General features: G+C 39.7%; 1 protein-coding gene across 1 annotated transcript; it reads right to left on the bottom strand.

Annotated features, from left to right (window-relative positions):
• Nucleotides 1-5,088: 5,088 nt before the first annotated feature.
• GAB1 (GRB2 associated binding protein 1) lies at nt 5,089-99,705 on the bottom strand. The gene is given in 12 exon segments (XM_030450757.1): nt 5,089-6,573; nt 6,821-6,943; nt 9,783-9,906; nt 10,973-11,066; nt 13,240-13,329; nt 25,500-25,803; nt 26,013-26,098; nt 28,099-28,366; nt 28,368-28,704; nt 34,650-34,863; nt 44,856-45,150; nt 99,263-99,705. Coding segments are annotated over 12 exon segments (2,166 nt in total). The 5' UTR covers nt 99,335-99,705; the 3' UTR covers nt 5,089-6,414.
• Between the last annotated feature and the right edge of the window lie 20,614 nt (nt 99,706-120,319).

Here is a 120,319-nt window from a genome sequence, read left to right as displayed (position 1 = left end):
TTTAAACACAGGCAGCAGCAAATTACACTAAATTGTATTAATTTAGCCACCTGGACTATAGCAGCATAACTTTGTGTCTAGTTTTAATCTGTTCTGCCTCAGCATTTTTCTACCCTCTCTCCTTTTCTAGAGTGGCTTCTGATGATGCAGTGATGCCTGTGTGGTGTGGAGGGCAGGAAAGGGTGGGAAGCAGGAGCCAATCCCCCTCCTCATTTTGCAGACTTTTGTCTCCCCTGCAAAGCATTTAAACAAAACCACAAACAGAGGTTTGCTGGTGAAGGAAGACAAGTCAGGGAGCAGGCCCTTGGGAAGGAGAATGTGGGAAGAAAGCTAGGGATGTCTCAGCACCTTTGATGCCGTATTTTATAACCAGACTAAAACTGCCAGGGAAGATCTGGTGGAGAAGGTGAGAAAAGTTAGTGAGGGGAGAAGGGAGAAAAGCAGCAACTCCATCCAGAGCTCATTGATCCTTGGCCATCCAGCAAAATAAAGCAGCACCTTGTCAGTGAGTGGTATTAAGGTACTTCTATGCAAGGTTAGATTTATTAATTTAAATATTAATATATGATATGTTTCCTCTCTACTTCAAAAAAAATTTTTTCTTCTCTTCCTGGCTCGTCCTTAGTTTCTCCATTTCCCTTACTCATAAGAAACTCTTGCCTCTACCACAGAAAGAGAATATTTTTTGCCTAAATTTTCAAGTTAATAAGCATGAAAATACTATTCCCAAAGATTTAATTCACAAAAGGTGAAAGATTATAAAAAATATTTCTAGTAAAAACCTAAATTCCACAATAAAGATGGGATTATTTTTCCTCTCTCTGCATCAGAGGTAAGGGAAAAAAAGAAGAAACAAACTAGTCCTGCAGTTGTTACAATCTGCAATATCATACAAGGATTTTTGGATAGGCCTAACAGGATAGTAGTGAAATAGAGTTTTAGAGACCCAAATGCTTCTGAACATATGACTTACTTCTCAACAAAAATCCTAGCACTAGCTCAAATCTATCCGTTGTTTCATTATTCAGAATTACTTCCTTGTAGTTGCAGTTCCCTACATCACTGCAAGAGAGAAATGTCACTAGGAGTCAGTCCACTCCTACATCCAAATTTTGGGCAGGCTCTTTCCAAGTGAAGAGAACCATGTTGTGAAGTAGGAGTTACCAAAATCTCTGCCATGCTCAGAGGAAAATGGTCAATTAGAGGCAAAAATAAAGCAACTTGTTAGACTTGTGACCAGTACAGAGAGCAGACATAATAATTACAAAAAAACACACATCTTGTCAAAAGGGGAAAGGAAGACTAAAGGTTTTGAGCTTCTTGAAGTCCTAAGAGCAAAGTGGAAGACAATAAAAATAAAAATAAAAAAAAAAAAATCCAACCTCAAAAATCAAAAAAAGCACCCCAAGCAAAAGAGGAATCAGGACTTTCCCAATTAACAAGATGCTTATGAACACACAGAATCATAACAGTCCATGCAGACCCCAGATACAGACCTTCAATTAAAACCAAACAATGGCAGAAAGCAGCTCACCACAGGATTTACTGCTGTGCTAAACACCAACATATGGTCAAATACACAGTAAGGAAAAAAAACCTCTCAGCCAGTACTAAACTGTAGAAACAACTAATTATTAACGTATTTATGAACTAAGTAAAGAACAGGTTAATTACAGATTTTTGTCAAACCTCTTGGGCAATATGTCTTTAATTTTTGTTGCTCAGTTCTGTAATCGTAACTTTAATTAATATTCTTTAGATGACTACTTGTTAAACAAGAAATTGAAACACCACAAGTAAGAGCAACACTGAATGATACTTTCAGCTGTGCAGCAATTATGGTAAAAGGCTTTGCTGCACATGCATCAGCACTGTAAATCTTCCCAAAGTCTGGGAAATGAATGGGATGAAATTGGGTTGTTTGTGGTCACACCACGGGACAGATGGCAGCCACTTGGATTCAAGAAGGTGGGAGAGAGGAGGGGCAAGAGCCTGGTTTGCATTCAGATATTAGGGGCTTTTGTTTTGCTTTTTTAATATTCAGTTTAAAATGCAAAAGTGAAATACTATGCAAGTGAGATTAAATCCTGTCAGTTTTTCTAACCCTTCCCAACCCTGATGTTGATCTGGGCTATCCCATCCCAAGCTAACTATAATTAAGTGTACTTCAAAGCCATCACTTTTCTGTCACCATCATTTTTTTCTTGCAGTCTCAGATTAATGGTGCTTCAGGTGATACCTACAGACAGACACAGCAGCCACATCAGCCATCAAAACCATGCTATACTTGTTAGAAAACAAACAAAAAACTATCTGCCCATCATGCTCTTTAAATCTTGAGTACCATGAAGGTGTCATTGAAGTTTTTCAAATTACTGTCAATGCCTCAGCAAAATTAAAGTTCCATACAAAATAACCAGCACTGACTTCATCTGCAGTACTTAAACTGTATTGAGCATCTGTAAGCCTACTAGGTTTTAGGTTAATCTTCAAAAAGCAGACTACAAGAAGGTTGACACATGAAGACCAAAAACATATCCCATTTTGCACAACCACAAACCAGTGAAAACTTGGGAACACAAACAGATCCACACAGCATGTCAGACTCTTTGTGTTCAGTTTAAAACAAGGTCTTTGATCAATAAAATTTACCCATGGAAAAACGCCAAGCTCTCATGGTGTCACCTGATGATACTAGTTACAGAAAGCCTCAGAAATCGGAGGTTCTGTAACTGGGAGCACAGAGAATACATAAAATGCTTTCAGGTTTTACTCGCACGCTGCCGTGACTGAAAAGGCTCAACCAAAATACAAAACCATGTTTTTCTTTAATATTTAAAATACATTTTTTTATATATAAAATAACGCACACACACTTCATTACATGCAGAGATGTAACAGAGATGCAGAGATGTTTTCCAAACACAAGATTCTCCTCCCTCTCGGGCCAGGTTCTCTTTGCACCCATGAGGTTCCCCTCTCACCACCCTCTCCGGGCAGCCAGAGCGAGACTGTGCTACAGTCACTGCCTCCATCTCTTGGTGCTGCTGTTAAACTACTCCACTTCCTCCTGGAAGATGAGGATAAAACTGAAAAAAGTTCTCCTAGGCAAGACGTAACTTTACTATTTAAACTAAATCTGAAATTTTATCCCAGAAAACAACGGTGCTAGAGGGATTCCACGAACACCCAAATCTGTAGAATCGAGGCTGCTGCCGTTGCATCTCAAGCTGTTTCATCTCAAGCTGTTTTCCACAGTTTTCTTGCCTGCCTCATGCTACTTTGTTTCTTGTCAGTTATGACCTGGGCCCATCTTTCCCATAGTATTTAAATATTTAAGCAAATCCTCATCCAAGATTTTGAAAACCACTCAGTTCATATTGAGATATATCTGCCCCCTACTTTCTTGTACTACAGTGACTTTCCTGTAACTATAGGATCAGAATAAACAGGACATACAGGGGCTTCCAATACAGTTTTTATTGCAAAGATGCTGCATTATTATGTGTGCTGTAGAACATGTTTCCTTTGTGCCACATGTATTTTCTGAGTCCTTGGTAGGAGACATGAATACACATTTTATAATAGGCTGTATTCACTTCTTTTGTGTTACTGGTTTGTATTAATCATCTGAATTCCTTTCTGCACTGGTGATCATCCTGAATAACAACAGTGATGATTTGATATGTTAAAGAAACTCCTGCTCACAGGAAAAACAGATCAGCTATTGTAAAAGTAATAGTTTTTCAAAACATTTAATTAAACAGAGTATTTTTTGGGGGAAAAATATGTTAGAAAGATACAGACCAGCATAGGAAACCAATGTTTAGGCATTTATACTTCATTATCAGAAAATATTTCAGCATCTGAAAAAAATACTATAGGTATTGAAATATAAATATCACTGCTCAATTACAAAAATCCAAAGAGTTTTAAAAATAATACACAGTCGTGTAGTTGGTAAACTTTTCAGGGACAGGTAGGTTAGGGAGAGGTAAAAGATGGGCAGCCCTTCCAAACCTTCTCCCACAAGTTCTCCTGTCTATTGGGAAAATAAATAAAGAAGAGTTTGAAATATTCCAAGATCATCTTCCTCCAACAGAAGTCCAGAGTATGGATTCTTCTCCCCAGTGGCAAGCACCAAACCAGTTATGTAGGATGAGCAGCAGAGTGATTATCCAACCACATCTGTTAATGAATTACAGGCATCTCAGCAGTGGAGATGCAATGCTATCAGTGCACCAATAAAATGCTTAAAGCCAGGGTCCTAAATCAAAACTTTCATTACACTTCACATTACTTACCAAGTACTCACCATGTCTGTGGGTGCTTCAGCTGCAGCATCAGTGAATAAGAGTTTATTGTTGGGTAGGAAGAGGGTCAAAGCAGAACTGAGCTATCACTCCCCAATCTTTATGGATCTGAAGTATTTTTGATTGAGCCATCAAGGTTCCCTGGCTCACATCACTTCTTTGGGCTCCCAGTAGACTGGAAATTCAGATTATTTAGCTGCTTAGGGAAGGGTTTTTTAAGTCAGAGATTAATTCAAAAATGTCTGTAGCTGTACATGTTCTCTAGATGTACTAAGAGAATCTACAGTTTTGAAAAAGTGTGGTTGGTACCTAGGCACCTCCACAGAGGCACTGACATTGGTTTGCTGTTTCACAGGATGGAGTTTACACATCAAAACTGAACAACTTGATTTATTTAAAATTCACCTCAAAATGCATTGTGTTTAGTTTCTTTTTTTAAAATGAACATTCAAAGCATCAAAATATTACTAATTGTAAAAGAATCTTTGTTAAGATAATTTACATACTGTAGACTGTGGCTGTGAGGGGAGAGAAACAACCAGTGGTAGATTAGGCACAGCACTAAGGCAAACATGCCAGAAAACAACACATCTCTATGCTCAACTTTTAAATGATCTGGCCAAAATAAAACAATTGGGTGGGAAAATAAAACCAACAGCTTATTGAGGGTGTGTTAAAAAAAAAAAAAAAAAGTGTTAGTAAGTTTTCTATCTAGACCTAACTTGTTCACGTATTTAAAGAACTATATCTTCTTCCAAATAACAAAAAATGTTTCTAAACCAAGGCAGATTATTATTTGGAACTGGCATAGTAAAATAAAGGATCACAGTATACAGAGCTTAAAATCCTGTACCAGGAAAGAGCAACAAGTGGTTTACAAGGGGATCATTTTAAGTATATTATCTAATTTTTAAAAACAGAGATATAAAATATCAGTTGCATAGGGATTTAAATATAAGGCCAAGCAGGAGATTAAAGTAAAACAGAGATCATAAGAAGGGCACTATGGTATCAAAACACAGTATTTCCATTTGAATTAATGTCTAATTCAAAAATCACAGTATTTTGCTAGTACTACAAACAGTGAATGTCAAACTGTCCCATTAATCTTGAACTGAAAACTGACATTAGAACTTCTAAATAGTACAAAACTAAAGCTCATTGTCTAAACCTGATCAGTGTATTAGCACAACAGTGCTTGGTACGTACCTGATTTATATACTCTACCTTTTGTAAATTATATAAAGGTTATTTATTGTTAATAAGAGTGAGAGCACAATATTACTGCGTGCCATCAGTGGTTTGCAGGCTTACTTGATATTTAATTATTCAGTCTTTAAAAGTGTAAGATCCCACCCTGCAGAATCTTCACTCATTGAACACAGAACACTGTCATTAATAAAATACAATAGAAGTTCCACCACTAACAACTAACATATAAGCCAGGATTGTAGGTCTAAACCCAGTACAGTTCATTATTATTAACTCACAGCAATTTTTGTTAGGAAGGTAACCTGTAGTCTTCCAAATAATCTTTTGTGTATTAAATACAAACAAGTATGTAGCTAACGGTCGTCTCTTGGCATTTCAAGTAGATTATTCAATTGTGAAAGTCTATCTGCAAAATCAATTTTCAATTGTTAAAATGAACTCCAAATATTAATTTCTGTATCTACATGTAGCTTAATTAACCTAAAATTGTAAGGAATAGTAGTGTAAGGAAAAAACCAATTCTCCAGGTGAAATAGGTGTTAAGGTACACTAACTGGGAATACCTGAACCAACATTGTATCTGAAAAAGTGCATAAACATAGTAATACTACAAATGTGTTAACTACAGAACAAAAAAAGTTTTCTGAAAGCTAAGCAATACTAGTTTACATGTTATTTACAGGCTGCATTTTTTCCAGAGACCACAGAGCCAATTTAGGATCTTAAAATTCCTTTGAGAAAGTGTCCTTTGGCTTCCATCCTGTTCAGTAAAGAACCAATTCACACTCCAGTGAATCAGGTGCTGGACATTCGGATAACACTGCCATTGTGGTTCTGTAATTCTTCAAAAGTCATTCCTTTCTGTTCTTTGAAGAAAAAAGCAGTCTTTTCATTTCATGGTTTTTGTAGGTGTTTCAGATTCTGTAGACTGTCTCCCATCAGTCCATGCCTCTCGTGTGCTCTTCAGTGCTAGTGTTTTCTGCTGGTCCACCACAACGTAATCAACTCTTTCATCTGCCACACTGCTGCCTGAACCACTGCTCTTTTTCTGGGAAGTGCAAAGGAGAGTGAAAAATGGATGTTTAATAAATCAACAGAGGAAAGTAAGTAGGTGTCCCAAACAGATGTAGAACAAGCACAGGATTCTCTGAAAGGCCCTGCATAAGCTCTCCTATTGACCACTGGACTAACTAGTTAACACGATCTTTCTGGAGAGTCCCTCTTTCCCAGCAATTACTTGGGAAGAAATTTTAAACTCCTGATAACAAAAAAGCAAGAGTTAAAAATCTGCTTACCTTACGAGGTGGGGTAGATTTTCCTGAATCTAGATCCAGATCTAAATATTCTACTTGTTTATCTCCTTTAGGCTTTACCATAGGACTGCTTCCTCCATCAAGACTGTTGCTTCCAAACAAATTCTGAAATAAGTAACTTCAGTTAGAAATGGACATTCTCATGGTCCACATTATAAAACTTACTATAAACAGCTAAGATATCAAAGGTTAAAGAACGTATTGTGAGCTCTTGCAATCACTTAAGACATGCAAATCATATTGACATTATATAACAAGTGGTTATATTCTAAGCCAAAACTGGGACAGAGTCAAAAATTCCCAAAACCAACCCCCCCCATTTCAAGGTTGCCATGCCAATCTGTGCCTTCCACTTAATGTCCCTTCCATATAATGAGATTAAGAATGGAGAGTGGTCTGATCTTTTTAAATGAAACTGTTAACACCTCAAATTTAGCATTACTTAATTACAAAAGTTTATTTCCTCTAATTGCTGTTATATTCCCTACAAGAATTTCAACCTTACAGTAGTGGCAATACTTCAAATGAAACTTTTAATTTAAAAGCCATTGTGATTAAACTGAAAAAGAAAGTGTGAGTTATTCAGCTGATAAGACCAAAAGATTAAAACTTCAGATAATTTGTGTAGGTCTGCCTGAACTGAAGTTGCATCATATATTCCTAAATTTCAATTAGCCCAGACTTTTCCAACCTCACCTCCTCTGTCCTCTCCCAGACTGATCCCTCCCTCTTAACAGGTGTTATAGGAACAGTACAATAGAAGGACTCTTCTCTAAAAGATAAAGAAAAAAAAGGAAGACAGAGGGCAGCAGTCAGCAAAAAATGAAGAGGAAGGCAGAAGGAAAGACAGAAGGGCAAGGCTGACAGCAACTTGAAAGAAAAAGCAGAATATTGCTGATTTTATTAAATAAAACAGAAGTATGACATGTCCAAACATGATGCTTCAAAGCCGATGACAGAAAAAGATGGAAAACTATGGACTCCTTTCTAAGATGCAGCTGGAACAAATACAAATTTCCAGGATATCTATGTAATTGGCATATTTTAAAAAAAAGCCCTTGAGATATCTGGAAACATTCAGGTTCTCTAGGAAATAAACTATGTTATGGGTTAAAGCTGAATGGCCTGGGCTTCTAAAATTTAAGTTACCCGCTATATCGGTATCATCCAACTCATTTAAGTGGTAACCAGGACAAATGCAAACAACTGAGATGAAGTTCATTTTTGTTGCCCACATTCTCTAAACAAACTTCTGGATATGTAGAATACAAAAATTAGGCTTTGTACCAATGTTTCCAGCAGAAAGTAAAAAGCTGTTTCTCTTCCAACAAAAAATCGTCTGCTATTTCAAACAAACTCGACAGGCAGAACATATGCATTGGAAAACAGAAACTTTAAGTACACATAAACAAAAATGAAAAGAAATCTGGAAAACAACCTTTAAGAATGGACGGTGCAAGCAAACAGAAGATATTACCCACAGGCCTCCTGAGCCACAATATTAGTTATACCACCTTGGCACTGAAGTTAAACCCCTGTAATGGCACTGGAAGAATCAACAGAAATCCCCAATTTGAACACCAATTCTGCTGCAGGGAGAAGGGTGGGCAATGGGGATGCTAACACTCTGTGTGAAAGGGGAATTTTCCTGTATTTGTAACATGGGATGCTACCCATTACTTACCAAGGCCCCTTGCAAGAGAGAGGGGACTGAGTTTTTCACCATCAGCTCCCCACTGCTGCAGCACCCTTCACCTGGGGCAGGTCAGAGGGGGTGCCAAGCAGAGGCCAGGATGCTGGGCCAGCTCCTCAGCTTGCACCCAGACTGAGCTGCCCCAGGGAAGTCAGCATGAGGGGGCTTTGCTCAGGGGAACCTGTGTGGCAGCATCCAGGGGCAGAAAAGAGTGAGCTGGAGCAGAGGGAGACTGGAGGAGGTCGGGCAGGGTACCCAGAGCAGCAGGGGATGGGGAAGCAAGCAGTGCTGCGAGAGGAGCAGAGTCCAGGGTGCAGCGAAACGGGCCAGCACATGCCAGCTGAGGCAGCAGCCAAAGGAACAGAACAAAAGAAGTGCCAGACAGGCCCACCCAAAGAAGGTCTTTCACAATGCTGCAGGGATGAAAAGTGCTGCTGTATCTCCTACTAGGAACCCAAACTGTACAAACGTGGTGAATGCATTGAACTACACTGCTCTGGATACAGGGTTTCATCCAATGCTTTAAAGGTATTCTGGACCACACTTTGGTTTAGGCTTAGGTCTGCTGATACTTTATTATATTAAAATACTGTTACTGGCTCTTCTTTTTCTCTCCCTCCTTCCCACCTAATCATACAAAACCCACAGCTGCATCATTAGCTTTCCTAACTAGCTCTGCACCTACTGTACTGATGCTGAGTATCTTTATTACCTGAGAAAACTCTCCCTCAAAAGGGAGAAAAATAAAGATTCAATATACAAAGACCTCCTCTATCCTCGTTTTTGAAAGAACCCTAATAAGAGTACACAAAGCTCAGTTCTTATAGAACATAAACAACAAACAGCAATCCTTTTTTCCCACTGTTCCCTCCACATTTCTTGCTAGATGCCCTTTTAATAAAGGTTTTGAAGCATGACTCAGAGGTTCTAAGACAGTTTTTTCCTTGATATCATAATATCAAGGAATTACAAAGAGGAGGCAGTTTCTAGGGAAAAGAAAAAAAATGAAAGTAATGTATTGAGCTGTTTTACACAATAGATATGTGTACTAACCACTCTCTTTATATAATTATCATACTCTTCTTCAGTGAAATCTTACCAAAATTATAGGTTTTCCACAGAGATTTTATTATTGTTATTTTTATCTAGAAATATAAAGGAACTGAAGTTGAGTGGAAAGATCTGTGTTTGCATGATTTAGAAGTAAGGACTGCACAGGAAGAGAGTAGTTAAGATGTAGATGTTACATACTGGGTCTTCAGTGGACTGATTTGGATTCATGGATACATAATTCTCTTCACTGTCGTGCGAGTCACTGCTGGAAGTTGTGCTATGAACTGAATCCGGTCTGGGAGACATGGGAAACCTGGAGGAGCTAATTACCAGGAATTATTTTACAAACATTACATCTCGAATATCTTAAACCTCCTGGTAAACAACAAAAATAAGCATATTAGAGCTGAAATTTTCATTCAAGTCTACTGGAGTGTCCCATTTTTTGGTTATACACAGTCCCTTATACTTAATATTACAAAATAAAAGTTCTCACAGACATACTTTGTTTCAATGCACGTGAGCATATATCCATACCCCATGGTGAGCTACAGACCCGGGGAAGTCTGGTTAGAGAGCTGTAACTTGGAAAGGGACCTGGGGGTATGGGTTGATGATCAACTTAATATGAGTCAGCAGTGTGTGCAGGTGGCCAAGAAGGCCAATGGCATCCTGGCTTGTGAGAGGAACTCACAGGAATAGGGAGGTGATCATCCCTCTCTACTCAGCTCTGGGGAGGCTGCATCTTGAGTGCTGTGTTCAGTTCTGGGCATCTCATTGTGAGAGGGACACAAGTGCTGAAGAGTGTCCAGAGAAGGGAACAAAGCTCCTGAAGGGCCTGGAGCAGAATTCCTGTGAGGAGCTGAGAAGCTGGGGGTGTTTGGTCTGGAGAAGAGGAGGTGAGAGGAGACCTTATGGCTCTCTCCAGCTGCCTCAAGGGAGTTTGGAGTGAGGAGGGAAACAGCCTCTGCTCCTTAGTGAACTGACAGGACCAGAGGGAATGGATGGAAGCTGCACCAGGGGAGGCTTAGGCTGGATGTTAGGGAATATTTTTTCACTGAGAGGGATGTCAGGCATTGGAATGGCCCAGGACAGTGGTGGAGTCACCATCCATGGAGGTATTAAAAAGGTGTTTAGACCTAGTCCTTAAGGACCATCTTAGTAGTTAGATTATGGTGTTGGTCAAAGGTTGGACTGGATGATCTTGGAGGTCTCTTCCAACCTAAAACATTCTGATTCTGTGGTATACACTCATATACACACACACTTCTAGAAGAATCCTCAATTTGTATTACACAGGCTAAAAATATAACACATATACACACATTTATTAACACTACAGTTAATGAGAACAATTAATCCAAATGAGGAAAAGCTAAGAAACTTACTCCCGTGCAAAACTTCTGGTGATAGGAGATCGAACTGGGGCTTGTAATTCTTCCCACTCAGGCAGAGGTTTTATTTCTAGTGGAGCTGGCTTTGCTATAGAAGAAACAGACAATCTTAAAGCACAGAACATTCTGAAACAAATATAAATTTAACAGTTTATGAAAGCCTATAAAACAAGCAAAAAATTACTATTTTTAGAATAGCGAATACTAGCTAGGAAAAGGAGACAGTGTTCAGTTCTCAGAAAGCCATGATATATTAACCTGTATTTTAATCTTCCCAGGTACCAAAAAAGCAATATCAAATAGGGAAAAAAAATCCCACAATTTAAGAATTTTTCAAAATATACTTGCACGTAGTAGTTCTGTTTTGAAAAGAGGTTCTGCAAATGGCAGCACCATGTTCTGTCATTACTCCACCACAATGCTTGTTGAACCACAAGCCCAGGAGAGGGCCTGATGGACACTTTCAGCAGAGCCAACTCTGGCTACTTTTCTTGGCTCGGGGACAACTGTTATTATGCAAACTCTGCCCTGGTTACATCTGTGTGCCCTTACTGATGAGGTTTCACAGCTCAAAGTGTGGGCAGAATCTGCAGCTAAGACAGTTTGCAAAAGTGAGGTATGAGCCAACACCTAGCTTCAATTCCAAGAGGTGCTTGGCTTGCTTCCATGATTATCAACAGACAGTGGGAATATCAGCATGCTTGTACCATTAATGACAGCTAAGAAAAGGCACCATTTTTAAATTCAGTTTTCATAACAGAACCACAAGTACGGTGTAAGTGAGAAACACATTATTAGTTCCCCTCCATCTTGTATGTTTCACCCTTCCCAAACAACTGGAAGGGTCAAAAAAAAAAAAAGCATAAAAATGGGCTTGTGGGGAAAAAACCAATAATAATAATAATAATAATAATAATAATAATAATAATAATAATAATAATAAATCACACACTCAAAGTGCTATCACAGCTTGACTCTCAATTTCATCCTTCCTAACACTGCTTTTAGAAATACAGTATCATTATAACACCTCTTCCTCTCCTAGTTGCCCTTGCTCCCTACTCCTCCCCATTTTGCTCCCTGTTAGCAGTTTTACCAAGATCAAACATGAGGTATGTGGCATTAGTTTGTATGGAGTAAGAGCTGTCACAAGTGACCACAGGAGGAACTGACAGAAACCAGTTGCTCAATCAGTGTGGTTGTCTCAAAAGGAGAAAGCAGAACTGTAATTATTATCCTTTCATTAGTCACTCTTGAGATTGAGTTTACTGAAAAGTCAGCTATCACATATTCAGTATAAGGATCCCTGATTCAAATTTTCTGGGTAAGTATTAGACTTTAGTATCCCAAACAGTTTTCTCTTTCTCTCTTGAGAAGTAATAATTATGCACTCAAAGCATTTCAAGCCTACCCCAGTAATTCTGCCACTTTTAACTCACTTGCTCACAAAAAAAAAATTGTGACCACAGACTCAGGAGAGGAACTACTCCTCATCTACCTTAAGATATGTTATCATATGAGATTAAAAAGGCAGAATTGAACTTAATGTAGGCAAGATGATACTAAAACATGAGTGACAAAAATCCTCTGTAAAGGCCCAAGACTACCCGGCAGCATGAAGCCCACTGAGAACAGCAGGATATTTCATCCAGCTCCAATGCATTTTAACAATCAAAGGTGACAGTGACACTTTGGTAAGAGTTTTTTTAATGCAATTTGTAATCTCCTCTACTTCTTGTGATCATGTAAGACACCAACTCAATACCATCAAATAAACCTCATCAGGCTAATTGAGCTAATGCTCATTAAGATGCATAAATTTATCTCTGTACTAGAAAATGGTCAGAGAATCAATATCTTACTTTATTTGTTTGTGTGTTTGGCCAACAGCAGGAGACTCAAGTAACTATGATTTCAGGTTATTGTATAATAAAAATTATTTCAAGCAACTTATAGATAGTCATATATAATTGCTTCTAAATTGACAAAAACCAAGATATGAGCAGCTACAACTTAGGAGATCAGAACACCCATGTTATTGTCAAGGAAAGATTTCCATGCACTGTTCAAGCCAGAAAGACTTTCAATTCCTTACACAGGAAACTTTTTGCTTGACAACAAAAGCACATCGATGATCTTAGATATATAACAGGTAAAAAGATGATACAAGAGTTAAAGTTATTCTAGAATACAAGTTTTTTCAATTTTTGTTTTACTTAGTTTTATAAAGCTCCATATACATACAGTGCTAAAGTACATACCCTTTCTCCTTGTAGTAAAGTCACCTATGGTTTGTGAATCAGTTCGCTCTAAACCATGTGGTTTAGGTCTTAAAATTTTAGGACTTTGACCTAATTGGTAAAAAGAAGACTCTCTTAATAATATTCTATTTGTAACTGGAAAATGGAATTTTGCAAATAAACAGCACAATGCTGCAAGAAGGTTAAAGCCACAAGCATAAGCAAGCTGCTGCAGGAGAATTTTACAGCCTAGCTAGGTCTCACAGTAAGGGCTTAAGCACCAAACCAGAAACAAAGAAAACACTGCATGCAGGTAATTTGTCAGAGGCAAGCATAAAAGGTGCACAAAAAGGCTAAAAAGTGCATCAACAAGTATTGTAACTGACCATTACTATTAACTGGTTTCAAGCTGCATTATGTAAAAAAAAAAAATCTGTATTTGAGGAATATCTGTCATGACAGGAGAACAGTCATGTTTCAGATGCAAGTTGAGGTACCCTCAAAGAAACAAAATCCTCTTTAGTAAGAATATTACCTAGGAAACAGCAATACTCTCAGAAGGTTTCCTATCTACCCTGTGTTTGAGAAGCAGCAAGATTCTTTTTCCACACTATATTTCTTTATCTTTTCCCCAGACCTCTATATTTATACCAAAACCACCTCTCCACCCTTGCAGACACGGGGGGAATTTCTTCCCAAGCTCCCTGTCCCACAGCACAACACGAGCTCCACCACAAATGGCTCCATCATAAAATTAGATTCTCAAACCTCTTTTTAGATTGCATATATACCTGTATACAAATTTTAGATTGTATATATACCTATATACACATGCTGTGGATGCATTAATCATTGCCCAGTATGTTGTGCTACCATAGAGTATCATGCTATTAGCATAAAATTCCCCTGTACTGTATAACATAACACTTCAGACAAATCTGCTAACAAAGAGTACAAACTAAGAGAACACAAGAGACAGTAAGCTCTCTACAGGCAATCATTTCACCACTCTCCCAACAAGGATGTTCCTAGCCAACTCAACCAAACTCTGAGACTTTCAGGTCACATTGCCTATTTTAAATAAATAAGATGTCTCATCCCTGGAAGTGTTCAAGAGCAGGCTGGACAGACTGTGAGCAACCTGGTCTACTGGAAGGTGTTCCTGCCCATCAAGGGGGGTTGGAACTGGATGATCTGTAAGGTCTCTTCCAACCCAAACCATTTGATAATTCTATGATCAATAATATGTAATAACCCTAAACTTTCATGAAAGTCTATCTGTCAAAGTATTAATATTAGAAAATGAGAGAGCCTTCAAGTGGTATACCAGGAAGCCATATGAAAGGTAAATCCTTACAATAAACCAAATGAAAAGTTTAAGTCTGATTATGTTATAAAGTTGCCCTACAGCACAAAACGGAAAAGGACTGGTCCAGGCTCAGATGTGGGCTGGTACCTGCAATGAGTGAGAATGCTTTGTAAAAACCAAACTTGGCAACAAACAGTAGAAGTTCGCAAATCTCTACCCCAAAGGTTTTGCATATGTAGTGCTCTGTTACTGTTATCACTGAAGTATTGGGAATAATCAAGTAACAGTAAGAGAGGTAAACAGGAAGGTTTTGTACCCTATCTTAACTTCTATGCAGTGCAGGGCTTCTGGGAGACCATGCAAGTAAAACAAAATTTATGTATATACTAGTAGTGCTGCATAGCAAGTTCCTTAAAAAGGAATGACAATAAAATTATTTTCATACAGTTCTTTTTCCAATTTCTAAATCAGATTCTCCCTTCAGTGGCTTGAAGTACCAATGAAATGCCCGAGCAGTTGGGCAATGCTAACCAAAGACCCAAATTGCAAAGTGGTACAAACACCATTCCTGTAAAGTTTGATATTGACTGGAGCTAAGTCAAAAGCATGACCCAGCATGCTGGCATAGTTCATTCTGAGCCAGTTCAATATTCTTAAGAACCTTGCCTACACTTCTATGATAAAAGCTTGCCTATATAAAACAACCAAGATCTTCAAACTTTGAACAAATGTAGAGGTTCAAATTCAAACACCTTTTATTAAGAACAATTTCATGCTGAATATAATTGTCTGGTTGTATTAATTTTGTTTTATAATCTGATTTAAAAGAAATCTAGCCCAAAACAACACAATTTAAAATGCCAATCAACACACTGATACACAATCACACATGAGAGCATGGGGAGAAGTCTAGGAGAGGCAACAGAGTTAATGAAATTATTTAGCAAGTGTGTACTTTATAACCTCTCTGGCTCTTACAGCCAGACACAGGCTGAAGTGCCTGGAACACATAATACAGAAGATAAGAGCAAGAAACTCAGGGCTGTGACTCATTATTTCTACTTCTGTTAATGATGCTGCATGATCTCATGTAGCTACCCCTTCCTCAGCTGTGACTGTCCCCATTTGCAGAACATGGATATTATGTGGCTACCTGCATCATACTTACTGTAGGACTTACAAACCTTTCTGAAGCTTTCAGATCTATATAAATACATAGAGATCCCCAAAATATTTCTCTCTTGCATCAGACAAAAACACAAAATGTCTCGGCATAAAATAAAGTCTCTGAGTTTTTATCTCCTGCTGCTGAAAGACTATTCAGCCTAAATAAATCTGGTGGCAAAATAGTTTGCTGCTACCAACCAGCCAGGATAATGCAATTCCTCTAGTTTCATGTATTACAGAGAATGAAAATGTTTACACAGGGCAGTTTGGGTTTTTTTGCCTCCCTACAAGGAGACTGTGCAACAGAAAGACCTGATACTGGGCAAAAGAAAAGGAAGTGGAGGAATCATAATCACAGAACTGAAGTTATTTATTTCTGTAATGCTTTTATTTCCATACAGCATTCCAGCAACAGCAATGCTAAGGAAGACACTTCCCATGGTAAAGGCCCACAAGCCCAAATTTACCTCATTCAGTGCTTAGGCACTCACAAAAAACAAGGTTTTGACTTACACACCTATTCTGGGAGCAGTAAATCTGGATTTCAAAATATAGGGTTTATATTTATTTATTTTAACTGAAAAGGAAATTAACTGTGTTGCAACACCACTAGATGCAAACCTACACAGGAGAAGAAACCCAAATAAATTATGGCAAGTGAAACCAACCAAACAAGAAGTGAAAATTAGATGTTTTCACTGTTCAGTCAAGTCACCACCTGTGAAATGCAAAGTGCTACAGCCAGGAGTAAGAGCTCAGCTTCTTCAAGTTCTATCAGATGAATGCTGTGCAAGGGCACTCTGAGCTGAAAAATCACTAACGAAGTCTATTTTTCTAACAAATGGTTGCCTGTAAAAACTGCCAAGCAGAACAAGTGATTATGGATCTAGCATTAGAGTGCACTCAGATGGCATGAATTCTGCTCCTGGCATTTCAGTGTATGTCAATGCTGCCTTTGTCTGAGAAGTCATCAGGAGAAGAGTACATTTCACATGTTTGGTTTTGTTTCAAATAACGACTTAAACTGAAAAGCCTTTTGGTTTTTCCATTGGCTAATGTATTCTCTCTTTTTGTTTTCCATAAAACACTTGGAGTACAACACTGAGGGAAAAACAAGGGGTCCCAGCGCAGCCAACTCCTGCATCAAGAGTAGGTGGGTCCTAATATTTTTAGTTTTGAGGATGAAAGCCACCCAGAGAAGAGCCTCATTTGTTTTCAGGCTATTGCCTTCAAGTTCTAGTACTAAACAAGGTCTCTGTTAAGAAGGCTTCTTTTCTGACTGGATGCTTAGTCCATGGCTTGCTGGCAAGGAATTTTACATCAGGAAATTGCAAACATCCTCACAAAAGAGGCCAATGCTCTATTTAAATACCAGCTGTTTAGGGCTTAAAATTTTAAGGTAGACCTACTAAAGTGACATAAAATTTAAGAAATGTGTGATCTGCTAATGCTGCTTCCTGGCCAACAGGACAAATCCTCATGAGGCAGGGAGATCAGACGTAGAAATATTGGAGCAGTGATTTCCCTGGAATAGGAGGGGGAGTGCAAAAAGCAAAACCAGCCACATAAGTGCCTGCATCACACAAGTACTTTCAGAGGGACATAACTACTTACAGTTTCTCATTTCTATTTAAAAATACTCATCTTTCCCCCTTTTCCTTGTAATCAAACTGAAATTTGCACTGAGGTCCAAGAATTCCAGAACTCAGATTTACTGTAGATTTCTCCTTGAAAAACAAGGTTGAAGCTCAGAGTATTAATCCCACAGGATTAACTATTTGGTTTTCAGTTCTGCAGAATAACCTCCCTCTTTCTTTTTCTTCCTCACCCAAGTGAACTCTGATTCCTAAGGACATGGTCTTCAGCACAGAGTTATACAAAAATGCTGATTTTGCATTTTCACCTGTTTTTAGTAAGAAAACTTCATGCCATGGTGTTTCTATTTAGAAATAATAGAACTAAATAGCTATATTTAGTTAACTAAATAACGTATTTAGTTATAAAACACTGATACTCATTTCCATGCTAGTATTCAGTATCAAATAGGAGTTTAAACTACATGCTTAGTTATGGTCAGTGATATCCTGTGGATGGTGGTAACTACAGTCTCATTCAGTCAGTAAAACCAAACTGAAATAAATTTGTTCTGTCACTATTATGAAATATAAAAAAGTAGTAATCTAAAGAGAGGCTTAGCAGTTTCCATAGCCATCTTCTTCAAATTACTTCTCTCATGGTACTGGTACTTTGAGCACTCCAGAAATTAGGAATGAATTGGAAAAAAATCTGACTATAAAGAAGTGCAGCTACATTTGACAGATAAGGTTCAGTGGTATTCACAAAATATTTGTCCAGTGCCATAAAAACTATTTGGAGAATACCAGAACTATTAACCATCCAAATGCTATTTGACTGCTCTAATTTGCAATTAACACTACAAGGCTGCATTTAAACCCCCCAAAGCATGATAATCTAAAGGACTCAATAATAAAGACACTACTTTAAAACCAAAGTACAGTGTCCTAGAGTGTTTATTGGTTTGGATTTTAAAGCTCCATAAGATTCATGAAGTCCACAGAACACAACTTGAAAATGCTCACAGCTCCTCCTTTTTTTTATTTTACACAAAACACAAGAAACTGAGTTTAACTTTTACACTGGAAAAGCAAGCCTACAATTAAGTCTACAAAAAAGCCAAGCAAAAAGCATGACAACGTGTGCATCAAAACTATGTTTCCTTAAAAAGGCATTGAGCTCACAGGGAAAAAAAACTGTATGGAGGGAAGAAAAAATAAGGTGCTATTACTGTGTTCTCTTGTTCCTGCTCTCCCGAGCATCTCCAGAGTTCAGCGCTATCAACTCTGCTGCTGCTATCAGAGCAAGTCTTGCAGTTTGTCTGCAGAAAACCCCTGTGTTTAATTTTTTTAAAAAACCATTACATCCAGTAAACTATGCATAGCTTCCTCTGCAGCTGTGATGCAGCCATCCAAACTCAATCTTTACTTGAAATTATTTGTTGTCTCGTCTCAAAGTTTTGTAAGATAAATAACAGCTGCAAGTGAAGGACTGGTGCATCACAGCAAGAAACGACATGGATTTCTTTTAAAGTTATTAAGTAGAAAGTAGCCTGGCAGAAGTAATATAGTACATGGAGGAAGCAGAATTTTCAGCTTAATGGTCATCTTTGGAGTTTGTGGGGGAAAATAAATAAAAAATGTAAAAAAATTATAACATAAAACTGTATTTAACCTGCTTTAGGAATTCTGAAGCAGCACCAAAGCATTCTAAAAAATATTATTTTTAAAAATTCCTAAATGGAATGAACAGGAGTTGTAGCTCCCAAGACCAAATGGAAGGATTAAACATAAATATTTCTTAAAAGCAAAATTAACAGTATTTCTGCTCAGAAAAGCCACGATTAAAATTAGTTTCTTTTTCAACAGATCTTCTGTTCAGTACTTGTTGATTACAATCACCAGTTTTTCAATGCCTACTTGTTCTAAAGCCTGAGAAAATGAGTGATCCTTTCTATGAAAATATGCCAGACAATCACAATAGTGTAAAACTCTGCAGTGCTGCTAACTCCTAATTATTACTTTTAATGAAATGTCAGCTCCTCTTATCACAAATGCCTTAACTGCTTAAGTTTCTCCCAGTTTCTCCCAGTATGGCAAGGTGCTCCTGCCATATCAGCACGTGCAATATGCTCACGTTGTCCAACTCAGACACTCAAACTTGTAAATATTTAACAAGGAAACTGTTCACCAGGCTATTTATAACTAACTTCATGGCTGACGAAGGTTCTTAATTTCCTTAACAACTACCACTTTGCTTGGGATTTTTACAGCATCATACTAGACAACAACAATGGTTCATTATGCTGATCAACCAGAAACATCACAGTGGGTCCTATGGGGGCCACAGTGTGGCAGATGCTTCCTGCCATGTGAAAACCCCACACAATTACCTCTTCAAAGAGGATCTATGCTCTTAAATAAAGAAAATCAGAATTTTCTATGAAGTTAAACTATTTGGGAGATGCTTATGAGTAGTCATGGCATGGATACAGCTACATTTTTATAAGCAATCCACATACTTGTGGTTTAACCACACAAATTATGCTTTGTAACATCTTAAATGAGAAAAATGTGTAAGAAAAACAACCAGATAAAATTGTACCATGTTAAAAACAATTTTAATTCCAAACTCTTGATATTTTTTCCCCTCTCTACTGGTTTCTTTTGTTGGTTTCCTCTCTCCTTGTTTCCAATGTGCTACTGGGTATTTTGTTGGCATGAAAAGATACGTGTTCATCACTCACTGTCTGTAAAACCTACCTTATCACTTGCTAGGCTGGAAATTAAAGGCAATCACATGGAATCAAGTTGCAGAAGCATCTCAGGCTAAATGCTGGTATATTTATATTTTTTTGTTGAAAGTGTTTTCTAGATATTGGTTGTTTTTGCCATCAGTAAAATAATCTGTGCAATCCAACCCAAAACTAGGTGTGAAAAATTTTGTTTAAAATAATCTTGAATGAAACTGAACCCTTACAATATTGTGGACAAATACAATTGCTATTCAAGACAAATGGAGCAAAGACTTGGCTGGCTCTAGGGAGTCATCACCTCACTGCATTTTGGCACCTTTAATTCTACTGCTCCTTCTTGAATAAATGGTATTTTGAGGAAGGAACACGTGGCTGTCAAAACAAATGTCACATAGTAAATCCATGGCAGAATCAGTTACAGCCTTTTAAACTTCAAATAAGGTCCAACTACATAGATGGATGCAATATTTCTTCTGCTCAAAGTCTTCTACTAGCAATAGTGCTTCCAATTTAGGATCATGACTACATGCAACCATGGCAAGCTAAAGCAGCCAAGAAGCAAAAATACAAAATCAATATAGACAATATAAAATGCTAAAATAATTATCACCCTAAAAAAATTTTAAAAAGAGAGAAAATTTTGCCATTCAGTTAGAGGTCAATGCAGAAAAGCACCTGGCCAAATGCTCTCCATTTTGTCCCAAGCAATATATCACTTACCTTTTGGTATGCTTCTCTAAAGAAACAGTAAAGCACTTCAATTCAAGTTACTGGGGCAGGAAGCTGACACAATGGTTTTAAATTACCTCCTAGGCTTCCAGAAAGTACTGAAAGCTCCCTGCATTTACAGAAGCAGCTGTGAGCTAGAAAAATAAAACTACATGAAAATGTAGTCTAATCTCAAGGCTGTATTTTTTATATACCTAATTTTTAAAAGTTTTGCTATTTTTTTAACCCATTTGTTCCAACAAGCCTCTTCTAGAAATTGGTGAAAAAAGACAGAGGATCTCACAGCTCACCATGGATCCTGGCCCAGGCTGCTCCTAAAGGCAGAAAGACAGAGGAGCCCCAGGCTCTTGCTGCATGGGTGCACGGGTGCCCTCCTCAGAATGTGCAAGTACTTTAGTGAATTTTAGACCTATTTATCACCTCCATTTAGCTGATGTTATTGATGGATGGATTATGTTACTCAGTCCTCTGTCAGAGCTGCTACTTCTGTATACCTGCATCTATTCTTAAAAATTTGGTGAGTTTTAACAATTCAACTTAAATTACCCATGTCAGGTGCTTCTGGCAAAGCTGTGAAGACATCCACATCACACTCACTACTGCTGATAGTCAGATTGCCAGACCCTTGGTGCCTGCCACATTATTCTTCAAAGACAGCAGAACCAGAAGTAACTGAGCCTGTGTTTCATCTCAGGTTTACAAAACAGAAACAGCTGAGGGAAGGGCAGGCTTTATGCAACAGAACAGCTACTGCTATCATCAAGCCCTGCACTTTCTTCTCTTGTCAAGCTATACTGCCTGTAAGCCAAGGAAAATTAAAGGAGATGCTAAGCATATACATCTGGCAACAAAAAGCAGGGCACTTTTAATGTGCTATTTTCACTGCATTATTTCCTAGTAAAATGCTTTTCTTGGCACCGAATGTAATAGATTTCCTTGACCTGCATAAACACAGCACTGCACTGGAGCTCATGTGAAAGGTGATGATGGTTGAACCTCAGGAGGTTAGAGAAGACCAAGTGCAGGGTCCTGCACCTGGGTTGGAACAATCCTCACTATCAGTACAGGCTGGGGGATGAGGTTTTAGAAAGCAGCCCTGCAGAAAAGTACTTGGGGTTGCTGGTGGATGAAAAGCTGGACATGAGCCAACAGGGTGTGCTTGAAGGCCAAAATACCAATTACATCCTGGGCTGCATCCAAAGGCGAGTGGCCAGCAGATGGAGAAAGGTGATTCTGCCACTTTGCTTTGGTGAAACCTCACCAGAGTCCTGCATCCAGCTCTGGAGTCCTCTGGAGACATGGACCTGATGGAGAGGGTCAGGGAAATGCTATGAAAATGACCAGGAGGCTGGAACACCTCTCCTAGGAAGCCAGGCTGAGGGAGCTGAGGGTGTTCAGCCTGTAGAAGAGAAGGCTCTGGGGAGACCTGATAGTGATCTTCCAGTACCTGAAGGGGCTACAGGAAGGCTGGAGATGGGGGGTGTGCAAGGATCTGGAGTTACAGGATGGGGGGAGATGGCTTTAAATTAGAGAAAAGTAAATTGGATGTTAGGAACAAGTTCTTTACCATGAGGGTAGTGGAATGATGGAACAAATTGCCCAGGGGGGGTGTTTGAGGCCTCATGCCTCAAGATATTCAAGGTGAGGTTTGACAAGGCTCTGAGCAACATGATCAAGTTGCAGGTGTCCCTGCTCACTGCAGGGGGGTTGGACCTTTGGAGGTATCTTGCAACTTAAATCATTCTATGTTTCAAAGATAGCTACCAAAAAAAGAGCTGTTACTTGGAGGCAGTGAAAATACTTTTTGCAGCAATCTGTATCCAATAAAAAAGATGCAGCAGCTTCTTCAGACAGAACATCAGATGGGCCCTTGTATACCTCATTGGTGCCTTATCACCAACTGACCTGATCTCTGCAGCAATAGCCATATTTTAAAGCAGCAGTGGTCTTCAACAGAAACTCTCAAAGCAATGGTATATTTTAAAAATACTTTTAAAAAAGGAACAACACTCAGAAGGTAGTTAATTTATGTACTATCTACTCCTTTTCTATGTCTGCCCAAGTTTTATTGAACATACCAGCCAACTTGATAGTTTCTATGCACTAATTTCTAGCAGAAGACTTGTAGTACATTGATATAAGGAGAAACAACTGTAATGGAAGTTGCTACAAGAACTTGAAAGCTGGGAAAGCAACACAGTAGAATATGAAGAGCACACAATTTCATTAGGTAAGGGTCCACTATAAAAGACTTATCCTCTTTCAGTTCTAGATGAACTGCAGTTTATTTTCTCAAAGGTATTTTTATAAGGAGGTACTTGCATGGAGAACTCTACTGAAGTGGGATGTATGACTATCCTGATGTGGCATCCTATCTGCTCTTCACAACACTGGAAGGCTTGCAGCAGCACACTTGATCAGATTTGAGTGAGCCAGTGTGTGTTAATAAGATAAAGCCTCCAGTGGTAAATCAGAATCATTGCCTTTTGTTGAAGCTCAAGACCTTCACAAAGTTTTTTTCAGCTCATAAACATTCACTATGTAATATTTACTTTCAGGAACAGCTTTACTTTAAAATTACTTTATCTTCTGTACTATACTAAATAAACATATTCCACAGTGGTAACAGCTTCTAACAATCTACAGGCAAAAAATAGAGCCAGTCACCCTATACTGTACCCTACATGGACTAAGAGGTAGGTTAGTGCACCTAAAAATCTTTTCCCCAGTGTCAGCTGGGTCTTTCTAGCTGTAAGCATTTGAGGATGGAGCAAAGCAGGCATCTTACACACCACTTTTAGGATTCAAAACATTAATTCAGTTTCAAGAAGAGAGATGCAAAAGCAGAGATGCTTCCCCAGCAGACATCTGTGTGACTGCTTTGCACTGCCAGGAGCAGAAGTGAAAAGCTTTTCAATACAGAAATTTACTTCTTTTGAAGGTCTGACATTTTATCAGTCAAATACACAAACTGGCCAGTCAGAGAAAATATTTTAAGGCAGCTCCATGATTATTTGAAGACTATGTTCCAGTTTCATCTTTCAACAATCTAATGTCCAGTATTTCTCACAAACTAAGCAGAACTGTTGTCTGGTAACAAAAACCTAGACACAAGCAGAGACCCAAGGTCTTGAAAAAGGCCACTCCTTGTTTTTTGATGATGGACAGCCAGAACTAGGGGTAGTACTTCCCATTTCACACTGAGATAATCTGTATCATAATGGTATTTGCTACTTAGGTACAAGATGTTTTCATTTAGTCGTAAAAATACTAATTTAATGGTTTAGTTAGTGAATATTTTATATCATCTGAATATTTGCCTTTAAGTTTTCCCAGAAATGAAACCAGCCATTTTCAATGTAAATACTAATTTTTCAAGCCCATAATTTAAAAACTACGACTTAGTCAAATACAAAATAATGCAGACACTTGACCTAATGTTCTTTAGTTCCCACTTCATTAGTTAATTATCTTTGCTGAAAAACTCCATAGTGGAGAAATAAGTTCCTTAAGCATCTACCTATGCTTTCAGATAGGGTGACTGATAGAACATTTTAGATTAACTGGTAAGTCTAAGCTAGATATTAGAAATTCTCTATACAAGTATCTCTTGTAGATACCTCACATCAGTATATTCTTTGCTTCTTAAGAACAAATAATCCTTATTTTAAGGAAAAGTAAACCAGTATGGGTTTTCTTAGGCTAGCTTCAAAGGAGTCCTCCATAACTTTGTTTTTTCCAAATTTATTGTTATCATAACAGTTCTCTTCCACACATTGATCAGTTGAAAGTATTCCCCCATAAAGCTTTATGATTTTGTTTAATCTACCACACTCTCTCTATGAAGGCAAGGAAGTTTTCAGCACTACAGTTTCTACACATTTCAACATAAGCATAGCATCCAGCTCCTGTGATAAGGCAAATGTATCTTAAGAGATGTCTTGAATTAGCAGCTCCTTCCTTCCATCAGGACTCTGAGGAAAAGAATTATGGTAAACTCACAGCTCACAGGTGAAACATGTTCCTATGACTGCCCCATGAGGCCACTAACACTCAAGTACTAAGCAGCTCCTACATGCAGTGATTTTCATTGCTTTTACAGACTGAAATGAGGATTTATCTTTACCTCCTTGGTGGTAAGCATTATTTCTTCAATCTAATTCTTCCTTGGTTTGAACACACTTGTAAGAATTATACTATGTAAGAATTTGTAAGGCCATTGAATACTTTGAGTAGGACTAAAAAGCAGCACAATAAACAACTCGTTCTTGCTGTAACATTTCTTCTAGCAATGTTTACATCAGAAGCAAATAAAATAGTTAAATAACTTACTTTTAGCTTCTACTTTGTGCAATGCAAATGTGTAGTGATCTTGTAACAAAGCATTGCTATTACTATAGATCTGTATCCTATCAAATGCTTTGTGTGCTCTCCCTCCATCAAGTTGGCTGTCTGTCTTCTGTGCATAAGGACTAAAACTCACACTTCTGAGTGTTAACAATGCTGCTTCTTTTTTTCATTTATGCTTGTATTTAGAATTTAAATTTATGCTTGTATTTTATGGCTATTTTTACGTTTTAATAAGGTTAAAAGTAATCCTAGAATTACTTTATGTTATGGCTATAGGAAAAAAATTATTTTGTTAGAAGTTCTAAAAATGCAGTAATTTTCCAGCAATCTGCAGTTGGGAGAGCTGTTATTTTCTGAAGATGATAAAAATAAACTTCTACTGGACATTTTCCTCACCTTTTCTGTCTGGTTTGAGGTTCCGATCCACTGGTGGTGGCTCACACTCTGCAACAGGTACTGACCGTCTGGGAGGGGTCTTTGGGCTGGACCTGAAGCCCATGTGAGCAGGAGGAGGGACTTGCTTTCCAAATAATGGAAAATCAAAGGTGCCTGGTGTCATTGGTACATAGTTCGTTTCCTGGATGGGTTCAGTGAAGCTGCTGGAATGCTGTCGTGGAGGAGAGTTTGGATTCATTGGGACATAATTTTCATCTAGTTCTTCACTTGAAACACTTCCCACTGTCAACATGCTTCTGTTTTTCTAGAATTAACATATATTTCCTTTAACAAAATAAGTTATGCAATCAGCTGTGAATCATATGAGTTTTTTAACCTAATCTACTCAGATTAATATATACTTCTGAAAAAAAAAAATAATCACAAACACTGCACGTCTTGGTTTTTTACATGGGAACAAACAACATCCAAACATTGTCACTGTTGCCTCTCATCAGATCAAGTCATACTTACAAAGTGGTTATGGAAGCCCTCCAGTGAATTAGATCTGTCATTCGGAAACGTTCGTGGAATATCATAACAGTCTTGAGAACTAATTTCTAAAGAAAAAGAAGAGAAAGTGGCTATTTATCATTCCTGTTCCTGTCACTTGGCACCAGGCATCCAGAGTCTGTTGTTATTTACTGACTGCTCCTAAAGCTGTGGCTCATAGATTTTATCTTATATACTTGGGAGAACTGTGTTCACAAGCAAACACAAAGAAAAGAAAAAGGTTTGTCCTTTTAAAGAAGCAGCAAAGTGTTCTGTTCCAATATACAGGTCTAAGCAGTTAATGTAAGAGTGGGCTTTGAGATACCAGACCCTCAGAAAAACATATTCTAAAATAAAAAACCAGCAGATGTAACTTCGGTCCAGAGAAAGGTTTTCTGACTAACACCATTCCCTTGAAAAGTGCTGATTACACAGGATACAATCTGTTGCAGGAATAGGTGAATCCCTGCTTTCAGCTCCCCAGAGGCTTCCAGTTTGAACAAATTGCTACAGAACCAAAGAGCTCTCCCTGATCAGGGTCCTGGCAGTCTGCATTAAGAACCTCCTCAGCCTTCTGGCTGCTTCTCTGTTGGGCAGAGGTGTTTGTGAGATATCTGGCTCCCAAAATCCTGCCCACCCATGCAGGTGACAGATTTTTTTACCCTGCAACAGGTATGCCCCTCCTCCTGATGGCAAGACAGAAACTGTGGGCAAATTCTGGCTTTTATCACCACCTTGCCCTTAAAAAAAACAAAAAAACAATTCTAAAGTTTGGGTTTTTGAGGGGATTTCCACCTCAGAGGAAAGATGAACACTTCTGCTATTAAGCACTGAATTAAAACAGGATTTTCAGAAAGGCTAATTTTCCTGAGGCTGACAATCTTGGCTTTGGTGTAAGAAAAACTTAGAAATATGAGACAAAATAAGTGAAGTGAAGCAAATGAAAGAAACTGGATAATACTGTTTGTGCTTCTGTATGATCGTATCCATTCTGTTTACTGCCTCCTGTCAAAGACTGTCCCCATTCAGCCTCACTTCCTCACTTCAGCCTACCATCCCATCCCTAGCACACCTCAACTGTCCTTCAAATTCCCCTCGTACATTGACTTCAACCAGTTTAAAATTTCTCTGTAAAAATAACAGTGGCAGGCCTACCTGCCTCAGGAACCTTAAAAAAAACAAAACCAAACCAGAAGTCTTCTCTCAAGAGTGGTTAAACAACTGCTCTCTCCAACAGTATCAGCTTCCCAATCTCTACCTCTTATTGCATTTCTTGAGTTTAAAACAGAGAATAAGAACAGGAAGAAAAAAACAATCCAAACCCCACCATACTCTTTAAGTAAAAGTAGCTCTATGTGATTTGCTAGGACCTAAAATATACCCAGCCTGCTAAAGGAAACACAGTAAGAAATATGCATTAGCTCGTCTGGATCAATGACATTTAGGTGACTGTAAGGAACAACTTTCATTTTGTTTAAGAACTGCAGCATGCAACTTCCACAAGGAGAAAATTAAAGGTCAATGGCAGTGGTCACCAGGAAAGAGCTGCTCTCAAAGCACTGGGTATACATCAAGTCCTACTGATTTTAATGAAATACACTCAGCTTCTGCACATTTGGACCACTGTAAGCTAACCTTACTTTGTTGTTCTGGAAGACTGATGACAGCAGTATGGGCCTCAGATTTATAAGTTGATTAAAACAAACAAACAAACAAAAAAAAGCCACAAGAAAAGCTTTGCTCTTTACTGCTGCTTTCTAAAGATGGGTAAGACAAACATGTCTAGGCCTTCAAAGATTTTTTTAGCCAAGACAGAAAGCCACAGTGCAATATATATAATATACACAATCCCTTACTGAAGTTCTGTGCCTTGCTGTTTTGATGTTTCCTTTAATAATCTTTTCTTTTTCCTCTTTTGTATTTTAAGTCTTACAACCACACACCACTTCGTGAAGGGCCGCACGCCTGTTTTAAAAGGCGAGAAACATCCCTCTCATCACTCCTCAGGAGATTACATCATTTAACACAAAAAAATCTGGAAGAGCTGGATAAAATAGGGAACACTGACCTTTACGGAAGACATTCAGATCTCCAGTTGAAATGGTATTGCTGCGTGAAGGGGGCACTCCTGCTGTGGGGATGCAGTAGCTGCTCTCAGTGTCTGAAGCAGCACGACTGAGGCTGCACGTTTCCACAGGGGACCTGTCTGCAGCATGGTGAGGTTTGGGTGGCCGAGGTGGAGGAATATCTGGAATAGTCTCCAGTTTTGAAGTCTGAGACAGCGTTCCCTCCGGAAAAGTTCGTGGAATCTGATAAGTACCTCCAGGTGTGGGGGGGAATGTCATAGCTAATGGAGATGTGTCTCATCTGTGTGTCTAATGAAGATGCTGCTGATGGGGTATTGAAAACGTGTTGCTCTCCCTCTGCATCAGTCCCAGATGGAGAAGCTGCCTTGGGCAGAACATCCTGTGAGTAACTCCTGGGCAGGTTATAAAGACTGCAGTCTGCCAGTGTCAGTCCACTACGAGAAGGTGGAGAGTCATAGACACCTTGCTGCTGAAAAAATCCATTCACAGCATGCTTGCTCGCTGATGGAGCAGGATTTTTGTGGGAGGGCACGTTATCATTGCAGTCTGTTTCAGAAGAGCTGGATTTTGCAGAGTCAGCGTGAGATCTACACATGAGATTATAAGATTAAAAATGTTGATAACATAGAAAGATAAACAAACATTACAAATAATAAATACAACATTTAAAATGTAAGCAACTAAACAGTCTATCAGTCTCTTCCAACTTATTTTGTTGTTAAAATGTACTGTGGGAACTCATTTATTAAACAAACAGTAGTACTTAAGAAGGATCCTAAATAACTGCAGACATAGAAATCCATGCATGTGGAACAGGTAACACAAGTGAGGAGCTTTAGCAGCAGCTGAACAACAAGCTAATGTTTCAGAAAGCAAATGATTTCCAGGACACCAACTTGGAGCAGAGCTTAATGGCACTTTTAAAGGCAAAAATAACACACTTAGTCCTTGGGTTTGCAGTGCTTGCTAGTTCTAATCAGTATGGAAAAAAAACAAGTTACAGGGAAAAACATAACTGCTTATAACACTCAAGTGCATGCCTAAAGCTATCTTCTGATGGTTCAAAATAGGTACAGGAGAGAGAAACAACAGATAAAAAGAAATAGGAGGAAGATAGCATGTTCTTTGGGGTGAAAACACCCAAACAAATAGAGGATATTTGTGCAGCAGAGTGCTTTTGTCTTGGATGCAAGTTAAGGCTGTGGCACTAGATAGAACTGTACAGCAATTTACCTTTTATTTCTTTGGAAATTACACCTTTTATGAGAATAGCACTCTTTAATACTGGCACTAATCAGTTCCAGTCAACTTACATGGAACATAAGCATACTGTACATATTGGTGTTTTTTTGTTGGTGTTTTTTTGGTTTTGTTTTTGGTTTTTTGTTTGTTTTTTGTTTGTTTGTTTGTTTTTTTGGGAAATCTCTCCCGTTACCTTGCTCCAGGCACAGAAATTCTGTTATCAGTCTGACTCTTTGCTTAGATGAAAGTCAAGACATTGGTAAAATACTAACACAGGTGGAGTTAATGCAGTCCATATACTTTTTGATCAATCATGCCATTTTATCTTCTCTTTTCATTACCATTGTGTTAATGTACACATATTTTAGCATGCATGTGTCTCAACAAATAGCTGCTACACTACTCTTACTAAGCTCTATTAAGCAAATGGACCATGCCATTTACAAAAATTCTAAGGAATAAATTACATTAAAATTGACAGCATGACTACGACATAAAGCACTTCTCTCCCTTATTTTAAGAGGTCCTCTGCTTCAAAGTTATCACAACCTTAAGTTATTATTCGAATTTCAATTTATCAGTAAGACTGCACAAAACTTTCTTTCTTAGGGGACAGCTGGATTTATCTCCCAGGGTTCTGGCAAGCTAAGGAGAAAGGAATCCAGTTTAGCTATTCATTTAGGCTTCCTCTGCAGTCACTGGAGAAAGGAGACTGTGTGAAACACAAGCTGTTCATCTTAGATATCCATCTAAACCAAATGAATCACTCACAAAGTGCCTCTCTGCCAGCTGTCAAGGGAACTGACATGATTAGCTTAGACTGGACATCTGCAGTCAAGACAGCTATCATTCACCTAACCAACTGGTTTTTGTTCTGTTTCATAGCAGAGATAAAATCTTCCATCAGCATGAGCAGCTCATGTGAGCCCTTCTCTGGATTTAAATGGATCAGAATTTTTGTATTAGCTTGTTCTTAGTTTTTTCATGAAAAAAAGTACACTAATTTTGATCTGGTTACTATTTTAAACATAGATTTAAGTTCTGTCTCATTAGTTAGAATTGCTTTTTAGGTGACTCTGAGCACTCATCTCTATTTAGTTTAACTGACCCCCCCAAAAAGAAGATAATGTTCTCATTAAGCATAATCTCAAAAGAATTTCAGGTGCAGGATGCTCGATGACTTCTGCAATTTAAAGTTACTTGAAAATATTGCTTCTTTCCCGTGCACTTCAGAACAGCTCAACAAACAATCAGTTGGCTTAAATATTCCATTAACAATTGGTTATTAAGTATTAATGATTTTTATGCCTCAGTTTAAAATAATGGCAAAGTTGGAGATAATACAAAGCTAACTTCTCACTCTATTCATATGTAGCTGATGACTGACATTAATTCAGTGTTATCATATGTGGCCATCACATATCTGCATATTTTGTAAACTATGCAAAAAGTGGCCAAACTACTCATTACCCAGGACTAGGACTCTGCATCTCTTTCCACATATCAGTAAGAGACTACTGCAAAGTCTGATGAAATATAAGGACCAAACAGTAGGATACACAGGGAAGAGGTGAGGTAATGAGGCAGGGGGAGCCCAATAAAAAGCCTGCCCTCACATACTAAAAACTAGTTTTTGACAGAGACCCAGGAAAAAAGTGTTCAAGTTGTTTTAGTCTGAGGGATATTAATCCCATTTTTTAATATGTTTTATTCAGTCTGGCTTGAACACTCATCCTTTCAAGCTCATTCTTGTTCTAAGTGCAGGAATCAAGATGACCTATTCAACAAAATACTATGGAAAAAGTGGAAGTAAAACTGCTGGTGTGCCATTAGTATGGGACACAAACAGCAAGCATAGTAAAAATATGGCTCTATAAATAAAAAACAAACCAGCTCTGGTTCCTCAAAATGGGAGCTAAAGTTACATATTTCTTCTGTTACATAAAGGCAGAACACCATGCAAGACACATCTCAAACAAACAATATTTTCAGGCAAGTTCGTGGCTCTGTGATTAATCTCTCACACACGTTCCAAGAATGGCTACTGTTCACTCACTGCAGTGGAATCTTTTTACTTTCAAAATCTTCCAATAGCAGGTATTCCTGCCCTTCTTCTGAAAGAAAGGGTGACCCTTGGCTGCTTCATAAACATAGGAAAGATGAGGAAGATAGCATTTAGTATTTCAATATACCTCTTGAATGAGCCAGAAGAATATGGGTCTTGGAAACAGTCTTTGGCTGCATTTTCTTATTTAAGATCCAAATACGAAGCTGAAAATCTCACTAAGGACTGTAGTTGAACAATTCTCTTTCTCAAGTCAACAGTGATCATAGCATAAAACTATTTTAGACAAAACCCAGCATGATTATTACAGCTGCAAGTGCTGTGTCCAAGATACTCTCCCAACAGTACATGGTGCACTGCATGACATGATAAAGAAGCACTGAAAAATTATTTGTTAGTTCTGAAACACCACAATACTTAAAAATTAATTTCAAAGAGGCAGCTTGGATACTTCCCCCATGTTTCACAGTTATCCATCTCATTCAAAAAAGAACCCCAAAGCCTTGAAATAGAATTCAGTGATTCCCAGATTGCCTATAAAGAAACTTGGAGAAGTCTAAAGGGAAAACATCACAGAATTATATAAACCATTAAAGCAACAATACCTGCCCATTTAACTACACCTATTAAACTCTGTAATTTACACTAAGGACAAGAAGTTAATAAGATACATTTTTCCAAGTCTGGAAATTAATAGAAAAAGGTCACAACCATTTTTTTTTCACCTGTAAGGATGCAGAGACTGGGGCACTCTAACTGATCATCTTATCAACATGTTAAGCAAATATACAAAACTTGCATTCTACAGGAAAATGTCTCTTCTATTTTCCAGCCCAAATCCAGTAGAATATCTACTATACCAGACATGAAACATAAGCAATCTTTTCCAGTGGAACTGAAAATCCAGGTTAACTATTGCTGTTAATTTTCATTATTACAGCCTTCTTAATAGAAGGACACAGATATTTAGTGAACTTTTTCACATATAATAAGTACATATAATAGGTACATAAAATTAAGGCCATATAATTTCCAAATAAACACAATGCCAATGTTTCACTGTCATCAAACATTCCTGTGATAACATAATTTAAACAATCTCTACACTCCCAAAGACTTTGTTCAGTTCTTTCTCAGTTTTTCCTCAGGTCCCTTGGCATTTTTTCTCCACTCACCCTTCTGCCTTCCCCAACACCCAGATAAACTTCTCTCTACTATGTCACCAGTGTCTTTCTCAAGGAATTTTGCAGGCTATTCATGGACTCTATACCTTTCTGCATTTTGTGACTCCTTTTATGGTGTCTTCAGATTTTACACCCTATAATTAATCCACCCATGACATAACTCTGGAAGTCAGGTCAGAAAGTCAATTATACAAGCCAACTTTGATCATTCCTAAAAAAACCCACTTCATGTGGACATATTAGAAATCCACTCTGTGCCCATCCCTTGCAGAAGCAAACAGGCACTCAGACACATTTCTGATGAGCCAGGGCCCTGAAATGAGAAGTGAAGATTTCTCTGCCAAGCCATGCTGGAAACAATACCAAACTGTTTGATCATTTTTATCACTTTTGGCAGGAACAGTGACATACTTTGGGCACCATCAGCTTCTAAACATCACTAAACATTGAAACCTTTAACCGTGAGAAAGCAGCCACTGGGCTTCCACTTCTCTTGCAGGGGGCTTTGGGACACGCCGTGCTCTCTGTAACCTACACATTCCATACTCTGGAGAAACTGCAGGCTGATTTTTGCATTTTATAGCCAAGACTGTAAAGGGGGGATAGTTTTCTACCCTTTGTAAATGGAGCAAGAACCTCCTCAGGCACCACAGAGGCGGCACAGGTAAAACTGGCAAAGCATCAAGGCACTGCTGAAGAAGGCACAGCCACTGAAAGTTATGGCCCTAAGGGAGTATGTGAAATACTCATCAAAACACTTTCAAAGGAAGCTTTCCCTCAGCCCTCCATGTACTAGACTGAAATCACAAAAAAAGTATGATATATTTATTTTGGGGGAAATAACCCAGCAGATTTTTTAAAAAAAATTACTACAGAAAATAATCTACCCAGATAGATTTATAAGGTTCTCCTACACAACCTGAAGTTGGAAGGGACTTCTAGACTTTACCTGGTCCTGCTCTTCAAATGCTTCTAAGCAAAGTCAACTTCCAAGTCAGGTGAGGCTCCTTAGGAGCTTGTCCAGTCAAGCTCATTTGTGGTTCTTTGGTTTTGGTTTTGTTTTTAAAATCTCAGAGGATGGAGATCACTCAGTCCCTGGGCAGCTTGCTCCAGAGACAGCCACCATGATCCATTCTGAAAATCTATAGTGGTATTTCCTAGGTAACTACCATAAACATCATATCCTTCTATGCAGGAGGTGGTGTGCCACTCTTTGTTGGAAGCAGCAGTTGGAGAAATAAACATACATTTAATTCAGGATAAGTTCTCAGTTCTTTGCTTAAAATTTCCTATTGCACTCTTCTCTGGACAACTGACTGTGTGGGTACTCTTGTTCAGTAAGAAATAAAGCTTATTTCAGTGTCTTTTTAAATACTTGTAATTTGAAAACAGATAAAATCAGGATACAGAAACTGAGTGGTTTAAGCCTCCTGCATCCTTAGTTATCATAATATAATTATCTTGTACTCTTGCTTGAGAGTCTGAACCATGTTACTAACAGTCAACAAATATCACCTGGGGATTCCTATATTCAGTGATGTGGTAACCTGCCAGGTGATAATAAATATCAGCATGTTTTATTGAATCCCTTCCATGAAAGCTTTCAACTGGCAAACCAGGGGCACAAAGTATCAAAAAAAAAACCCAAAAAACAACACAAAAAAAGCTAAATCTCACCAGTTTTTGTGTCCTAGACTGGACTAAACACACCAGACTGTGGCTAAAGAAAGTGTACTTCTCTGTGCTCCAAGCTACAATGAAATGCTTGGATCATTGCATTTATCTGATACTTCATCCTGGCAATTGCTGTCCACACTTTTGAAGAATGCAGTGCATGTCTAGCACTGAGCAAACAACTTAATATTGCTGCAAAAAGTTCAAGCACAGAAAGAAAAGGAGCAAAAGTTACAGGCAGCTTCCCCTTGCAGATTATCTGCATCCAAATGTTCAGTGACTTGGCAAGAAAAAAAGTGCTTTTAGCACAAATGTTCTAGGCCCATAATACCAATAAGTGTTACTAACAAAAAAAATTTACACTTACCTCATAGGTTCAGGTTTTTTACTTTGACAGTTTATTAGCAGTAGGTAGTCTTGAGGATCTTCTTGACCAGAGGAAGACTCCAGTGGGGGGATGTTAATAAGCTGATAAGGGGGAGGTAGGGAAGATTCTGCTTGCATGGAAGGCAGTGAAGTGTTGATGGGCAAGGGTAACTCAGTAGATGGTTGTAAAGAACTGACTGGTGGCTTCACAGCATCTGCAAACACAGAAGCAAAGCATTTTTTTTTAATAATGAAGGAGTTTTACAATGCTACAGAAAAAAAATCTTAACAGAGAATGAGGAGAAACAGGAGTTTTAATTAAAAACTCTAAAATCAGTGGATGTAAATCAGTGGATGTAAAATCATCTGCTTCAGAGTATTTGCATTTATGCATCAATCTTCATAATCAGTAATCAGTATTTTTGAAAACTAATCAATTTCTTAAGCATGCCTTGGAAACAGGTTATTCAATCTGTTTTTAGTCCCAGAAAGAATACAGATGCTGGCAGCTGCACTAACACAAATCTGATGTTTTAATCAAGAGCAGACAAAAGCCCATAGGTTATTACATGAGTATGGCAATGTAAGTCAGCACTTGCACTTGCTCATCCCTTTGTGACCAAGGTCACTTCAACATTTAAGATCAGTCACCAGCCAAGAACCAATATCCAAAAAGCAACAGAAAAAAGCTGCTTTTGCAATGGAAGTTCCCTTACAACCAGAAAAATCATGCGGAGGTACAACAGGAATCATGTTTCACTAAGCCCCCTCATTCCATACCCAAACTTTTTACATTAGTGCAATAAATGAAGTAGCTGTGGTTTGCTATTGTTTGGTTTTGTTGGATGTTTTTTTCAGAGGGGTGGGGCTGTCAAGAGAGGAGTGTTGTGGCTTTTATTTTAAATAACCTTGTCTTCATAATTCTTATCCACTTCCTATTCATGTACGTTCTGGAGTAACTTCTTTTTTCCTTCACAAATACATGTATCCTGACTATTAAATTATCTGGGAGACTGGAAAATATTGACACTGTTGAACATTAAACAACCATTTAACTTTTTCATTGCTTTAGTGATGCATTGACTAAGAACAACATAATTAAGCGAATTACTCCTCAATTATCAAGGCTCCCTTCTACTTGCAACTCATTGTACATTTCAATTTGCACATCCTAAGAATAGATGCTGATTATTAGCATTGTTTAAATGAACCTATTATTATGCAATGCAGACTCCTTCTGTTTGGCTTACAGGGCAGGTACGAACTACAAGGCAACTTCATCCAGTTTCTGTTTCTCAGCACTATCCTGAGAAGAACCACATGAGCAGACCAGAACAGAGCAATCCTGCTGCCAGTTCTAGGTACGAGTGGCTTAGACATGGAAATGGGAACAGCAGCACTTGCTTGGAACTCCCATGGCACTTATACAAGCTCAGAAATTAAATCTCACCACACCCATGTGGGTGGAAAAGCTGTATGAAAATTCCTCAACTTAACCTACCTGAAAAAGTAGGATAACCTACAAAAATGTTTTTATAAAAGGCTGTGCCTGAAGCATCCATCAAACTAGTTAGCTGAACAAAGGCAAAACCAGACTGCACCCAGTGATCACACACACAAAAATAAAATGGTTTACTTACTACATGCTAAAATATTAAAACATGAACAATTTTCTATTATTTAGGAACTTCAAGAGCTTGAAGGAGCTGATTTGAGGTACCTACTGATATTTCTTCATTCCCCTAATGCTGGGGTTCAGCAGCAGGAACAGAGAGGTACCTGAATGGACCTCCCAGGCATGCATTACTTGCTCCTGGAAAAGAGGTAGTGGGAGAAAGGACAAGTAGCTCTCTGTCCTATCCCCTCCAGAACTGAGGTATACAAGTAAACTTATGCACAAATAAGAGCAAAGAAGAAAGGTTTATGTCAGATACATATTCTTTGGCCACACTTCTAGAGATCCTCAAGGCCTTCAGTGCACCACAGTCACCACCTCTGTTCCTTGCCCCTGACTACACGACCTTCAAGTCATTAGATGTGCTTGGCATCAATTAAAAAAAAAAAAAAAAGAAATCCAACAGGATGTCCCTGCAACTTCCAGGGAAGATGGGTGTGTCAATCAGATGAGAGGCAGTCAGGAGAGCTCAGCAGGTATGCAGCAAGATGCATGCCTACATGAGGCTGGTGCATTTAAACAAACCTGGTGCTACCATGCACAGGAAGAATGACAAGACTCAAGGGTAACTTTCCAGGGAAAAATATAATCAAGCAGCTTGAAAGAGGACCAAGTTTGGAGAAAAGAAGAGTTACTTTCTTGGAGAAGTAGGAACACTGTGTGTGTGAGAGAGAAAGAAGTTACAAGCTGGCTATACTTGTAATTGGTGGAAGGAGGCAAGGTGGTGAAGACCATTAGGCTAAAGACACTGGCTCATTGCAGACAGACTGAGCAAAAGCACAAGGGAAGCCTTCCATGCTGTCCTAGCCTTGGGGGTTCTATAGCTTTGGGATCCACAGCCTATATTAACCAGGCTCTGACAAGCTTTTCCCTCAATTTTTCCAACCCCTTTTCAGTACATTTCTATTTTTTCACCTCTACCACCACCCTGCAGCAGTGAGCTCCAGACCTCATTAGGCTTGACATGAAAAAACATTTCCTTTTATTTTAAAAATTTATTCACTTCAGCTCCCATCTTCAGAGCAACAGTGAACAGTTGCCTCCTATTCATAAGCACCACTTTACACAACTTCTGTCCCAGCTTTAGTGAGTTGGTGCTGCTTCATTTTTCTTGGTATGGAAGTCCCTTTATCTCTTATCTGGTTTTCCTTTCACCTTCACACCTTCCCTAGCTCTGATTCCTTCCTGAGAAGGGAAACTATTGTATAAATGAAAAAAACTCTGAGAGACATCTTTTTGATTCATGGAGACATAATAATTTATCTGGTTCCTAGCCTGTTTCCCTTTTGATTGCTACAGAGTATTAAAGGCAATCCTGCCCAACTGTGCAGAAGGTTCATGCTCTCTTCTCTGAGCAAGGATCTGGAGCTCATTTATGTTAATGGATTATTGGGGATACTTTCCTTGCAATGAGTTCCCTCACTTATTTTGACACAGATACCACTTGGCAAAATCTCAGTCCTCCTACAGATCTTTTGTGGGCTTTTTGGTGTGGGGATTTAGTTGGGAATTTTTTTTTTCTTTTCTGCAGTGGATAGAGGACTGAAATTCTAACTTTCTGATCTGAAACTCATCCTCATAGCAAGCATTTTCTATGTGCTAAATAGCATAGGCTAATGCCTGATTTAAAGAGCAACTGAATTTAGTCTTACACTTCACTGCTGGGCTACCTCTTACATGCTGTGCATTGAAGTGATTACAAATTGGACCATGAAGAAAACAAAAATGGTCATGACTTTTATCACTGAGAAAATTAATAGTTTGCCAATCTGTAGCCTCTCAAATATTCTCTTTAGTCAGATACTTCAGAAGCTGATATGAAGGAATGAGATTCTCCCAGCAGCCAGTTAAGATTTCAAAGGGTACAATCATCAACTTGCTCTACTTTGGACTAGCAGATTTTTCGGGAAGGGGTCATCTGCACACCAAAGAGCACTCCAAGTCATTTGGTTTGTTCCCAGAGCTCAGACACTCGGACTGCTTTGAAATAACTGGGAGCTGGAAAAACAAAACATCCAGAATATTTGACATGCAAATGACTATAACAAGAATCCTATTTTGTTTTTATAATTCCTGCATTCAGTACAGCTAGAACAAGCAGCTTTCTCAAAACAGGGCAAGTGTTTAATCTTTTCTCAGTTGGTTTGTTGAAAGCAGCTACATTCATCATATTCAACAGAATTTCTACTTCTTTTCATGTAACCATTTTTGTATTTCCCCAATAAAATTATCACTAAAATTAATGAGTTAAAAAAGAACATTTTCTGAATGCAAAACAATAAAAGGTTCTTCATTTACTTTATTCCACCTGTTCATATATCTGTGCTTTATGAAAAATCCAGAAGTTCCAGGTGTGGGAGTTTGCATTTAGGGTTGGTTTTGTGTTTTGTTTCTTTAAATGAGAGCAAAAAGAAATTGTTTTCCACATTATAATACATAGTCTCTTGATATTCTAATTATGTAAATACTTGAAATGTTCTCATAATGAACACTGAAGCCTCATTACAGCAAGCATTTCTCTAAGTGTGAAAATTGCAATCAAAGTAAGAAAATGCATTCTTTGCAGATTGTAGGTAGAAAGACTAAAATAGAAAGGGGATTTTCCCATTGCAACAGTGAATCAGCAACAGATATGCAATCGTGTGATTCTTCTGAGATGTTTCATTAAATCCATTTACTATGATGCAGATGTTAACAGTAAAAGAACCAAAGGCCAACAAAAGATTAGAGCAAGAACCTTGGACAGAAATTTATAGAAACAACTGTAGAAGCTGTGACTTTAAAAAAATAAAAATTTTCAAGAAAAGAAGTTACTTTAAGGAATAAAGTCTGATAAGTTATTATCTATGCTGCTAATGTGATGAGATACATCCTGAAATGCACAAGTTTCCTCTAGTGTCAGCTTCTACATAGTTCCAAGTGAAATATCAAAGAACCAAAGGGCCACATGTGTGGATGTGCATGCACAGAGCACAAACATGTGTATGCTGATGTGCACAGACAGTGCCTCCTCAACTCAACAGATGTGAGCCAGATCCAGCCCAGAAGATTCATGGATACATTATTCTGGGTTTAGTTTTCAGCATATGTGATCAGCTTATACTCAATAAGTCTATGCAGCAAGTCTCCATTATGACCCTTTCTACAATAGCCAAACAAAATCCTTTAAAATGCTTTAATAAAAAGTTCCTTTACACCTTGTAAGTTTGTTTTCTCTAGTTTTAATATAATCTCAAAGCATCTCTCTTTGAAGATAACACCCTATTTAAAGAACACTAATGAAGAATTCAGCAGTTGCTCACTGTATATTATGCTCAGGACAACCCTCTCTCCTGCACCCAAACCAGAAACATGACTGTTTCAAGTTCGTATCTCATGCTGTTTCCAGTTTTCTGAGCTCACATCTAAGATCTGGTTGATACCTGCAGTTCATATGTAATTTTAAGCTGCACTTTTTGTTACCCATTTAAAATTTGAAAATGCCCAAAGCATTTCCACTTACAAGTTCTACCTCCTCTCCACCTGCAATTTTCTTTTGAAGACTAGTCATTCAAAATGGGGGGGGGGAGGTGGGTAAAAGCAACATCTGCAGCCTGTTCTCTCCATCTTCAGATGGTACACAAGCTGGGTGAGGCAGGAAAAACACTCAGTCCTGTTATAGACTACACTTCTGTATGTGCTTGTGAAGAGAAACAGCAAAAAACCCACCACATTAAAAAGTTTGGAGTTTTTTCTGCATTAAAATAGCCAAGAGCCCTCCTTGCAGAGCAGGCTGATCTAGCTGCACAGTGATTTTCCCCAGCTGGGGCTCCATCATGTTCTCTGGAACTATCATCACCTCTGTGCTGCAGAAGGGGTTTCAGTGCTCACTGAGTCCTTCACAGCACCTCATGCCTTCAGAACCAGCTATCTACACAACAGATTGCCAACCTACCCCCTCATAAACCCCTTAAGGCCTCAAAAAGGTGTTCAGCAAGAACCAGAGAAAATTAATTGCCTAGGATATTTTATTTTATTTCCAGGAAGAGTTTTTATCATATGCAGCTGGCTGCTCAAGATAATGACCCCAAACACTGAAGATTCCAACTGTACTCTTGATAATAAATTATATCTCTTAAAAAGATGATTTTTTTTTCTCATATACTTGTAAGGGAAGACTACTGCTCCAGATTTTGTGCTCTGCCCACCATCATCTCACTTCGCCACCCACCCTTTAGCCACATCATCTGAAGTCAGACCTCAATGTTTGCTGCCTTCTTTCTGCTTTGGATATCAGGCAATGACCACCTCATCTTTGCCTCTGCTCCTGTGCTGATGCTTCTTACTGCAGGCAGTATGTTCTCCATGGCAGAGCCTGTTTGCTCTTCCTTGCTTGTTCTACAAGCAGCACAGGGGCATCCTGATCTGATACGGAGATCTCCAATACAGCACAGTAGTGATAAGAAGAGGGGTAATGGTTTTAAGTTAGAGAAGAGTAGATTTAGATTGAGTATTAGGATCAAGTTCTTTACCATGAGGGTAATGGAATGATGGAACAGGTTGCCCAGGGGCTAGTTGAAGCCTCACCCCTGGACATATTCAAGTTGAGGTTTGACAAGGCTCTGAGCAACCTGATCTAGTTGCAGATGTCCCTGCTTACTACAGGGAGGTTGGACTAGATGAGCTTTAGAGGTACCTTCCAACCCAAATTATCCTGTGATTCTATGATGCCTGACCATTCAAGAGAATACAAGGGGTTAGGATGGGAAGGTAGAGTTCTGTTCTGTCCATCCTGTCAGTCACACTACACTCAAGCCATGATGAACCTACAGGGCACCTATTATCAGAACATGATTTAAAAAAATTATCTGAAAGTAATTTTACAGTTCAAAATGAGGGGCACAAGAGGCATACACTAGACAGCAGCTGCCTGGACAGAAATCCTGCAAACTTCCAAGTGTCGTGTGTGAAGACAGCTGTAACTCTTTCAAAGTATAGTCCTTATGATGACAGAAGCTTTCTACAGAACATGTAATTATTTGTGTAAATAAACATCAATGTTCTGTGCTTCTCTTTTTCTTTTCTTCTTTACTTGGTTATTTCTTCTGATTTACTTTGTTATTGCTATCTTTATTCAAATGAATACATGCAAGTAACACGTTTGCATATAGTAAGATGATTTCCTCCTTCCCTTGCTCTGCTAAGCACGCAATTCACTAAATCACCAAAACATGGAGCTGGATCACGTATAAAACATTCCTCACAGATGCCTACTGAATTCTAGGGAAAGCTTTTCACAGCCTGTGCTTAAAAATCCTGAAAACATTTTTCTTTATCCTTACATTGCTCACAAAAAAGAAAAAAATTACTTCTTGCTTCAGATAACCACTGATCCATGTCCTGCTTACCACAGCTTTTTATTCTTTGAAAGTCAGCTCTTCTCAGTTATTTCTTCCTAGAAAAACCAAATCCTTCAACCGTCCTCCTCACTGATCACTTCTAAAAATCCATTTCTTCTATTTCTACTACTCTTTAAACATTTACCCTCACCTTTCTTGAAGCTGAGATCACAGCACTTTGACTCAGGTCTCCACAGCACCAGGCAGAGTAGAAAAGTCATTTTCCATGTCCACTTAGTCTCTCCATCCCAGAATGTCTCTCATTGGCATTCAAAAGTGCACAAAACACTGGCAACACATTTTTGCTTATAGTTACATTTTAACCTCTAAATGACCCATTATATTATGACCTTACAGGGAAAATATTAATGTTAAATGTGCAGTATGAAACTCAGTGGTAAACCCAGCCCTCATGCTCACATGTAGCTCTCCAAACCTTCACATGTGCATTTTAAAAACACAAGATGCTACAGAAGCAAACAACCTACAGCTTCCATTTGAAAACAAGAAGTATTAGCTGAAGAAAAAAGTACCCAGAAAATTCTGTACAAGTGTAGGATTACTGAGCTTATTTAAGAAATAAAATATTTCCTTCATGCTTCCATCTTTTATAAAAGACCTAAATCACTGTAAACCCTTCCTTAAAAGGAAGTCTTGATACAAAGCCACATAATGCAACTGGACTGTAATCATTACAGATCACAATATAATGTGATGCAATCAGAAAGCTGAAGACCAAATGGCTTGTAAATATGACTAAAGAACATGTATCTACTCAGTCCAAATACAAATGTAACATTGCAAATCTGCAGAATGAGCAGATTTCACATGTATAAATCAATTGCTAGTTGGAAGACCACAATAAAGCATTACAGATAGAAATTATTGTGAGGACTCATTTTTAAGAGAAGGAGTAAAAGAGAACACAAACTTCACATCATAGGAATTCCTGAGTCTTCATTAATTATGGAAGGAGCCACTCAGAGTTAGTCTGACGTGATCTTTACTTTTTTGGTCTCTCCATGGTTATGATTAACTCACCCTCACTCCTTCCAACATCATAACAACAACTCCACATTTGTTTTCTAATACCATTAACCACCATCATCTCTTAATTCTTTTCTTTATAAATCCAAAGAGACAACTGGGCTGGGCTTCCAAGCAATAAGAGCAAGGCCAGTGGTGACTGCAGTCCTTGATCTAGCAAAGGATGTCAAAAACTGTCCTCTCATTAAAAAGGCCCTTAACCAGTCTGGCAAGAGACATTTTGTTCAGCTTCAAAGAAAACTCTCTTCCAATTCCAAAGCCTAAAGGGAAGGTTGGTTACATCTAATGCTATCTATTTTTTGTTACTGACATACTACAACAATAGGCTTTTTTATTGCTTTCTGCCAACATCACCTCATCTTTAACCTTCCAAAACAAATTGCAGGTTAACACATTTTTCATGAAGTACATTTAAGACTTGCTCTTCCATTCCAAGATTTATCTTGTAAAAATAAGAACTTGGCAATAAAGAGACACTCAGCAACTGATTTTCGTGTTTTTTCCCTCAATGCATTGCAAGACATTAATAAACCCATAAAACAGCACTGTCAAATTTCAGTTAAGGAAAGTAAAGGTGCTGGGATGAGTCAGACAAAGCTGAAATGCCTACAGAGAAACAGACAATGAGAATATAATTGGGTTAAGTTACTGATACAAGTGACTGAAGCAAAAACCAGTTTTGGTCCAAAAGGTCTGTGAGGGTTTAGTTATCTCCCTCTGCATTCATAGCAGGTTTCATCTTCACTTCAACAGAAGACCTAACATCAACAGAAGATGTCATGGCAACAGAAAATTAAGGATTAGCAACACACCAGCTCTCAGCAAGCAAAGGCCTTGTGTCCTCAGGGGGACCATACCCCTCCTTTCCACACAGACATGTGCTCCTTTGTGTCTCACATGCACAAGAGCTGCCATGTAGACACATTTTCTCCTGATATCCCAGATTCCCAGCTTTTCCCCAGAACCAGTGATTTCTGAGAGCCTCCAGCTGCAGGGGTGCACGAGTGCATTATCCACTGAAAACAACCCCCTGCCTACCTCGCTCCCATCCATAACAGATTCCTGGCAGACTGAATGCTGCATCCCATGGCCATCACTCTTAGAAGCATGCTGTGGGTCTTAGCTACATTCAGAATGTCATAAAAATATGCTGGAACTGTCAAAACATGTACCCTAAATTTGCTATTAGAGTGGTAGTTCCTGGATGAAACTTTTGTGACAAAGTTTTCGTTCAAAACTGCAATAAGGAGAAAAAAAGGGTCCCTCTTCAGAAAGCAACAACATTTCCCAGTCATTTTTGAAGATTAGAAGATATGCAAGCCTTATTTTTCTCCACCTCCCTTAATTCACAACCCTATAAAACTCAGGGATTTAATTCTAGCCCCTCCAGTTAGGCATGCTTTATTAATAACCCTCTTACTGCTCCTGTTTAATCTTTTCTTGGGACTGTGCACAGAGCTACAGCAAGTCATGCAACCTACAAATCTCCACAAGGAATGTAGGAAAAGTAAATAAATTAATAAGGATGGATTCAGGATAAGCAATGGCCACAAGGTATTAGTAGGGATTAAACACACCACCCTGTTTCTTACAAGCTATTTTCACACAATGTCTATTTTGGTAGGATTAGAGCTGGATAGCAGAGAACTCCAAGGTATTTTGTTTGTTTGTTTCAATCGGCAGGGGGTGGATATAGATTTTTATTTTTTCCCAACTTGCAAAGCAGTTGGAAATGGTAATATTAGAAACCTGACATTTTGCACTCATTCCTGCTTGCATAACCGTAATGTTTTTATACTAAATAGGATTCCTTTGATGATGCTCATCTTCTGTTTTGCATTATTTAAAGATTTTTCCTATACTCTGAAGACCTAACATCATGAAAAACAGAAAAGCATCATCCAAGTTCTACAGAACAATTAATCTGTAACAAATTCTTAGTATGTCCCTCTGTTTGGCTTGCTTTTTTTTCAGAGTAACAAGGAAGTTTCATAGCCAATGCATACAACTTTTAAAACATATGCCAGCTAAAGAAAGCAATCTGATCTTTGAAACATTCATTGCATGTAGGCATCAAACGTTCTCAGAAAAAAGCAACAGAACTTACCCTCATCTGTAGGGTTGAACCCACAGATATCACAGATACATCGAACCCACTTATTCATCTCCTCCTCGCTGTCTGCTACCAAATAGAAAACTCTGTCTATAGTGTTGATATCAAAAATATAACTGTTTTCAAACTCTTTTTTGTTGAACGTTAATCCAGCATCCACTTGCTGACACAAATTTAAGTCAATAATACGGATAGGCTTCTTGGCATGGTCATTTTTGTAGTATTCCAATACATCTGGATCTCCTGTTAAGCGGCCGCTGCGAAGCACAAACCATCTCCTCTTCCATGCCTGAAAATTGGAGAGAGAAAAGGGAGAAAAATTAGAAGAAATCATACTTTAAGAATACTATCTGTTATTTATTGTTTCAACCTGGGTTGAGCAAATAAGTAGCTCTGTTGTAACTCCAAGAGTTTACACACCAGTTACCTACATTTAACACCATCTGTTAATGTACAGTTACAGCAATGGACTAGAGGATTAGTGAATTTGTATTTTACAGTTCATTTCTTCTATATTTGGCTTTTTTTTTCTAAGAAGGGGGCATATAATTTAATTACTATTTACAAAATAAGTTAGGATTGATTCAGTAAAGAAAAGGGGAGGAGACTGGGAGAGGAAAAAACCAACAAACACAAAAAGCTTCCAAAGGAAGCTGACACAGGCATGAGGAAGACAAAAAAAAAAATTATATATATTTTTACAGGCTCTGTAGTGTCTTGTTTACAGTATCTGCTGCTTTGGGAAGATACACTTTAACTCTGAATTTTTCACTGATATTCAACAATCAGTAACCTGTACTAAAGAAGAGATAAGACTCACACTGTATGCTTGCCTCCATGCTGTGAGAACTCTGCACTAAGAACCTAGTAATATTTCTACAATAGTACTTGTTAAAGAAATTATTCTCTAGAATCTCTGTCTACAGAAATATATTATCTCTACCAGCAATACAGAATTCTATGTTGTAAGCTTCTTTATGTGCACAAATCCCAGGATAATGGGAAAGTAGAAGAAACTTGACACGATGCCATTGCCCACTAGAAGAACTGCACTGCATTCACAGTGACAAACCTAAAAGTAGAGCCTGGATACAGCAGGGACCCATCTCTGGTTTGTCCAGTTGTTTTTACATTTTTCTGCAAAGCTGAAGACCAAGGCAAACCAATGCAGTGATATACTGCAGACTCATACTATGCCCCAAGGCACCTCATTTAAAGCTTCTTTAAGTTTTTCAAAGGAGGTTGCCAGCAAGCCATGTGGAAGGAAAGAAATAATAGATTAAATAAAAAATAAAACAATTCAGTGAGTTGTCCTTTAGGGCAGTTTAGCACAGTCAGATTAGCAAGTCATGGCTGCATGCTAACCAAGGAAAGGACTTAAATCAGCAAGGATGGTCCCAGATGTCAAGACTGAGACCAAGAGTTTCTTACTAAGCATAAGGAAAAGATTCAGACCCATTTTCTCAAGGCACCAGAGTGTTTCCATTTCATTTCTATGTAGCTGTTATAGGGGAGGGAGGACATAAAGGACAAAGAGCAAGAACAGCACTGCCATCTTCCAGCTCCCATCTAGTGCTGTCAGTGTTGCAGGAGACTCACAAACCCCTCATTGTCAAGAGGGAAATGCCTTTTTTGGGTATGAAGCTTAGAAAATGATTCTGGAAAGATAATACAGAAAACAGGAGAAAGGAAAAAATGGCAAACAGCTCAAATAAGGCTTTTGATCCATTCTCTAACTACCAAGACTCTAAAAGTTATTTGAATTTAAGATAACTTTGAGACTTTCTAAAGCAAGCACATTTATTATAGTTGTGTATACAGCATCTGTCTTTATGTGCTGACCTGTGTGAATCAAGCCAAGGTCTCAAGACACTATTTCCATGACAGCACTAAATTTAACTGGGTAAAAGATGTAACAGATGAAAGATTTCAAATGTGAGCACCTTTTGGCTGTTAAGCACTGTTTAAAAGTGATCCAAAACTGGCAAAGTTTGTTTTGTTTCCTGTTTCCAAATCAAGTGACAAGTTAGGTGCTGGGATAACAGGAAGTTTCAGTATGGGAATCTCTCTCTCCAGATAAGGTTGACCACAGATAAATATTACAAGCAAAACAGCAAAACTCTCTTCAGAAAGTAGCTTTATCTTTAACCTCAGCCTTTCGACATTCAGATTAAATTTCCAAAGCTTAAGTCAGGAGGAAACAGATATAGAAGAGTGATAAGGGCACTGTGCATTTTGTCTCATGGTTTGTGTAACAAACAAACAGAACAACAACAAAAATTCAACACTGTGTCAACCCAGCATGGCTCTTCTAGAAGTTCATTTATAGTACTGAGTTAACAAGTGAAAGGTTCTTAGCAATCCTGATAATCTCTGTTGAGCATTAATGAGTAAGTAGGACTTAAAATTCAGAAAATCAACCAGCTAAACAGAATTTGCCTTCAGTCCTTTGGGCTACAAAATAGGAACTACAAAGTACTCAAAACACTGACTTTAGCTACCAGCACCTGCTACTATTTTTGAGGAGTTTTCACATAGTGCATATGTGAATGTTTATTTCAGTCTCATGAGTCACAGTCACTGAAACTGGCACAGATTATATTCAAAAACAAAAGCAATTCCATAAACTACACACTAATAAGGCAGATACAAAGGTTCTCTGGATTACAGTACAAAGCACAATTTAGCAGCAGAATAAAGCTCAACGCTAGACAAGTGAACTGACATCAGCACCCTTGCTAATCATAGTACAAAAGTGCCTCTATATTTTGTCAAAGTGCAAAATGAGCCCACATAAATCACTCTTTGTTATATGAAAATATCTGGGATTCTTAAAGCTTGATCTATTTTTAACATTTCAGTATTTGTCATTGTGCTGCCTCAGTGAAGTACAGAATACTTGTATCTGTAAGGAAGACAGCTTCTTCAGTAATGGCTTTCCAGAAAGAAATCTCTGAAAGAGAGCTTGCATATGTGCTAGTATGTATTTACACAAATTTAATATTTTCTAATTTTTTTAACCCCTTCGGATGTTCTTGTTTGAAAATTTTGCATCTACTTTTACAGAGAACGTTATTTACCATCTCTCATAATCACCAAAAATGGTGTAACTGGTTTAAATCACAGAAGAATTACACATACTAATTATCTGTCACATTACTATCAGCCATGCATGATCAAACATTGGGTTTCTGTGCTAAAGGTCAACTGTATAAAGTTTGAGAAGTCAAATAAATAGCCAGGTAAACATTTTGTTCCAATACCAATATAAGTTAATTCTGGAAAGATACTTGAGCAAATAGAGAAAAGATGAGGGTTTTCTAATGAAACATTTTTTTGTATACCTAAAGCATGTTATTAATAAATTGGGTTTTAAAAATAGAATTTATAAATATATATCTAGTTACAAAATACTGCAAGTAGATCAACTATCTCATTCAAAAGTAATTCATTCCTTTCAAAAGTGTAGCATAGCAAATGTTATGGGAATCAGTTAACCCAAAGCCTGTGTAGGCTTTGTAAATTATTACAAAACAAGGTTTAATGAGGTTTTCTGCTTTTGTTTCAGACTAAGAAAGGCCTTGTGTGCCTCTCAGCTTGTTTTCTCCTTTGGGCTGCAAAGCATATCAGCTGGCCTAACATAGAACAGCACCCTGCTTGCCAAACATTGTCCTGTTTGTATCATGAGACCATCGTATCATGAGACCCTCATAACTACAGAAACAACCTTGTTTGCTTGGTTTTGACGTAGTCTAAAATGTGACAAGCTGCTCACCCACAAAGCCTCAAACGACCAAAGAACAGTGGAATTCTGTGTTTTCCATGCAGCGTTTTAAGCAGGTTACAAAGCAGAACGAAGAAATTCTTGCCATTAGTTTTTCCACTCACATATATGCAAACTGCTGATTCAAAAGCACATGAACCAGCTAAGAAATTGGCAGAACCCATTCTTCAGAACTGCTGGGGTTTGGTTTGGCATTGGGGTTTTTTTCTAAAAGACTGCAGGCTAAACCTATATGGAATATACAGGATTTACAGCATCATCTCCATCTCTGTCGAAGAAGTTGTATCCATATCTCCCTTAATCTTTACATTTATGGATTCCCACCCCTCCACTCCATCCTACTTATTCAAGATGTATCTCATTCAGCTCCTGGCTGTAATTGAAAGATGTAGGAAATAGGGGAGGTATGCACAAACAGAGAAGGAAAGGAGAGAGGAATGGGCAGGAAAAAGGAGATGGTTTACATTTGTATTTTAAAAAGCGTTTAACCTTCCATTTGGAAGATCAAGCTGTTGTTGGAGGAGGCCAAAATAATTCCATGAAATGCTTAAATAAAAGCTTAGAAATATCAAATTGAAGATGGCTTTTTCTGGTGATTTTTTTTTTACAGCATTTGCTCTCATGTGGTCAGGTAACTCTACTTGCTGATAAATGGGTCAATTGTCCTTCTTTGGTTTGCTAAATACTATTACCCATAACCCTCAATTCATTTAAAGCTGATTTTCCTCTTCTAGCACATTTACCTCCTTTTATCTCTTGCGTAGTGTCTAGTCAAAAACGCCTCCAAAACCACTGAGCACTGGCTAAGCCAAACAGGGCATCTCTTGCATTCTACTCCAGTAATGCTACTATTAAATCTTTTCCCTGTGTATGACCAATAGGTCCAGCAATAAAATTACAAATCTCAGGCCTTCCTTCTCATCTCTCAAGTGTGCAGACATCTGTGCTTAGGTTTTTCTCTCTGTTATTAGTGCACTATTTGCCATCCTCCTTTCCCAGAGAAGTCAACTAAGACTTGGAAGAAAGAAATAACTTACCCAAGAGCACGGGGAAGGATCCAAAAGAATATTTGATGCTTTACATAAGACAAAAAAATTCAAAGCTCAAAAAAATCTTAAAAATTAAATAGAAGACATGCAGAGCGTGACCCAGAGAAAAGTACATGAAAAAAGGGATTGCCCAAGGTCACTTGTGAAGGCACTTCTGGACATAAAAGTCCTGAGTCTACTGTTGAGGCCTTTTCACATGTCTTCTGGGATCAAGATTTAACTTTCTTGATGCATTTTGTTCTATTTATTTCACCTATCCCTCTCCCTTTACTTTTTCCCAGCTCAAATGCTAATCAATACTGAAATTGCTACATGTCTTTGAGAAGCAACTGGAAGGAGGCTCAGCAATCCTTTTTAACTCCACATTTCTAGTGCTCACGTGTTCTCTTCATTGTAGGAGACAAATAACACCTCTGGCACAGCTGCACTGACTCATGGGTTAGACCCCTGTGCTCTGCATCCCCTTAGAAGCTCAAATGAGATAAAAATAAAGTGTTCCTTCACACTAAGCTTCTTTTAAAATCCTGTTTGTGGTAGGTGTAGTCTAGTGACAACTGCCACTGATGAGCTTCATCCCACCAGGCACGTATCTGGGGAGACTGCCGGGAAGTAGCTAAAAGAGGTCACGTTAGGTAACAGCACTTCAATTGCTGAAATTTATTTATTTCTCCTGCTACTCCTCCTGCTTGCAGAACTAATGGGGTGAAATTTCAAAATACCCATGGAGGTTTTCCTTAAGAAGTTAATACTTGTACATTCACACAAGGAAATAAATTAAGCAGTGTTTTTCAGAAAGCATTTTCTGGAAATCTTTTCAATCCTATCAGAAACACCAGAATTGAAGAATATGTAACTCCAAGTTACTACTGAAAACCCCTGTCTTATACCTACTGGAAACTGCCATCCTCTTCCCTAAAAATTATGGCCCATTTTTAATTTGGAAATGGAAGACAGGACAACTAAACTGAGCACAGCAAAATATGTTTCAGGTGTTAATTTTAATGGCAGAAACTATTTCTAAGATTCGGGAATAGCACAAGCATTGTACTTTTAGTAGGATTAAATACTTAAAAGTATAAACAGATTGCTGCAAAATAAACATACGTGATACGAGGTAAACACTGAACACATTGACTTTCTTTAAATACTTAAGACTTGTTTTCCAGGAAGCACCATCTTTTCTCACTGAGCAAAATAAGGAAAAAACATTCTCGGTGGAAGTTTCCACTCTCCTGGCCATCATCCTGATCGTCTGTTCCAAATACACACAAGGCCAAAATTTCCTGTTTTCAAACTATTGTCACCATTTCTAGTCTTGTGCTGTCGATTCTAACTTTAGCTTGTTAAATAAACAAAAGAAAGCACTGAAAATACAGTAAAACAATACTTCCACACAGGTTTACTGTAAGCACTGTTTTATAACTGGTATTTCAGCACGTGAATTACCCTCCCAGCATTACACTGCTAATTAAAGCATAAAAAAGGCACAAAATACAAATCAGACAAAGTAGCACTAGCAGCTGCTTTGTTTTTGTGAATCCAAAACTGGGTATTTTCACACTTCTTTCCATTTGACAGAGGGGTATTTTGTTGTTCTGGTTTTTTTTTAAAGCCTTCTGCCTGTTCGCAGTATAGATGTGCACCCAGGTCAGGATCACCTAATTGACATTAAACTGATCCTCATTACGACTGGTAGTATCATCACTTCAATAAATACTTTCCTGTAGTATGTCAGATTTTTTCTAATCCTAAACACAAAGTCCTCTTTCCATGCTCCTACACAGCAGGGAATTATCAGCATCTCTTCACTGAAGAGCAACCAACTCAGAGTTCTACAGAGCAATAAATCATCTACAGCAGAGCCAGGACCTAAGTCCTCATTCCATCATCTCCAAGCTAGAACCAGTGACCAGGTCATCCCTCTCTCTTCCTGTATCATCTTCACCACTTCCTGTTACTATAAATATTCTGTCATTTCTGATCACTTGCAAATTTACCTTTTCACATTTCTGGTTGTTCTGCCCCACACAACTCACTCTGCATGGCTAAAACCTAACTCCCCAAAAGTTTTCCCATATTCCCCATCACAGATATTAGCTTTGCCATCTCACTGCTTTGCCAGTAATGAAATCATAACACTTGTCATGGCATGATTATTGTAACTGCATAAGGAGAAGTGTATCTGCTGCAGGTCCCTTGACACATCTACATGGTCTTTAGTTCGCTGCCCTGTTTCTCTGAAAAGGTCCAATATTTGGTCTTCTCCTGATCACAAGCACATTCTGATGTCCCTCTACTCTCTCCCATATCCATCCTATTTAAAATAACATTGTCAGGACAATCTCTTTCTCTCACTCATCATCTTCTTATTTTCAAGTTCTCCATCTTTTAACGACTTGATTGCAATTGAGACTTGACATTTTTAGGCTTTTTCTTAGGAAAGTCAATGCACTTACTTGACTCTCTCTGTCCTGCAAGTCACCTTGCCCTACCACCAATTGCTTCACTTTTCCTTCTCTCCCCCATTTCAACCTCTGAAGTCTCAGTGAATGAATGAGCAGGGGCATGACAACTCCTTCCTCTAGATTCCTCCTAAAGATCAGCCTGTTTGATAGCACTTACAATCACCCAACCAAATTACAATTTGGCTTTGCATCAGATGGATTTTCTAAAAAAGTAATGGGTTTGTGTATTCATCATACAAAGGTTTGTTTGTTTGTTTTTTTAAAGCTGCTTCAGCCTTTTCACCAGCTCTTAATTAGAAATCACTTCCCCCCACAAGTCTTAATCTACAAAAGCAAAACATTCAGGGTAGGTTAGGTTCTACCTTTTTTTTTTTTTTGGTTTTAACTGCCTGTGTTACTAATCTCAAGAATTACTGTAGTGCTGACAAGACCCCCTTAACAAAACAATTCAGAGAAGACACCAGCTGTGCTGTTTGAGTCGAGTTCCACTATTGTGAGCTCATGGGTGTACATTGTCACAAGTGGCCTGAGAGCAATGCACAGAAAAATAAAAAGCTGGATTTACTGTCTTAGTAAATCCTAACCTGAAAGGTCAAGCCTACACTCCATTGATATCAACAGCTGCTTTTCCTCTGATGATTGAAGGTGAAATGCTTCACAGACATACTTCTATCTATTCATTCCTCATTTCCTAGGAGGGAAAGTCATTTAGAAGTGGTGTTTGTATCAATCTGAAAAATCCCCATTTTTCCAAAGCACAAACTCTGTGCTTCTCGTAATATTTTGCACAGATTCAGGTTTTGTTTGTTTTGTTGGGATTTTTTTCCCACTTCTTACTTGCCTGTGTAGGTACCCGTCCTCATCATCCATGAAAGGCTTATACACAAGGAGAAGCAAGAAAATGGAACTATGTAAAAACATGCAATTCCTGACACTATTTTGTATCTTTTAAATGACATTTCAGTTTTAACAAACATGTAACACATGCTTCACTGTTACATGTATGGATCCCTTAAGCATGCTCATGCTGAATATGAAACAGATTTCTGCAGATGACAGACCAGGAGCTCTGCATGCCTGCTCTTCAACAGAGTATTCTTAAGCTTCCATACTGCATTTTCTGCTTCCCATTAAAGAAAGCTCTGTTTGAGCTACAGAAGCAACAGTTTCTTCAGTTTCAATAGGGAACAATCAATTAAGGGAGATTTAGTAATAAAACAAGGAGGATGGTGCAAATAAACCCCATAATTTCTACAGATTGTCTTGCCTGGTGTAACCTACTAGTTCTATATATAATGAAAAAAGCTCCTACATATCAATTAACACACATGGAACAGTCTCCAAAATAAATTCCTGGCAATGTTTTAAATAATCCCTAGAAATTAGATTTAGGATATGTTGATGCTCCCTCCTCACCCATTACTTGTGAGAGCCAGGCTGTACACTAGCTGACATTTTTGCAAATGAAGGATTTGTAGGAGTCAGCAACCATCACTGCAATGAAAGGACTGATATGTACTGAAGCCTCTTTACTCAAACACACTGAAGGGAAAGCTAAAGTAAATCTATTGTTCTGCCAAGGTATTAGAGGGAGAATTAGCAGCTTCTGCTGTGAGGTGTTGCAAGGAATTCTTTTTCTAGGAAAAGGGAAGAATTAGGAAGGGCAAGCCAGAGGTTGCATTTTAGGACCACTAAACTAAAATTATTAGTTTTTCCATTACAAAGAATCAGATCTGCAATGTGCATGAACCAAGTGTGCAGTTATGGCAAAAAGAGCTATGAAAAGTGAAAGCTAAGGTAAAGTAAACATCAGCATTGTGTCTGATATATTCATTCTAACTTTACATGACTGGGTTTTACATTTACCAACTGGGCTCAGCACAGTTTCTGAAGAGAACTCACCAGAAGATCTTCAGAGAAAAATAAATTTCGAACCAGACAATCACAAAGTTAAAATTCTTTGCAAGATATTATGATATAGAAACTGCTTTTACTCAGTTAATTAAACTGAGTTTCCATTATAACAAAAACATTGGTTTTCCAACACTGCAAACAATACTTTTAGAATCAGATAACTCACTGGTAGTAATCAGATGGTTAAGAAATTTAAAAACCAGCTACATCACATCCCGATAGCAAATTTAACTATTATCAGCATACTTGAAAATTAAGATGCTTTAGTATAATTACTTTGATTAGCTTACAAAATGCTTCACTTGCTCAGCTCTCACTAAAAAGCTTCCTACTCTTTTCTAGACTGCAACAATACCCTCATGTCATTGATTATTTGGATCAACAGCTTTGTACAATTTAACCACCACAACCAGTTCATTTATCTTTTTTTCCCCAGATCCAGATTTGTTCTGAAACCAAACCCTTAGAAGGGCACTGCTGCAATGCTTACACAAAGGCTGTTCTGACCCACCAGAGAACCCAGACCCAGTCAAGCCAGTGGCCACCCCGCTGCAAGGCTCCCTGCTGACAAAACTGAAGTACTCACAGCCAAGAAATTACAGATGGCTCTTGAATAATGACACAAATATTAAGATAAACCAAGTGTTTTAGAGGGTTGCAGTAACACACCTACCCATCTCCATGTATGGCTTCTCATACTGAAATAATGGTACATCAGAGCTTCCACTTGCACCTCTGTGGCATAAAGCTTTTCTTCCCCCAAACCCTCCCTTTCTTTTATTTTTTTTTTCCTTTTTTTTTTTTTTTTTTCCTTTTTTTTGTTTTTTGCTTCTGATTTAGCAATGCCAATGCACAAACAGGTAGAGGTTTGGGCTCATGCTTCAGAAAGAGAATTTACCCAGTCAGCTTGTAAAAACCAAAAACTACAAAACCAACAACTACAAAACCAACACTTTTTGAATTAAAAAAAAAACAACACCAAACATTTTTCAAGCAAAAAGGTAACATTCTTTAAGGAAGCCCCTGTTTACTTACTCCAGTTCATTCTCCATATACCTCTGTTACAAAGCAGAAAATTAAACATCCAAGTTTTTTACCTCTTCAAGTCTTCATAAAATTTAAGCAATGTCCTGGCCATTTCTGCAGTTGTGTCAACCCCAAAATAAGCAAAGCTTTCTTTTTCCTGCTGGCTTCCCACCTCGCTCTACACCACCCTATCCTCATAACCTTTGACCAACAGGAAGCAGACACAATGGACTGAAAATAACAGCAATTGTAAGATTTCGAATGATTTAATAAATGAGAGGTGGGCTTAAGATTTGAAAAACTTCCCTTGCTTTGGTTTCTCAACAGTTACTTAAAACACATTACCCACCTAGACTTAGAACATTTGTTAGAAATCCTAGGTTGAACAAGACTAAAAGTGTGAAACATATTAAGTGTGAAAATATTAAGAGCACAGAGGTGTAAGTTCTTGCATATGTTGCAGTTCTGCATTTAAAGCATTATATACAATGAACTTGATTTTCCAACAGTGTAAACAATAGCAGTAGAAATTTACAGCACTGGGTTTGTTTTTTTTTTAGGTATTTTTATTTAACTGAGTTTTTAGATCTGTAATATAATTATCCATCCCATAGAATAATCTGACATTCTAGTTACAAGTATAACCAGCGGTGCATTGAAACGTGGCAGCTAATGGTGTGAAAAATTTGATGATGAAAATCACAGAACAATTTGCTAATATGAAAAAGATCTTTGATAATTTTAAGCAGCTGAGGTACACTGTGTGGTGTCAAAGGAGGGATCTTTATCTCCTCCTCACATAAAAGCCCATGCAATGACCCCACAGTCATTACCAGTAAAAAGCTCACATGCTTTAAATTGTCCTAATGTCTTGGCATGAATACTTGGGGCTTACAGATTCCAGACAGTCAGTGAAAGCATTTATTTTTCTTATTTTTAATGCTTTCTGTCTTGCACCCCAAGTACCATCTGATTATTATTTTGCAAACCCACAATCACATCCTGTCTCTGCCATCCCTCCCCAAAGCCCTGAGGTTCCTCCTTTGTGGTTACACCACAACACACAGGGGTCATGATGATAAGAGCAGGATGAATTAACTCAAGAGAGGGACTCACCTTTTGTGTAAGAGCCACACTGTGTTTTCTTGGAAAAGGGAATGGGGGTGCATGAAGAGACTGTGTCATTTTTACACAGACTCCTTGTCCTGAACACAAGACAACTAAATCAGAGGTGGTTCTATAATCACAAAAGCTGGGGACATCCTCTGCCTTGTAAATGCCAAACAGAATTGCAAGTTGGAAGTATTAGAGTAGAACAGCTCCAGGCATGCTGAAATGCCAGGTCAGAATAATGTGCAAACAATCTTGAGTAGGTTTGCTACCCCATGCACACACTTCATCAAGCTTTCACTGTACCTCTATTGTGCATTTTCATCATTGAACTACACTAGAAATATTCTTTTCCTTGGCAGGGGAACTCAGACACTGCATTTCTGCAGGATAAGACTGGATCTAGCTTGTCAATGCAGTATTTCATTAAGGTCTGCAAGTGCTCAAAATAACTTCAGAGAAGCTCCTCATGATATATTTCAGCATGGTATCCACAACAACTTCCAAACATAAAATCTCCATGTTGCATACAAGCAAGTTCTGAGCACAGCAGTAGAAGCCACCCCTGATGTGTTGTAATGGTAGCTTGAAACACAAATGGTTTAACAAAGCCAGTAAATACAAGGTTCCCTGCAAGCCTGCAGTTTAAGAGTCCCTTGAAACCACTTTGCTAATAGGATACTCCTTTTCCCTTCCCCCATTTTAAAGACACAACCTCATGCCATCACACCAAGGAATAACAGAGAAAGGATATCCTGCCTAGATTTTCCATTATGAAGATCAAATCATCAATCCAGAGAGGTCTCTGCTTACACATAGGATAAAAAGAAGATGCTTCCAACTGATAAACCCTCAGAGGAAGCAAGGTTGGCTCCATTACTATTTTTAAATAGTTAGCCCTCACACAATGGCCTAAAATTAATGGCCAACCCCCAGGGCCCATGAAGTCTTCATTAGGAAAAAAAAAAAAAAATAATGTAAGGAGTAAGCACTTTGGGGAAGGGGGGGATGACAAAAGATATGAAGAAAACAAAAGAACTAGAAGGTGATAAATATAATCATGCCTCTTTCCAGACTCACCTTGAAATAAGTTTGTATGCTTAAAGTAAGTGAGAATATAGGAAGCTTTATGGTTATTGTCTAAAAATGAAGGATTTCCTAGAAGAAATGCTGGGAGAAATCTTCACAGCTCTTGCAGCTTTGACTAATGCTCTTTTGCTCTAAGTATCACATAACAAAAAGTAAGTAAATCTGGGGAAATGAGAATATTTTATGTGGCTGTAGCATGAAAGAAAGAAGTTGTTTCCCAGCCTTACTTTCCAAGGCCAGCTACCACAGCTGTGCTGCAGCTCCCAGCTGAACAGCTCCCTACATCTCACCACCTAAGAGACAGAAAGCATTTAGTCTACTAAATGGCCAGTGTTTCACAATTAGCTCAGCTAAAAGCATCCCACATCTAAAACTTCATCTAAGCATGATAAAAAAAGTCATGCTTTGTGCATCTGGGCAGATGATGAATAGAAATTTAGCACTGAAAAAGCAATTCTCTTGCCAGGCATTTCTTTGGATAAAGAACAAGATGAGTCAAGAGGCCCTTTAAGATCACCTTTGTAATCTAGGAAATACCCAGAAACTAGACACACTTAAAATATCACCATTCAGCTCCATCTTTTAGTGCTAAGAAGGATTTTTTATGAGCATTTATCCTTTTGGAGGTTTCTTGTTGTCATTGTTCTTTTTACTAACAGCATCCTTCTGATGAGTAACTACAAGAATCATGGAAAATAAAAATTGCTGAGAATTTTCTGATCTCATCACAAACTATTCCCCTCCTCCTCTGTACACTAAATAAAAAGTGGACAATTACCCTGTTGTTTGCTCAGTACAGTGGGATTGCTGATTTCTTCATTTATATCAGATCACATCACTGAATAAAGACATGAAAAACAGAACAAATTTTAAAATATTGATCATTAAACTTCCAACAGTGCTATAAGAACTTAAATCCCACCAGATGTTTATTATTTACTTCACAGTTTTGAACAGATTCAAGTGTTTCAGTCCCTTAACCTTATCTGGCTTGCCAAGTACTTCTCATTTTTCAGCTTTGCTCTTCGACAGGAAAAGCAAGCACTGCATTAACCAACTGCTTTTTACACCTTTTTGTGAGAGTTTCATAACTAGTTTCACTTCCTATAAAAATGTTTAATTTTTAACTTACAGGCAGCAAAGGAACTCTAAAACTGGATGCCTTGTCACTTTATTTATTGGCTCTCTATCCATCTAAATGACATCTACTTAGCTGACGACTGGGAGCTCTTGCTACTGCCAACACTTCAGGAACAATGTAACTGTGGAAAGGGGAAAACATGTTTTTCTACATTTTGTTTGTCTTCTATCAGAATTATAAACTACACATGTACCAGTTTGAAAATAGCTGTTAACCTGAAATGGACAAAACAACCTACCTCAGCAGGTACTGTCTCTGAACTTGTCATTTAACCCTCTTCATTCTGAGCTATTTATAACTTATAATGACTGCCAGATTTATTGCAATGATGATTATTTTTTAATATCATTATCATAATGACATTGAAAATCCTTAAAATGGGAAGAGATTGTATCACAACACCACTTATATGAACCTTGTAAGACACGCAACTGATTTGATTTTAAATACAGATGTATGTGTGTGTATATATATAGATATTTAGAGATATGCTACTATTACAATGTCTCAAACTTCAAGCAAAAAAAAGGAAGCTTCTCATTTTCCCCAGCACTTACAGTGGCATCCCTAAATTTTTCCATCCCTAATTCTCCCAGAATTAGGGAATTCTGTTGCCACCTGTATGAGGTTGAGCAACAAGGATCCACTTGTCTGGTGTAGATGAAGGTGAGAGGGATGCTGCTCGCCAGGTCCTCTGATCAGGCCTCCCTCCTGCTCACCAGCACTGTCAGCAGCACTGCTTTAAGTGTTGTTTCATGACATCCATGGTGTTCTGTTTCAAATTGGTGAGATTTGGCAGAAGAAGGTACTTCTGCAGCCAACATCAGGTCTAGCACAGGTTTCCCAGCCTGCTCTCAGTGCTAAATGGATGCGAGGCACATACTGAGGTCTCCAAGTAAATGGTTCCTCTAATTCCACAGCCCATCATCTACTCTCCCTCCCAGACCTGAAAAGCTAATAAAAAAATGAAGTAATGACTCTAAGCAACACTCAGCTGACCTTCACATTTGAACGCCTCTGCTGTCAGCCTCTTTCTTCCAGACAGCTGCAGGGCTGAAGCCACTTATTCACAACCTGAACTGTGACAGAAGAACTGGTAAGACCAATGACAACAATGTCAAACCATAATTTTAGAAACTGCTGATGTAGAATGATTATATCTTCACTGTCACCGTCTGCAAAGATGAGACACCTCCTGATGTCACATATTTGTACTGCTGCAGTCAGCTCCCTCCCTATCAGGCAGCTGCCACTTCACTGGAGCTACTACATGGTTTGAGAGCACTTGTTTTTCTGGATGGGCAGGGAGGCCAAAGACCAAGCAAGATGGAAACAAATACACTCTCACTTTTGTTAACAACCTGATGTTCCAGAGAGACAGGTTTGTCCATTCTTATTCTCCATTATACAGCTTTTCAGAGAAAATAAGAGAGATTTCAGAAGATTGGGCAAGTCAACTCAGATTTTACTGAAGCAAAATCTTTCAGTGCACAGTGAAGATCAAAAGATTTGAGGATGGAATGATAAACCAAGAGTGTTTCAATTTTTGCATCACTCTTTTGCTTCAAAAACCTGCACTGCTTTTGTCTTCCCAGAAACTATAATGCAAAACATGTTCAGAGTCTAAAAACTGTTCAAACTTATGACATCAGCTACTGATGGATACCTTTCAAATTGTTTAAATCCAGAGGAAAATTATTTCTGTGATCAAAGTCACTAAACCAAGGTAGCAATAAAGAGCACTTCAGCCAAAGTCCTGGCATCTTAACCAAAACTTGCCGACCATCAATCTGTTCATCACTTTGTGACTAAGAAGGATAATCAGTATTAGTTGGGTGATTTCTACCTCTCAGAGCTCTGCTCAAACACTGCAATACAAACAGGTTAATAGTTCACTACACTCTGAATGCCCTGCCCATAACATCAGGGATAAGTGATCTGCAATAAGGTGTGCTTGAACTAGACATAGAAATTAAACACTTTCTCCCTGACCAAACGATGACAGTATGTGATGCTGCTTGGAGGAAAAGCTGTAGCAGAACTTCTCTGAGCATTTAACAAAGGTGTCAGAGAATACCAACAGAATCCATAAAATTCCCACAGAATGTAAAAGATTTGGTGATTTCACCAGACAGCACAGAAATGAGCTGACAGGGTAGAGAAGCACATACAAATGACTGTTTTCTCTTGGATTCACAATATTTAGATTGTTATTTCCAGCCCAGGTTAAATAAATTGGTGTTATGATACTATTGTTAAGCTAGATGTATAAACACGCTCATGCACTTTTGGAGGCAGGCCAGCTCAGCAAACACATTACAAAAGAAACAGCAAAGAGGCAGAAGAGAAGCTGCTGCTTGGGTTCACCCACTGGGCTGGAGAGGCAGCAAGCAATGAGAAAGAAGAAAACATCACAGAAAAACATCGGAGCAAAATATGTTGTGAAGACACTATTTTAAGAAGTGTTGAAGGTTTCTTAAAAGAAAGAAAGTTGGTTCATACACAGCAAAGTAACTTCTGACCATTAGACACAGATAAACCAAGCATTTCCAGCCAGCATGGTTAAGTCAATGCAAAAACTAAGATACACTGGATACAGATTTCCTACAGTGAAAAGGAAAATTAGTACTAAAAGAACAAATCACCATCAGCAAAATCTTGCATATAAATTATTGGCCTGTCTCTAACTTGCATATCACTGTTAGCCAATGTAACCATGAATTTTCAAATCCATCACATGAGATATCTCCTATCATCTTCATGCCATTTTTACAATAGTAGGAAAACTAAACCAGAAAACTTGGTGTGTACTTGCCCTGATGATCACATTCCACAGAATATTGTTGCCTATAACCCTTTAGTAAATTCAAAAGTTTGTATTTTTATTTTTTATCAAACACATGAAAACATTCTCCTCACAGTGTGCTTATTTCTCCACTTCCTCACACGCTGAAACATGTTGTTGTTTTTGTGGGGTCTGGCTTGATTTTGGTGTTGTTTTTTCTTTGTTTTTTTATTGTTTTGAGGGCTTTTTTGGTACCAGATCGTAAATAGCTCTTAGACAAAGATCACTTCCTTGCAGAAACACTGAATAAATAGACCACATTTGACAACAGAGTTCAGGAGATATTGCATTGCTAGGGTTCCCTTGCCAAAAAAATAGATTAGCTGTGCTTTTGTGTCACTTGATGGTACATATGTGCTTGTTAATGTCATGTGGTGCTCAGACAAACAGAAACAGCCCAGCTGCTCACAGCCACTCTAAGTTAGAAGTGTTTCTTCTGCTTCCCTCCCCCCAAGAGATTCAAACTGGGTTATTCTTCAATTCAGAAAAATCCAACCATTTAACAACAGTCTCAGACTACTAGTCTTGACTTTCCAAAACTGTTCTAGTAACCCCTGCATTATAAATATTGTAACACTGGGTTAAAATTAGAAACAGTTGTTTTCCATGTTAGCCTGCTAACAAAAACAGAGCTTAAGTATATAACTAGCCAAGTATTCTATTTTAATTTGAAATTTAATATTTTTCAAGGAGCTCCTTAAAAAAAAAGTAACATATCTCCAAGTCAAATAGGATTTCTATATATTACTAGTTCTAGTATGAACCTGTGCTTCTCACCACACTATTTGTAAACAGGACAGGCAAAAGGATAAATACAACCTACACTACACCTCATCTTGGTCAGGACAATGCCAGCCTTCAGAAAAACCACAGTTACTTCATAAAAGCAGAACTTTGATAAGCACTGTGATAATCCCAGGGCCATAGGAAGTTCCACAACGCAGAAATACATCCTTTTAACACTAATTCTATTAATTTTCACAAAGAATAGTAAAGCATGATAAAACTAAACTAGCACAAGCCTGACACCAACTTGAGAAGCAAATGACACCATCAATCCAGAATCTTACTTTAAAACACAGAAAGATGGGAGCATCCTTCACCAGCCTCCAACTGCTGCAACTTTTATCCAGGAGAAAAAACCCAGCAAGATCTCCACTTCAGCATCACTCCAAGGAGAGCACAACGTCCTTAGCATCAGTTCCCAACAGCAATACAACTGAAAGCTTTGCAATCTGGTGGATTCAATGAAGGTATTAATCATCTAATGAGATTACCTCATCTGTGTGTGGTTTCAGGAGGCAGTCTCCATGCTAGTCCATTATGCCAGTCCCCTGACATGCAGTATCAATCATGCTAATCAGCTTATTCTGCTATCACTCCTCCAGACAGAGGACTGCCACTGACAGAAACCAAAGCCATGAAGAATTTCCACCTCACAGCATAAATGAGCTAAGTACTGCCACGACAGTACAGAAAACCTTAATAGCTCTCCAATCCTACAATTAATGTCTCCTCTATCCAAGAGGCTATGAGCCATGAACCATTTTTCAATTTTACATGTTCTGTGCTTAACTAATAGTAGAGTACAACTCCCTTACAGACAACATGAAGCTTGCTTATAACAATTCACATGTTTACAGTTAATAAACTTCACAATTGAAAAATCAAAAAGCTTCATAGAACATCAGCAGTTGCCTTTTCTGATACACAAACCTTTACCATAATCACAAAATGGAGTTCACAAAGCACAGCACAGGGGCTGTTTTTCTGCTAACACCACAAAAATGTTACAGAAATTAATGCTGATCATTACCAAATCAAGAACCATCCAACTTCAAAGTAACATCATGAACATATAAACAAAATTTGTTCTATTTGACAGATGAGGCTAATGAGAAAATGTAAATATAAAAAATAAACGGAGTGTATACTTCAGTTGCAAAGGGAAAAATAGTTCTAAGTTCTGCTGTCCTTCAGGGTAAACACAGGGATCCAGTTATACACACAGTTAAAAAAAAGCCACCCCACACAGCTTGAATGGCAAACAAAACAAGCCTCTCTGGTATAAGCATTTTGTACAAGAGAGATTAAGCAGCTTGCTGAAAGAAGTGTGAGAATCAGAGGCAAAAATCTAAGACACATCTGTTAAATTAGCATTACCTTATCACACTGGCTTGACTTCTTACATCCAAAGCTCTTAAACATTAGTGCTACCAGAACTTCAATACATCTTCAGTCAATGCAAGAAAAACCACACAAGCATAAGCACTGATACTAACACTTAGATAGCAATATGATTTTCTTTTTCAAGTCTACACTTTTTTTTTTTAAAAGGGCTACACACTTGACTGTGGACCGTAAAACCCATATCCCTAACCCAAGCAACCTTCTCTAGTGTATCTTTTTACAATTAGATGCTTTCAGTAATATGGAGGAAAAGAAAAGGAAATTAAACAAAGGACACCAGATGAGTACACAAGGCTGTAACCTTCTCATATTTAGGTTGGAAATATACAGAAAACCCGACACAACCTGTAAAAAGCAAGGATCTCAAAATGAAAAAGGCAGAACAACAAAAAACACACTCACACAACTAATATAAAGCAGCTTTAGGCCTCTGCAGCCCTGTTGTTGATTATCAGCCCATTTTCTGGACCAAGTATCCCCAAACTGTTCTGATAGCATCTCAGTGCATAGCCAGGGTACTCATTAAAAAGGAAATGTAAAAAAGGCAAACCAGTATGACAGTCCCAGGGGGGGAAAAAGTCTTTTCATCTTACTATCCAAAATTAACTACCTTGTAAGCCAATGACTCAGGTGACCCAACTGCAGCCAGTATCTGACTCGGAACTCTGACCTTGCTGAGCAATCTGGTTTTTTAAGAGATCAGATACCAAAAGGTAAGCTTGTGACATTTGACATTCCAGACAAAACACATCATATTTTCAAAAGCATCTCAATTTTCTCCTCTGGTTTTCCACCAGCATACTCAACCCAAGCAGTTCAATCACCTCATATTTTCATAGGATATCACCATAGCACATCCCCAGTGAAGGCAAACAGCTCTCCATTTCACATACAAAACCAGAGAATTACAAATAACTTATCCTTGCCTACATGAATGCATACAAATCTGCCAGAATAAAATACCAAACTGGGTCATGCTCATTCTCCTGTCCAGACTTGATTGCTCTTCTACTGAGCTAATACTTTTGATTTCTCAAACTTCCGAACAAATGAAGGACTAGAAAATGATTGAAAAAATGTTCAGCATGGATTTATGAAAGGCAAATCAAACCTGACCAACCTGATTAAATGACTGGCTAGGGGATTATGGGCAAGCAGAGTATTTTAATTATCTTGACTTAGGGAAAGCTTTTGGAATGTCTTCCATTATATCTTCATAGGCAACCAGTGAAATACGGGCTGGAAGAACAGTCTGAAGAACAACTGAGCTTTCAGGCTCAGAAACTAGAAATCTGCAGTATGACATCCAGGTGGAGGTCAGTTACTGGTGGTACAACCCAGGAACCAATTCTGGAGCCAATACTCTTGAGTATCTTCACTCATGATGGGACAGAGTGCACCCTCAGCACATTTGCAGATGAGACAAACTGAGAGGAGCAATTGATATTCCAGACTGCTGTGCTGGCATTCAGAGGGACCTCAACAGGCTGGAAAAATGGGCCAATGAACATTTCATGAAGTTCAAGGGGAAATACAAAGTTCTGCACCCTAGAAGAATGATACCAGACGTCAGTACAAACTGAGGGACAGACAGTGGGACAGCAGCTCTGCAGGAAAGGCCCTGGTAGACAACCTGACCATAAAGCAGCAATGTGCCTTCAGGGATGAGTTCTGGGCTCTTCAAGAAAGACATGGACATGCTGGAGAATGTTCCAGCAAAATGCTAGATAATTATGGGCACAGAGCATCTTTCCTACAAGAAGCTGAGAGAGCCAGGGTGTTACAAAGGATAATGGCTTCAAACGGAAAGAGGGGAGATTTAGATTAGATACCAGAAGAAATTCTTCACTGTGAAGGTGGTGACACTGGCACAGGTTGCTCAGGGAAGGTGTGGGTGCCTCCTCCCCGGAAGATTTCAAGACCAGGTTGGATGGGGTTTGAGCAACCTGATCTAGTGGGAAGTGTCCCTGCCCATGCAGGAGGGTTGGAACTAGATGATCTTTAAGGTCCCCGCCAACACAAATCATTCTATGATTCTATGACTGTTTAGCCTAGAGAAAAAAAAAGAACTATCTTAATCATGTACATAATTACCTGGTGGGTGGAAGTAAAGACAATGGAGTTCAACTCTTCCCAGTTGTGCCCAGTAAAAGAACAAGAGGAAATGGGCGCAAACTGAAACACGAGAAATTCCACTGCACCATAAGAAAAGGCTTTTTATTGTGAGGATGATTCACCACTGGTGTAGGGTGCCCAGAAAGGTCTCCATCATTGGAGGTGCTCAAAACCCAACTGGATATGGCCCTGAGCAATGTGCTGTTGCTCTGTGCAAGCAAGTTGTAGTACATCTCCAGAGGTCCCTTCCAATGTCAGTAGTTCTCTAGATACACTTGCTAGATAACAAGCAAGTGTCCAACAGTGTATTTGAGCTTGCATAAGCAAAGACCTTCAAATCCTTTGCCATTTGAAACACTATCTACTCAGCAAGAGCAATAAAATCACTATTTATAAAGCAATTTTGATGGTCTGTCTGTAAGACACCCCAAACAGGGAATACAGTTGAAACAGCAAGGTAGCAGATAAGCTCCTACACAACCTGATGTCTTGCCATTTAGAGGTTAAACTTAGTACAGTTTGGAACATGCAGGAACTCAAAACTCTAGCTATAAATTAGCATTCCTTATTCCACTATTCTATCAAAATAAGGGCACTGATAAAAAGGACACAAGACAGAAGAGGAAAAATGCATTTGACTTGGCTTCAAAAAAAAAACAAGAGCAGGAAAAAATAAATCTCTTATTCTGCCACTGAAATACACCTAGAAAGAGCAAAAAGTCATTAGCACAACCAGTTAAAACATGATTTAACTAAGACAATACAATAATGGGAGACATTAGGCAACCTAAAACTTTGAAATTCATTGGTCGGTCTACCTGTAATAAGATTCCTGATGGTATTATGTTAGTTTCCATAGAGAATTCAAAATGCTAATTAAATGAAAAGTATGAGTGGTATATATCATGGAAAACACCAAAAAGATACCAACTTCATACAAAGTTTGTTTTACCAAGCAACCCAGGTTTGCTTAATATCTCTGCTTTTCAATACAGTTGTCATTTAGATTGAAGTAATTCTAACCCCAGGTGGGAGTGTCTTAGGAGGAGATACTTAGGAAAGCACAGCTGCATTAGGATGCAAGAATCCATTCCTAATAGTAAAGTGCAGACCTTATTGGGTTTCTGTCTCTTGTTTATCAGCAGTAGCATTACTTTCCCACAACTGTTTTTGTTATTCACAGTAGAAAGGCACACACTCTCTAACAAGCATGCTATACTGCTGACCAAACCCACTCTGAGCATCACAGATATCCAAATACTTGTTCATGGTGGTAAAACATCAGTGAATCACCAAGAGTGCTCAGAGAATTAAAAAAAAGTTTATTGAAAATTCCATGTCTGGGGATTTTTTTTCTATTTTACATTAGAAAGTTGTCACTTTCAGTAAATATGCAAATTTGGACTGTACCTTTAGCAATCATTCCCATTCAGCTTGTAAGATATTGTTAACCACTAGAAAAAGAAAACAAAAAAATTAACCACTGAATTCAAGGCAGGTGTCACTATTCACCTTTCTGCTCACTTTTCCTGAGGATCTGAAATGAGGAAGGAGGGGGGAAGAACAGCAGATAAGTATTGTACATCCATGCAGGTAACCCATCTCAGACCAGACTGAGACTAAACAAAGAAAAAGTCTTCTTTTTGATAGAAACTAAGTAATAAATGAATGGAATTCCTTGATTTTTTTATTTTTATTGATCTCCTAGCTTCTACAATACTTTTCCCAGTGCAAGGTATTCTATATGCATGCTAAAACTGCACAAACAAGTAAGCAACTAGTGAATGGGTAAGAGTGAAAGACAGGGAGAATTGGATTTGCAGCACAGGACAAGCAGGAAATAGGGAGTTGTGAACCACAGTTTTAAAAATAATTAAAAAGAATTTTCCAATTACTGCAACATATCAAGAAATTACTATCTCAAGCTTGGTATATAAAATCATTACACCGTTTGATGTCTGATAAGTCATTTTGTGTCATAAAAGCATGCCATTTCTGACACATTTCTTTTTGGTCAGAACCTACAGATTGCTCCACACTTCTAACCAAGGCATTACAATAGGCACAAATGTTGAAAGAAGGTTTTAAGAAATATCTTCCCACCTGACAGTAATTTCTTTCTGACTCCATTATGATGAAGCAGAGTGTGAGGCTGTACTGGAACTTCCACCCACAGAAAACTTTAAAGATGAGAAAATTCTTCTGGAGATGGACATTTGACCACATTACGTATGGGATTGGGGTTGTTTGGGTGTTTTTGTAATTCTGCATATTTAAAAGACTATGTCCTGGGAAAGTGCAGGTACTCCTTAGGCCAGCATGCTTTCAAACCTCACCTACAGGATTTACAATGGATAGAGTTCAGAACCACAAACCTCAACATATACGCTGCATGGCACCGCCAAGACCACGTCTGTAGAAGGGCGTATCTCAGCCTGCCCTTGCAGTTCCTGTCTAGTACATCAAAAACCTGAAAGAACAGCACCAAACAAGATACATACATACACTTACACAGCCTGATGAACACACTGCTTGAAACAGCTCAGAGCAAGGAAGCCTGATCATTTACTCCTTGACCAGCTCTCAGACAGGTGAGCAGTGAACAACCATTATCAGGAGAAAGACCATCTGAAGAGTAACCAGCTCCAGGGCGTTGTCTTACTTATAGTCAAAATAAAAAGCTGGCCTAGACAAGTCTTCAGAAGCAGCAGAGCTCTGATAGAATGAACCCTAGACATAAGATGCTGCTAAAAAGCAACCCGTGCTATCTTCTAATCTCTGAAGTGCAGATTCAGGTCTGAAAATAAAGGATAACATCTCTTTTTGGACTCAGCCTCCTGCCCCTAATTTCTCTTCTACATTATTACATACAGAGATATGGTATGCATATATCAGAAATTACATGCTTTTACAATTTTAAATTACCAACATTTGGTAAGACAGTGATTTCAGCCATTGTTCCAAAGCTACCATGCAGTAATTCATTAACACAAACTGATACTATGTTAGATTTTATGCTATAAATTTGTAGTCAAAAAGCAAATTAATGGCTGCTCTGTTTTAACTTGATTAAAAGCACACTTGAAATATTTCACAAAGTACAGTGGGGTTTGTGGAAGAGGGGGAAGTACTAAAGCACATGCACAGAACGAGAGATGTATTTGTAAGCTGTTCCAGGTGCAAATATCACAGAAGAAACAGACCTGCAAGAACCTCAAGAAAAACTCAAAATCAGACCTCAGAAAAGACTTAATTAGCAAGCAGTAATACACCATGTGCATCTGTACAAAGCTCCGGCTACACAGCATCACCTTTGTGCCCTTGCTTGCTCTGGAGAGGGATGTGCTGCAGCACCTACTGAGGGTACCTCTAGGGCCAAAGTTTTCAGGGGCCATCTTCAGGAAAGTTCTCTGTGTAGTCTGCGTGTGGCTACATCTTTGGTACTTTGTCTTCAAGATCCTATATTAAAACAGAAAGGCAGCTGCATTCTTTTGCTCTCATTTATACTTGGTAAGCAGCACTTCCTAAGATCATAAAGAAAACAACTCCTGGTCATCCTTGGAGAATCTGCTGGCAGCTGTGCATGGGTGCACACAGGCTCCCAGTCATCTATTTTGAAAGGAGAGGGAGAACAATAATTGATTTCCTGCAAGTGTAACATCCTGTTGTTTTTCCGAGGTGAGCTACAGAATTATCACAATCCCAGATGTTTACAAGGGGAAAGAGAAACTTTGCACAGGATGAGACAGTTGGCTGCCTAAGCACATTATTCTCAACGCTTCATGGCTTTTTCTATAGGGGTGTCTGTTCCAAATCTAGGAACTGCAAGCTGTAGGACATTAACCAGCATACATTTGAGTTTCCATCCCCTTCAAGCGTGTACGAGGCAAACTTATACAAAGTATTTTTAGACTTCCTGCAATCAACTGTCCTCCCAGTTTGCTCAATATGACGCACAGTTGCCTGAATTAAGCAGTTGTGCTAACATAGGCTCTAATTTGAAGGTTTCATTTCTGTGTTTTCCATAAAATAAGTACTGTCAAATTTGCTCTTGCAAGAAGTTGAATCACAAATGATTAAGGGTCATCTAAGCTAACCCATATTGTGTAAATGCTTATTAAATTATACTTTAAAAATGTAATTCGTTTTATCTACATGAGATAATTGTGTAAACTGAACAAAACACTACTAATGATTGGGCGTGTATAGAAAAAGAGGTGGTTAAATTCTGCACAGTAAGTTTAGCCATTACAGAGTCACACAAGCCTAAGGCTAGTCATGCTTACAGATATCATACATCTTCTGTAAAGGAAAATAAAAAAGAAAATGTTGCCCCAGTTACACAGAGCCTGCAAAAAAGAATAGCTATACTCCTTAAGAACTGTCCTATTTCCTGGCATGGGTCAGAAAAAAAATCAACAGCTGAATAGCTTTGAGGAGGTAGAAGAGTAGTTTGATTTTTTTGTGCCATCTAGCCATCTCATGTGCCATGTTACAGGTATACCAGCACATCTCTGACAATCCAGATAAAAGTATTCCAGAACAAGGGGTTCTTGCAAGAAATAACCATGGACAGGGTGATTACTGGAACCACCTAAGTATTCAGCAGAATTGAGTAACAAATCACTATTTGATGAAGCTCCAGAATATATGCTATTATAATAAATACTGTCATTAACTATGATTATGCATTATCTCTAATGAAGATGCTTTAAATGAAGGAGCTTGCATATCAGCTGTCCTACATCTCACAGCCAAAGGAACCTTAGAAGTCTTCCGCTACCAATCTGCAAAAATGGGTGAAGAAGATTGGTCCAATGAGGTGCTGATGATACTTCTGCCATTAAGATAAAAAAAGATGCCATCAAGATGTGATGCTGTCATTTTCAGCTGTTACTGGTATGGGTTTCCTGGACTATGACTACTCTTGGTGTGCCTTAGCACAGCAAATGTCATTTTCAGAAGTAACTGATTGCTGCTTTCAGCAACTGCCTCAATTCATCACCCCCTTTAAAAAAAAAAATAAATAAAAATCAGGCAGGCTTATATATTGGCTTTGGATTTGCACGTGTGGAATATCAACAGTGACAACAAAAGGTGGCCAAAAAAAGTCCTGCAAACTGTAACAGCTCTTGCACTGGGATAGAAGCTTCTCAGCTGTCATGGTATTAACCAATTGACTCACTTCTATTGCTAGAAAACACACATCCATCTGATTACTAGGGATGCATTGGGAAAGACAGAACCCATCTTGTCACTGAAATGCTGTTCATGTGGAATAAAACCAAGTTTGTAGCTCAGATGACTGAAGGAAGTTGATATGAGGAGAAAGCATTGGTTCCTGAAGAGAAAGCACCAACTCCTGTCAAGCATCATGGTTTCTTTGTCTTTGGAGCATGAAAGATGAAGAAATGCTTCAATATACATTATGTTAACAGGAAATTATAGTCTGAGAGCTACAGATAATTAATCTACCAACTATGGATAGGAGCAGAGAATCAAGAGAATTTTATGTTGATGGCAAATCCATACTGGGGTGAAGCAATGAGGTTGGTATCTACGCCATGAGTACACAAATTATTTGTAATGAAGTACAAGGGATGCTCCTTGTATTCCTAATAACTAATATAAAAAATAGATATACAAAAAGAATGCACATAGTATAAAAACTGAATGTGTGAACTCTCTATCTGGTTTGACAGACTGTGGAGTTGAAATGCTTTGCCATCCCCCTCTGCTTTGGCATTTAATATTCTTTACTTCTTTTTATTAAGCATACTGAAGATTAAGTCATATTGAACAAGTGACTATTATTAAACTATTTCATTTCTCTCTATGGATATTCCCATTTTATATTAGTACTAGATCCTGACACCTGAACAAGACAGACAGGTTTTATTACATAAGGGCTGTTATCAAGACCTGCTACTCAGAACATATTATTAAAATTATTTTCCTTTTAACTAGATAGTTAAACGCAGTCAGTGGAAGCTGTTTGTTCAAGCCTTTTAGGAAAAAAGGCAGTTACAGGTAAAGAAAGAGAAATGAGAAAGAGAAATTTACAGAAATCAAGTAATATTTTAGATGCCAGTCCTACAAGCATATCTCCAAAAGTCTACAGTTAAAAAACAAACGAAAAATCCACAACAAAACCCTACACAACCTTTCACATGAGCATTACTCCTATGTCATTTCAAGGCATAGACTGAGTAAATTTCCTTCTTTAAAGCAAAGTCAGGAATTACTCCTAAAAACAAGAAATAGAGCAATAGTTCGTTTTCATTATAAAAATACCTGGAATATGACAGCAGGCAAAGTTAATTTTACCTTTCCTCACTCAAGGAGTGAACATCAGGTATGTCTGGCCAAAATATTATCTCACAGTGGTTTCTTTACCATAGGTGATGTGCTGAAGAAATCTGCTCTTCACAGGGAGAGAGACAAAATGGTGTAGAATATCTCCAAAAGACACTTTGCCTCCTCTTTCTTCTTCGCCTACCACAGGATTTTTCTTGCCAGACACATTTAATGTATTAGGAAGAAATAAAATGTTTTGCAACAGATGTGGTAAACTAGTAGTCACAGACTTAAGCACAAACACAAATTATCTATAGTATCATGGGAGTTTAAAAAAGTCACTTTAATAGACAAGACTGTATTTCAGTTTTTTAAGCTCTTTTAGATAGCTATGACAAGCTAGATGGTTAGCAAACCCCCAACACCATAGTAAACTAAGTGAGTATTCCACAGCATGGTTAAAGTCTCTCTGCACGTAAGTAAATGTCACTGAGATTACAAGTAGAGAAAAATACCAAGTTCTTTTGCAATGGGTTTATCAAATTATGACACAAAATTCCTGTCAAGATGACTTCAGTTTTCACATGATTTTTTCACCACCATTTAGTAACCTCCACAATATTTCAGGCAAAAAAGCTTGACTGCAAAAGCTTGGCTTTCTCCAACAGAAAAGGCAAATACAGAAACTTCCAAGACAAAGGATGCGTTCTGACGTCTATTTACTGTACCAGTAGCTGTGATGTGCAAAGGAACACCTGCTGTAAAAAAATTTAGCATGAATGCTATGCTTATAGCTGCACACTTTCCCTTGTGTTGCAGAGAGGTAATCTCCTGCCCTTAATCACCAAGTCTGTTGAACATGATTTTCATCAATGAAACACGGCTGCTTAATGACTTAATGGAGACAGACCATTAGCTTACAACACAGCGTCGGTTTGTCTAAGCAGAAAGAAAGTCAAATTATCCCAGTGGGAGAGAAAGGGAGGCTAGCAAGGAAAAGCCAAGCACATGAAGAGGGTTTGGATACACCGAAGATGGCAGGACAGAAAGACAAGACATACCTTCCCCTTTTGCTCTGCCCCTCTCCATCCAGCTCACATCCCTGCTCTGCACACTAGGGTGGTCTTCGCAGAAGCTGCACACGCAGCACAGGCTGGCCCACAGCCAACTGGGTGACTTCAACTGCTCCATATTAATGGAACCACAGAGGCAATAGGCTGAGGACAGGGAGAGAAAATGGAGGGGGCTGCACCCTCTGCTTAGCTTTACCCCACCTCCCCGCTGCCAGGAAGCAGCCAAGCAAGAAACCCGCTCACTCCAGCGGGACCAGCACCGGAGCACTATGGATGCTGGCACCTGCTGTGTTATCTGATGCAGGCCACCATTTGGTGAAAACAAACAAAAAAACCCAACCCAGACAGACATCCCCTCTCCCTGCTGAGTAGCTGCCACTGTTCAAACACCAATATATTACAAGGCAACTAGACCCAGCCTCCTCAGCCTCACCACTGTAAGCCCGTAAAGGTGCACCAGCCACCTGATCCGGCACTTCAGAGGGATGCTTGTCAAGCACAACTTCTTCATGGTAAAGGGTAACACTAAAGGGATGGATTTTAAAAAGTCCTTGAGAGTCTGAAAGAGTGCTAAAACACACTAAATTCCTGCAATAAATTATCTTGCACATTCTAAGCTATTTCCTGATACATGAGCTGTTCGGTCAAAAACTTAAAGGTCAAATTTGCATCGATAGCTTCGCCAAGAAGCTTTCCACAGAGAAAAGAGGGGAGGAGGAAAGATTAGAGAAGCAGACATGACAATGAGAAACCAATATCTTTATTTTAAGTAAGAAAAAAGTTACATGCAGCACAGAATCAGTTTGAAGAGGTGTGTTAGTCCTGTTTTAACCAATATTCTTTGTCTTACCTTTAAATCTTTCTACTCAGTGAAAATCTTTTCTCCAGTGTTACTTGCAAAGTTTTTCTTTAAAAAGAGGGGAGGGGGATTATGAACTGTCTCAGCTTTAATCCTTCCTCTCACTCCCACAGAGAAAACTCTCTTTATCCTTAGACACTTCACAAGTACTTCATTATGTCAGAATTTTTTTTTTTTTTGCCCAGTATAGAGCTAGATGATCTTTAAGGTCCCTCCCAAACAAACCAATTTGGTGATTCTGTATTAAACAGCTACTCACCATCTTTAATGCATTCAAGCTGCCGACAAGCAGCTCACCACACAAGTTTAAAACTAGGTACATTGCTGTTAAGAGAAAGATCTCTGAATGCTAAAGTTATAACAGTAGGCTTAAGCAAGCTAACACATGAAAATGCCAAATGTCATTTCTTAGCTATATCACTTGCAGATTTCTAATGAGCCCACATGCATTTGCTTTTTTTATTTTTTCCTTTTTTTTTTTTCACAAGCCTGTATCTTGTAGGACCAGAACATACCAATAAGAAAACTCAAAATCTTAATTACTCAAACCTGTCTAGGTCACAATTAATCAAGAGTGCATAACATTTAAATCTCCCAACACCAGCTGGTATTCTAATGAGGTCATATTCAAGCTGATATGCTGCCACACTGAGAGGGGTAAGAAAAAAAAAGCACAGCCACATGCATGCCTTAATTTCACACCTCACACTGTCAACAAAGTCTTTCAAGAAGAAAACAGAAAGAAAAACCCTGTCTCTTAATACAACCTGACACTGTAAAATAAACAGAACAGCATTTAAAGCTGTTACAGCTTAGCATTAATTTTGCAGTGATGTGACCATAATGAGCCATGCACAGCCAGTACCCAAGAAAGAAGACTTCTCAGTAACAGGGATTCCAGGCTGCCACTCCATTCTCCTCAGCTTTTCCACCTGAGAAAAGCCACGTGCTACATCCCCATAATCATTATGCTTGTCATACTCCAGTGCACCTACTGTATGAACACAGAGACCCTTATCTGCACTCAGCCCTTCCATCCCCACTCAGCAGAACAAAACCAGCACCTTTTCTTTCCATAACTTGTTTCAGCTTTTCCCTGTCAGGTCACCATTTACCCATATTTAGTCCTGAAAACCCCCCCTTGTCACAGGTGCTGTGATCCAGCAGAAAGTATTACTGAAATTCCCCAAGAGTACAGATTCAGCCCAGCTGACAGCAACTGCAGGTCTGAATGACACATTAAAAAGCAATCAAGCTGATTACATTATGCATCAAAACATGGCTAAGTGGTACAGTTTTGCCACAACATTAAAAGAACATCTGATCCTCCTCTGAAGAAATACAGTTTAATTGTCAAGATACAGGCAAGAAAAAAAAAATTAAAAATGCAACGGAAGAAGCAGTTTCTCTTCAGTAGTTTCTGGATTATAAAGCTAAGGCTTCCCACAACAAGTGAAAGTTTTATGGAAGCAAAGGGTGAATTTAGTGACCTTGCCTCAGGCAGATGGAAGAGACTAACATTACAAAGTTCTCCTGGTCTTTTTAGGGGTTGTTTGTTTTCTTACGTGCAAGTTATTCCTGCCACTCCCTCCTCACCAGGTGTAGGTTCACTTCTAAAGCTCTCACTAAACCACTTTTCCTCTCAAATACAGCCTTATTGCTGCTGCAGTTAATATCCAAGTTTCTATTCTCAAAGCCTAAACTAAGCCTTCTGTCTAAAGACACATAAAAGTCAAGAGAGGAGCAATCCAGCAGAGATAAGCAAGGGCAAGTCTGTCTGCATATCTTGTTCTTCAAAACCATTTTTTCTCAAAATGCCACTGAATGAGGACACCAAGAACTCCATTGTGGATGTGCCACATTTCTGCTGCAGATAAAAAATACATCCATACACACACATTCCTCCATAGCAACTACAAACTCTGGGTGTTAGCAGACAGAAGGAACACTTTGCTCCAGAAAAGGGAGAAGATGCTTACGAAGGAAAGACACTTTCAGAATCCCACCTGCCATTCCAAATGCAAAGGCTGCACTAGAGCTAAGTAACAAATATTAGAGCTCTGGTAAGTTCAGCCTAATAGAGAAGCATCTGCTGGAGATACCAGCCAAACACCATTAGGATATCCTGAGCTCCTCAGCAGCAGTGACAATACCCACAACATGCTAGTGGAAGACCTCAGACATCTCTTGCTTATCCAATTTCACAGCATAGTATGCTGACTCCAAACTGGAGCTCTCCTCTGTTATTTTTAATTGAAGACTTTCCAAATTCCTTCAAGTTTTGTGTGCTTGACTAAGGGGGACAGTATTAATTTAAGTCAAAACAGCTGCACAGAGAGACACATTACAAGTTTGTACACACTTCTGCATACTTTTATATTAATACTTTTAACTTGGTGAGGCTTTTTCTTTGAAGGACAAAAAAATTTTGCGATAGTGTGAATGATAAATTTATGCTTGGATTCAGTGCAGGGTAAAGATTAATTAGGAATATCAAAAGCATGCTTTGACCAAGTCTGTCTGGAAGCCTCAAAAAACTTCAAAACTGTACTTCTGAGGCTTCACTATTGGAGCCCACGGGACATGTTAAGCAGTCCTTGGGTGTTTTACAGCTGTATGTTCAAAACAACGACCATCACTCACACAGCATTTGGATAAGCAGACATTCAGAAGCTATGTTCTTCTTTAGAAGCTATATTCTTTTTTATTGTCTATTTTTAACCCAAAACTGTTTTGCCAGTTCCTGTCATGAAGAGTGATGCCACAAGATGACTCCTAAGACTAAGGCACTTACCCAAAAGCACTGCAATTCCCAAACGCAGGATTTCACAGGCAACCAAGAAAATATGACAGGAATGAAACACTTGGAACAATTAGGGCAAGACTTTTCTGCCAACACACTGCTATCAGTTTTGTATCACATCTGTGCAATAAGAAGCAGAAAAAGTACTTTTCAAAGGAGAAAAAAAAACAAACTAAACAACAAAACCCAAACATCCCACAAAGCTCTCCACAGACAGCAAAGGAGTGGATGTCTTCTCTTCCTACAGTGCAAGAAAGAGACTACCAAAGAAGTGGTTAAGTCAGAGAGCATGCCAACAGGAAAGGTTTCACATTTCAGCACTGCAAAAAAACCCAAACAAACACAAAAAAAAGGAAATTCTACTTCCATGCATCAGGCCTGAGCAGGAATATTCACTTATCATGGCTTCTGAGTCAAGTAATAACTTCAACAGAAAAGCTCTTCCAAGTTAGTTTTTGAGTTATTCAGTTGAAGTCTTTGAATTTTGTATCATGATCCAACTAATGAAATTCCTTCCCAAACCCCACCCTTCCCTCCATGCCAGATGTTCACAAATTAGAAATTCTAGCCCCATCCTGGATTAACAATTCACTGCTCTGTCACCAAGTCATATTTCGCAACCAGTCTTTAATATACTTGTGGCAAGAACCATCCACAAAATCCTAAGCTGCCAAATCCCACTCTGATGCTCCCACTCTTATTCAAGACTCCAGTGTTCCCTGAAGACAGAGACATGGGACAGGGCACCTCTGCCAGGAGTCCAGGGATGTTCTGCTACACCTGCTGAGGTGTCTTTTTGTTTTAAATTGAGAGGTTCACAACATGTTGGCAAGTCTGAAGTAGAATCAATGAAGTTATTTGTCTTATTTCATTCTACCCTCATGAATTAAGGACAAGGAACAACTATGAATCAGAGAGCAGAATACTACTGCAAGACACTACAGATCATGTAACTTTGGTGTACAGATTGATTATATTAAATAAAGCAGTCACTCAGACCATAGCAATCATGGTTATAGAGTTTTCCTACTCTAAGAGTGTGCTAGTGTCTGTATATTCTTAAATACTTTACATTCCTGTAAAGAGATTTTTCTAAAAAGGCTTGTCAGTAGCAAAACTGATTTCTGAGTAAGTGGAGAGAAAGCTGTAAACAATCTGAATTTTAAAAATATTTGTTTTTAGGATTTCTAATTATCAAAAATGAAAAATTTTAAATAGCAAAGCAATCTGGAAGCAAAGATCTTAGGAAATAACATGACAAAGGAAGTGTATTTATAGGTCAGCAAACGGGGAGCTGGGGAATCACTGAACCAGCTGCACGGTTCTTGCACAGTGGGCACACATTAAAAAAAACAATTAAAATAGGAGGAAAAGGCAGACAGGGTAGAAAGTAAAATAATCTAAAACAAAAGCTCCAGTACTTAACTTATTCCTGTCTCAGGTTATTGTGAAAGTGCTTGGTTTTGCTTTAAAACTAGTGCTTTTTTTCCCCACCTGATCCAGTTTTCATAAGCGCCTTACCCAGTTTTCATAATTAAACCCATTAAATAAATAATTATACTGCTATGACGCATGTTGCTATGGCAAGGATTGCGATAGCAAAGATTCAAACTTTTATGACTTCACTACAAGGTCACACAGAAGCCCGTGAACAAGAGAAAATGCGTGGTGAAAAAGGTTACTTCCATTAAGACCGCCTGCAAGGAAAGATACTAAGATGAAGTACATGTCCATGCTCAGGAGAGTGGTCTCAAGTGTGAGTGCTTCATTTTTCACCCCAGTCTCTGCAACAAGTCACAGAAGGAAGGGAAATGGGACTACTGAGTATCTCATCCTTCTGGTTCTGTCTGAAAGGTGCCTTAGCACAACACATACTGCACAGGCCCCAGGGCCACATACATTTATTTGCCCGCTAGCCCAGTTACATGAACACTCTTTTGCCTTTCAAAGTCTCCATAAAAAATGCTACAGGACTGTGATCTTTAAAGAGCATGCACTCCTTGCCAGCTACCTTTCAAGTGGCATTCAAGGGAGATAAACACCACAGCCTGCCTTCCCATAGGAACGCAGGCATCTTCTGCACCCATCACTGCCACCAGCAATGGCCCAGCTGGGAGAGATGCAAGAAGGAAGGAAAGCACAAGGAAATCTGCAGTGCCAGCTTAAAGGGGGTGGGCAGGCACACACAGGGGGCTAAGGAGAGTCAGATGCACTTGGTAAGTGGGTGGGAGTCTCCTCAGAAGGTGATACCCCAGGTAAGACAGATCCCCACAGAGGCTTTTGCTGGGGAGGGAAGGAGGGAGGAAAAGGGAGCAGCCTTCAGCTTGACAGCGGACAGGGTTCAGGGACAAGAGGAAAACCTCCTCCCTTGGATTACCAACCAAATTTCCTCCCAAAACAGTTAGAAACCCCTGTACTTCACTGTCACAGAGGGCCACAACTTACAGATCATGAGAAAGCAGCTGCACATCAGCCCATCTGGTGCCCCAGCCCAACCCCTTTGGGGGACAACCACCACCCTGCCTCACACAAAAAAAAAAAAAAAAAAAAAGGATTTAGTGGGGTGGCAACTAAAAATGTCTAATCAAACGCATACATGTATTTGAAGGCAAATAAACTGCTTTGATGCTGCTCCACCATAAAGTCTACAACTTAGCATAGAGGACAAGGCAAACAGACCTTCATATTATGAGGTGGGAGATTCAAAATTAGAGATGAAGAAAGCACACACTTGTACTGAACTTTCAAAACAAGTTATTCCAGTTTAACATTTTTCTTCCTGAACTGACGTAGCATAAATAAGAACCAATGAAGAAACGAAATGCAAAGCTTATCCTGAAGCATTAAAGTATTATAATTGTGCTGTGCTTTGCTAATTTTAGAAGATGAAGAAGAATGACTATACTATAATAAGTCAAATGTAAATATACAAAGCCATCCAATCATGCATAGTGCATTTAGCCCACATTATTCAATTTGACTTCGTGTCTTCTCAGTTTAAGGCATTAAAGAGCAGCAAGTTTGCTAGAGACACATCTACTTTACTTCAGAGAGCAATTTACCAGTCAGTATCTCCCTTACTTCAAGGCTGAACTTCTGCCTGTAGCTTTCTCCACCCAAGACACATAGGAATGTCATATACTGCAATACAGAAATATGAAGGATAGCATCTTCACAGTGCTCTAACCCCCTCATTGGCTCTACTGGGCTAACATCAGTGCAATCTGAAGATAGTTGCTTTTTACATGACACTCAAAATGACTGGACTGAAAGCAGAAATAATGAAAAAAAAAACCAAACCAACCCTAACCCACCAATCTACAGGGGAGTTTCAAACAAGGTGACATCTTCCCCTCTAGCCATTATTTCCTGATAAAAATCACTGTGGGTCATGGCCTCTTCCATTATGAAAGCCAGCATTTTGCATAAACCTTCTTCCAGTAACACAGATTAAGAAATTCAGGTAACTACATGAAAAAACTGAGATAAGAGCCACAAGGTAAACTATACCTGAGTATATGTTTACTATCTCTGCTTTAAGCCACTCTGAAAAGCTTGGAACAATCTAGCCTAAGCAAACCATGACATGCACATTTGGAAGACTATCAAAATAGGAAAAATCAGGAAACACCAAGATTACAAAGATGTGTTTCCTTTTGAGAGAGCAGAAGAGAAAAAATAATCTAAAAATGTTTTGTTTCAGTGGTCTCCTGAGGAAATTTTAACAACTGTATTTATGTAAAATATCTCCTTTTTTACTGTGACAGAAATAAGAATTTATCAAGAGCTTTCTACAAAGGTCATTATATGAATGGCCTGTAATGAACTATTTCAATTAATCACAATCACATTTCTGATAATACTTGAACACTTCCAACTTTCTGATTTGAGAAACATCAGTTTCTTGGAGACAGAAGACACACAGATGCTACCTGCTAACGTTTAAAACAGACAAAAAGCAATTCTAAGCATAAAACCCCCAACTTCTACAACAGACCAAATTCTACAGCTGAAGCAGTTCTCATTAAAATAAACTGGGGAAAAAATTAAATGCAGATATTGGTTCAAAACCAGACTTGTCTCATGTTATTCTGTTTAACAAGATGCTGATAAACTTCCCAGGAGTTCTGATTAACTGATTACTTGAAAAAATGTTACAAAGTTTTGCTTAGTATTAATTCATGAGGCTTAGTCCAAGAGAAGAAGAAAAAATAGGTAACCAAAACAACTTTTCTTGCATTTAAAATGCTATGCTGAATCCATTAGGTCTTCTCAGTGAAAAAAGTTGGCCATGGCAGGTAATCATTTAAAATACCAAAATATTCTTATGATGAATTCCAAAAGCTCACCAAAATGCCAAGAAGGCAGTGAGCTTGGGAAACAAAAGGGAGGGGGGTGTGGGTATTTAAAAAGAAATCAACTCACTTCCTACAAACTGTCCATCAACACAAACATTTTCAATTAATTTCAGAATAAACTCCAAGACCATTGATAAGAAAATCTTCAGCCTCCATTTAACTTCCTTAAGAACTCATGTCCCTGCTCCCCCATCTTTGATTTATTTTTCAATACATAAGGACAGTTACAACATTTTTTGAGTCTGATTTCCCACAATCTGAAAAAAAAAAGTGCTATCACCACGCTGAGGTGTGTCTCAGAAGCACACGGATTTCATATGCCACTAGTGTGTCACACCACAGGGACATATTTTGTTAATGCTAGGTAAGATATTACAGCACATTCACTTAGCTCTGCAGACTTTAACCACACTCACCTAACAAGACAGGCGAGTTTGGCTTATACAATACGTAAACAAGCCTTAGAGCAAACATGCAGTAGAACAAGTTGAAACATTGGTTACATTAGCTAAACCTCATTACACCTGAGTAGCCTCTTCATTTCCAGTTATTCCCATTAAGAACACTGCAGGTTAGCAGGATCAGAAAATAAAAAGCTCATCATCATCTTCTCCATCCCCCCATTCCAGGAATACCTCGCACAGAGAGATGAAGCAGAACAACTGTCAGAGTGCACAAACAGCCCTGGGCCACTTCCAGGATACTTACCCATCTGTATGCAGACAGCTCTGCCTTCTTCCCCCAAGCATGGTCATTGCAAAACTCAAACCCATTTTAACTGGATCAGCAGCAGCCTTTGGTACCCTGAATTACCAGTGAGGTGGCAACTGCTTTCTCTTGAACAGTAGCAGGCTTGGATTACATTATTATGGTGTTAGTGCTACAGAGATTCCCTCTTGGCCAGAGTAATTACTTCTGTTTTGTCACATGTAATTCCTACAGCCTTTTTAAAGACCTGTGAAAGCAGCACCCCCAGTAGTCATATAACCACTGTAAAGGTATCTCCCATCCCCAGAGCACTCCAGACTTGCCTGACACAGGTTGGGAGCAGAATGCCTGAGAGAGGCTCAGTCCAGGGAAGACAAAGCTGATGCAGCAAGCAGCCCTCAGAGACTCAAAGCTTTTTTAAAGATTGTAAGACTTTTTTGGCTAAAAAGCCAGCTCAGATGAAGAATGTATGTGGTGGATTCTGCTGGCTTCAGGTTTTGATTTTTTTTTTTTAAATGTTTTATTATTAGAGCAGTAACACCATGAAACAAAAGAAAATTTGGCTTTATAGTTAAAACTACATTCTTCCAGGGGTCAGCTTTCATATTTGTTTGCTTTTATATCTCAATGGAATTCCAATAATGAATGCTATTTGGGGCTTTACTGAAGGATGACCACAAAGAAACTTTACAGCTGATACAGAAGACAGCAGCTTATCTTGGCAGAGCTCCTAACGGAGATAATTCCCATGCTCTCCAGTCTGTATTCTGTCATTTCTTTCTGTGCACAAATTCAAGCTATTTCAGCCTTTCTGGATCTCCAAACAGGTAAAAGGAATCTTTTATCCTACCCAGATTAAATTTAAAAAGAGCAATTGCTTTTAAAGCCTGCCACATATTTTCTATGCAGAGACAGGACAGTTTTTCAGCATCAACTCTCCTGAAAACATTGTTCACAGTTCCTTTGGTACAATCTCAGAAAGATGGAAGACAATAAAAATGGGAAAGATAGTTATTTCAGCTTTTTCTCTCTACAAGGCATTCATATCCATTTAGCACGTTTTGAAGAGGTGCAGGAGAATTATAATTGTATTTTTAAAACATGACAAATAATAACATGGCCAAAAGTAACATGCTCAGAGAAACAAGTATACTCAATGCTAACACCATCCTTACCCAAAACCAAACCTTACCCTTCTACACACTGGAGCATTTCACAAATATACCCAAGTGAATGGCCTACAAATCCTTTGTACATATAATGGAAGAAACTTGCCTTAATTAGGAACTCAATGAAAAAAAACCCTCAGGTTCTAATCGTTCAGAAAAGGATCTAATAATTTCACACCAAACTTAAGAGAGTTTAAAAACAAAGACAGAAAAATATTAGAGCAGACAGGAAAATAAATAAGAAGTCTCTATAGATATACAGTGCAGTTTTGAAAGGCTTTACACAGTGTTTAGGTACTCTGAATTTCTTATATTTATAACAAAAATATTTTAAAATATATATTATAATAATATATATTTATTTAAATATATTAAATACAGTTAGCAAGTCTGACAGAAAAAGTTCATGACATGAGCTACAATTGGTTCTGTCTGTAAAAAGCCCATATGCCCACCCAGTGGTGAATGTGGACCCTGACATCTGCACGTTCCTGGAATAAGCAAGTATAGCAGTCAAGAAACTTCATCATCAGAAAAACAGGGGTGTATTTTAAAGAAATACAGAATGTAAAGCGCAAAGGCAACGTCCAAGAAAACAGAAGATTCGCTTCATTTGGTAGTGAAGCATTAGTGATAGCAACATACAGAAGACAAGGCAGCACTTAAGAGACAGAAGCATGTGCCCCTAACATAAAGTTTACATAAAATGAGAATGGGAAGTCATCTGTGGACAGGTCGATAGCAAAAAGGCCAAAGATTAAAAGATACAAGCTAACACAGAAGCTGCAGATCCCCAAGTGAAGTGAAAATAAAAGAAAAAATTATAAAAAGGGGGAAAAAAAGACAGAGAGACATGAATCCATGGGAGAGACATGAATTCAAGTTACCAGAGTAGCTGGGTAAACTGTCATAAGGTTAAATACAAAAACTCAAGCACGGAGTTATTGATTGTTTCTGAAGTGAATAAAGATGAAAAGGGGGAAAAAATATGAAGAAGGAATCAACTATTGACACAAGAATCCGCTTGAAAAAGGTCACCTGCAGGCCTCTGCGGACATCTATAAAAATCATGAGGAAAGAATGAACCAGACAGAAGCCAAAGCTTCTCAAACATGGAGATGTACCAGTAAATAGTTTTCTGGGAAGGCTCTTGGCTCTGAATTTTGCTCCCGCCTCTCCCTTACAGATGACCTTCTGGGCATACTGCAAGGTGTATTTATTTACCCAGGTTTTTGCCTGAAGGATACAGGGATGGGTGTGAAGATTTTCCTACTAAGAAGGCAAGGAGATATCTCTTGTTGGCACATCACTAATTTCTCAGTTGTTTAAATTGTTTTAATTACCATAAACACAGCAAGAGTTTATAGAAGTGAAAAATATACATCACACTTTATTATATTTAAAATACGCACTTATTTGGACATTGATCTAAGTTTTGCCACGCTCAAAAAAAGTTCAACATGTTTCAAAATAATTAACAGTACTTAATTTTTAATCCAGGACAGCCACAAATTGAGAGAATGTTCTCATTTTGCCTTTTTATGTTAGGATGACACATGAGTAACAGCGCTGGGGTTCAAGCACCATGTCCCTGTCACATATAATTATTAATCAAAACGAAGTTTCTGAATTATGTTATAGAAGCTTTCAAGATTGGTTGGGTTCTGCCTCATCTTCACAATATGTCCTTGGGCAAGCCAGTGACTTTGTCTTTGTAAAGCAAAGCCTACAATCCTGCAATCACACCTGCATCTGGGGACCTTTTTCCACAGACAAATAAATGTCTTGAACACTAATGGGAAATAACTGCAGGTCAGAGGAACTACTGCTTTCTTCTAGTCAGTCTCTTTTTACCTATGTAAAAAGGATCTTTTGGAAAAAAAAGAAAACAAACAAAAAAAAAATTGGTGTGGGATGCTGCTCTTCTTCATGAAAAGCTAAGATTAACACACTGAGTCAACAACTTCTATTTTGAAATAGTTTAATTCTCTAAGGAGCCGACTGCTTTCTCCAAATGATGCAGACGTGTCTGCTGTTGTCTGGACCAATTCAGAGGCTTGTTATTCACCACTCAGTTGATTTCAAAATCAGACTACCCCTTCAGAAAGTTGCAGAGACTATGACATCACGTTAATGATAATTTATTGCACAATTACAGTGGCTACATCCCTGGATATTGCTTCGTGGGAAAGCATGTTTCTACTACAGCCTCAACCATTTTCTTGGCTTATGTCTGTTCACACAGTTACAAATTTGGTATAAAGCTTAGAGGGATATTTTTCATAACACTGAAGGTGTTTTATATCAGCTTACAGCTGTGTAGCTCAATTGCCTGGAGTAATATTTCGACTTTAAAGTGAGACTTACTGGAATTTCACAAAAACTCAGAGAAGTACTGCTTAACTATTTGCTAAAAGTCACACAACTCTCCACCAGATTTTATTTTAATAAAACTTATGTCTTCTTAAAGAAATGAAAAGCCCAACATCCTTTGAGGAGGCAAGAGTGTCATCTCCTCATATGAATAATAACAATGCAATCACTGAAATTCAATGCAAGAGCATAACCAATAACCTCCAGTTCAAATGAAAATATTTGCACACCAATGTGCTATTTATTGACTAGGACGTTACAAGACAAGTTACCATAATGCAAATGATTGAAAGGTTTGGTTTCATTATAACTTGGTCAGAGTTATCTTAATTCTAACCAGAAACAGTTTACATTACAAGCCTAAATTAAAAGGCAATAGTAGACAAGTCCTGCAATACCACAATTACAGGATCCAATCCTTATGTTTTTGCTTGTGATTCAGCAGAACTTTCACCACACACTATACAAAGGACCCAGAACTATTTTCTACATTTAATATGGCATTTATTTGAATATGTACCTTTTACTTTCAAGTATTCCAAAATTCATGAAACAAAGTGGTAAAATAAAATATTTTCATATAGTTGTTTCTACATTTGGTTCCCACATATGGGAATGCTGTTCCTAAGAAATACATTGCCATCACTTTAGACTGGAGCATATTATAAACAGGATAGCATCTCCTATCACACTTCTGTCTTCCCAATCCCCTAGCATCATTCACTGCCCAAACTGCATCCCCAAGAGAACAACTCTCATACCCCCAATACAGAAAACTCATTTCAACCCAACCATGGGAATCAGTAACTCCTCCTACCACTGTGGAAAGAAATCTAAATTATTTCATTATACATCAGCAAAGAAGATACGGAGGCAATGACAACAGAAGGAGCATCCAACCTATCCACAAGTTTTAAGCTGAGCTACCAGGTCCTAAATCTCCATCCTTTCCTTTACTGACCAGATGAGAACAAATGGCACAAGAAAAAACCTTGTGCCCCATGCATATGCAACCTCAGCCAGGGCAAACTGGAACATGAGGCATTCCTATAGCATGTAACAGCAGGGTGCTTTTGTTTGACTGGCTTTTTTGAATTTGGTAACACATTAGGCTAGAGGAATATGCTGTTGCTTTGTTTTCTTGGCACAACCTGCCGATTTATTTACTCCTTCAAAATCATCTGCATGGAGAATATGCTAAACACAACACAGTAAAAAATCAGGGTGAGCTGTAGCTGTTGAACAGAAGGCACCTACTCTCTACCTTTAACAGGAAAGCACAGTTAAGACATCAGGATGACATTCAGAGCATTCTTACCTCATCTAGTCTGCCCTAAATCTACTAACTTATTCTCACCTTCTTCCCATCTTAGGAGGAGGGATCCGAGAGGGAAGTGAAGATGCACAGATCTGGTAGGTACAAGTGCAAAGTTGCCAAAACAAGGACTGGATCTTTACTCTGCTGTCTTCTTTTACCAAGTTAAGTTGATGTAGAAGTTCCACATGTAGCTGCAGTGTTCAGCACATTGTGAGACTGGTCTACCATGATTCAAGATGAATTTTTCACATAAAGGACATAAACCAGCAAAAAAAAGACTGAGGACATAGAAAGGGGAGGAATACCCACAGTATTAGCTGTGTCTCTTTCTGAAGCCACAGTAAATTAAAAAATAAAGCTAAAATGAAGGATTTTCAAAGCTAATAAGTGTAATAAAGTGAGGACACTCATATTTTGCAGCCTCTCCAAATACAACCTAAGAGGTCCAGCAGGCTGATGGAGGCAGACCATGCATCCCAAGATGCCTGGTGTTCTTGCCTTGCAATGAAAGAATTCTTAAAAAATGATCAAAATTTAAAAAGTGACTGGTTAAACAGCAGACACCACCTACCTCAGCAGCATACACCAACAGTAGTAAGACTTGAGGCAATCTAGTTGCTGCTGCTATTAACTTAAGAAGATGTTTATAATGTGCTTATCCTCTGTTACCATTCACCTGCTTGTCCTAATCAGCCAAGCAGCTCTATCAGTTTGGAAGATTGGAAAGACAAGGAAATCTGCTGGCCACAGAAGCATGTGGTAAGCAGCTTATCCAACCTGTACACAAGTGAATTAGCTTCCCAAGCACATTGCCAGAGGGACCCCCCCACACCTTCATAAACACAATTTCAACGTTCGGAAAGATGCCAGGAGTAAAATGTTTGTTTACTGCAGGCAGGAAGAGCTACCTATGATTCAGCCATTAGGAAGTGACAGGAAGGACTAAATTATGCAATTTTCAAGTATGAAAATAAACACAAAATAGTTGTGATGAGAGGAAACAGGAGGAGGAAAGGACACGAGAGACAAAAGTTTCGCATCTTCTCTCTCACTCGTGCAGGGCTGAAGTGACCATCCCAGCAGAAGGCCCCCAGAGGATTTCTTCACTTTTTATCCCTCATCCTAAAGCCTCTGGCCAGGGACTTTCCTCCTTAGTACTAAGTAAGAAATATTTGCCCAGCTCACTACCCCAGACAGATCACAGTCTTCCTTATTCCCTATTTCATTTTAGCAGACAGTATCAGAGAGGAGCACTCCCACCTGGCCCTCCCTTTAAACAACAGCTACCAGAAGCAAAGAATCCAAAGGTGGACAGAAAGAAGGCTCATTTTCCAGCCAGCTAGGGGAGGTTTGTCAGCTCTGTCAGATTGATAGGGAAACCTCTTCCCGTAAGCAGAGCAGGAGGAACACCCCGATGGGAATAGCATTGCCTTCCCAGCAGTTCTTGGAAGCAATCAAGCATCTCAGCAGTGCTGCTTATGACTTTGCACCTCCCCTCCACAATTTGCTAGAAGGACTCTCTTTCTCTTCAGTACATATCTAGCCAGAGTTTTAAGTTCAATAAACTGCAGTAATAGTCTGTGTAATTAACACACCCATTCCAAGGCTAAATGAGAAGCTTTGAGCCACAGTCAGTTCCAGCTGCATTGTAAGAAATCACCACCACAGAACACTAACAAATTTATATAATGACAATGGTGCCTCCCTTATTACATACTCCTGCCTTTCTCATTATAAATCAGACAATAAATCCTGCTTTTGTTTTTCTTTTATATTTTATTTTATTTCCCCCAGAGCTGCAGAGATTCGGACATAAACAGAGCTGTCAGGTCAAGGAAAAATGCAAAGGAGAATGAATTACCTTAGCACTGAAGTACACACCATAGCAGAAAACTCTACAGTTACTTGTTCTGGGATAAAATTACCCTGGGATGAAACCAGGTTGTTTCCCAATTTACACTAATGAGTCATCTGAATGCCAACCTTCACTTGTTATCTTCACCCCCCCTGCCCTGTTTAGCCCCTTCTCCTCCCCAAAGCTCCAGAGAGAAAAAAACCTCTGTTTATCTGGGTAATGACTGACTCCTGAGTGCATCTAAGTGTGTGCTGTCTGCCAACAGACCTTTAGTTGTGAAGAGTAACTTACTTTTCATAGTGCTGACAAGCTTATGCAATTTAACTTCATTTGTGCACAGACAACTGTGTTGGATAGGTCATAACTAAGAGTGTGACATGACCTCAGCTTTGAGCTTTAAGGGCATTATTTCACAGTGAGTAACAAGTCATTAGACTGCAAAAATTATCCACATAGCACGATGCAAATAATTTCACCAATAATTGTGTAGAAATAGTAAATGTGAATGCATTAGAACATGCAAGACTCAAGAAGATGCACTTGTTGTTTTATCTACTTTTGCACGTCTTTAAGTTTCCTCCCTTGGCAACAGAAAAAAGGCTTCACAAATAAAAAGTTTATCTAATGTCATGGAAGCATCACCTGGTATAATGTGCAGTTGAAAGAAATACTAAATAGAGCACAAGAAATATTGTGAAAGACATAACAAATTATATATTTAAAAGCACTACAGTTCTTGTCAGTTTATGGTTTAAATTTCAAATCAAGTTCATATAGATCACTATTTTCTAGGAAAGCAGAACTGCCAGATAGGGAACAGACATAAAGCCTACCTCTGATACTTCCAGCATATGAGTACAACCAGGAAAAGACTGAATTGCTTAGGAGAACCAAAGAAATCAGCTATGACATCTTAGAAATCTCCTCTTGTCCTACCCCAGACTTCCAAGCACTCATGCACACAACTGGGAGAATCTCTCCAAGACCCCTGGAATCTCCTGTATTCCCAATGTGGACTCTACATGCCAGAACACTCCACTGCCTCATCTGTCCTGTGAAATGCCAGACTTTTGTGTTTCAAACCTCTCTCCATACCCTCCTCTTTTCCCACCTCACCTTTTTTTTTTTTTTTTTTTAAATAAAACTATGCAAGGACAAATTGCCAATTCACCTCAAATTTTGACATCCCCTTAGATGCTCCTTGAAAAGCAGAATCATAGAATGGTTTGTGTGGGACATTAAAAGATCATCTAGTCCAACCCCCCTGAATGGGCAGGGACACCTCCCACCAGCCCAGGTTGCTCCAAGCCCCATCCCACCTGGCCTTGAACACTTCAGGGATTGGGCATCCACAGCTGCCCTGGGCAACCTGTGTCAGTGTCTCACCACTCTCACACTGAAGAATTTCTTCCCAATATCTAACTTAAACCTACCCTCTTCCAGTTTGAAACCATTACCCCTTGTCCTATCACTACATGTCCTTGTGAAAAGTTCCTGTAGGCCCCCTTTGTGTACTAGGAAGACCTCTATAAGGTCTCCCTTTTCTTCATGCTGAGTAAACCCATCCCTCTCAGCAGGTCCTTCCAAAGAAAGGTGCTTCAGCCCATCCTTAAAATAACCACTATAATCATCAGATAAATTCCCCCCACCATCTCTTTCCTAATATGCTCTTTACTTCTCAGCATTTGCTGCAAAGAGGCAGACTTGTTGTTAGTATTTCACCCTATTTTTAAGGATCACAAGTATTTGGGGTTTTTTAAAAAATCATAACTGTTTGCTGGATTCTGTATATGGACTTTGGACTTCATCAAGATTAATGATTGCTCACATGCTCTACACCAACTGGATTCAGAAAAGAGTTCTTCTGAAGTATCAACCTTCCCCTGCACCATCCCCAAAAACCAGGTGCAGCTTCTCTACTACATCTGATCCTGCTTAGGAATCTACATGCAAACAAAAAACAGCCAGAAAACTGTAAGAGAAACACACATGAAGTGTGAATGGGAACATCTGTCTAGCACATTACATGACTCAGGGCAGCTATTCTTCAGACAAAGGGAAAATGACAAAATAACACTATTTTCAGAATTGCATCTTTTCTTATAGAGTTATTTCATTTTGGAACTTAAAGTCCATTTTTATCTGATATCACACTTTCAATCAGTCTCCCAAATGGAGTGTAACTCTCCTGTGCTGATTGTATCAAAGGCCTATTGGAAGGCAGGGGTACTCTTTGAGTAGCTTCTTGTATTCCTATTCCATTCCCCAAACCCAATCCTGTGAACTCCTGTAGTCAGCAATAAACACCTCCAGCAGGTTTGTTTTGTTTTTAAATTCCAAGCCCCAGACAACATAGAAAAATGAACAGAAGTCTTTTTTTTTTTTTCCCTTTTCTTTTGAGGCAGAAGAGCCCTGCAGTAGCTGTAACCCCAGAGAGAGGAACGTGCTGGCCTGCACCACTGAAACCCATTGCATTCCTTCTGGGGTGGAGCCAGGTTTTCCCTGGAGGAAGGCAGGCAGCAGATCTGCCATCACCCTGCCCCAAGGCTGGCTGCACTGGAAAGTGGGTGGGGAACCAGATTTAGGTCGTGACAGCCACTATCTCCACTGCCACAAAGGGTTTATCGCCTGGTTTTATAAAGCAGCAAGACAAGCCACATGTGACCAGCTAGCTGGCTGGAAAACTCGTGTGTGGAAAACAGGCAAAGAGACAAGGTTGCTTTTCTCCTGCCAGACAAGGTCATCCCAGCAGCCTGCCCCAGGTACAGCCATCAGCCTTGCCTACACCTGGCCCCGTATCAACATCCCCCATTCAAGCCAGCCAGTGTGTGGCAGAAGACAAAGAATACCTCTTTTTTTTAAAACTAGAGAAGGCAAAGCTTTCTTCCAGCTTCCTAAAAATTCTGGAGGAAAACAAACACCACTCCAGAAAAAGCATTGTTGTGTTCTCTTGGGGTTGGTTTTCTTTGTTTGTGTTTTGGTTTGGGGTGTTTGTTTTTAAACCATTCAGCCAATAAATTGCTGTACCAAATAAGATCAAGCAAATCCTTCTAATTTAATTAAGTTCTTAATGCAGGGCCTAAACTCAGCTTTTCAGAAGTCACAAGCTGGTGCTAACATGGCACAGTCTCCCAGCAGAAGTAGCTCTGCTTTTTCAATGCACGTATTTGCACAGAAATATTTGTAATATTGTGTACAGATATTATGTATAATAACACACAAGCCATATAAACATAACTGCTTGTATTTAATTACATGTTGTTATACCATCATTTCCAGGAGAGTCAACTATCATGCTGCCATTTACCCCAAATAACTGCCACTTACTTGAAAAAGTGGAAAAAAGTGTCACCGTAACCTCAGGGAGTTTAATCTTAGTAATTTTGGTGCATAATATGCAATTAAATAAGTGTTCCTTCTCCTTGTCTTAAAAAAACCCAAACAAACCAAACCAAAAATGATAGTTAAAAAGTTCAACAGTCAATTCAGTTTCATCCATCTCATGGAATGGTACCTTGTAACCTAATATTGCCTTATAACCAGTTCCATGCTGGACACTGCTAAGGAGACAGTCAGATACTACCTAATATAAGTTGATTTTTTCCAACTAAAAGCAGTGCGACATGTTCCAAGAAACCTCAAAAGTTAATAATGAGAAATAAAAGATTGCCAACAGCTGGAAGCAAGAGCAAACAGAAGCACAAAACCCAGAGTGTGTAACCTTCTACTAGAAGCCAGCTTTGGTTTTGGCTGGGTTTTTGGTTTTGTTTGTTTGGTATTTTGTGTTGTTTGTTGTTTTGATTTTTTTTTAATTAAAAAACCAACTCAAAAATAAAAATAGCATATTGCAGAGTAATATTTTTAATATTTACAAAGCTAACAGTATTTATACAACTAGGAGCACTTTTCCTAAAGTAAACAAGCCAGAGAATTCATACAAGAGCTGCAATAGCCTTATCAAGAATTGATAAAGTGGGAATTGATAATGAACAATTCTTTATTTTTGCTCTGGAGATGGAAGAATCCCCCCAAAGCACCACCCCACCCCTCCAGTCTTCCCAAAGAGAATAATAATTTTTTAAAAAGTAGCATTGCCTTGGAAAGATTTGAATTTACTTATGAGGATCTGAATTCACGTAAGTCCCTAGAAAGGCCACAAATGATACTGGACTAACAATATTCACCTGTACACAACACATACCTGCCTTGACAAGATAGCCCTTTCTCTCTGATCTTTCTGCCTGCCTTGCTCAAATGATTTGCATGACATAAGGTCTGTCCCTCCTAATGAAATACTGCAATTAAATTATTGCAACAGTTGGAATTGCTTCTATTGGCAATAAAGTGATTAGTCACCAAGGCAAAAAAAAAAAATTAAGGTCAATTTGAAAAAAAAACCACACCTCAAGAACTCTGTCACTGCAACACTATGAAAGAAGCTACGATGAAAAACATAAGGAGGTGAACCTTTGCTTTGTTTACTTGCTCTGGGTCAGAATAAAAATTACACCTCATCAGTTGAACTCCTGTTCTTGATTTAAGAAAATATTTCACCCAACGCAGCTTGGTGACATCTATTTTCAGACTAGAAAGAGGTGACAGCAAGACTAAACAAGTATGAAATACACAATCCAGAGCCATCTACAGTATACACAATTTTTCTCTCCCCTAAAATGACTACTGTTTGAATCACTAATGTTCCTTCCACTCTTTGCCAAGACTTTTTTCAAAGCCATAAGCCAAATTTAATGGGAAATAAGTGTGTTCTAAATGTCCATAAGAGATTACATTTGATTCTAATGACCCAATCTAGAAGTCATGTCAACAAAAAAAATAGCTTAACAACAAAAAATCCATGCCTCAGAAGCATCCTGTCCTGGTTTAGGCCATCATTTCAAATTCTTCTAAATTTAAAAAGAGATAAAAGGACAGTGGAAACAATCTTATCTCTGTCACCTTGCTCTTTCTAAATGAAGTACTGTTGAATAGGAAAAAAAATGAATGAAAATTAAGTAGTGAAAAGTATTACCTCTCATCCTGAAGAGTGACCTGGTCAACCAAAGCCTCCAGAACTCATTTTGACTGATGTACATTTTGACAGTCCAAGTCTATACTTTCTTTCTAAGCTAAACAGTCCAATGAAAATATTACTTTCTCAATACATCTCAATTCACATTTATATCCCACAGCTGCTCTAGGCTTACAACGGACTAAGAGGCATACAAAGCAAGGTCATCTGCATATAACTGGAAGTTAATCTCATGGTATTTCATTATTTCCACTGGTTAGTACATGTGCTGTCTATATGGAACATCCAATACTGCAAGACTTTGTGCATACAGGGAGAAGCATACTATGTAGCATCAAGAAAATGGAAGACAGTAATTTGTTTTTCCATTCTCATTGATAGTTCTTTGTTGAATTGTAAACCCCTGAGATTACCTGCTCAAAATCTCATTAACACAAACTCAAAAGACAGAAGCATAATGCAAGGGTACCCATAAGCTATCATACACCCATCTAAGAAGTCTCTTCTGCCACTTCCCACACTCAACATCATGAAAAGTGAGAATTTTATCTCCTCATTTCTCAGCTACTAAGGTCCCAAATTAAGGGTTCAAAAGCTGTTAAGGAAAACTGTTTACATCAAAAAACATCATTAGACTATCTGGCTTAATTCATATGTCCAGCAGTTCACATACACTTCAAGAGAAATAGGACAATTTCTGACTCTCTGATTGTTCCATCTACACCAAGAAAAGAAACTCTCAGGCAGCTTGGGATCTGTCTGACCATCCAAGCTCAGAAACATTTAAATTAACAGCATACAGCGTGGAATACTACATGAAAATGAAAATAACTAGCAGAAGAGACTTACATTACTTAGCAGACATACACTTGACTTCTTAATCTGTGGTATATACTGCTGCCTGCTCTTACCCTCTTAAACCACCCACTGGCAATTAACTCAGAGCATCCATCATAGGTCAAGCACTGACAGTACTAGCTCTGGCAGCTAACTCAACATCAGCTGCTAATATCCTCTCAGAGATAATAAATACTTGTGTGATGAGCTCCATGCTCCTGAAGTCAGACTTACACCCAAACAGCAAGCTTATAGGAGGTACATACCCCAGAGTCATATCTGGGATGATGCAGCATCTTAGACACAAAACAGTTTAACTTCCATCTATAACCAACAAAACCTCTTTAGTGATGCCTTCAAAATTCATGGTTTAGGGTTTACATTTTCTGTTTAAAAAAATACCAAAAATCAAAATACTGGCTCCTGCACAGTGCACTGCAGAAGGGAAGGTTTCTGCATGAATTCCAATTCTTGTGATGTCTCCAGCAACTCCAGGAAAAACACAAGCTCAATCCTGAACAATCAAGTTCAGAATATCCAGATGTCACATAATGCTGCTAGACTACACTCACCTGTCTTGAGTTGACTTGTCCCTATCACAGAGACAGCACTGAATCATGTCAAACAAGCTCTTGGGTTTTTTTTTTCTGTAAACCAACTGGCTTCTTAAATTTACTCATTATACTTGCACAAGATCACAAAAAAAAAAAAAAAGCTTTAATGCAAACAGGTGCCTTCAAGAAAAAGGGCTTTTGTCAGGCACTGCAGCTTTTACCAGATTACAGCTATTCTGCTGAATAAAACATTTCTTAACATCATTACATATCTTAGCACATTTAAGTATTACTCAAGACAAAAGAGGCACCTATATACCTATATGATTAGTGCCAAAGAGCAAATGCCAAACAAAACCACTGTAAAATTCTACTTCTGCTACTGCTGTACCTATATCATCTTAGTCTATGTTTCAAACATCAATAGCTACCTTAATAATCTGGCTTTTTTTTAGTCATTGTCTACAACTGAGAAAACTAGAATAAGTAAGAGGATATGCAGCCCTACCTAAATTACATCAGTATCCCTCATGTCGTGAGGAGACCAAGTCCATTTCTCAGTTTCAAACTCTTTGTTTTTAAGTAATTAAAAGAACAAACAATAGGAATGGTCAAGTAACCAAAGGACTGTTAATAATTACATTAAAATGAAGGTTTTTTAATTTACTTTACTTTCAAAATCATCTTATAAACTCTCAAAAGTACAGGGAAGCCGATCATACAGAAAAAGCCTGAAATTACCAGAAAGTGTTTCTTCCTTTCCCAATATAGTTTATGTGCAATGCCTTTGATGTTTGAACAAATGAAATGTATTCCACTCTCAGTGGAGCATGTGAGAAGACTGAGAATTACTCTATTACACCAGTAGACTTCCTACAAATCAGTTCCATAAACAGAACATCAATGCTAAAAATCCTGATTTTAGGCACATCCAGTTGCCATGCTGAGCCCTATCCACCACCGAGATGAAAGCGTAGCAGTTTTAGGAAGAATTTAGAAGAATTACACCCATTCCCCTCAAGCTTTACCAAGGACAGCTGTGTTTGAATGTCTGGTGGTTTCTAAGCATTATGGCAGTAAAAATTCCTCTATGCTGCTACCACAAAGAATCAGCTATTTTAACTGGCACGTGCACAACAGAACTGCAACGCAGAAGAAAACCACGAAGCCAAGGTTTAGTATCACTTTTTAAAAGACAGGTGGAGAGAAAGGGGCTTTCTAATTATATCTTTTAAAATAAGGAGACCAGAGCAGAAAAAATACAGTAGGTTAAGGTGAAGGCATAACTGTTTGCACAGGTGAAGACAACAGAACGAGTGAGGAAATAAAACAACACAGAGGGTAGCAGAAGCTGTGAAATCTAGCAGTCCTCCATCCATCCCTACACACAAACAAGTTCCCACATGTCCTTGTGCAACCACTGCATTTAGGCTGCAGAGACCTGTGCAGGATTTAGCCCCAGCTCTCTTCCCCTTCGTCTCTCCTAAATCCACACCCTCACTGCAGACCCCCAGCTGACACCAAGTTACTTTTATTCCCCCAGAGATCTGCTGCTGGGAAGAAGCAGCCTACTCCAGCAAAAAATCTGTGCTGAATACCAACAACTGCAACCAGGTGCCAATGATTATCAGAAAGTTGCTTCTATACCAAAAATGAGTGAACAAGACATGCAAATGGGGTTTCTTTTCAGGGGGAAAAAGACACCCATGGCATTCAGGCATACATTCAAGGAAATCTGTTTTTTTCCACCTGCAGGACAGGGTTGCTTGGTTTTATTTTGCTTTGGTTTTTTCTTCCCTTTTTATCCTCAAAACGATGGTAAGCTAGATTTAATACTGCTTCCAACTGTTTCAAACTAAAATTTGACGTTCCTGTGAAACATGTGTCGATGTATCAGCTTCAAAGTGCTCCTTTTCACCCTCCCTAAGAACCGCAACCATATTTAACTGCAATTTCAGACTTTTTATCTCCCTTCCCATATGGTAACCTGGATTTGCCCCAACACTTCCATGCAAGAAGTAATAGAGCGTGAAGTTACAATTTTCCATATATATATGTGAAAAGTATGCATTGCAGAAAAGCAGTTTCCTACTGAAATCACTTTCCCATCTTTTCATCTGGTGCAGCCTCTTTGAAATATCACCCGTATAAAACACAGCTTTAAAAACACAGCTTTACTCTGCCTTCTCCTCAGCATAGAATTACAGAGAGCACAAGCCAAGGCTTCACTCAGCACACTGAGTTAAAGTTCATCTTCTTAAGTACGTCAACTTTTTGTTTGCTTGAAGATGGCGAGCCTGGTGTCAAGGTCACTTTTAGGTCTTTGAAGTGAGCGTGGACCTTTAGCCTACAACTGATCAGGCACTACAGACAAGCAGGAGAAACTTTTTACTTTTAAGCCCTCCTTTAACCATCACCTTTCTTTTATACAAGCAGACCACAGCCTAACACAGCGTGGAAGATTTAAACTTACGACCCTATGGCCTGCAGTCCATGCAGATGCTAAACCAAGTCACAGCCACATCAGCTTTCCTGCTCAAAAGCAGATCCCCCTCTCAAAGTGAAAATTCAGGAATTACTTCTTTAGGATGAGGAACCACTTGATCAGTGTTGCAGTCAGGGTTTTCCCCTCAAAGGTTCTGGTGTTATTCCAGTACAAAAGTGGAGCTATAAATACACTGAAAGGGCAGTTACATGGAAAAAAGCTTGCATATTTAGGGAATGGTTTATTCTGCAGAAGCAAAAATGCTTCCTTAGAATTCTGTCCACTGACAGAAAACCTAACAGTACATGATTAAAAGTCTGAGTGGGAAATTTATTCAAACATAAATACTGCTCTTAATTCCTTCACATTGCTAACGTGGCATCCTGTGAATATACACATACACTTGGAGGACCAGACAAAAATACAGCCTGAGTACTATTCTGCATTGAAGCACAGCTCTCCCATGACCCACCAGGACATTGTGTTCGCAAGTTTGATCCTGTGTCCTTGACATGAGTGGGATTTTCACTACTGGTAACCAGAGAATGTTAATAATACTTTATTAACTTTAAATTTAATAATTAATTTATTAATTTAATACTTTAAATTAAAAAAAAAAAAGAGAGCACCTCATTTCACTAGTTTCCTGGTGGTTGAAAAATTGTCTATAACAGCAACAATTCCTCAAGAAGTGGCTGTTAATAGCTATCAGATGAAAATAACATGGTCACACATTAGGACTCAAATTCATGGATTCTCGAGCAAATCTGAAGGTTTAACTGCTTACAAAATGAACAAACAAAAAAAACCCCATCAAACCCCCACTCTGATAACTGCAAAGGCCTTCTCCATTTAAAAATCATGTAACTGAGTAAATGAAGATTAAAAAAAAAAGGGGGGGGGGGGGGGATAGTGGGGGAAGGGGGAAGAAAAAAGAAAACAAAAAGGGGAAGAAAAAAGAAAAGGCCCAACAACATTTTGCACCAACTACACCGATGCGGGGAGGCGGCCTGAGTGCCAATGGGAAAGGGCTCAGCAGCGAGGATGACTCCTGGCATCACCCCTTCTTCCTACGTGACTTGCCAGCGTCCCCGCCAGCCCCGGGAGCCCCAGCGCACACCGGCCCCGCCGCCGCTGCCCTGTCAGGAAATCTGCCCGCTCAGCAAACGTGCTCCATTTTCCTGCGAGCTCAGTGTCAGCTCCGCTACAGCCTCTGCTAGCAGAGAAACTTCTGAGCAACAGTAGGCTGAACTTCGAGGAAGAAAAGCGGCACTTTTCTCGCAGTTCCCTCCTCCCCCTTTTCCGCGATACAGAGGGTTTCAGTCCCAAGGGCAAAGCCCCCCCCGCTCCCTCCCCCTTCCTCCAAGTCCTAGCGGGGAGAGCTCTCGGGGCATCCCCGGCTCCCGGCAAACAGCTCCGGCTGCTCTCCCGCCGCACCGAGCCGAGTTATGGGGTGCAGGCACACCCCCGGCCCCTTCCATCAAGCACCACCACCGGGATAGCAAATGTTTACGTTTAAAAATACATGTATACCGAGCCAGGATCCAAAGGGAAGACGGAAAAACTCCGCCCCCCCTACCTCTCCCGACTCCTTCGGAAAGACGATAAAGCAGGGCAGAAACATCTGACCGCTCGGCGCCCCTTTTTCAAAGGGGGGAAACAAAACAAAACAAACAAACAAAAAATAAATCAAAAACCCAAAACAAACAAAAAACCCCAAACCAAACAAAAAGGTCGGGAGGCCCCGCGGGACATCCCGAGCAACAGTCCCGGCCGAAACCGGGAGTCGGCCGGGGAGGGTGACTCGTCCGCGGAGCCGCCGCCGGGCCCGGCCGGGAGGAACCGCGCAGGGAGGCCGGGCCGGGCCGGGCGAGAGACAAGCGGGGAGCCCCGCTGGAGGAGAAGAAGGGAAAGGAAAGGGGAAGCGCGGACCGCCAGTGGGAGTGGGCACTCACGTAGCGTTTCAACTTCTTCTCCGGTGGGGACTTTCGGAGCCAGCCCGAGCAGACCACCTCCCCGCCGCTCATGGCTGGGCCGCCTGCCCGTCGAGGCAGCCGTTCTCCTCCTCCTCCTTCGGCAGCGGCAGCGCCCGGACCGGGCCGTGGGAGCTCCGAGACGCGGCGGCGACACCGCGCCCGCTCCGGCCTGCCGGGGTTGCGGGGCGAGGGAAGGGGAGGGACGGGGGAGCGGTGTGTGTGTGTATGTGTGTCTGTCTCTCACGCACAACAACCAGCCGGAGCGGCGAGCGGGGCTGAGGCGGGAGGTTCTCCCCCTTTCCCCCTCCTCCTCCTCCTTCTCCCCTTCGCCGCCGCCGAGTCACACGAACATCGGGAGAGACGACAGGGACGGCCGCCGCCCCGCCGCAACTTCGGCTCCAGGCGTCCCAGGGCAGGATCCAGCCACCGCCCCGCCTCAGTGGCACCGCCCCCCGCGCCGCCGGGACCCTCCCGCCGGGGATGGGCCGCGGGGGGCTTCCCTTCCCTCCCCTCCCCTCGCCCCGCCACCGGGCCGAGCTCTGCGCCGTCCGTCCGGGATGGCTTTTTCCCCTTCCTCCTCCCCCTGCGCCGGGAGGAGGGGATCGGCAAGTGCTCCCGCCTCCTTCGCCTTCACCTCCAGGGGGAAGGCGGCTGGGTCTCGCCCGGGGTTGGAGCTGGGTCCTCTCCCTCCCGGCAAGCGTGGGAGGGGTTTACCCTGGTATTCACCACGTCGTGTATACCCACCCCCCCGTCCCCAGCCCACTTTTTCCCCACAGCTTCGGCCGCCGCGGCCCAACCCAACGGCGTCGACACCGCCCCGGCCCTGCCCGCCTGCCCCCGCCCCGAGCGGAGGAGCCACAGCGCCGCAGCTCCCCCCCGAAACTCCGCCAGAGCCTTTTCAAACAACAAGGACCGGGAGGGAGAGGGGAAGGGACGGAGCCTCCCAGAGGGATCCTGGGAGCTGTAGTCGACGGGCGGCTGCGGGGCTGTGGGGACTGCGGCGGCGCGGGCGGCGGGGCGGGGGCGGTGGGTCGGGGCGGGCAGGGGAGGGGACAGGCCCGCAGTTTGCCGGCGGAAGGGTAAAGGGTTAAGGGACGGACCCCGACCTGCTGACCTCGAGTGACCCGCTGTGTGTGTGAGGGTGTGTTGGGGGGATATTGGTCTGGTTTTGGTTCCGAAGGACGGGGCTGCTGTTCGTATAACGAAACCGTGGCCCAAACGGTGATTCTTGGAAACCCACCGCAGAATCTGGTCATTGGAGATGGGAAAAACAAACAAAAATCAACCCCAAAGCTCCATAAAAACTGCAGTCAAAACAACTCGGCAAAAGTGAACTCCTCTTAGTGACTCTGTTACTGCCCTTGAAAATAATTTTTGAAGGAAAACGTTGAAAGTTGGGGCGAAATATCAGGGCAAGGACCCGGTCCGCGGCACAGGGGTGATGACCCTTCCCTGATGAAAGGCTGCCGAGAGGGGCCGGGCTGGGACAGCCGGCAGGGATTCAGTAGGGTGGAAGATTTAGGGAGGGATTTTAAATCTTCCCCCTGGAACAACCAGCGCCCACCCGCGTGGGTGTGGGTGCACCCCCGGCTGCGGACACACACACACACACACACACCCGAGCCCCTCCGCGCCACAGCACCGTGGCCACCAAAAAAAAAACCGCAAAAAGCAAACGCCCCCCCCCCCCCCCGGGAAAAAAAAAAAAAAAAAAAAGCAAAGAAAATAAAAAAAGAGAAAAAGAAAAAACAAAACTAAAATAGAAAATAATAATCAAGTTTCGACTGCCCGTGCCTGCTTGTCGATCATTTTTTATATAATTATATAATTAGAGGGCCCTCGGTGGGCTGCGCCCAGGGCTGGCCCCAGATGCCCTTTCCTAGCAAAGCGGCGCCGCGCCCGAGGTCGGGGCGGTGTTGGGGCGGCCCCCGGGTGGGCCCCGCCGGCGGCAGCAGCAGCTCCCGGGGTTGAGACGGGACGGGAGCAGAGCCGCCTCTGCTACTGCTGCCGGGAGGCGGCGGGGATGTGCGGAGCGACCGCGGCCTCTTGTCAACTTTGTTCCCTCCTGGCTGAGGGCCGTGCGGTGAGGCCCCTCGGGGCAGAGCTTTCTGGTCTGTCCACGCACTGATAAACACCCACCCGTTCCTCCCTCCCCGAAAAAAGAGGAAAAGAAGGGAAATTGGTTATGCTGTGTAATTAAAAGGGATGGACACAACTCATCCACCACTTCCAGTGCTGGTGTTCTCTCTCTTCCATTCTGCCAGAAAAGATCTTCATATACGTACATGCAGACATTAGTGTAGATACTTATTAATTTTATTAACTGCAGCTTCTGGCACGGAACTGGTGGGATGGTTGGTAACACCTTAGTCTTACAGTGCAGAGAAATAGTCCCCTTAGTGTGCCACCAGCAGAGGCAGCACTGGGGTATTGTGCATGAAATAGTTACAAGGCAGGGGTATTTTTAGAAATAACAAGAAAAATGTAACATGAGAACATGAAAGCGTAGTGTTAGAATTAGTGCACCAGTTTCACCATTAAAATTTTGGCAAGAATTTCTATTAATTCTTGGAGCGTTTTGACGGGTATAGCATAAATAAGCACTTAAAGTTCATCAACAAACAATGTATTTTGCCAAAAATATTTGAAAAAAGAAAGGTGGTGAATCCTAGCATCCAAACTATCCTCATGCACATTCGTGCACATCATTACTCCAATTGCCTCAGAGGAGCTCTTGGAAAGTGTAACAAAGTTATTTGATGTGACCAGATGGCAAGCAGGAACTCAAATTGAAGTGTTAGGTTTAGATTTCAAGCTGGGCTTCAGTGTAGCTCTTTTATTTAAGCTACTAATGCTGCTGTTTAAGAATCTCAACATTTAAGGTTATCCAAGTGTCAGATAAGAACACAAAATTTTCCAGTTTCCTTTAGAAACCTGGAGACAGCAGTATTGTCAGGGTAAGAACACGTAGAATTAGTGAACTTCCTAAAAATGCCATTGGCACTAGAGTGTTGTACCATGATCCAGTGGTTCATTTAAATCCCATTAATTGACCCAAGACTTGAGGCCTAATCAAAGACAGTTTCTTGGCTTGAGTAGATGCTGTGGAAACACCAATTGAGTTCTCATACTAAGACAAAAAACTGTCACTGAGATCCAATTTTAAAATGCTATATTTGTATTTAAGAACACTTATCAACCAGCATTAGCCTGGAGTCCATCATTAGTTTTCATATATTTGCCATATACTTGTCAATTAATTTTCTTGAAAATAGCTTTCCAGGGATAAATTTTGTATGTGGGTTTCAGCCCTGCCATATAAAGATAAACTGTAGGTTAAGCAAAAAGAATTAATGTCAAGAATAGTGATAAACACTAAGTAATAAAAACTGCCTTTTAGACCATATCTTGCTGCTAAGCCTAATTCTCAAGCCCCAATGCTGGACATAAAAATGTTTTATTAGATTGTAAATTTAAGAAAACATAATATAGCAAAGAAAGATTTCCAGATGACAAGCTAAGATGTCTGGTGGACTGCTCCCTTTTTTGTCACAAATATGGATTTCCTTTTCTGCTCTCAGCTGGTTGAGTTACCTGTTCACCACTGACACTTTAATCATCTCAAGCGAGAGACCCCCTTAGCTGGACCCCTCTTCCCAAGTGAGTGAACAGCTAAGCAACACTAAGAATATTAATACCATGGATTTCTGTGCATAACCAGCAATCTACCCCAGTTCATAATTTAGATATCCTGTATTAGCATAAGCCAAAGCAATTAAGAACACTAACAAACTGCAGAAGCATCACAATATTTTGGTCTGACTCCTAACATCTGCATATTTGCAGCTGTAAAACTGTCTAGGAAGATTACTAGGCACAACTGAAATAATTACACCAGTCAGTTTCTCCATGGAGGAAAATCTTTACACTCAGCTAATTCAGGCTAGGGCATGATTTCTGGAAATTAGGGTAAAAGTCACAAAGACCTCGGTCAGGAATCAATGTTGGCTTCCTTGCTTGCTATGGTTCTGGTCTGAAAGTTCAAACAGTATTAAGCATGCTCCAATTTTAAATTCTGCTGCCATATGTCTTATTCTTGGACTTTCCAAATACCTGCCAGGTCAGTCACAGCTTCTGGGAATGCTGTAACCTTCCATCAGGACATGACCACCCTCTCCCCTCACTTTATCCCCACAGGTTATTTCTGTACAAGCAGCAAGTCCAGAGGATAAAGGTCCTTTGAGCTCAAGTAATTTCACTAGGGAGGCCTTTTGTGTTTCTGTATAAGGTCATCCTGGAGGAAAAAGGATTTGCTTTGCCCTGCCAGTGTACCAATGATGGCCTAAAAAGCTGCAGAGGTCTCACTGTGCTCACTAGAATCAGATTCTTTTGCTTTGCAGTCAGTATTCATGACCTTATTTTTCAAACAAGTCTCTCTTACTTTAGTCCCTTTTTTTTTTTTTTTTTCACTAGCAGCAAGAAAACAATCAACAGCCCACAAACATTTGACACCCACTTGGGTTACAGGGAGAGATTTTTTTTTTTCCCATTTTGAAAAAGGAAAGTGTGGTCAGTAGTTGCTGGTGGCCAAGAAGAGGGAGTTCCCATCAGAGCAGCTGGAGAAGGGAGCTCTGGAGGCAAACACACTCACTGCCTGCACTGCCAAAACCACTGCAGGCCCAGCCACTGCACCGTCATCTGTGTTGCCATTTCTGGAGCAACATTTGATGTTGCCATCCAAAGCAGTACCCACTTGGTGATCTGATACAGCACCAAAAAAAAAAAGCTGAATAAAATTGATGTTGACCAGCAAGGTGACTCTGTGCCCTGCTATGTAACAACTTCCTTGCATGGTCATGGTGCTTGTGGCACCTTCCAGCTCATCATTCCAAGCACAAGCCATATTGCAAGAGAAGTCCAAAATGGAGTGTGCTTAATGTTGTTTAAACTTTCAGAACAAACCCACAGCAGGCAAATGAGCTGAAACATTAATTCAGGCCTCTCTGACAATGGTTTCATCTCAGTTATCACCTTCTTTTCATGAGTATGAAGGTGCAAGACACCTTCATTCCTCCATTGACTTCATGGCCTTTCATGAATGCATTCCAAAGTGTTTAAGATGGCTTTTCCAAGTTTTTTGAGTAGACTGCTTATAAATCTTGCCAGATAAAGTAGGTCATGTGGCAGTCCATTTGCCTCTGGTTTGCCTGCCAAGCTACCTTGACAAAGGAAGCAGGAGCTGATAGAAGAGGAGATTAAATTCATACAGCTTTGTTTTTTTAAATATAATATGTACTAATTTCTCATGCAAATGGCTTAGAAATTCTGGATTCACATAGTAAGACACTGCTCACTACAGCTCCCAGCTTTATACCGTTGTATGGAAACCTGTGCATTCTCCTGTAGCTTCACATTGCAGTCACAGTCAGTCCTAGCTCCTGATAGTGACTCCTAAACACTTCTAAAACACTTCAATACCATCTGCTTACACTTGAAAACAAAATTAATGTTTCATTATGACACAAAGAACTTAAAATTCTAATAAAAAAGAATCAAATAAAAAATTAATAAGAAATTATTCACAGCAAATTATAACCCAAAACCTCTTTAGGTATTTATACAGCAATGCATCAGTGCAAAAAGATTCATTTCAGCTTGAAAAAAACCAGCATTTAGACATTTGTTTTCATCCCAGGTATTTCCCTTTTGGTTTCTGAAATATTCCCAGGTAAATGTAATCTACAGTTATTTTGGCCACGTGTTTTGGGTGACATTATCTACTGCTGCTTTCAGATTGTAATTATTTTGATTATTTGGCAAAGACATGGAGGAAAGGAGAGAGATATAATTAAAAGAGAACACTGTATGTACCACCACTTTAAGGTTCTTTACTGGTTGTTAAGCTACCTCTTGTCTTTTCTCTATTATTCCTTTTCATGGTGATGTAGGCAAATAAAAGTAAGGATAAACTGCAGAACTCAAACGAAAAAGGACCAGTTTTCAGTTCTGCATTGGTGTAATGCACTGAGATTTCTGCTGGGACTTTTGTAGAAAATTCTCTTGCTCACTTCTGGAATGGAAATTCACCAGTAAATGCCCTGTGTTGTTGGGGTTTTGTTTGTGTTTTTTTGTTTGGTTGTTTTTTTGCCAGGTGAACAGTTGACTACCTTACTTCATGCAAAGGAATTTCCCTTTTCTTTCCAGACCAGAGAAGGAAGGAGGACTGGGCTGGCTGGTTGGCCAGCCATGCAGAAACTTCCTCAGGTCTACTCTGTTAAAAAATTAATCAGCAAGATGTTCCCTGCATAAGGACAATGCCTTTGCACCTATCCCAGTGCACTGAAGATGCACTTTTTTCTGTCATAGGAAGAATTTTACCAGGTCAGTCCAATGGGAACTTAAAAGGTCAGATATGTTTCATTTGGTCTGGTAAGAGAAATAAGGATTACAGAGAGATGACTGTGTTTTCAGGAAAAAAAACATGTGAGGTCATAAAAGAGACCAGTACTGCAATGCCAGTCAGGAAAGCATCACCTGAGCTGTTTAGTTGAGGATGATGGAAAGTGTATTGAGCACCTCCCAAAAGACAGCTTCATTGCTATGTAGGGAGTAAGTAAAGGTTAAGAAGCAGCAGATATGAGGACATGGAAGGCTCATGGTTTCTGTTATAATGTGAAAAAAAGCAAGGTCATATCAGAGAGTATTTTTGTTAGAAAGCCTTTTCATACAATGCAGCGATTTCAATAATTCATCTTACAATGCAAGTATAATACAAAGTTATGTCAACTAGATATTCTGCTTTTTCTTACCTTTCTTTGTTTGAATCTCCACACTTAAGCAGTTCCCCACAACTGGTCTTTTAAAAATCAAGTAAGTAAAAAGATTACCCAGAAGCATCTGAAGAAAGAAGAAAAAAATGTCTGAATGCCAGGCAGGGTTAAGATGTGTTTAGCTGAAGCTCCTGCCTTTCCCTCACAGATTAATCCAAGAGCTGTGTTGTGGTGCCCCTAAATATAAATTATTAAAATAAATTAAATAAAAAATTAAAGTTGCCAGATGCCTTGGAATATTTTTTTTATATCCAGTGGGAAAATACAGTCAAAACCAGAGAAAACAGGCAGTTTAAAAAAGAAAAAAAAAAGGGGGGAAAAAGAAAAAGAAAAGATGCTCTTGAGGAGAGTTCCATCTATATAAAACCAAAAAACCTACCACCACAAAACAGAGGCAATGGCAAGAAGATGTCTGTCTAACATGTTCCCAGACTACAGGGTGCCACATTAGGACCCAAACTCACACTGTCTGGAACCTGGTACTGCACAGAGAAATCAGCACCACTACAGATTATCTGCTCTGCATTCTTCAGCAGCCTCCATCAGAAATGCTTGGCCCTCATTCCGAGCAGTTGCTTTCCAGATAGCTGTATTTACTTCTCTTTTATCTTACTGGAAGAGTAAGAAATGCAAATCTTTGCCACCACTGATGGTTGTTGCTGGAGGAAGGGCAGTTTCAGGGCTAATCCTGACAGCCCCAGCCAGAGGAGAGTCCCAGGACATGAAGCCAACAAGCAGAGCAAGGCTGAGATTCATCCCACCACGGTCACCTACAGTGGGGTTGTTTGCACATGAAACACTCATCTACACCTCCTCTAGAGTCAGGGGCAAGCTATAGGCAACTAGGAGGCATTTCATCCCTTCCAAAGGCAGATGTACAAATTAATTGGGTGAATTGGGCTCTTGAAGTGCTTGTTTATCTCCACACACCATAAACAAGAATCTAGAAAACTAGCTCAGAGGTAGACAGCCACACTTGTCATGTGTAAAGTTAGGGAAGCTGAAACCTTAGCATGGGAGGGAGAAAAGCATCCATATTCTCAGAGGTGAATGCCAGTCATGAGCTGGGATTTAAAAAATTTGTTATTTATTTATTTCAGTGTTTCTGAGAATTTTGAAAATCCTCAGCCTATATCAATAGCATAGTCTGATGAATTTACAGACTGGATTAAAAGAGCTGAGAGCCAAACACTGTGCACTGAAGCCAGGACAGCCTTTTTCAGGCAGAGCACACAGGATAGACATAGTATTAGTAGTTATTTCTAAGTCTTTAGTGTTTTAGCTTGAGACTTCCAGAGCCTGAAGCTAAGGAGATTTAAATGTGTTTCTACTGTTATGATTATTTGATCAATCTCTACCGTAATATCTAAGATCACTATCATGGTAAAAAAAAAAAAGAAAAAACAAAATGTGAAGCAGGAAGGTCTACTTCTTTTCTGCCTTTCTAAGAAGGGAAATATGGATTTTTTTTTTTTCTTTGCAGGATTTTCATCATTTTATTTTGTTTTAAGAGTTTACACACTGGATGCTGGTTCCACCAGATTAATCTTTTTCATATATCTGAATGTTTTCAGGCTTAGTCTTATCTTTCCTGACAAGAATTACTGCCTTGCCAGGAGTGCACTGCAGTGGAGTAAAGCAGGCAGCCTCAGCTGAGTGAGTGGAACACAAGCTATTGCCTGAGCTTCCATTCCATCTTCCAAATGTTTTTCCTCAAACCAGAACAATAAAAAACAGATCAGGGCTGGCAGATTAGAGTATGTGCAGTGGCACTGTCAGGGCAAGAGAAATGCCTGACCCTGAGATTCCACAGTTTTGGAGACAACATAAGATCTTGCAAGAGAAGCAGGATGGAAGGAAGACAGCATAGTCACAGCTGCTTCTTTGGGATGTTTTTCCCTCTTGATATGCAGGAGACTGAGACAATTGGGTCTGATCAGCCTTGAGAAGAGAAGGCTTAGGGGAGACCTTATTATGATGTTCCAGTACTTAAAGGGGGGGCTACAAAAAAGACTGAGACTCCCTGTTTACGAGGAGTCCCATAGACAAAATGAGGGGCAATAGGCACAAGTTGCTACTATGGAGATTCCAACTGAACACAAGAGGAAAATTTTTCACCATGAGCACAGCCAGACACTGGAATGGTCTCCCAGGAGAAGATTCCCCCACTTTGGGAAGTTTTAAGTCTCAGCTCGACGGGGTGCTGGGACATCTGACATGAACAATATCAGTGTTGTACCAGATGATCCTGGAGGTCCCTTCCAACCTGACATTGTCTGATTCTATGTCTGAATTTAGTTTGTTCACCTTGGAGAAAAGGAGGCTGAGGGGTGACCTCATAGCAGGGTCATAAGGTCCCCCCTTATGAGGACCAGATGGGACTGACATTAATTTCTTCATTCCTGTGACCAAAGACAGAGCTCGGGGAATTGGTGGGAAGCTGAATCTGGGGAGGCTTAGGTGAGATATTAGGAAGAGGTTTTTCACCCAGAGGGCAGTTGAGCAATGGAACAGGGTCCCCAGGGCAGTGGTCACAGCACCAAGCCTGCCCCAGTTCTAGAAGCATTTGGATGATGCTCTCAGGCACATGGTGTGATTCTGGGGGTGTCTGGAGTTGGACTGGATGACCCTGATAGGTCCCTTCCAACATGGCAGATTCTATGATCTAAGGTTTCACTTGTAAGAAGAGGTTGTTCTGTTCTGGGTAAACAGTTAATCTCTTTCAATGAAACACAGTATCTTGGTTCAATATAGCACAGAACCAACTCATTACTTTGGAAAATTAGCTAGTTCCTACACTAAAAATTTCTGGCTGAAAACTGAAAAGCTTACAAGCTGTAGATAGTTCATATTTTCTTATGAATTATAATTACAGGCTCCCATAAACCAGGTTTATGAAATGTGAACTGTTCCTGACTAGTAATGTTGAAGTTGTTGCAATGGCTCATTTCCATGCAACATTTTGTAATCTTAATAAAAACAGTGACTTAAATATCTTACAGAAAGAGATCATGAAAGTATGAAAAAGACTTAAAGTTCTGTTGAGATTAGTGGGCAACAGTGATTTTGCTTTAATTTTACTCTGTAGCAATCTAGATACACCACTCACAAAATTATATTGCAGGCAAATAAGCAAGATTTATTTACCATAGGGCAAGTGGATGATGATGTCTTTAGTTAAGCAAAGACAAGGAAAAACTAAAATTTAGAAGGATGGGGGAAACTAGAGGTTCAAGCTGAAGGAGAGTGTAGTGTCTGTGTTGCCCCTGGTGGCTTTTTGTCTTAGACTGTAAATTTTTGGAGGGTAGGGAGTGTCTTTCCACCCTTTGTAGAGATCTAACCCCAGGACTCCTCAGGTATTGAAGCCAGTGTCATTCCTCCCAGAGGGATAGGATGGGTGTTAGGATAAAGAGCTGTGGGGAAAGGTCCTAGGGGCTTGTACTCCCTACACCTCCAGGAAGATGCAAAATTAGGGGACTGTGTCAGAGGCATTTCTGCTTCAAGTCCTTTCTGACTCACAGGAGGCATTTAGTATGACAGCAGTGCTCTTTATGGTGTTCCAGAAATCTGGTAGAGAGAAAAGATGCTATGTCTGTTTTGCATCCAGGTCAGGTTTGTCCCAAGCCTGCTCTCACACTGCCCCTGTTTGTTCAGCTCAGCAGAGTTGGTCCTGGTTTCTACCAGCATGCAAACAATAACCAGCAACAACGTGGCCTCTGATTTTGAAATGCTTAGAATAGCAATGTTTTGGGAAAAACCTCAGCCAACGTGTAAAAATAAGACCCACAGCTACAGATCGGCTTTGTTGACTTGAAGAGTGTTATTCAATCTTGTATTTGACCTTTCCAAACCTAATGAAAGATTTACTCTAACACACAGACACAGGCTGCTCTGTCACACTTCTGCAGATGGACAGACTTCAGCTGGTCTAAGGTGAGTTATTTTGGGGGAGCACGAGGTGCCTTGCAGGGCTGGGCCACTGAACATGTGCCTAGCAAAGAGGACGCCCACAGACACAGCTGTACCAGTGGCAGATGCTCACTTGTGCCAGCTTCATATTTGCCTAAGCACTTGAAAAAGATGCTTTTTGCAAATACACATTTATTCTACATAACACACTGTGAAAAGCCCAAATGCAAGGGGACATCATGATTTATGAAGTCAAAACATGAAAATGTTTGTGTGTGGCTACAAATCTTCTCTTACACAACCATACATCTGCACTTCTATTTCCACAACCCCCGTGCCAAAATCTCAGTGTAAAAAAGTCCTGCAAGCTGCTGAAACCAGTGGGAATTGAAGTAATTTTGTACTGTGCTAAACCGAAGGAGGGAAGTGCGTGACACGTTCCTCAGCTACATAAAAAAGAACATGTAAACTTAAATGAGACCATATTCTGGTGCAAAGTTAGTATTTGGTCTAAACAAGCTGTAACTCAGCTTTTAAAAAATGCAATCTCTTAAGTTTCTGTGAGGGAAAACAACAAAATGAAAAACATGCTGTGTTTGGTGTTTCTTAGTCAAAGTGCCTCGACAGCACCAGGGATGGGGAAGTGAAATTGCTTGGGGTAGATAGGATCATCCTGCAGCATTAAAAATACTGCAGGACATGGGTGAAATGTCTTGGATAGCAATCATCTGCTCAGACTCCTGACATCTGAGTGCTCTACCTGGGTCTCTTTTGAGGATTCAGATTGACTGTGGTGGTACAGGCCTCATCCTGACACTTTTGTATGGGGATGCATTTCATCCCTGTTACATCCCAGCTGCAGTCCAGAATAAATGTCATGTATGACAGGAGTTAAATGGACCTGCCTGCCTCACTCCGTGGTGTAACTGGAAAGGTGAAAAGCACAGAAACTGGGAAGCAAGCAAGTCTTCAATTGCTGTGTGTATTTTTCCATGTGAGGTGAACATGTTCCTCCCTTCAAGGCAGTAGATACACACTGCAGGAATTCAGCTTAAACAGGAGGTGCCATCGGTAAGAGGCCACTGACACAAACACAGGCTTGCACACCACATTGTGATCCAGCTTTTTGGAATTTTTGACCTTCAGCTCCTGAAGCATGGGCCTGGTTAGATAAGGAGGGCAGCTCTCCTTGCTTACCCATAGATAGGGAACTGATAAACACAAAGCAGTCTGGCATTCCTTTCTGCACAGTGCAGGGCTCTGCAACTTCCTATGCCTGTAGTTTTCATACACCAGGCACCATTTCTTCTACATCAGCAAAGCCTGTAAGTCATGGGAATCAACAACATAACTTTAGAAAAAAAACCCCACAGTTTAGAATGTCAGCAGCTTTCTAAGAAGAGATCCAGTAAAGTGAATATCACATTGATTTAAGTCACTGCAATTGTATGGAGCACCATTGAGGTGCATATGTGAGTATGTCGATACCTCTATTCCTGTAATCTTCCAGAGCATCACAGAAGGAGCTTTGCCTGCATAGCCACCTGGGCTAAAAAGCATTTTTAGTATCTGCAGATATAATGAGTTTAGGAGGCAGAAATAATCAATACTCTAACACTGAAACAATTAATGAAGTTTTGCAAAGGCTTTCTGGGCTTATTGTTACAGACATGGAGACCTGCTTCTGGTGATGCTGAGATGCAGATTGTGGGATGGATGGTATATATCATGGTATATATCCCTGTCATACATCTCCTTGGTGGTGGGAAAGATCTAGAGTAATCAAAATTCTAAGTGTGCACGACACAAAGTGATACAGAAGTGATTAAGTGCTACTACTATTGCAGCATGTAGTAGCTTTATGCATTGTTCTCCATTGGTTTTTATCACTTAGAGATCCTTCTGTACAAAAGTTAAGCAGTGGCAACTTCATAGGCTCTCTGCTCATGGAGTACAGGTCATGCTGCCTTTACATCCAAATGTCACGATTCCTCCCTCTGTCCCACTGAATGCCTGGCACCCTAGGGTCTACTGTGGCATATAGGACCTAGGAGGCAAGTTGATGAAAGAGGCTGCTCTGGGACACTGAGCTGTCTTCTGCAGAGGCTGTGGGGAGCTGGAAGTGCTCCAGAGCAGCTCTGCACCACAGCTTTCACCCTAAGGTGAAGTTTCCCAGGACTGATCCAGGACATCAGAAGAAGAAGCAAAGGTACCCTCAGGGTCTCCCCTGAGCCTCTTCTCCAGGCTGAACACCCCCAGCTCCCTCAGCCCTTCCTCACAGGACTTGTGCTGGATCCCTTCACAGCCTCCTTGCTCTTCTCTGGACCTGCTCCAGAACCTCAATCTCCTTCCTGAGCTGAGGGGCCCAGAACTGGACACAGGACTCAAGCTGTGGCCTCACCAGGGCATGAACACAGGGGCAGAATCCCTTCCCTGGACCTGCTGGCCACGCTGTTCCTGATCCAGGCCAGGATGCCATTGGCCTTCTTGGCCACCTGGGCACACTGCTGGCTCCTGTTCAGCTTCCTGGCAATCCTGACTCCCAGGTCCCTTTCTGCCACTCTGTGCCCAGCCTGGAGCTCCCCATGGGGTTGTTGTGGCCAAAGTGCAGGACCCGGCACTTGGCTGTGTTGAACCTCATCCCATTGGAATCAGCCCAACTCTCCAGTCTGTCCAGGTCCCTCTGCAGAGACCTCCTGCCTTCCAGCTGATCCATACTCCCCCCCAGTTTAGTGTCATTTGCAAATTTGCTGAGCAACACTCTGTATTTGCACTTGGCTCCTGAACAATATGCAGGTTGCCTGTGCATGCAGTGCTTTCCATCCTCCAGCTCCTATTGAACAGCACTGATTGCATCCCAAATCAGTGTGAGGACAAGGCTGTTCAGCTCCCTCAGGACTACACAGGAGCCACACCACACACCAGGGCCATGGGGTGTACCTGGTAATGCACCTTCCTTGAACACAGATAAAGCACTAAGTGCCCTATGCACAAAATGGATGCACTGCTCTCTGCTAAATGAGATTGGCTCTTCTTTTCTCATTCAAGTCATTTGTTCTTTTATATGAAAGAAATCAGGACTGGGCTTTTGGGGATTGACTTAGAATAGCAAAAATCCAACCTAATGCAAATTTTCCAATGATAATCAGTTCATGTCATTAATGAATGAGCACTTCTATGCCATTTTGGAGAACTGCCACCATTAGGAAGTCTGCTTTCTTCAGAAGGAAGACTATTCACTTGGAAAGGAAAGGTCAAGGGCAATAGTTCTGTCTAAATGATCATGAGCGTTTCTTTTGACAATCACTATGACAATTTCTGGCATGGTCCCTGAACTGAAGGAAAACCCAGCTTGAACAGCCTTATCATTGAATGTTTTGACTGTAATTTTCTATCCTGAGTTTTTATTTTAGATCAGCATAGGAAATGGAAAAATAGTGCTGCCTTGTTTCATCCTGAAATGTCCTGGCCAGTATCTCAGGGCTTCCTAATTCCTTTATCCTCCTATTACCATCTGGGAAAAGCTTTGGAAGAGCTTATTTACTGAGAGGGGAGAGTCTATTTCAGGCCCAAAGAAATTCCTAGGTAGTACAACAAAGTAATTAGTAAGTGTTTCTGATGAAAGATCATTTGAGACTGTCTCAGACTATCTGTATCAGAGACCTTACTAGCAGCAATACATTTAGGAATTTCATTAATTATCTGTGTTTAAAACACACAAGTGAAGAAGTAGCAATCTGAGCTTCACCTCTACCTGATATTTCCCTGCTACTCAAATTACTTGCTTCTCATTTAAAAAACTGCATATTGGTAAGCTTTATATTAATTTTATATGAAATGTATATGAATTTTTAGGGATATTCTCCCCATGCAAATTTACTGAAATGCAATGGACTGTCTCCCCATTTAATCTTGGGAACAGGAGCAGATCACTCTACTTCCTATTTATTTATCTTTTGCCTATTTCTGGCAAACCAGAGCCCAGTTGCATTTCTGCAGAGCAGCCCTGGGCCTGCACCCTGCACTCTTGCACATCCCAGTGGGTGAAAGAGGGTGTAGGAAATGACAGAGAAACAGAATGTGCTGAGCCCTTAACTCTCCTGTGCCTAAGAGAACAAGCAACAAGCAATGTCATTGCAAAGAAAAATCTCAGCACCAGATATTGCCATAGTAATAACAATAATAATAGCTTTTCACAGTCAAAGAACCCAATGAAGAATGATCAAAACTGTCAGGTGCAGTTTTCTTTTCCCAAAGTTTATCCCATCCCTGTCACCAGCTGTTTATACATGAATGCTTCACTGCAAGAAGCCATGGGAGGATGGTGATGTTCAGGGACCTGTAGGACAAAACCCAGAGCAGTAGTTTGCAACAATGCATCCTGTGTTACATATATATACTTCAGGGTATGATAAACTTTTTGATTCCTTCTTTCTGATAAGAGGTGGGAAGAGACAGAACAGATTTTAATGTAAAGCAACCAACTACTTTGCCATTTGTGTCCCACACCCCTCCTTCTACTCAGCATCCCCATTCACTGTGAAAGTGCCCCTAACAACAACAGTAACAATAAAACCAAAAATACATAACAACTCCTTCACACACAACCCTATGAAGTTATATAAAACAAGCTTAAGATTTATAGGGCTGAAGGACAGAATAAAAGCAGATGGGAATGTGATTAATGGAGACAAGTATGGTCTTGGGATGGGAAGGCAGCCTTCCTAAATTCAGATCAAACGTATCTGCACTTTCAACAGAAACCCAAGTTACAGCATGAACCCTGAAGCAATGTGCTCATATGAAAACACATTTTGCTTAGGTAGCTTCCAAGGGCTAAATCTGCTGACCAGGGACAATCCTTTGCAGTTGTTCCTACACCTCTAATGTTGTTCCCTGTAAGAAATGTTTGTAATAACATATTTGATAGTTTTAGTTTCCGTTAAGGAATCAATAAATCAAGTCATAGGTGTCTGAATTCACACACATAGGGAACGAGTGGCTTTTCTGGAACAGGGTTTTGGGTTTTTTTTTCTCTTTCCCTGCACACGCAAGTCTGGCAAGTTCTAATAACATGTGGAGCTGAAAAACAGTGTTTGTTGCCTAATCTCATACTTTGTGTTCTTAAACACCCATTCTTCCAGAGAGGTGTAAGTACAGATATCTGAGAGCTCCATCTTCCCCTCATCCCTGAGATGTCCTTTTGCAGACAAAAGTTTGGAAAGATTAATACTAAACTCCATACAGATCTGCAACTTCTCATTCAATCAGCCTTGTGTTTTTGGAATACTTCAAGTTACCAGAACTATTTTCACCACCAGTTTCTTTGCCTCCTTTTTAACAATAAAGATGCAAGAAGGAAAGGGAGGAAGGCAGAGACTGAAATTTTATTTTACTTATATTTGAGCTGTGCAAGGGGAGAGGCTGGTAGCTTACAGTCCCTCCTCTTCATTGCCCTCATACACATAAGGGCCAGGCTCATTTTTTAGCTCTTAAGGCATGGTTACAATTTACTGAAAAACATGATGAATTAGTGTTCAGAATTAAAATAGATTTTAGTTCATGCAACAGCATGAGCTAGACAGCTCTCCCTTCCTCAAAAAACACAAAAATAATAGGAGGCAGCTTCCCCTCAGCCAGGGCAAAAGTTACTTGATGTTTTCAGAGCTCAGTTCCAGGCACAAGCACATTCCAGATTCTACTATTTTTTGGCCCATGCTAGATGCTCTCTTTATTGATTGAGTTAACCTACTGGCTGGATTAAATTCTTGTTTTTAAATCTGAGACCAAAATGGACAAAGAGAAATCCAAGAAGGAATTGAGCAAAACATGACACTGAGGTGAAATCTTGTTTTCCACACGTAGGGCCAAATGTGAAGTCAGTGGAGTAGCTCTGAATGTACAGTGGTGGAGCTGAAGGCAGGATTTGGCCCCTGAAGCCATGGATTACTAGGTTTGGAAGAAAAAAATGGTTGTTCCATTGCAGCTTGGCTCTCACAAAGTATGACTTCTGGACCTAGTCCCAACAAGATGGGAATTATTTCAAACAATAATAGTTTTGTTTCCATAGCATAGGATTTCACTCAGTTATAAATACATATTTGAAATTAAATTTCCCTTGAAAAACAGTGATTGAAGGAACAAAGTGGTTTGTTAAACTCAGAGTATTCTCAGTGAAATCTAGAACTGGGGGTGGGGGCCCTTGGAAGCCCAAACCACTGCTTAGTTTTTGTCATGACCACAAAAACAGGGTATTCAATCTTAAGCAGAGAGTATGCTGGCCTCATGGTTTCCTTTGCCTTTCCTGTAACAAGACAAAAAATGAGAGGCAGCAATACACAGAGGTGAGGTTTTTTCCCTCTAACCCCATCCAGTGAGGACAGGCAAGCCATGGCTTTCAGAAGACCTCATCTGTGGACCACACACAGCCTGAGGTTAACACTGTTATTGCTCCTTTTTCAGGCTTTTTTTTTTTTTTGTCTTCTCTGCCAAATGATTTTCTTGTTTCTTTATTAAATAGAATTCTTTTTCCAGTAGCTGTCTCCCTTAACCTCAAAACAAAGCCCTTCCCTAAAAGAGAATGATCAGGTTTGTATTGTTGTCCCCTTAGTGAAACAGCAGAGACAACATTTCACTAAGGGAAGTTATGAACTTTTCCCTGACCCCCTCACAGAAAAGATTTCAAACCTTTACAATTCAAAGGATAAATCATTCCAGATGAGATCTGTGTTTAAGTAGTAAACCTCAGTGCAATACATATGTACCAAAGGTGTTAGAAGCTGGAACCAATGTTTTGCACTCAATGTTTTTGCACTTTTTTTGTGGCAGCTCACTGTTTTAAAATCAATTTTCCAGAGAAAAAGTGAACAGGAAAATATGCTTTTGTACTGCTAAACTTTCCCAAGGGAATGGTCATACCAGCTGGTTACTGCTCAAGCTGCTTTCAGTAGAAGAGTACCTAAATGATTTGTCCCTTGAGGGAGTACAGATCACTGAGAGAAGTGACTTACACAGTAGTATCCACAACCTGCTTTTCTTCCCCACTGGGAGAAAATAAACTAAAGCCAACTCCCAAGAACAAAATAATCTGTGTGCCTCGCTGAGTGCTAAAACTTCCCCTGCAGGACAAAACCATGGCAGATTGTACTGTGGAAAGTACACAGCAAGGCTACTGGCTGTGTTAAGACAGAATAAACATGTGGAGAAGGCACCAAAATATGGACTGGTGTCAACTTGTACAAATAAATAATGTCATAATATGCAATGTCATTTCTGTGTGAAGGAGGGTTATATTTATAGATGTTATATGGACAGATGTAGAACAGGCTTTATGGAATAGTGGGAGTTCCTTCTCTTTAATTCCTTGATATACAGAGGACCACCACAAGAACAACAGAAAGTAGTTTTAAATGGGAGCTTGTTTTTATCACACACAGCTGGAAATCACAAGAGATTCCTGATAAGAACCCAGTCGGTGTTAAAATCCTATTGGAGATCCCACAGAGAAATAACTTTGACCACCTCAGCAGAACTGTTTGTAGTTTAGGAGATCAGAAGAGAAAGCAGGGGCCTTAAGGGCAGACATCTGCACAAGAGCTGCAAGCATTGCCTGATGCAAACTGCACACTGAGGATGCAGGGATGGAGTTGGAGCCATGTGGTACCCAGTAGGAGCCCAGCTGGACCCAGCATCGAGAGCCACCAAACTGACAGGAGGAAGAGGCATCTTCTTTTGTGATAAGGGAGCCTGGAAAAGCACCAGGCAGAGAGACTACACCAGAAAACTTGCTCTGGAAAGCAATTGGCAAAGCAAATATTGATCTTCCCTGGTCCTGTGATGCTGGCTGTGTGGGTGCCTGGGAACTGGGGAGCTGGCTGGATCAAAGAAGTTGCTCCCCCTGAGGAGATCCAAGCAGATCAGTTGTATTATTGCCTTGATCCTGCATGCAAATAATTCATGTTCAGCAGAGCAAACTGCACCCAGGCTTTAGTGAACTGAAGCAAAGAACTCCAAGTACCAGCCCAAGGTATGATCAAGTGCCTGCTGTGAAATCACCCTAAAGGGCAGGGAGCACTTTCAAGGGGAAGTTTCCCTAACAGGTCCAAAGTAAACTGTGTTCAGTCTTACAGAAAACACTGGCAGGAACAATCCCAAGTGTCCCACTGACACCATCACAACCCATCAGCAGCTGTTGATGAGGCAAGCTAAGAAATTCCAATGGCATGGTACCTTTTTTTTGTCAGCCATCAGCATCAAACAGCAAATAACTAAGTCCGTAAAGTCAGGACCCAGCATCAAGTGTGGTGAATAGAAAAATAAGGGTTTTTTAAAGAAAAGTAGAAGGCAAGCAAAAAGTCACTATGAACAGCTGATTCACCAATCTTAGAATCATGTATGGCCAACCAAGGAGGATATTCCAAAGAAATGGGAATAAAAGTGGGAACAGCATGTTCAGCTAGTTTCTCTTACAATAATTAGAGTTAAAATAAAAACATGACATCTCAAAATGTCTAACAAAAGGCTTGGTTTTCCCACAGAGCCTCGTGAATATAAATTACAATAAGTTAATGTTGCTGAAAGGAAGAAAATTGGATGATCTGAGATGTGGTGCTGGCAAATATCCTTGTGGGCCTTCTGGTTATGAATAAAGCATTAATGTTCACAGCACTACTAGAAAAAGGTAGACTCAGTTTCCAGACCTGAGCAGCCACAGATTGCTTCAGTTCATTCAGACACAGCAATTGAAATAACTATAAAAAGCTTATTAGAGCAAGGAAGGAGAGGAGAACTGGTACAGAAGTGAAAGCAAGTCATTTGATAAAGGCTATTACCAGAAACTTTTGGTCAGCTCACATAGCAAAGTACTACAGAAAGAACATAAAGAAACTGAGGGATACAAATGGAGAAAGAACCCTTATGAAAAATATATTTGAATGTTAACAGAAAATTCAATTAATTTCCACTTATTAAAAACAAAATATTATATTATCACAATATGTTATCACTAGATTCATCTCAGGTTGACATATAAACAAGGGTCCTATTAAAAAGAGAAGTACAGTGGCCTAAGGGATGTCAACCTCACATCAAGTGTGTTAAATCCATTTTAATTTGTTACCCCCCTTTTCCTCCTTCAGTAGCCTGTTAATCTAATGAAGCTTGCTTAGCAATATATTAGCTTCCACTTACCTGGATTGTCTGGTAGGATCTGAGGGATCAGCTCAGCAGTATTTTTTTAAAAGCAATTCTGCAGTCCAGGAACTGCTGGCAATCTGAGAACGTATCAGTCTGTGTAAGCAAACAGATCCAGTCTTGGTGGATGAAGTTCTCAGAAGGCAACAGGTAAAGGGAAATGTTCTGCCTATAAAAATTGATATAGTGAGTATTTTTTAATTTCTCACTTCTCAGAGATCTCAGAGGACTAAATAGATCCTTTCCAAGCAGCAAAATGTAGCTTAAAATGCAGTGTTGTAACAAGCATCTCTCTAGCCTGGTGTCACAGTTTCAAACAGCAACTGCCAGTGACAGATGCTCTGTTATTCCCCACCACCCTCCCAGGGGTGGATGAAGAAAGGAATAAGGGAGAGAGAGACTTCAAGGTTGGGAAAGAACACTTGGGCAGATTTAATGAGGTAGTAACAGCAAATGACAAATGTATAGACAAGTATGTAAATGTGGAGCTTGCCCTCCTCAGGTGTCATTACTGCCCAACCAGAACAGTCCCACACTGGACTGGGCAGCAGATGGGGGTGCCCAAACCCAGGGACTCAGTGACAATTAACAACAGAGCAACCAAACTGGTCTTACCTGGGGAGGCAGAAGGTGACCTGTTGGGAATGAGGGTCTTCTTCAGTGAGGAAATTAGGAGCAGCAGCAGACAGACCTTAACCCAGCCAGAGAAGCCCCCAGAGGACTCTCTTGGGAGCCATTTTATACTGAGCACCATGGGCAAGAACACTGTGATTGATCCATTTGGGTCTCCTGACCCATCCTCTCCTCCCATGGGCTCAGCTGCTCCCCATTCTCACTGCCACAGCAACAGCCTGGCACCTGCTGGTGGGGACCCAAGCATCTGGTCCTCTCAAACCAGAACATCTGGGAAAACAGATTGTGTTTTTAGATATATTAATAAAAACTGTTAATAAAAACTGTATTAATTAACCTATTTTAAAATATTCTTTTGCCTCCTGCATAAACAATGAGAGCAACAAACATAAAATATTAGGCTTGTGAATAGGTAACATTCTAAAGCCCTGACAGTAAGGGGAGCTGCATTTTACCTTAAAACACTCTAGAA

The sequence above is a fragment of the Calypte anna genome, chromosome 4B, assembly GCF_003957555.1.
Source record: "Calypte anna isolate BGI_N300 chromosome 4B, bCalAnn1_v1.p, whole genome shotgun sequence".
Classification (NCBI taxonomy): domain Eukaryota; kingdom Metazoa; phylum Chordata; class Aves; order Apodiformes; family Trochilidae; genus Calypte; species Calypte anna.
This window is presented reverse-complemented; position numbering and strand designations above follow the sequence as displayed.